The 144,179-nt window shown below is 39.6% G+C and overlaps 1 protein-coding gene and 1 long non-coding RNA gene across 2 annotated transcripts; one reads left to right on the top strand and one right to left on the bottom strand.

Annotated features, from left to right (window-relative positions):
• Positions 1–64,250: 64,250 nt before the first annotated feature.
• Positions 64,251–98,148, top strand: LRFN2 (leucine rich repeat and fibronectin type III domain containing 2). The gene is made up of 2 exons (XM_066178447.1): positions 64,251–65,623; positions 96,803–98,148. The coding sequence occupies exons 1-2, from the start codon at positions 64,251–64,253 to the stop codon at positions 97,719–97,721; spliced, it is 2,292 nt and encodes a 763-aa protein (XP_066034544.1). The 3' UTR covers positions 97,722–98,148.
• A 5,243-nt stretch (positions 98,149–103,391) lies between these two features.
• On the bottom strand, positions 103,392–119,530 carry LOC136286646 (uncharacterized). The gene is made up of 3 exons (XR_010719968.1): positions 119,375–119,530; positions 104,138–104,239; positions 103,392–104,022 (listed from the first exon to the last, which is right to left on the bottom strand). It is a non-coding gene; the product is annotated as an uncharacterized lncRNA (long non-coding RNA).
• Positions 119,531–144,179: the final 24,649 nt, after the last annotated feature.

Genomic DNA, 144,179 nt, shown 5'->3' with positions numbered 1-144,179 from the left:
AGCTAGATTATTAAAGTTCATTCACAATCTGTTAGCAAGATATGGAAGATTTTCCCAAAATAATATTATCATCTACCATTTTGTTTATATACATATTCTGAACCACATTTGCTGTAAATATGGGCTTTTTTAAAATTAATCTAGTTATGTTTAGCCCTATGAAGTGGGTTGCATAAGGACAGCAGAATTTTGTGTTTTAACATGGCAGAGAGAGTGTCCTCTTGCTGTGTACTTATTCACAGCCCAAACTTAATCATTGGCATGTTCATCATAAAATCCTGACAGTCTTTTAAGATGTCTGCTCCCCAGAAGTGTTCCTTGAAAAAATATCAAGGAGCAACTTTCATCTTCTCTTTTATCCAAGGTCCCTCTAGGTATTTGCAAAGGTTTATTTGTGCAAATGGTCACCTGATTTCCTCTTTTGATCACTTGAAACAGGGGAATAGTGAGAGATTAGCCTTTATAAATACTTAGCTGCTGTTAACATTGGGGAAACTTTTATTAGGAATGAAAAAACTCCGTGAACAATGAGCAAGTTTCTGCAAACAGACCTGACATGCTGTATTTATGAATGAATAGTGCATCTAGGTTTCTGTTTGCTGCTTTCTGGTTTATTCCATTCCCAGTGAGGATCATGCTATGTGGATGCTTAGACTACTGGCAAGATTATTACATAACAATGTAATGATTAGATTTTTTTGTCCAGAAAAAGCATGTTTTTGTCACTTATTCCACAGGGTAAAAATTTTGCAGATGCCGTCTATTTTATTTTTATAGAATTCTGAATAACAGAGAGATCAAGAAAGACATTATTTGAGACAATGTTTGAATTTTAGAAAAAAAAAAAAATCCTTGCAATCAGAGGAAAGGAAATCAATCCCCAAAAGCATGTAGTGCTGGTTTTGAGGCTTATATGGCTGTGTCTGCACTGAGGAAATTTCCTGTTTTTCTCATCCCTGCTTCAAAGTTATCCAAGGTAGGCAGTCTCTCTGAATGAACTGGGATTGTCTTCCTGCACATTTACTCAGATACTCTTTCAAAAGATGAGTAGCACACCTGGGCACCGGTGCCTTGTAAATACACTTGACATCTGTTTCGGTAAAAGTTCCATTTACCACTAATCTGTGCCAAGACACTCTCCCTAGTAGCTGCCTGCTGTAACAATTACTGGAGAATGAGCTTAACAGAGTGGTGGCAGAATGGTTCACTTAGCTCCAGCCTCTTGGCTTTGTTACTGAAGACCTGGGGCTGCAACTACGGTTCAGTTTACAGCAGAAAATGGCTTTTCATCCATTTACTCCCAGGAGGCTGGAGCAGTTTACAAGGTTTATGCATTTGATAAGATCAAAGGGCTGGAGAGTGAAAGAAGCTGTTCACACTTATTAGCATTATTATTAACTCAAATGACAGTTTGTGGTCAGCAGTGTTTTTCTTGATGAATGGCAGGGTGCTTCAACTGCATTCATAAGTTCTTCTAAAAATACTTGTGGTTCAGGTGATTGACAGCTCTTTGAAGGTTTTAAAAGAGAATGGGAGTCTGTTACACAAAATGACCATGCATTTTGACTGAAGTTTGCCACCTGTTTTTACTTTCCCAAGTTCATTCCATTCTATAATGTTTTCTTACCAGATGGTCTATCTCGTCTTTTTCATCTACAGTCAGAATAGTAATGGAAAGTTGCCTTAATTTTTAACTGAAATGATAACCCATCTTAGAAGCTCAGTTAACATGCCACAGATCTCACATTACTCCACTGACTGCTGGGAGAATGTTCTGGCATCTTAGTATAAAGCATTGCTAACCTTTTTCTGAAGTTCACAGAGAATTCAAGCCTGCAAAACCAACTAGCATTTCACGTCAGTGTGATTTAATTATGATAAATATTTCAAACATTTTAACCGGCATTTTAACACCAAAGCTCTGGACTCTAATTTAGGCAAGTACTGATATAATTCTTGGTACGTACCCCAATCATGAATAAGTAGAAAAACTCTAAAAATCTAGTATGCATATGGATAACTAAGGAGGCAATATGGATGAGAGGTTTAAAATCCACTCAGAATTAGGACATGTGTGTTCAGTGTGCTCCAAAATTATCTTTTTTGTATTTATTACATACATGGCTTGCTTCTGCTGGAGAAAAGACAAAAACAAAAAGCAAACAGGAAGTGGCATAATTTGAACAAGGAGGTACTTGAGTAAATTTGCAAAGAAAATAGGTGCATTTCTGTTATACTATTGAATCTGATATCATCCTTAAGAAATCAGATGGTTTTCTTAAAAAAAAAAAGAAAAGCAGTGCAGTTACAAAAAAAAAAAAAAAATTGCTGTGATATTTGTGAATGAGAAAAGCTTTGGGCTTCACATAGTCAAAAGATCTAAAATGGGATACGTTCAGTTTAGAGATGATTTCCTGTTTTGATAGCTTTTGCTTCTGCTATTGTTTCAACACAAAGCAGATTTACTCTATTCGGTTCTTGGATGCAAAACAATAACATTAAGTCCTTTTCTTTATTGCTGCTTGACTTCCAAATCTTCCCAGATGCTTTTCTTACTGGATTTATTATTAACCTTTATCACATAAAATTTAACTCCAAATAAGTAAAAAAAATTTGGTCACCTGGACACAAATTTAAAATAACATTTTGACTTACAACTTATTGTTGTACTTAAAACTTACTTAAAACTTACTTACTTAAAACTTATTGTTTTATGTTTACTGTGACTTATCTCCTGTAATCAACTTTCTCTATAAGTTCCTATGCTAAATGCTCAGCTGTCTTCGACAGAAGTGACATTTGACTCCATGTCAGGGTTTCTTGCATTTATTCATTTTTTTGTAGTTTCTCTAGCCTCAGTAAAGAAAATTTTCCTTCTTTTTCTTCATTTTTCTCAGAAGCTTGAGTGATTCCTATCCATTTTTTACCAGGCAGCAAAGGTGAAAGCATCTCTATAAATATATGTGTGAGGAGAGCAGAGCAATTTGCAGTGTCACAACACTGTGACACTGGTATCACATCATGAGATGCAAACACTGTGCTCCCAGGAAAAGATCATGTCATGCAGCCACTCCTGGCAACATGTCAGAACTGCTCCTTACTTGCCTTATTCCCTACTGCAAAAGTTACATGAACCTTCAGTCCTCATTATCCAACACTATTAGAATACAGGGCAGTAAAAGACAAGAGGGAATGGGTGAGATAGATTTTCTGCAGGTTTTGAGGAAAATTTCCTGTGTCATGGCGGATTTTCTACACTTAGTTACAATGCCCAACGCATCTAGGCTTAACTTCCATGATGAACAATTTACTTTTTGGGTAGTAGTTATTAAGTACTGGTGATATGGCAAAATCCATTTTCAGTACCTGGGAGTGACAGCTCTGCAACTGACAGAGGCAGGGAGAACAATCCACTGAGGTGCTGAGTGGCAAACTCCAGAGTTGTGGTGACTGCCATGTTGTTATTTGTGGGTTAACCGTGGACTTCCGTTTTATAGCCACACTTTGCAAAGGGACTTGCTAGTGTCAGAACCCATTAAAGGCTCCAGATAAAGAATGGATGTGAGCTCCTTTCCTGTCCCCAGACTCCACTTTTGCTTTTCATAAGAACCATGACTGACCATACCGACTGTCCCCCTGAATGGACAGGTCCATTCTTCTGCTAACATCAGGAAAGTGTCAGTTTACCAGGTTAGCACTGCAAAACAGGCTCCTCTAAGTTAAGATTAACAGCCTCAGGTCACAGATATGTCTGTGAATTATGTGCCAATCATCAAGAAAACCTTCACCCAAGATAGTCAGACACATGCTAAATAACTCTGGAGTCACAAGTGTTTGAGAATAGTGCTTTGAATTTTAGCCAACATATTCAGAGAGACGGATGGGGATGGTTTTGCAGTGGACCCAAGAAAGGGATGCATCCCTCAGAGGGTTGGATGGAAAGGCTAGGTACAGATATACAATCTTGGCAGAGATCAGGTCTATGCCTGACAAGTTAGACCTTGCACTGAAGGCTGTGGAAAGCAGTTATTTCCTGGTGGGTGGTTAGCATTTTGTGGCAGCAGAAGCCATTTGGTGGGGAAAATTCTTTCTGGTAGTGATGATTTTGCTTAAGCACTCAAAGCAGGAATTGCTATCATTAGCTGCTTACCCTGGTGCTGTAGTAGTGCTGCTCAGCACACCTGCCCTCATGCTTTTGCACCCTCCACATCCCCATGCTTCAAACTTGCTTATGTGGGATCAGGGTAGGAGTGAAAACAGAGGAAATGGAGATGCCCCAAGTCTTCAATGCTTTAAATCAGCCCCACAACACTGAATTCTCTGGGGTTGACTGGAGCAACTGGTGTATGTACAGCACAGAGGAGTCCCTTCCACAAACAGCAGTGTCAGCAAAGAAATGCTCAGGAGTAACAATGAGAGGGCCAGGTCTTAGCATCCCCCTTGAGTTTTTGTTGCTGAAAATTTTCTGGTGCTTTATTAATAGTCGCTTGAGTGGTACTGCTTATTTAGGTGTGTGAGAAGTAGAAACAAAAAAAGTGACTTACTTGTTTTGATCTGTGGGAATTGGAAAAAAAAATGAAAAAAATTGCTTCTAGTATAAACACTTTTAAACCCTCCAGTGATCATGTAGAAGATATCCGTAAAAACCTGATTCCTAATAATCCCAGTTGCTTCCTAGTTGTTGATCAGCAAACTAGCCTAGAGCTATTGGGATTCTTGCCATCAAATGATTCCATAGAAACCAAGGAGCATCCTACTTGCTCCAGCTAACAGAAGGACCAATTTGAATGCCTGTGGTGCATCATTTTCTAATCCAAAGTTGGGGCCATCAACTTTATCACTGTACAGAGGGTGATGTTAATGGTTGAGCTTAGCTGGCCACTTGTGGGAGTCAGGTACAATGTGTTGTTCAGAGTCAGCTCTCGGGAGTGTTTGCTCTCCAGTGTATGTGATGAATAACTACCGACCTCGATAGCCCCTTGACCTGTACAGCTGCTTACCCTCTCCCAAAAAATAAGGGTTAAGCACAGTGATCAAGCCCTCTGTAATCAAGCCTTATTATCAGGAGAAAGGATAACAGTTTTTGCGGTACTGTGTTTTTGTGCAGGATATGAGAGAGCCTGTCTGCTGTTTTGAGAACTGGGGGTATAGCTCCTCTCACAGACATTATACCTCAGTAAGGATATTTTAAAAATAATCAATTGTTTTAGTCTGAGGGAAATAAAATGTCTTGTTGACTTTGTATTGTAAAAGCACCCTTGGGATTTCCCTTCTTCATTTAGATATTTTGGCTGAAGTGATTTAACAGGACATCTTTAATGTCTTGCTATGAGAAGAGAGAGAAGTAGTATGTGGTTGAGTTTACACTGTCTGCCAGGATGCTGAGGCTCAGCAGAAATAAGATAACCTCACAAATAAACAACAGATGGCCGATGGCCTAATGCTTTGATTTGGGTGTACATGACAGGGATTTATTCTTTCAACCTGGAGAAGGAGCCTCGGAAAGGCTGAAACTGCAGAAATGCATGACATGTGGATAGACACAGTTTGTTATGGGGATTTGGTCTGAGCAGATGGTATTAGAATACAGATCTATTATTAGGCATCTGCTCCCCATCTTAGTTATATGATGTGTATGACTTAGATTAAATTCCCCAAGGAATGCCTGGATCACTTACTAATTTGTGCATGTGCATCTCTATTTGTGTCTTTGAATACAGTGAGCTACATCCTGAGCTAAGTTACAGAGATTCACATTTATAGAGTGGCAGGAGTGTAACTGCCAGCATCATCTCATCTGCGTTCTCATTGCACAAGAACTCCTTAGTGATAAACTCTTAGTTAAGAGTACTCTTAGAACTCAAAACAGACAGACTTTCTGTGCTCTCCGAGTAAATGTGCATGGATCCACACACTGAGAAAGTAGTGACATGTAAATATTCTGTAAGACCTGCAACCAGGTAGAAACAATACAGATTAGGATTTATTTCCGCTTTTTCTCCTTTTTCCTTCAAGTTAAGGTACATCATGGGATCAGTACTATGGATGCCTTCATGGCATCCTCTGCTGGACTTAAGGCAGGACCTATTCCAGGCTTTGAAAGGAGGATTTCAAAGCATCTGCAGTAATGAAAATGCCACGTCTTGCAGCAAGCCAAGTAATTTAGAGACTTTTGAACTCTTCTATGTTTTCCATGTGAACAATGTGAAGCTGATCAGCAAAGGCCAATGGCTTCCTGCCTTGAGGGACCAACCTCCCACTGCCCCACGTGCAGCAGGTTTGAACACAGTTCATTATTCAGCAGAAAATCCACACAACCTCCCCCTGGGGGGTGACTTGGCAGGGTTATATACACTAATGGGAGGGAGCAGTAGCCCTCAGCAGTACCTCAGGCCAGTGACCCGCCTTGTACCAGAGAGGGACCTGCTGGATGGTCCCTCTTACTAAGAACATCCCAGGCTGGGTCAAGGTTCTGTGTTTTACCAGCATACCCCCACTCCCTTCCCTCACTGCTCCACTCCCCACAAACTTCATGCAGGGGAAGGACTTTGAGCTCTGAATCTCCCATAATTAACACTCCCACTTGGAAGCCTTGGAGCATGAGACAGGCATCCAGGATACTGAACAGCTCTCCCTCTGACAGTTATGTCCGAGCCCTCACAAAGGCAAGAGGACCACAAACTCATCTGCTTGGCCCTTCAAGGGGACAGATTGTGTGGAGGCTGAGGCATCTGACCCACTTAATGAGAGAAAACACTCCCAACCCAGCATTTCTGTCCCTTATCTTTGAATATTTAGTAATAAGTGTTTTTTAGTGCAGGAAAGATGCTGCCCTAGATGTGTCTCAGTTAAAGCTGGGTTGTGTTATCTACTGGGTTGCAGTGAACGAAGAAAAAGATACTGAACTTCAGCTCCAGCAAAGTGTCTCTGATAAATATGTAAAGCAAAATTCTGATTACATCAAAGAAAATAATGTATCTGTTAAGCTCTACTTCTCTGAAGCAATTTCAAGCTAGTGTAAGTTGCTTTATTAATAAATAAATATACAGATTTAACAAGAAGTTCTCTCTCCTTGCACAGAGAAACTAAGGAATGACATGTAACCACTGAAATATTTCTTCTGCCTTCGAATTTCCACCATCTTCTGCAAAGCAAAATAGTGCAATGTTTGGCTGTCTTTGTCATGTTTATGATGTTATTTATGATCCAAGCTGCTGCATTTAGGAATGGGTGTATTGTACCCAAGTTAATAGTGTTCAAGGGTGAACAAGCTCTTATATGTGATCTCAATTAGAGTGGAAGAATAAGAGCTGAAATTCAAAAAATTTACCCAAAAACTATCTTCATACTGCCGTGATTGGTGAGCCTGGATCCTAGGGCTGCTAATGCAGGTCAGGGGCTTCATCCTTTGTGGCTGAAGGCAACTTATTTGCTATTCAGTTCTTCAAAATACATCAGGATGAGGGTACTATATGACTGAAACCATCCAAGTATGAGATTTCTTGTAGAGTTTAGTGGCTGTAAATCTGTTATGGTGGCTTTGCTGATCAACCTGAGTTTACAGTCACTGTTAGTCCAGGATTTAGTGGTGTACATAAGTTTTGCCAGAACCAAAACCACATAACAGCCCATGTCCTTTTTTCCAGTCAAACTAGTATCCCAGCTACTCCAGACAGTGCTTGTGGGGTGGAAAGGAAACTGGACACCCTTTTCCCCATTCTTTCTGTGGCAATGAATCAGTCCGGCTCAATTAAACCCAGTTTATATAATTACATGAGAACAGCCATATCTTTTGAGCTATAGAGTAGTTACAGCCTTATTTAATTGCATGGTACTTAATTTTTGCTGACTACTGAGATGGTCTCCTGAAATGTTAGAAGACAGATGAGGCATTGCAGTAATGTAGTTAAGTTCTCTGAGGAAAGTTTTCTTTCTAAGAACAGAGTAGAAGGAGATGGGTGGAGATCTGAGATCTCAGTAATCCTCTATGGGTGGGGAGGGGAGTTAATAGCTAGGGGACTAGTCAGGTTATTTCAGCCCTGAAAAAATTCAGTGGCAAAAGCCATTGCACTGATCCAGAAAATGCTGTGGATTATCAAGTTTTGCATTTTCGCTTTCCATACTAAGAATCATTTGAAGTGGAGAGAAAAAATAAATATAAAAATGGGAATGGAAAATAAAGCCCCTTTCATGAAAGACATGTAATGAGCAGAGAAAATTGCCTCTTTTCATTACAGCCTTAAGCCTGACCCCATGCTCTGTCTCACAAGTGGTATTTTTCATTATTATCCTCAGAAATATCTTCTATTCCATGTATTTATTCTTCCTTTTGAAGAAATTCAGATAATGATGGCGATGACTGTGATGAGGAGCCCTGTTTTATGGGAACTAACCTGTGGCCATCCACTCAAGGCTTCTAAAGAATTTAAAAGGGTTTCTTTCCCAGAATTTATAGTTAATTAACACTTTTCACCCTCAGCTGATGATTTTTTCAGACTGAGTAAATTGTATCTATCATTGCTCAAGTGGAACTGTGAGATATGTGAACCCCAGATTTCTGTCATTAAAAAAAAAAAAAAAATTCTATGGATAAATAAAGAAAGTAGGAGTCTACCCTAGCACAGGTTGCAGATGGCATAAAGAGAAAATGTCAATCTTGTATTAATCACCAGCAACAATTGTTTCACATTAAGCTTAAGTCTTGACAAGAGCATTGTATCTAATTCTCTCAGTGTTTTACTGAGGCGGTAGAAGCTGAGGGGGTGCTAAAAGTATTTATACCTCCTTCACAAAATTAAATAAATCAATCCCGAGTACAGCATCAGACTTCACTAAAAGCAGGGCCATCTTAAAAAATGAAACTCATTGATGTAGCTAAAAAATTAGTGACATAGTGCCATACCCTGGTAAAGGGACCTAGAATGCCTAATTGTGCAGAAATACAGATTGAAATGAGCCTGAATGAGGAGAAAAACATCTAATTCTTTTTAAACTTCCAAATTCCATCATTTTCCTTTAGTAAATGGGGGTCAAACAGCACTACCCACAATTTTTCAACTACATGCACCATTTTAAGAGATCAAATCTGGGTTGCTTATCAGTCATAGTCCAGAAGCTTATTTATGAGCTGGTGTTTCCAAAGATGCGGGGGCTTTTTGTTTGTTTGTTTGTTTTCCTGTGTAAATGTGGCCCACATTGCTGAGGATGCTGCTGTGCATTTGGTTGGGTTAAAAGCGTTTCTAAAACAAATAATTAAGATTTTAAATGGCATGATATTATTGGCTCATCTCATCAGCATCTGTAGATCTTCTTGAATGTTATTTCTTCATTCTTCCCAGTCTCTCCTCACAATAGACAGTTTCCAGGTTCTTGATGTCTCAGCTTAGTTCTTTTTGTGAGACTTATTCTTTGGTTTTTTTGTTTGTTTGTTTGTTTGTTTGTTTGTTTGTGGGTTTTTTTTTTTTTTTGGAGATATCTGTTCACAATATTCCCTTGTACTGATAGTATTCCCTGACTTTTCAAATGTTTCAGTTTTCCCTCATTTTTTGGTGAGAAAAAAGAGATTCAATATACGGTTTTTTTAGGCAATAAAATGATTTTTCTCCTGTGCACTTTTTTCCTGAAAAAAATATTCATTCTTCACAATCAAAAATCAAGGAAGAAAAAAAACCTAAATTTAAATTTTCTTCTCAAAAGGTGAAAGTTGCAATAATTTCAAGTGTAATAAGCATAACTCCAGAGTAACTCTGCCATTTTGTACCATTTGGGAAGATGAAGAACTGTGACAGAGGCTAAACCGGTTTTTTTGTTGTTTTTTTTTTTTTTTTTTTTTTTTTTTTCCTGCTGATCTGGTTCAGTTGAATGCTGCTCGAGTATGAACTCTCAAACCTCTTCTAAAATGAGCAGATCCCTTACCCAAAGTTGAATAATTTAAGAACTTCATGTGCTCCTAAGAAATGTGGTTTGAAGAGCTGACATGTATTCAAATTTGGTTGACACCCTGCATCTTAGACAGAAATTGACAAGACAGAGCCCCTGCTCATCCTAGTCTCTTTTATGTGGTCTTGAAAAAGTAAAATCGCCTTTCCTACTACTGTATCTGTCAGGATCAAATATTTATCATTAGACAAGATACCTTATCTATAATTTTAGGGGTGGAAAGAAGGTAGCAATATATCTCATAGGAGATTGACACATCCAGAGAACCTAGCAAGGTTAACTGTCTGCCTGTGCATCACTGCCTCTGAATGGAAGCTTTGTAATTGAAGAGGGAAGACCTTCTCTAGCAAGTGTTTTCCTTATTGACATGATCATTTATTGTTTATTCATGCTCACTATAGCAGGGAAGACCTGTTTTCTTCCAAAGAGGTTATTTATACTGCTTTCTAATTTTCCATTTCAATGGCTTTATGACTTGTCCTTCAGGTTTGCCGAGTTTTCTCTGCTAAGGAATTTTCCTCCTCTCATAAGGAGAGGGGCACAACTTGAGAAAGTGTACAATGTAGATCTTTTTTTTTCCAATTACAGCAGGTTAAAAAAAAAAAAGCCCCAAGAAGTGTGGGGCTTCTGTACTCCACACAGAACTCCTGTTGGCCAGTGAAGTGATTTAACTCTCAATGCAAAAAGGCTTAATGAAACTGGAAGGAGTAGGAATGCAAAGCCATCTCCAAAGAGCAATCTATTCAAATTTTTTTTGTGGGTGTTTTGCAGGTACAATACAGGTGTGCTTGTTTGGGCTTGGCAAGAGTGAAAAACCCCATGGACTCAGGCTCAGTTACAATGTGGTTGAGGAATCCATCTCCCTATTAAATGCTGATGTAACTTGTTCCATTTTTTCAGCCTAGTGATCCCTGTTATTTCCCATGGCAGCAAAGTGATTCCCATACGAAAAGTTAAAGATTATTTCCTTTCCTTCAGAGACCACTGAGAGCTAGAAGCTACCAAATAAAACCTTGGGTGACTTTTGGACCACACAATATCTGTGTAGGTCCAAAATAATTAAAATTCTGGATGTTCAAGGAATTCATTACTGTTTTGTTTTGGTGGATTTTTTAGGATTTACTACAAGATGGGGTGTGTTTCCATAGAGGGAAAGTAAAGTGCTTTTATTGAAAACACTTTGTAAAGGTGACTAAGCTGTTTCATAATACGCTGCTTGATTTCTGTATGGAAAGTTAGGGCCAGATCCCTCTGTTATAAATTGTGCTGTCTGCAGCTTGGGGCACTGGGGTCAAAAGGTCACAGCCACTACCCTCATCATCACAGCAGCCACCTCTTCAGTCTCATGTGCTGCAAAGATTTCTCAAGCTTGCTTTCATTACTCTGGCTGAACAAACTTTTGGGCTGCTTAAGGATCTAGAAACTGCAAAACATAGTGTAAATTTCTGCTCTCCATTGTCCTTTCACACATCACACAGAGAACAGAGAAGGCCACTCTACTCCACATAAAGTTTCAGTAAGAACTACATTTATTTGCTCTTTGCATGTTTTGTTAGTGGATGGGAAGCTGTCCGTGAACAATATTTTTATCACAGAATAGTATGTTTTGGAAGGGAACTTGGAACTCAGGGAACCTTTAGAACAACCTCCTGCTTAAAATAGAGTCAGCTGTGCAGTTACATCACCTAATCGGGCTTTATCTAGTCAAGTCTTGAAAAATTCCATAGATGGGCACTGCTTCAATGATTGATTGTCCTTGTTGCAAAAAAAGTCTTCTCTTCTATCCACCTTGAACCTCTCCTGATTAATTTTGAGAGTCTTTTTTTTTTTTTTTTTTTTTTTTCCATCCTACTCCTCAATAAAGAGCCAGGTATGGTCTTCACAGTTCTTTCCTGTATGTATTAGGTTAGGCCCCCCTAAGTTTTCCTTCTCCATGCTTGTCATGGGTATCCCAAAATATTGCCAAGGATTCTCCTTTAAATTGTCTCAAACCAGGACAATACTGAAGATGGGTGTAGGCAATTTTCCTTTAGTCATTGGTGCCACAGACAAATAATTCCAAAGTTTTGGTTACTGATATGTTATTGTGTCAGTTTATTTCATAATTAGATGTGTATTACAAATAAAATAATTCCCTCTGCCACAAGAGGTTTAGCACTACCAGACTAAAAGTTTGTAGGCACCCATCAGTCTAGCTCAGCTTCCATGTTTAGTCAGATGGAAATTCTCTGTGATTCAGCCTTATCTTTTTAATATGCAAACTTTGCTGACTGAAGCCTTGGAGGCAATGTTCCTGTGCCTCAGCAACACACTATAAGTCTCACTGTTTCTTTGAAAATGTGATGGGAGATGACACAGAATTACCCATTCACTCATGGGACACAACATCTGCAAAGGTCTGAAAACAATTTTACTTGCAGGACTATATTTTTTAAAGATTTTGTTATCATTATTTCAGGAATAGGGTCTTGGCTCTCCTCACAAGATATCTGTGTATGAGTTAGGAGATATGTTTTCAATTCCCTATTCCACTCTCTATTTTTTTTAGACTGCATAGGTATAAATAACAGGGCTTTTATCTAATCTTCCCTCACAGACAAAGAAAGCAAGCAGGCATTTCCAGGGAATGATCAATTCCAGGGAATGATCAGTTCCTAAACCAGACACTGAGAACAGTTCAGCCCTATAAGACTCTCTTTTTGTCTAATGTCTCTTACAGAAAAACCTCATTTCCTTTCTTAGGTGCACACACCTACACTTCAGACTTCTAAAGTTAGATGAGATGAATTTTGCTCTGAGTTTTTCTAAGCCTCAGTTCTTGACTTTAAACTTGTCACTGTGTCTCAGGAGGGATTAATTGAAAGGATAAGAGTCTTAGGGATTTTGAGGTATCCAGTGCCACGTAGAGCTAGGGACTGTGATTTAGTTACATATATGCATCCATTAAGGTATAGATAAAATAGCTGTGTGGGGCAAAAGCAGTACAAAGACTATGATGGAAGATCTGTAGCTGAGGTTCTTTCAGAAAAAGGCACAACACAACTTCCAATTTCTTCCTCCAGATAAGAGCACAGAGAAGGTGACACTGGGTCTCCATGCAGGTGAATCTGCCTCTCATCAGCAGCACTGTGCTAAAAAAGGAGGAACCAAATTAATAAAACTCAGAAATTCACCTCAGCTTCTTCAGTTGCAAATCATGCTTTAAATTTTTATGTGGAATGGTGTGATGGGTATAATGTAGGATTTCATTTCAGGTAATTACATTCTCCCTGCTTAAAATTATCACTGTAGTTTCCACTGGAAAAGTGATTCTTCATTTCTCTCCCTCCTGCACCCTGCTGGGTAGGTACTATTGCTGCCAGAGAGTGGCTGCTGTGTGCCACCCCCATGCCCTCCATGTACATACATACACAAATCATGGTGATGTTAGAATGAGCCCTGCATATGCAGACTTTTGTCCTGCCTGTGACTGAAATTGTTTGGAATTGCCTGGGTGTAGCTGAGAGCAATATCTGACCTGCAGTTTTCAAACCACGGGGGATGAAAGAGGCTGGGAAAAATTAGTGCTATAGTCAGACTTTGCATCTAGAGAACAACATTTTAATCAAGTATCCAGAATCACAGGGTTCTTCTTCATTCCCCAGTAAAGCAGATTTTGATGGATTGTGAGACTAGATAGTCTGGGGTCGTGTGGGATGAAGAAACTTGATGGCTACCAGGCAGTGTGAACAGTCATGTGAACGCTTGCAATGTAGTCTGGGCTTCTCAGGAAGATAACAGCCTCCCACATGGAGTACATGGTTCTACCAAAGGTGCTTTGATTGGTTTGTTTTACTGGGCAAACAACTTAGGAGAGCTCATGCAGTCACTGCCTGTTGAAGGAGGTAGCAGCCAGAGACAGGGGATAGCTTGTTTTAAAGTTCTAAACAAAGCTGGCAACACTTTTTTAGCTAGGCACTGAGACAACAGGAAGACATGGCTAAAAGCCAAGTGGATGCCAGCTTTTCCCTCTTCTGCCAAATCCACACACAGAGCAAGCCTTACTCCATGGCCCTCAAGGCAAGTTCCACATTTCATTTAGGTTTAAAACTCTCTAGTCACACATGGGGTTCTGATTTTTTTGGTTTGGTATTTTTTCTTTTTTTGGGAGGGCAGGGGAGAGTGGACACTCTATTTGGTTTGAAGTTTTTTGGTTTTTATTTGGTTTAGTTTTGTTTTTGAGCTGCTATGTTTATGTTCCCAGGCAGCTGCTACACTGTGGTGTGTGTTAGCAATCCTGGAGCTGGCTTCCTCTTGGCCTGAAATGTGGCAAGACCCAGGTGTTCACCCTGCAGACTGTATTGCTTCATTCTTCTATGTTCCTACAATTGATCAGTGTTTCCCTTCCTTCCTTCCTTCCTTCCTTCCTTCCTTCCTTCCTTCCTTCCTTCCTTCCTTCCTTCCTTCCTTCCTTCCTTCCTTCCTTCCTTCCTTCCTTCCTTCCTTCCTTCCTTCCTTCCTTCCTTCCTTCCTTCCTTCCTTCCTTCCTTCCTTCCTTCCTTCCTTCCTTCCTTCCTTCCTTCCTTCCTTCCTTCCTTCCTTCCTTCCTTCCTTCCTTCCTTCCTTCCTTCCTTCCTTCCTTCCTTCCTTCCTTCCTTCCTTCCTTCCTTCCTTCCTCTTTCTCTCTCTCTCTCTCTCTCTCTCTCTTTTTCCCCTCTCCCTCTTTCCCTCTCTTTCTCTCTCGTTCTCTTCTCCCTTTCTTTTTTTTTTGAATTCCCTTGCAAATGTTTCCTTCTCAAGATATATTTACATTTTATTCATGACTCTGTCAGGATTAATTTCAGTGCTTCACGCTGCCGGTGACTCCTCATGTATAATGAATGAAGCAGCAGCTGGTACAGCTGACAGCCTGGGCACTCCAAGGGCATATACACACCAGCATCATTGGCAACTTCCTACCAAGAAGGATTTTAATACCCCTGCTGTCTGAAATGCACTTCTGGCCAGGGCATGCTTTAGGAAAAAATATGTGGCAGCTGTAAGCAGAAGGTGCTTTTCAAATTACTTTCTTGCTGTTTATCTATGTGCATTGATAACAGCAAAGGCTTTGGCTCCATCGTTGTCTTAAGGCTGTAAGATGCCGTGTCTGGACTTGATTACCTTGGTGAAATCCTGTGGAATTACTTAGCCATCTCATTACTGTAAGAAACTAATCCTGGCTCTGGAGTAGCATGCAGACACAGCCTCTGTTTTCCCTTTTTGATCACACAGAATAACTTCTTTATGTCATAACTCTCCACAGGCCAAGGATGCTTTCAAACTGAATATGCTCTCAGAGAGTGAAAATCTGATCCCTGATTCTGCCACTGGGTTCTTGAGTAGCCTTGTTACCTCTTGATGTTTCATCCTCTTCACTTCATTCAAAATGGGGGTTAATATTTCTGATTTCCTCCCAGTATTTTGCCTATTTAGATTAGAATCATCTGTAGAGGACTGTATTAGATGTTGGGATGGACCTTAACACTGACACCCTGATCTTCCTGGAAGTGTTTAACTTGAACCATAATAAGAGCAATTAAACAATATTTTTGAATTCCTAATTGAATTGCTACCTCAGCCATGTACAGCACTCACAGTCAAGCAAAAAAAAGAACCGTAGAAGTTACCCCAACACTTAGTGTTTTGTCTCTTTTTTGAATGATGGAAAATCAAGTTTGGGGTAATTTGTAAAAAGGCATTTCAGATTAATCTTTAAAGATACCAAAAGACCAAAATTTCTAGATGATCAAGTTGGCTTGTGTTTCAATATTTCTAGTTATTATGACTGCTTTAATTTTAACTCTGTAAATACTTTTAACATTTCGGCTTCTTTGCAATGTTTGGGTTGTAAAGCAACATACAGCATACCAGATTGTCATCTCAGAATTGAACTCTATTTTCAAACCATATCAGGCAAAACCTCAGATGGCAGAACTCTCTTCCATCTTCACGTTTTCTTGTAAACACAGCTCACGAGATAGGGATGCAGAATCCCTCCTATCATCATGATTAACTATTATCTGTCTTCTGGTTCATAAAAGTCATACTTCTTAGGAAAAAAACCAAACAGTGTTGAGTTTTATAAGATAGTGTTGTCAAGATGGCTTCCAAAATACCATGTAAATATTACAGTCTTAGTTAATAATTAAACATAATTCCAGAGAAATTGGACAGATTAGCTTGGTGAAAAACTATTCATCTGAGGACTAAGGTTTTGTGATCTGACTCTTGCTGACTGATTTTCACACTGACAGTCTGACAAATGAAAGAGTTTGCTACTTTTTCACAGGTGGGGAAAATGAGGCCGATGATTTGCAGATGGTTTGTCATGGATTCAGTCACCAGGAAAACCAGGATCATCACTTGGAGGGATTCTTAGCCTGCAGCATTGCGTTCAGTCCAACACACGTGGTTGGCATCAGCAACCTGAGATTAATAGTGAGGTGCCACATAGCACAGAGAACACATCTTCAGGATGGATTTTGCAGAGAAAATGGTTCTGGCCCTTTACTCTGCCCACTACTGCAGGAGAATATAGGATCACTATTCCTTAGAGTGTTTGAACAAGGGATGTTTCCTAGCCCATTTGTCCAGTACTTTGTTAAAGCAGTTACATCTGATTACTGTAACTTCCACTATTTCTCCCTTCTCACAGTTCTTCTGTACTTACATCTGCTTCTTTCTTTTTCTTTCTGCTAGCTGAAGACAATGTAAGACAAATTTTGCCTCTCACAAACCAGACGTCTCTTCAGTCAAGAGGTTTAGATTCATTCAGATAAGCTGTCACTTATGTAATTCTTCTTAATTTGTCTGTTTTATCCTTGCAGTTTTGTAACCAAAACAGGTCTAAGAGAATGTATTAAACAGGAGAATTCAGGTTCTGGCAGCTCAGAAGACTCTATTTTCTTCCTTACAAATTCTAAGTATTTTGATCCAGAATGGTTGTGATCAGGACACTAACCAGACCTGTTCCCCCGTGCAACGAGTTGTTCATCCTTGTGATTATCAACTTTTATGACCCTTAACATCCTGGCTGTGGTCCAGGCTGTACTATATTTAACATTTAACATACAAATTCTGAAATATCCCCCATTCTTCTGGGTACTGTATTCCTTATTGGCTGTCATAATACTATGTGTTGTTGCTATGCATGGTTAAACGTCGAGGGACTGCTCTGCATTTCTGTGGATGTTGCTATTTTCTGTGCTGCATTTCCTGCTATAGAAACATTTAGCTTCATAATTCCCAAACTTGTGAGAGCCAAGCCATTATTTCCTCTTAGGGAAATAAAGCCAGTTACACATATCCTGACTCCCAAAAGAAAAAGTCTTACTTGTGCATGACCCATTTCTTGGACCTTCACATCCCCTAGTGCAAGATATTTCTGTTTTTCTTGTTTCTGGTATCTGTCAATAACATGCCATTACTGAAAGCCATGAGACCCCAGCATGGGGGTAAAAATAGCCCTAGAAGCTGAGAAGGCATGAGTGTAATGCAATTCTTCTAACTTTCCAATTCTAACACGCAAGGTCATAGTTCTGAGTGCCTCTGAGGACCTTCTTTGTATAGAATGTCTTCCTTATCCTGCAGTAAGATATTTAGGTGTATTTGTATTGTAAAGCCACAGTTTATTTGGCTGTTTGATCCCAGCAGCAAGGAAATAAAATTGTTCATTTTCCTGTCATAGAAAAAATCTAAAATCTTGGGAATATTCATTGCAATATTTAGAAAAAAAAATGACTTGTCAAGAGTACAGTGGATGTCTGGACTGTCCTTCCAGTACCTACCTGAGCTTAGGGAGAAGCATGGCTCAACCCCTGGGGTTGTCTATGGCAATAAATATTTCTTCGATCAAGGAGAAGGGAAGAAGGCAAGCCTGCTGGTTTCAGTTCTGATTCTGCTCTCATTTGCTCAGTTTGCTGTAGTGTTCAATGCAGGGCAGCTTCTTTTCTTCCACCTTTGAAACAGCAGCTGCAGAAACTTGCTCACCAGTGGCAAGACAGTGGTTGTCCCAAAGCTTAGCTTGAGGGGCTGAGCAAGCCTCTCATGCTGCTGGCAGGGAACCAACCAGACTTGTCTTATGTAGTCTCACAGGTTAAAAAGTTCTTTACTGTGCTCAAGGTAGCAGTGTGGACAGGCACAGTGTTTTTTCCAATCTGAAATCTTGGTTGCAAATGACTTGAAGTGCCCCCTGACGCATGGATCTGTGGTATTTTCTCAGTCCAAGCCATCAAGGAACTCACAGAAAAACACCTTGTTTTTCAATTAAATGGCGTGGTTTCATGCAGAGAAGAGTCAGAACCAAGAATTGAGAAAAGCAAAACTCTTCTAGTCCAAAGGCTGGAGAGGAGAAGAACCAGGCAATAGGCATGCTTCTGTAAACTTTACCAGAATTGTGCCCCAGGCTCTACCAAAAAGCCAAGGTGATTTTTGCCTTTTTTCAAGAATGAATCATATCTTAATTTCAAGGTTTTTCATGCAATAATTTGTAAATGTGAGAAAAACTTAAGGGCTGTTGAGCTGCCCAGACAGTTCCAAGTTAGAAATGGGTTTCCAGGGACATTTTGGGAAGTACTTGTCTCCCCATCTGAGTGAGTTTGTTGTTCTCCTGCTTCACATTAGGAGGAAATGACATTTATTAAATGACAAGAGAGTGTATCTTTTAGTGCCACTTCTAAGTCTATAGAATGGTTCCCCAGGAAGCAATCTAATTCCAGCTGGAAACTGGATGCATGTGTGTGGCTATACACGTATATCTATTTTAAAAGTAACCTTTATTTTCACTTTGCTATCAATCGCTAATCCAAAACATTATAGATGGAGCAAATTTGATTCAGGAATGCTGAGATTACTACAGTTCAGGATTTTAAAGAGTGCCAGAAAGGTCCCTGGTCAGCCAGATTTAATTGTTCTTAATGTCACATTGCTGGAAAGGGACCTGCAGAGGGTTTGGCTTGTACACTCTCCCAGATGATCACGCAGGTGTTAACAGGGGCCACAAGATTCTCCCAGTAGGTAGCCAAGATGAGTCTACCCTGTTGAAAGAATGAGGGAACTCAGCAGTAAAGCTGTACACCAGTCTGTAGCTGTTCTCTTCAGTGCTAAAGGGAGTACTGGCATAATTAATTTATGAGCATGAGAAGCAAAATCTCTATGCATATAGCTGCTGGTTTTTTCCTTTCTGTTTTTCTCCAGAGTAGATGAGATTATTGCTGCATACAAGCTTTATTTTCTCTTACCTATGAGAGTCTAAATTCAGAATAATAAGACCGAAGTAAGTGCAAGTAATCCTGATGGCCCAGTGGCAAAAAGACATAGGAGACATAGGAGGAGTTTTGTTTCACTTTTCTTAAACTAGAATCTAAATCCATAATCGCTTTTCCTATGAAACATCTCAACACTGGACCAATACCCTCAAATCACCCATTTTCTGCAGAGTGCTTTTTATCCAGATCTTTAGATTCAGTAACAAGTTTATTGAGTGAAAGGAGACTGCAGGCAGTATTTCTGCAGTCAGTATTTAGAGTGCACTTGATTGCATTAGTACTTGTATATGGTGTGTAAGATAAGCAGAAAATGATTAAGACACATTTGTTGAACTGTAACGACTGTTGTTCTTGCCAATAATAACAGCCACCATTATGCATGTGAAATGCAATCAGCCGCTGTGCTTCAGGGTGTCATCTGATGGCTTTTGCTGATGAAGGTGTGCAGAGGAGGGTCAGAAAGCAATTCCCTTTCCTTAGGTATTGCCATAACTCAGTGGTTGAAGAAAGGTGGATGTGATGAATGGCTGGTCTTACAGAGATCGGCACACTTTGCTCAGATCCAGGTTCAGTTTTCCTTGGTGCTTTGTCTGTGTGACTAGCACCCACTAAGGACTTCCTTCTCTCTTTGTGCTTGCTGTGTCCTAAAGCATCTTTCAGAAAACTTGGGGTGCCTCTGGCAGGCAGCCAGACCTTGTTTGTAGTATGCTGCAAAATTCAGTGAATTTATAACAATGGGTACTGTTCATGGGGAAGAATTATGGAATAAACTGGAGCAAGATGAATGTCAATATAGCCTTCAGTAAGCAGTTTCTCTTCCCTGAGCTGTCAGAAAAGTAATTGTGTCTCTGATTACCTATTTTTCCCAGAGCACCTACTGGGAACATCATAAGTGTATACTCTCTCTTCCTATAAGGATAATGCTTAAAATAGTGTTGTAAAGGTCCACATGCCCACCCTACCACCCACCTTCTCCCCCAGGACTTGTCCAAGCCAGCCACCAAGGCAGGTCAGTCAGCATTTTTATTTCTCTGTGGATCATAAAGATGGTCACAGTCCTACTTTAAACTACACCAGCACCAAGAGAGATTCTTCTGCAGCCTAACTCCAACTTTACACCAGAAAAAGAGTGAGCAGATTAAGGCCAAGCAACTGTCTGTAAGTGATTAGAAGCAAATGGGATTTGGCAAATACTGAGTTGGCAGGAGGCCTTAGAGAGCAGCTCTTCATCAGCAGTTCCCCCATGGCGCTCAGAAGGGTCATTGTGTGTACTGGCGGAATTCTCATGTTTTCTTGCTTCCTCCTTCCCAGAGGCATTTTGGGGAAGAAGATTATTCTTTGCCACACAATCATTTCTCCCCTCCCTCTCCCCACAGCGTGCACTTCCTTCTCAGGTTTGTTTAATATGCCGAGCCATGATGCAGGGTTTTCTGTGCTGTTTCTCCTCTGCCCCCCTTCTCTCCTTACATAAATTTTTGTTGCAGAAGCAGACCCTTGAGAGATTTTTGATCAGTGAAATATTCGAGGTTTCATGAATTGCTTCTGCATTTAATAGGATGCTAGCAAGGAACTAAGTGAATGCTAATAGAGTGCTGGAGGAGGAGGTCCTGATTCAGGTTTATCCTCACAGATATCTCAGGCACTGACAGGAAGAGTCTATAATTCATTACTTTGATAGAAGCATCCTCCTTTACTGAAAGAAAGAGGTAGATGCTCAGGGAGACACGGAGTCTGTGGTGATTTAGCTTTTTTTGGCCGTTTTCTTCAAACTGCAACTGACCTAAGCAAATTTCTCTGGCTGTCTGCGTAAAGGTGTTTGTCACATTGGGGCGTATGGTGCATCTGGAGACTATCAGATCAGTCACATAACCAGGAATTTGAACTATGCCTAAATTGCTATATTCCATGCATCTTAGGAGTCAGAAATATTTAGAGGTATAAGTTCAGTCAAAAGAAACATTAGCAGTGTTTTGGTGAAATTTGAGTCATTTGTTTCTGAGCTTTGTTAAATTATTGATAGTTGGGGCTGTTTTTTTAATATTAGCAGAAATAAAGCATTCTGTGAAGAGTGAGATGAGGGTCAATAAGAGAAATTATGTGTATAGGTAAAAAAAACCCAGAAAAACAAACAGCATGCAGGCTGCAGAATGGGTATTCTTCAGTCTGCTGTGGAGAGAGGAATGAGGCAGCATGAAAAAAGTTTAATTTCAAAAAGCTGAAGCAGCTTCAAGAAGGCAACAGGATTTTTCTGCAATGGGGGATGTAGTTCCTTAAGACAGAAAGACAGGCCACCGCAGAGCCATGGGTATTTCAGTCTGACAGTATGACACACAAGTGTGGCATAGTCCCCACAACAGTCAAAAGATTTCCATGGCTGGGATGCAGCTCTCCATACACCTTCTCAATTCCCTGGCGTTGCTGGATGAGGCTCTCTTGGGTCAGGATCTTGCAGGTGGATTTGTGCATACTGGACCTGACTGTCAAATACATTTGTTTTACAGTTCCTCTGTGCTGGTAGTGAATAATGTCCCTGGGTGTAGGTGTGAACATGCACTTATCTCTGCTAAGAAAATTCCAGAGATTGTCAATCAAACTTTGAGGAGTTTACCTTGTTCGTACATTAAACTTTCTGGTAAATTATCAGTCTGGTTCTGCATGCTTCAGCTGCAGACGACAAACACGTTGAGCAAATTCCTAATGAACTGATTACTTAGCTTAGCATTTAAACTGTCACATTTAACATCCTTCAACCCTCATAAACATATTGAACTACTAAAGGGATTATGGCTGCCAGGTTTGCTGTGTCATTACTATAAATTAATCTCAGAATTTAATCAAGGATACCACCAGAAGCAAAATAACAGAATGAAGTGTTGAGATGATAAGTATTTAACTAAGAGCGAAAAAGAGGTTTTGTACTGAGAGTTCATTTTCAAGAAGCTTTGTTGTAAGCAAATGTAAAGGACACAAATGCAATGTTTCCACTGTGTACATATGCAAAATTATATACTATGCTTGGAAATTTTTAGCACATTTTCTGATGGCTTTTTTTCAAATTTTCAAACATCTTGTTTCAAAGTCAGGAATGAGGGGGAAACTGGTGGGCTCTTTGAAATTGACAGTAAAAATTCCACAGACCCTGGGTATTTCAAGCCTTAGTGTTGATTTTACATCTGTAGGAGAAAAAAAAAAAAATCATTCATTTCTATCCATTGAAATCTGTTCCACAAATCAAATTTTACGTAGTGCTATAGAGGCAACACCTCTTTCCATGAATGGCTGTGTTTTCACAGGAATTGAGAGCCCATGGTTGCCCCTCTTCATAGTTGGAACATCAGGTCTGTGATCAGAGCTGAAAAGCTGTTGTAATTGTGTTTCCGGGTCTCTCAAATGTCAGTTCTACATCTTCACCAGCTATCCACATAGCCCAGTAAAGGTGTATTTGGGGCACACTTTTCTCTCCCTTCTGAAGCTCTGCTGTCTTCTACCTTACATGATGCATCACTAGATTTTACCAAGGGGAGGGGTAGGAGGTAAAAACTATAGAAAAGAACCTAACCTTCTGTTCCCACTAGGTGTCAAGACTATTTGCTCCACATGCAATCCACATTGCCATCCTCCATTTTTCTCCTTTTACCCTTCAAGACATGAGCTATGGCAATGAAAATTAATTATTACAGGCATTTCTTAACTTCTGGGACAATTTTCTTTTAGTTTATATAAATTTATTGTTTCAGGGCATAGATTCATTGTCCTTAGTTGTAGACAGAAGATGTCAGCATTTCTAGAAACCAACTCACCAAATGTCACGCTGAATGACCAGAAAATGTTAAAATAACTGTGAGCACTCACACAAATCATTGTTAGGAAAGTTGTTGAGCAGCACCTAAGAACTTATTGACACAGACATGTAATTCACCATCTTGGAGACAGGTGTCCAGAACATTATTTAACTCTCACTAAGCAACCCCACATAGTCTTTTTGAAACATGGTTTTTCACAGAAGGTTACTGGGAAAGACAAGTAACCCTTAATGCAGTTGTCTATTGAATTAGAAGCTCTTCTGTAAGTTTCATCATTTTTAATCAAATCCCACTGATAAAGTTGTTTTTCTGTTACCACCTGGTACAATGAAGTGACTGTTTTTTCACATGTTGTAGCTCCTTTATTGCCTTTGCCATCCAACCTCCCTTTCTAATGTCCTTGTGTCAATGTGATGTGTTTGTCTTTGTGAGCAAAGGGTAGGGTGCCTGTGGACAATAAAATTCTACAAAGCATCCACATAGTCCACAAGCGCTGGTGAACTGAATCTTGCCCTAGGCAACAAAGTTTCTTTGTGAACAGTTTTATTTGTGAAAGAGTTAATGTGAATTAAATATTAATCTCTCCATAGTGTGTGTCCATTAGGACTGATCTGAATCTTAATGAACAGTGGAAAATTAACAGTTGCTTCCTTGATGTGTATTGTACCTGTTCCTTTCAATAGCTAATGTATAATTTGTAGAAAATAAATGGAAATGAATCAAAGTAGAAATATGTATCTGCAAAAGAAGTTGTGTTGCTTGGTAACATGGACCCTGTACCTGCCAGACATTGATCAGGAACCCTGTGCTTTGTGTGGCATTTGAGCCAGAAGATAACTGTTATCAGGGGCCTGCATGAAGTTTATCAGGCAGTTGCATGAGCTGGATAAATGACTAGTTACAGATGTTACTGGCTCCTACATCCTCCTCTCTTGAGCCATTTCTTCCAGAAAGCTCCTTTCTGCAGAGTATGATTATTTCTTATTTCTACTGTGTTATACACACCATTAATCTTCCTCCCTTTCCTAGTTATTGCTGTCACCTTTTTTTGTAGCCAGAAGGGACTTATAACTGACAAACAAGAAAACCCCTGTCTTGCAATCTGCTGACAGTACAGCATATCTGTTTCGCACATAGCAGCTTCAGGGGCTGTGCTTCCTCATAGACATCAACTGAGGGAGATTAAGAGTAAGAAATTCCCTCCTAACTCATAAGATAGGAAGTGGTGGAAGAAACAAAAATTTATACGCATAGAAGCAGATACTGTCGGTAGTGGAAGTAGTTTCTTGCATGTTGAGTTGATGAGTGCATTTTTACCCTTGTCTCATGGATTCAGACACTTATTTGAAGTTTCCAAAGGGATGTAAAACAGGGGTCTAGAAGCTGTGAGAGTCTGAGATCGATGGCAGAATGTGGAAACTTTCATTCAATCTTTAACTGTGCTTTTATTATCTCCAAATACACCCAACAGATGTTAATGTATAATAAATGAAAAGCAGCAATCATCTGGGAGGTGGGAATAGTAATATTATGCTGTATGTCATAAAAAGCTGGCTTAAAGTAGGTAGCAAGAGATCAAGATAAGGTGCTCTCAGGCTGGCCAGGAAATACAATTGTTGAAGGAAGCAGAAAATTAGACACATCTTGTTTGATACAACTCAGAGAGGTGTACAGGGGTCAACAGTTACAGCAGGACCCATCAAAGAGAAGCTGTCAGTGTGATCTGGAGTAGAAAGAAGCATTTCTATGTTTTATAAACTGAAAGGGTTTTTTTTTTTCTACTCTTGGCATACATTACTTCACTGCCCCATGCCCTTTATATGAGTGTGCTGATCCAACTCCTCCTGAAATGTGTGTCATTTTCCAGGGATTTATGAACATCTGTGGTTACTGAGAGTACCTACTGCTAATTTAGGCAATGCACTCCAAGGGGAGTTTCAGTAGAGCAGGGACAGGAACAAAATCAACACATTGGTAGCTATTCTGTTGATTTTTATTTCCTTAAAGAAAAATGCAACTTAAGCTCGCTGGCTGCTACATTTACATTAAAAAAATGCAATATTGCAGCAACAATAATCCTGTGATTAGTTTTATAAAACAAATCTGTAGTTATTTTTAAAGTGTTTTTCATCTCCCTATATTTTTCTGCATTTCTCTGTGTGCATCATCTCTCACCCACCTGAGAGCACATCACAGGACAGCTCAGTGATACCTTACTGATGAACAAAGGAGCATCACTGTTGTCTATGCAGAATGTATTTCTCCATGTCCTTAGTTTAAAAACATTCTGTACTGTATATATTTCCTATGCTTCATATACCTGCTGCTTGTCAAAAGCCAGCAAAAGGTAGAAATATGCTTGCTCTCCACAGAGGTGGATGTTTTTCTTGGATGAATGCTAATCAAATGATTACATTCAGGCCAAGTTTCTCTTCAGTGCTTCAGCAAAGTGTTATGACCCAGCTACAGGGGATTGCTTATCAACAGATTTTGGATGAAAATCAGGTATTGAAGACCTCTTTGACTAAATATTATTAGGCATTATATTGCTAATTATGACCAATGGGATTGTATGCCTAGAAATCCTTTCCGTACTAAATCGTGCCACATCACATTGTTTTGGCACTTCAGTGCAGATAGGCAAACTGATACCTGGAAAACCTCCATGAGGCCCTGAAAAGCAAGTTTTGCTTTTAATCTAGACAAGTACTTAGTTAGGCCACGGTACATAAAATGACACATCAAAGACCCTAGGATGGTAGCTCTGTATGGAGTAATACCCTACAAAGAGGGTCAGACTAACTCAGGGCTGGGCTGGGCTGGGCTGGGAGCAGTGCCACTGAGCTGGCACAGTGCTGTGTTTGGCCAAATACTCTTATAAGTCCAGGTACATTAGCCCATGCAAAAAATTATGTTAGCCTTATTCTCAAGCCTGACCTTGGCATTCTACTTGGTCCCTCATGGCATTGCTGTGTCACAGTCCTAAACACACCTGAAGGGCTCAAAAGACCCCCCTAGGCCCACCAGACACCCTTTTTTGAAAAACAGGTATTGAAATTTCACCTTAAAAAAAGCTTTAAAGATCTAAAAAATTGTGATTAAAAAGGCAAATGAAATGTGCATGCCTCTGCTGGGACAGAGATACCAGGCCATTTTTAAGAGCCCTCAACAGAAATATTTGCACTTTCAGGCTGGTCAAGTGATCTACACTTTATCTGTAGATCACCACTTCAAATTTTGTTTCATTGAAAGTCAGTGGTATCATGCCAGTCTGTGTCTGGTGAATTGATGAAATCATACATGTCAAATGAATTGCTGTCCACACTACCACTGACACCAGAAAGAATCTACAGTGACAGAAGTAGAGAAGACGAAAAGTAAAATGGGCAGAGATATTGAATTATTCTGCTGTAGATATCAAAGAGTTATTTGCTTTAGAAATGCTACATCAGCCAGTCAAAGTAGTCACTTTCCCAAGCAAGGCATTTGGAAAAATGGCTTGTGATACTTTACAGAATCTCTGGGGAACAGAGTCTGTGGGATCTTACCCTCTGAAGGGTAAACTGCGGCACTTCTTGCCATTGGTCCATCAAATAAAAAACACATCTTTTGTCTCAGGAAGTTCCTAATTTCCAAACTTTTGGGTGTCCTGAGAATATTCTAGAACAATGTTGATAAATTTCTGTTTAAATTCTGTTGCTCCACAAACATTTTGGCCACTATCAGAGACAGAAAGTGGATGAGATGGGTCTTTCATTTGATTCTTTCATCTAAGACAGGATACAAGGTCTAACTTTCATATGTCTATTAGTTCCTAAGATACTCCATTTGCCATTTCACAGGGCATTGTTAAGATAAAATTGTAGGCTATCCAGAACACTTAGTTATTAAATTGACCTCCTATCATTATTGTTTTCTGAGTGTTGTAAATTATGTTAATGGTGATATGAAAACGTTTATTATCATTGGTTTTTATCTCTAGGGAAAAACAGTAGTTTAGAGTATTAAGTAGAATGTTGTGGAGCTAGGTATTAGTTTTAGATATGTTACTGTTTTCTAATACAGCCTCAAGCAAAATACTTCTCTGTGCCTTTTCATCAGTAAAATCATGGTGACAGAGTTCTGTGAAAACATTTGGCCATATTAAAATGGAAAACTGTTTGATGGCTTAAAGTTTGTTATTATCACCATGCAGAATGCAACAAAATCAAAGCATCCTGAAATGTCTTCTGTCCTTGTGTATATAACCATGAACCCCAGAACTTTTCTGTCTGAAGATGCGTATCAGATGGAATCAAGGTAGAAAAGAAGAACCTTCCAAATCTTTCTGGGGTTCTGGTTCAAACTGGTACAGAAGCCCCAGGAAATCATAGCAAGCCTTGTTGACTCTGTTCCCACGGGATGCTATCATAATTCAACCAGCATCACCCTGCAGTCTGTAGGTCAATTTAGCCAACCACTGAATCACACATAATCAGAGAATTGTTAGGGTTGGAAGAGATGGAAGAGTCGGACCAGATGATCTCTCTGGAGATCATCTGGTCCGACTTCCCAGGCAAGGTCACCTGGAGCAGGTTATATGGGAACATAACTTACTCAGGATATATTCTATCCTTTTGTCCAGATCATTGATAAAACAAGTAGAATAAGCCTGGATCCAGTACTGATCTCTGGGAAAAACCACTGACTGAAGGCCTCCAACTGGATTCTACTCCGCTGATCATGACCCTCCATGCTCTGCCATTGAGACAGTTCTTTATCCACCTCACTGTCCATTCATCTAACCCACATCTCCTGAGCTTTTCTCAGAGGATGTTATAGGACAGTGCCAAAAGCCTTACTGAAGTCAAGGTAGACAACAACCACTGCTCTTCCCTCATCAACACATCCTGCCACACCATCACAAGGGATATCATATCGGTCAAGCATGATTTCCCCGTGGTGAATTCATGCTGATGACTCCCGATGACCTTTTCTTCTGCAGGCTTGGTGATGACCTCCAAAATGATCTGTTCCATCACCTTGCCAGGGATGGAGGTGAGGCTGACTGGCCAGTAGTTTTCTTGGTCCTCCTTCTTGCCCTTTTTGAAGATAGGGCTAACAACAGCCTTCCTCCTGTTCGGCATATCTCCCTTTCTCCCTGATTTTTCAAAGATGATGGAGGCTGGTATAGAACCAAGATCTATCAATTCCCTCAGCATCCATGAAGACCCATGGATTTTGGCTTTGTGATCACTCATAGATTTCTAGTTCTTGTTTACTCTCCATGCTGCTTGTGTTTATGTACAAGCACTTTAGAGTGGTAATCAAGCATCCAGGTTCTCTAGAGGGGATATGAGAGGGTTCACCATTGCCATAACACCCTTGATATGGTTACCCTCTTGATCCTCATCTTAAGAGAAAGCCAGAGAGTATCTGTCACTGCCCTTGTCAGCCTGGTTTACTTCCCAGCAGGACGAAATGCCATGAATATTGCCATTTCAGACCACACTCCTCAAGTCCAAACCAAACCAAGTAGACAAAAGGGGAAAGCTGAACTTCAACTCAGTATTTCCCTGGCAGCCCAACTTCCTCTGCCCATACAGTCAGCACTGCTGCTTCAAGTCCCCAGAGCTTTCTTTCTTTTCACTCACTTCAGGGACTGAGTTTTCTCTTGTATTTTCTGTAAGTTGTAGGCATTTCGGCTTCATTCTTTTCATGGCATTAGTTTCATAGCATTCATAGCAATGGTTTCTCTTTGTAGAGTGATGTTCCTTCTGGGCCAATGGGGCTGTTTAATAAGAAGATAATCTTGTTCCTTCATAGGAAAAATTACTCAGCATTACAGTTTATCTACAGAGCAAACAGATTGTTAAATAAAATAGCGTATTATGCCCTAAATAATTAAATAAACATCAAGATATTTGTCATTTTGCTATTCAACAGACTGGTGTCGACTGAGAAAGCAGATACCTTATTCCAAATTATGTTGACTTCTCTTTCAAAGTGAAGTTACAGAAGAAAAACAATTGTCAAAACTACAGAGTAATATTCCATATGTTTTCCCCTCTGTGGCTTCCCGAGCAAATTTGTTCCATTTAGAAGTTACACAGGGATTTTTTTAAATGCCAGCACTGCAACCTCAGACTTAGAAAGTCGCACCGAGATTCCTCTGTTTCTCTTGTGCTAGTACCAGGGAAGGTAGCACAATCACCATTTAGCTGAAATGTTTGTTGATAAACAAAACAGAATAGGAATTTGCTCACTTCTCACAACAATAGTGGCTCAGATAGCTGAGCACAGTGGTAGTGGAGTTTTTTGCCGTTGTTGGTTTGTTTGGTTTTGTTTCAGTTTGGGGATTTTTTGGTTTTGTTGGGAGGGAGTCAGTTTTTTTAGTCATCTCTGTGTCAGCAGCAGAAGAAAGGAGTAGTAGAAAGAATATGGTGCTTCTTCCATAAGTGTTTATTATCGCTCCAATGAATAAAAAGCTGGGATGGCAGAGATATTTATTTAGTTCATTTCACAGTAAATAGATAAACTGGACAATAGTGCATGTTTGGAATTTAATGCAAGAAGATGCCATCCCAAATACTCAGTTAGATATTTAAATATTAATAATGCTCAGAAAGAGTCTATGTAACTCATATAGATTTGAGAAGATCCCACACTTGTAAGTGTGTGTGTGTTTATACTGTTCCCTGCTCCTGGTAGATATCCCTTCTCAATCTTTCATGTCTTTTTCATTTACAGTAACAGGTTTCAATTCAATCCCTGTTTAGATTTGTTGCCTTGCGAGCTATCATACCCAGAAGCACTTGCTGTGTCCCACTGGAAGGAGGGACTGTGAGGCCGTGATATACCCAGCATGTGCCTTTTCATTCATGTCAAGTTGTGAGCTATATGACCTTAAAACTGCACACACACACTCCCCACAGTTGTAGACACTCCAGCTAAAGTAATATTTAGAGGTGTACAAAATGGGTAAGCACCGACTTTCTATCATTCCCAGGACTGTGGACATAACTAAATCAACTGGCTTCACTGGCATAAGAGATACAAAAAAAATTGTAGCAATAAAGATTTTATTACTCCAAAGTATTTCTAGAATAACCTTTTCCCCTCTCTCTTAAAAGGGAAGTAAATGGAATACGTGATAGTGTGGCAAGAGTGTTTTATAGACGTGCTTGAGTAAGGCCGCCATTTCAAAGTCATACCAATAAAAGGCCAGCTCCTGCTGTCATTACTCATTTGTACAGTCCTAATGACTTCGATACAATGATATGCTTGAGCAACTTGAGTAGGATTTAGTACAAAATATTAATTTCAGAATGGTTTATTGGAAATTAGAAGGTTTTATCTATGCTATAAATAATATTTTGGGCTATGAAAAATGAATTGACAGTTTAACATCTAGTTCACATTGTTAAAATAATCGCACCTTTCAGGCAACTTGTTTACTTTTTCCCTTCTGTCTGCTGGGTCTGAGAGTGTACCACTCTGCTTTACTTTGGATTTTTGATCAATATCACTTTCCTGTTCCAGTTCAATTATGGGTGCTTGAAAGTCAGAGTAGTTACTTTCATCAGCTTCTTTTCATAACTTCCTTTGCTCTTCATCTTGATATTGAAACATTTTTCAATAAGCACCAGCCTCAAGACATCTGTTTTGAACAAACTTTTCCTTTGGGACCTTATCTGTCCTTTGTAAAATGCCTTTTGTCGGTCCCTGGTTCATCTTTTTGATGCCATCACCAGTGGTGCAAGTAATAGGGGACAGCACATTGTCCATCTCCGACTCAGAGAGTGCTGAGAGCTGATTTGGTCCCCAAGGAGACTAAATGGTCTCTGATATCCCAGAAACAGCAACCCATGGCATGATCAAGCCACACATTCTCATCACCAGGCTGCCTTGGAATTTTTTTTATGCTTGGTGCCTAGTTGTGCAGGCTCAGAGCTGACATGGAGTTTTCCAAAGAACATCTCTGCTGTGCTCTTGGCTCCCTGAGAATAATGGCACAGCTGCAATACCATGGTGAAAAAGAGATTTCACGCAGCTGAGAAAAAGTCTCATTGAGCTGCTTCACTGTGCTTCATTCTCCCAGTGAGAAACTGATTTGTGACTAGGTCTCAGAACAGCTACGGTAATGAAAACACTGATAGTAACGACAATAACACTTGGCGCTTAGCAATTCCTGTATCCAAGCACTTCCAACAAATCTAAGGCTGATATTCCTCAGTCAATATGCACAAATGTTTAAATGAAGAATCCCATAATTGGTTTTCCTGTCTCATCCTTCTTAACCCATCAAACTGCCATGCTACCATTTCCTGTTATCAGACACTTGCCAGTCATAAGCAATCAGTCAGGTACTTCACAATTAGCAGGGGGAAAAGATGCAATTTCTTTGTGTTGGTACCAGATGTTTAAAGCCAAGAACAGGATAAGCCAGAAAAATGCTACACCCTCAGAGTGTTGCAAGTTGGTCTCTTGTTGCATAGATTGTTGTCTTGGCTATGCCTTATAGTTTTCTGTAATAACACAGGAGTGAGAGTTAAATATTATTGTCTTTGTCTTTGAATGGAAGTTGGATTATTCTGTGCATTCAGTTTCCTTTCAAGGATTTGGTGCTGAGATCATTCAGAACAAACTTCTTAGAAAAGCAAGAAAATAATGTCAGAGGGATTTTTTTTCACAGGGAAAAAAGTCAACCAGTGTAAGGAAGGAAACAGTTAGTCCTGGAAGCACCAGCATGGGCAATGAACCCTCTCCAAAGTAACTGTTGCACAGAGTATTTGTTGTACTTTATCAGGCTGGCACTGGGGGGTTCCTTTTGAGCAATTTTCCATCTGCACAGGTGGGCAGCTGAGATTAGAGTAAGTGTCTGATCTGTGTAGTTGAATCTGTACTACTTATCAGCACTACTGAGAGCTCTCAATTGCAACTGAACGTCTGCTGCCTGTGCTCTGGTTCACATGCAGAGAGAGAGCCAAGGCTCCAGAGCTTTCTGTCTACTTACACAGGGGAAAGAGGGATGGGAGGAGAGAGCATAGACCAGAGCAGCAGTGAGCACAACAGGCAGATAAATAGCAAAGAAGAGAACAGGTCCAGATCTCATGACAGTTGTGATAACCTCACATTAGAGCATGACACATTTTGGGGCTTGATGGTATCCATCACTGTGCCATTATTTTCTGCAATGCAAATCCAAACCATCAAAAACTCGGGAGTCTGTGTCAATTTACCCAGAAAAGGTAACTGGGAGAGCTGCTGTGAAAGAACAGCATATTAATTTACCATTTTTGCTCTCTCTAGGATAAAATATAGCCCATTTCCAGGTGTCTGGAACTGCTCCATCTTAAGTTTGAAAAACCCTGAAAGATTATTGAATCTTAACCAAATTCCGTTCATATTTTGGATAATCTCCATAGTCCCTTTTTTTTTTTTTTTTTAATGGGAATGTGGAAAGTGTAAATGAGATTAAAATATTTGCAGCTTGTTGCAGAAACTACATACTGGACAGCAGTATTTTACATCTTGTGGTTTGTGTGTCAATTAAACATTTTTGTTTTACTGTTTTCCTTGGGGTTGAGATGCATTATTTCTGTCCCCCCAGATATGAAACACTTTGCCTAGATATTTAACTTTTTTAATTTTCTCTGACTCCTCTGGTAAACTTTTTTTTTTTTTAATAATAATCTAGCATACTTAAAGAGAAAAGAGAAGAAAACTTGCCACGTGGGTGTTGACAGGTTGCTTGTTCTCATTTAAACAAATGCAATCAATAGTGAAAAACTGTCTCGCAGACGCTGGTGAGAAATTATCACTGTTTGAGAGGAAATCTGAAGTGAAAGCAGTTCCCCTCCAAGGGAGTATGTTCTGTAGTGTATCCCAAAGCATACACCAAACTGTAAACAAATTAAGAGATGCTTCATTAATAAGGATTAAATAAAGGTGGAGAAAGTCTTTGTGTTCTCTTTGCTTTGAACAATGTTGCAAAACTTTTAGCATCTCCACATCGTGAACCTGGCTCTTATCTAAATTCCCTGGGAAGAACAATGACAAGGATTGTTGCTAAGTGGCCTGGGTGAGATGTTATTTAGCATCCTCTGGAGACAAAGCTGAACTTTTAGAGGGAACCAGTGGGCTTCAGGGAATTCTTTGAGAAATTAATTTAATATGTCAGCCGTCAACTGTTAAGGTGAGTGGACACTTACACAGCTATGTCACACCAGTACTAAGAAAACAAATGGGCAGAGAACAGACAGATAGATCCTTTGCATCTCTATTGAATACAGAATTTAAAATCCATGCCCAGGGATGCTTGAAAACAGGAAGATATAACAACTTACTTCTCTGGAACAGCCAGCCTAGAGCATGCTGCTGTACTGAATATCTCTTGGCAGCAAAGTGAGACGTGAGCCCTGTTTGCTGAAGTGCCCTCACAGGTGCTACCAGCATAAAGATCCAAACCTGTCTGGATTTGTAGTCTGAGGAGTCAAGTAGTGCTGTGGGAGTGCCACAGCTGAAGCATGAGGCAGGAGGAAAGGTCAGAGGAAGAGGAAAACTGGGGAATATTAACAGTTTTAGAAAGGGCTCCCACCTGAAGTCCCACTTCTTTGGAAAGGGATCTTGTTAATCCAATTCATCGGAGCATAACACAAATAGTGTTATATTATAGTTATCTATTAGGGTTTAGTTATACTACTAAAAAATCATTCTGCTAAGAACTATTGAGCATTTCTTCAGTAAAAATAGGCATTTTCACATAAAGCAATAAAACATAATCATTGTACTCAACTTAAAAAATGATTGCTTTGACAATGAAGATGGTGGTATTCACTTTTTCTGAAATAGGCAACTTCCAATTTTGTGTGTGCATGGTTTTGGTAAATGCGGCTGGTTTGGTGGTTCAGCAAGAGACTTGTCTGTAAATATTTTGGAAAAGCATAGGTTTTCTTTTTTTCTGAGAATAATATGCAGTAAACAAGATATTAAACAATGGTAGACACTTGAGAGAAATTTTATGTATGGCCTTCTTAAGCATTGTCAATAGCATTGCCAAGGGGGTGGACTATATGGACATCAAGTGTGAACCAGTGTAGCTGGTCTCATGTTCCTGTTGGCCAAAGTAGGAGGAAGCAGCTTCTCCCTGCAAAGCACCTCTTAGTTGTAACACTCAAATTAATTTTTAACAACTCTTTTCATTATTCAGCACAAAATATGTTTATTATATCCCTATTTCTCAATTTTCCTCCATTATCTCTGCACAGTGCAATAGAGTGTATCTGAATCCAGGGTGCCAGACTATGCTCTTGGGCGTTTTGAAATCCCATGATAATACTTTTCACCGGAGATGTTGAGTTTATTTTTAAAGAGCTCTACATGAAAATGTAATGTAAATGATTCATATAGTTGGTGGCAAATGCTGACAGGAAAATATTTGTTTGTGTAAAGCCAGGAACTTTCCACTAAGGGAAAGCTTCTATGGCTTCGACATTTCTCTTCTGTTTCCCTCGGCACACTAGCAGGGGTTGGCATTTTTCTTGACAGGTTTCAGTGCTTTTGGCAAACACCTATCAGCTAAAAATTATGTTGTCACTTAGAGGTTGGTACAACAGAAAATCATTGCTCTTTTCTTTTTAGGGAAAACCAGTGCAAGGGGAATGAAATTATTTCCCTAAGGTCAAGGAAAAAGGCAGGAGTAAATAAAAGAATCCAAATTAGAATTTAATTTTGAAATATCTCCTAGTGTTTTGAAATGTGTCTTCTGAATACCTAAACCCAAATGATACCGGAGGTCAGGAGGTCTGTAGAGTGGAATTTTCTTGCACAAGGCTGGTCTGAGTTTCTCCTTTTCTTCCCTCATATATGACTGGTGACCCTTGGAAAGTCAGAAATCTGACTGCAAACATTTTCACAGTGTTTCCACCAGCAATTTCAGCTGTGATGAACTAGCTGAAGCATTCTGTTGATGAGAAATTTTGTCAAAACACTTCCCAAAGGCTTTGGGCCAGTCTGTTTGCATGGTGCTGTAGTCATATGAGGCTCAGTCCCCACGCTTGAGTGAATGAAAGAGCTCTCTTGAAGAGTTTGAAAAAGCATCTTCTCCACCTCCTATCAGAAACATGTTAACAAGGATTGACAATATCCATAGAGATCAAATTCAAGGTCAGTAACTGCAAGTGGGCGGTTCTTGTGGGCTGTCTTGAAGAACAGTAAAGAAGCTTTTTCCCAGATGGCATGCTGAGCAAACTGCCTCTCAGAGCTGTACGACTGGTGAATTTGGAATTTCATGTCATACTGAAGTTTATGGCTCTGAACAGGAAACAGCATCATGAATGGGCAGACTAGTGATGCTGGTATGCCTTCAGGGAGGAGTAACAGTGCTGCAGGTCAGATTTTCAGCATTTATGATAAGACATTAAAGAAATATAATTGAGGTATGAAGCTAGAAATCATCAGCTCTTTTGCTCCTTGAAGAGAATTTTAGTGCTGCTGAAAGTAGCAGATTGGCAGTCCCTAAGTCTGGAGTCAAAAGACAGGTACTTCATGAACAGGAGCTATATGTTCTTGCTCTCTCTGAAGACTTCTTGGGGAATGAGACAGCTTACTTACAGTCTTTTCCCGTTTCTTTGTTTGCTATCCAGACTCCCTTCAGGGTAGTCCACTTTAGTGTTGATTTCCATGCATGCATTGAATGCATTAGTTGAATCCAGGCCTGCTCCAAAACCCATTGGCGTGGATGGACAACTTTTCATCGGTATACAGAAGATTTGTCTGGAGGTTTATGAATGATGATGAGAATCCTTCGAGTTGTGGCCTGTAAAAACATCCATGTGAGAGCACCATCACCAGCAGTGATTGCTGTCTCCTGGACGACCCACAGCCCAGCCATCCCACTGGACTCCAATCAGGTCCACCAGAATGATTCCCACTTTCAACTGCAAATCATCTCATCACATGCCTCCCAATATCACTCAAATGATGCAACTCACAAGATGTTGACACAACACTAAGTACCATGAACAGACTGCAAACCAATAATGCTAATTCCTGAAATTCTTGGCTTTTTTGGAAATGCCAGTAATAGATGCCAGATTGCAAGTGCCTTGAGCATATTTTCTGCCTCTCCCTGGATATATGTGGGATACACAAAGCACAGGGCAGCAACCATCAAGCCCAGAAATGTTACCTTTTTCAAGACAAATAACAAGTAATAAAAGTTGTGGGTATGTACAACTTAACTAGACACTGATTTTCAAGATTTTGTGAGTATGAGCACAACACATACTTTGTGGGATCCCTTGTGTTCAAAATCTAACTCAGCAGCTGGGAATTGCTGGTTTAAAAATGTGTAACAAGTAAGTAATTTTCCTCACACTATTTTTTATCAGGACCATTTCTGACTAGTCTGTGGAAACCTACTTTTCTTTTGTGTGTGTAACAGTCGTCTTTCCTGTTTCTGAGAGTATTTCTACAGTTCATGATTTCATTTTAGAGTTTTCATGACATTTCTTACTTATCTTTTTCTCTTTCCTTCTCTGTTGGATCTCTTACTCCAAGTAGACTTACACTTATTCTTCAGGTCAATGTAGACACTCTCATACTTGTTTTGCATTGATGGATTTTCAACAGACTGTCATTATAGGTTTTTTATTTTTCCTGGAGGTAAACACTTGTAAGGTGTTTATGGGCTTACTCTAGGACATACAAATTGGAACAGCTTTCCCAAATAAGTGGTCGATGCCCCATCCCTCCAAATATTCAAGGTTTGAATGGTGGTTTGAGCAATGTGGTCTAGTGGAAGATCTCCCTGTTTATCAAGGGAGTGTAGGAATAGATGAGAACCCTTACAGCCGAAACTATTCCATGATTCTATAATTCTAAGTCTTTACTTGGTTTGTAGACCATAAAATTATATATGAATGTGTGTGGAGGGTAGTAGGACTTCACCTCCTAATAATTATAATACATTTCCTCAGCCTCCAAATTATATTACATTTTGATGCTGCGCAATAGAGAGTATGTGGAGGGAACCCATCCCAAGCACAATGCACAGAGATCTGTTTAAATGCAGAAGCATCAAATACTGTAGGACACAGAGGGTTGCAGCAGTAGCATAGATTTTTCTGGGGTGACAGGAGGGGAGGGTAAAAGAGCAGAACCAGCATTATAGTATCAGCAGTGTTGCACATCATGTATGGTGTGTTTTTAGAGTGGATTTCAGTCTCTGGTTCTGCAACTTCCAGCAGTGACATATTTGCTGAGACAACTGGCAAAAGCTGTAACACAACAGGCTAGTTTTAAGTGGATTTTTTATTGGTTGTTTTGGATTTCTACCGGGCAACTGTCACATCTCACAGCAATGCACCAAATTCATTGGGGAAATTTTACCCTGTAAACATTGCAGCACTTGTTCTTTTCTTTTACACTTAGAAAAAACCACTTGCACTTAGCTTAGTTTCAGAGAAAAGTAACATATCAACTTCCACCTTGATGAATAGCCCTCTTTTTCCACCTGATTGCTGCAGGAGCAGCTCCAAAGGGATGGCAGGAAACAAAGAGTAAAAAAGTGAGCATATATATTTTTCCTCTTTTTTTTTCCTTAAGTACTTAAAAGCAGGATCTAATGCCAAGTTCTAAAATAAAGGTCTCGTAGAAAGAGCACTGGCTGTCAGCCACTCTGAAATAAATCCACGTGTTCAGTCATCACTTCAAGGAAGCGTTGACAGCACTACAGTGAATTTAAATAGCAAATGATGGTTGTGTTCACCTGACAAGCTTGTTTTAAGGGCTGTCCCTAAGGAGCTCCTAGAGACCTTAAACTTGCTGAGGAGCAACATATCAAGCTCTACCTAGGGGCTGTTAATGCTCAAATTGATGTCTGGGTGGCAGTACTCAGGCAGAAGACAATCTGTCGTTTGTTATCAGGCAGAGTGACAGATGTGAATGCAAAATCAGAATAGGGAGATCTGGCCTTTGAAACAGAAAACACTGGTAATGGTTCCCTCAGAAATTCTGCCTGGGTCTTAAAAACTTTTGCTTTAGTTATGCTGGAAATCAACCTTGCACTTGTCATAATCTGAGTGTGCTGCATAAGGCTGTGGTTCTACAATTCTGTTGGGAGAGGAGCACAGTCTTCTTGTGAAATGTAGTGTCAGGAGGGAAAAAATGAAAACTGAATCTCTTTCACTCTTGGTTGAGTATTGTCATTACAGCTCTCCTCACCTATTTTGTCATGTGAGTAACTATTAATGAATATATTTAATCCTTCATATGTCTAGATTTCAACCACAGAAGTCAGAGAATTTACCTGTAGTCTCTGCTCCTGTATGTGCAACCTCAAAACTGTGCAGTGTGACTAAAAGTGAAAAATACCCCAAACGATAACGTAATGTATTTAGTCAAAAATTCACAAAGTTTTTAGGAAGTTTTAGATTGTCAAGCTTTCACAGCAAAATAGTCAGTACAGAAAACCTAAGGTGCTTCTTGCCAGCAATGTTCCTGCAACTAAATCCCTTCACAGGCGTATTACTTCCTGCACATCAGTGGAATAGGTAATTTGAGACTTCCAGAGCTACTCGAATGAATCTGGCTGAAAGATTAAAACCTTGCGACTGGAGCAAATCCTGTGCCTCATCCCATACTGACCTAAGTGATAATGTACTATTTTAATGAATAAAGATTTTACTTCAGGGCAGCTGGCTGACATATACTCATCCTCTTGGGAAGAGTAGAGTAATTTAGGAAGGATTTGGACTTTTTTTGGACTTGTTTTATCTCTCAGTATGGGATAGAGGATTACTTTGCACCAGAAGTGGACAGTGCTGTTGACTAACATAGAGAAGCCGCAGTTCTTTTCCCTAGTAACTGAAGGAGGCTTAAATGTAAAGGTCAGAACTTACCTTTTATATTGAATCTATTGCTTTTTAGTGGACTATTGAAGGATTCACTGTCCAGCCTATCTGTTAATACTTAAGTCAAACACACACACCTCCTGCTCCTTTTCTCAAGGTCAGGCGGTTCTATTCAGGGAGTTACACAAGGAAGTTTTACAAAGCCGGTTTTTATATTAGAAGATTGTCCTGCAGCTGCTCTCTCTATTCACAAAGCTCCCTGAAGCAGAAAGTCACTTCTAGTAAAGCTGTGGAGAATAGTATAAACCCATCAAAATAAAATTAATTTCAACCTTTCCTATTAAAACTGGAACATGGACATGGAACTTTTTAATATGGAAGATGAGGTAGTTAGAAGGCAAATATTAGTGTTGCTGCTGTAAGAATAAAAGGAAAAATGTACATTGGATAAATGCCTGTTTACCTTTCTCTTTACTAGCATAAAACAGTCAGGTCTGGATTCTTGTCTGGGAGCTGAGAACATAGTAGTCACTTGAGCCTATGTCTACTGTCATAAGATGGAGATAAATACCTTCAGATAATAATTAAATTTTGAGGTATGGTGAAAAGTCCATCTCCTTCCACTGACCACCAAGAGTGACCTTGGAGTTACTGCAAACTGAGCCTGACTTCCTAAGAACAGCCCCAAGAGTTAGGTGGAGTTGTACACATTAGAGCCAACTGGCATTTCACCTAGTGATAAGATTAAACCAAATTGTTTTTTTCTAGAGGGACAATTTCTTTTAGTAAACGAGTGGGGGTGGGGGGGGAGAGGGGGGGAAGATCATAGAATGCTTTAGGTTCTAAACAAGAATTCCAGTCTTCTGTCTGCATTAGAGATGCTTCCTGTTATCTGCACTTGAAAAATAGGATGGGTAGGAAATAAAATAGAAAAAATAAAATAGAAAAAAACCCCCATGTAAACAGGAAGTTGGATTTGGAATTAAATGTAAAATGAAAGACCATTGTGAACTTTCAAGGAACTTCTGAAAACTGATAAAAAATCATCATTTTTATTAAATGTATGATGTTTCTTTCACCTCAGACACTTATTTTCTATTTAAAACTTCAGGAAACAGGCTGACCAATCTTTAAAAAAGATGAGAACTCATAAAATAAAGAATTAACAATAATAAGAATAAAGGCCTGATGTTCAATAATCTGAAACCAAACCACAGATATTAATTTTTGAGAAGTCGCAATACATCAGCCAGTCAGAATAAATACTGGTGATATGTAGAATTGTAGAATTTTTAATATTGGAAAAGATCTTTTAGACCATTAAGTTCAGCTGTGAACCCAGCACTTCCTAGTCCAGAACTAAACCAGGTCCCTAACTGGCATATGCAAATGTCTTTTAAATACCTCCAGGGATGGTGGCTTAACCACTTCCCTGGGCAACCTCTTCTAATGCTTGAACAACTTTTCAGTGAAGAAATTTTCCCTAATATAAATCTAGGCTCCCCTGGCACAACTTGAAGCCATTTCCTATTACTCTGTCACTTGTTATCTTGGAGAAGAGACTGACCCTCTCCCGGCTAGAGCCTCTGTCCAGGCAGGAGCAATAAGATTCCCCGCTCTGAGCCTCATTTTCCCCAGGCTAAGCAACCCCAGCTCCTCCAGCCTCTCTCCACAGGACTTGTGCTCCAGACACTTCACGGCTCCATTGCCCTTCTCTGGACACCCTCCAACCCCTCAATGTTCCTCTTGTTGTGAAGGATCCAAAACTGAACACAGCACTCGAGGTGTGGCCTCACCAGCCCTGAGTAAAGAGGGACGATGACTGCCCTGGTCCTGCTGGCCACACTGTTTTTGATACAGACCAGGTTGCCCTTGGCCTTTTTGGCCACACTAGCTCATGTTCAGTTGCTGTTGACCAGCATGCCCAGGTCTTTTTCTGCTGGGCAACTTCCCAGCCCCTCTGTCCCAAGCCAGTAGAATTACTTGGGGTTGCTGTGACCTAGAGGGAGGATCCTGCACTTGGCCTTGTTGAATTCATACAATTGACCTTGGCCCATTGATCCAGCCTGCCTGGATTCCTCTACAAAACTCCCTGTCTTCCATCAACAGTGCCACCCAGCCTGGTGTTGTCTACGAACTGACTGAGGGGGCACTTGGTACCCTCATGCAGATCATTGACAAAGATGTTAAAAAAGACTGACTCAAATACTGAACCCAGGGGACAATAAAAATCATAGCTGGAGGTCCATCACAGGGGGAAAGAAGAAATGGGAAGATGGGAATCTGAGGAGGTGATGTGTTTAACACAGGTATCTTATATGTTGGAGTTTAGAACTACAGAGAGGTGGCAGATATGGTGAGAACCTGCTGTGGGACTGGTATCTGCCCCTCTGTCAGACTCAGCAGTAATGTGGAACAATGCTGGTCCTGGCATACGGATGAGCACTGACAGCATCCAGTTTGTCTGGGGTGAGTACAGTGAGTTTTTCTGTCTCCTTGTCCCCACCATTACACTAGAAATGTGTCCCCGTCCATGTCAGGGGCAGCTGCCAGGCCCTGAAATAATCCAGCAAAGCTCTTGCAGTGACTGCAGGCTCAAGGGGACTCAGTTACATCTCACACCTCTGTATTTACCTTGTCCACCTTTCTTTTAAAAGCTATAAAGTCATATCCGAGATTATGTGCTTTTATGCTTGGTGGCTTAGGGATGTGAAAGCCCATATCAAATAGAATTGATCAAAGTAACTGTGGAAACCACACCTGGCAGCAGTTTGTCTCTTGGGTGCATTTTGTCATCAAGTGCTTACAGAGAGTTACAGACTTAGCTGGCCCACCTAAGAGAGAGGCTTTGCATGGTTTTCTGCTGTGCAGTGATAGAGACGGTGGTAAATAGCATTAATGGTGAGTGACAGTCGTGCCCTATTTTCTCCACATCACTCAGCTGTAAATCGGCTGCCTTCATTAGGGGAAAGTTTCCTTGTACTTTGCATAAGGCTCAATTTCAGACTGAATTATGAGGTGCAGAGTCAGTAGGCAGGGATTTATACCTGTTGAGGGAATGGAATGGTAAATTCAGGTTATGCACATACACAGAAAAGAAGAAATGGAATAAACCTCTGTGAAATCTGGCACAGACAGGATTCATAAAATTAGGCATAATCCATAGAACAACTGCAAGGGGAAGGGTATTGTTCAGCAAATAAGCTACTTCATTAAAAATGTTAATGCCACTAGAGCTACAGATGAGTGCCAGCATTCCAGCTTACTTGGAAGATGACAGGAAGAAAAGATTGACAATTTTTTTTCTGCAGTTTAAATTCTGCTTTTTTTTTTTATTTTCAATATCCAAAATATAAAGCTATGGACTGTATAAAGTGTTTACTAAATCTAAAAGTGAGCAAGTTTAACATATGCATAATCCACAGCAACGTGTTAAATGAGGAATAATTTAATTAAAACTGTACCAGTGGTAGCAATATTATTTGCAGGAAGTTTGAAAAAGAACATGCTTCTGTGATCTTAAACCCTAGATTGTTATGATGGGTGAATACTGGAAAAGACATAACATGAGAGTGTAGGGAGTAGAACTGACAGGATTAAATCAGTATTTGATTTTGGACCTATGAGATATAAAAAAGAAAATTTAATTAACTGATGTGATTCTTCTATGTGTATACATTGCTGTGGGTGCAGCTCCCTGTGCAAATAGCTTGCAAATGCTTTGAGATACTCTATGATTTGTGCCACTAAATATTGTGAGCTGGGATTGTTATTAATCATTATTTTATTACCATTATAGTTAAGATCTAGAAATAGACACATTAGATCTAAATGAGTGTTGCTCTGTTGACTTTTAATTTGGTCATGCTGATGTGCATCACTGAGGAGTAGCTCAGTATTTGGACATGGGTACAAGGGCTGATTCCCATGCATAGAGAAAATGTGTTTTTCTTTTATTTGAGATAAATTAGTATATCACCTTTTCACTCACCACCACAGTGAAACAGACACCTGTAACATACAATGCATTAAGTTCATATATAATTTCAAAACTTAGCAAGTGATAAACACAAGTTCAGAGTAATCCTGGTGGTTTATTAATAGCTTTCATCATACTAAATTTTCCTACCTGATGAGCTGGTGCTCTGCAAAGCGAAAATAATGGAAGCATGAGATTTGTTACAAGAAAACTGAAGCTTTGATTTTCCTCATGAACTGTGTGGCTTGTGCGTGGTTTTGAGACCTTTGATCAGACCTAGTCAGAGAGTTGCTTCTCCTTGTATGGGAAGCCTTGCAGTGAGAGGGATACCACACCAGGAATGTGCTGTCAGGATGGCAGCAGGGAACTGCAGTACATTCCTGGTGTTAGCCAGAGCCCCCAAAGGGCTCCAGGGCACCTCCTGCTGCAATGTGGTTGTTTCTTTAGTGAGCCCAAGGCACCTTCTGCAAGGGTAGGTTGCACAGCTTCTCTTTTCTAGTGAGCTCCAGCTCATCTGCTTGCTTTTTGCTCTACTGAGGTTCTCTGTAGAGTTTCCATAAGACAGAGTGCTCCCCAGCTCCAAAGGATGGAGCACTGGGGGCTGAGTGTTGAGCCCCCGTGGAGAGAGCCACATATCAGCAAGGGGGCTCAGGATTATTATTCCTGCATACACAGTATCTGCACAGCCTGGGGATCTAGTTCTGGCTGAAGAGAGCTATAAATGTGAGGTATTATTAGCACGTGGCTTTGTAGTAAGCCACCCTCAGGCCACATTAAGGTTTTTGATGTTTCTCGGTTGCACTCTAAAGGGATTTTAACATGATTTCAGAAAAGCAAAGAAGAAAAAGAAAAGAACTTCCAACCTCTTTTTAAATTTTAAATAAAAAAATTAAAGAAACCACTTGTATTTTGATTTTCATTTCTGTTTGGAGCTGATGATTGGTTTAGATGCTGGCTGAGCAGCTCTTCTAAAAGTGACCTTGATCTTTTAAAAATGTAAATGGAAATAGAAGATCTGGTGACCTTTTTATTGAGGTCTTCCGAGAGCTGAGAGGAACCTTCCCTGTCTTCCCATGTTGCAGGAATACCTCCTACTAGAGAACACAATATCAGGCTGAGTTAAAAATGCCCCAAGGGCCATACTGATGAAGGGAAGCTCACTCTCCACGGCCTTTTTAACATTCAGCCACAGCATAACTTGTTTGTTTCCTCTGTGTTGGAAATGTCAACAAATGTCACCCAAGTTCTTTGCTTTCCTTTCTTATCTTTTGAAATATTATTTGATACGTGTGTGAGAGTGTAGAGTATACTAATAAAGGAGCTTTACTCTCCAGTGTATTATAAGATTGAGTGCAAGGCTGTATGGAAGAAAGGTTTCTTCTATTAGTTTTGCCATTAGGAAAAAAAATAATGCTCTTCAAAAGACTTACTGAAGAGGGAGATCAAAAGAAGACCTGTTAGCCTCAAGTGGTCTACACTTCTTCTAGCATGGGGTCTGTATTCATTACTCTAGGATTTTGAGACAAATTTTGAGTGCTTTGTCCATATAATTTAAATATTCTTTTTAGCAATGTGACTCTCATTGATTTCCTGGGAGACTTTTCACAGATAAGGCTTCTGGGTTCAAAATTTCAGAAGTCCTTACAGTCCTTCATAACTTCATAGAAATTTCACAGATTACTTCTTTACCCAAGAATGAGATTCCCAAAGGGTCTCAATGATGCCCAAACCCTATAGGTGTTGCTTTTTTCTTTTTTCTTTTTTTTTTTTTTTTTAAATTCATCTGCAGTTCTTAAACCACTAAGATTCTTTGAAATTGTAGCCTTTGCCTTTAATGAGACTGTTGATATTTGTGTTGAATTAGCCTTTGAAAACAGTAATTTATTACACATTATAGCACTAGGTACATAATATAATTAGACTAGGTAAAATATGACATTTAACATTTATAAGGCACTTTTTCTGCAAGTATAATTATTTAATTAGGGCAGTGCTACGAGGCCCCCAAAGCAATTTGGTATATAATTTGCTTATATTATGTGAAGGCATAGAAAGAAACAATTTTGGCCCAAACTGCTTTCAAATGTTTTGACAGGACAGAAAAACAATGAGGAGTAAAAGTCTTTGATTTAATTGTAAGGACAGAGAACTCACATGGAAAAATGTTAAGAGAATTTCCAAAAGACAAATACCAGTTTTCTGTGACAAAGCAGTGAATTTAATTGCTTGTGCACAACAAGATCTTCTTTCCTTTTCATCTTCAGCTGTTTCATACAAACTTAATTCTGATGATTTATATACTTCTGCAATGTGTTAAACAATTCTTTTTCATCTTTAACAGTCAGATGTTTCAACTATTTGTAGACAGTTAGTCACTGCTATATATATATATATTATATTATATATATACATATATATATATATACATATACATATACATATATAATTTTTCATTTTGTTTTTTATTCCAATCTGTCCTCTTAAAAAAAGAGATGAAATAGTTCTATTAAAGCATCCATGGATCCATCTGTGAAATTAATACCCTGTAGAGCATTACAAGACTATATATCAATGATATGCTGCCTCCTTAGGGAAATGCGCTCTGACTGCAGTTTTCAGCAGCCAGGGGGCAACAAGATGGCAAGGTTTAATCTACGGGCATGCAGTTGTGCCACTGTCAGTAATCTCCAGTCTCCTGCCTTTCTTTCCATTTCCAGACATGAAAATTTCCATGAAAACTTTACAAAAGCAAGGTTATGAAAGACCAAATACATACCTCAACACTGCAGGATTCCTAATATCAGTTATCAGGAATATCCTGAAATGGAATTATTGAAGTTGTATAATATTAAACAATTATTATTATTGTAAGAAGGTGAAAACTTCACGGAAAAAATAACAAGTCTTGTATAATTCTTCCACGTTTTATCAATTTGTGACCAATTTAACCAACCTATTCAAGCCCCACAGTTAAACTTTTCCTTTCTTTTGCACAACAGGAATGAAAAACTCTTTAAAATTATGCATGACCCGGAGACTCAGATGGAGGAGCTGATCTTACCTTAATTCTGATGATGAAATTTTTTCTAAACCGGTGGAATCAATTATTTTTATACTAATTATTTTAAAGGTGGAATGATAAACAAGGGTTAAATACTGAAGGCTTTAATTGACTTCAGCACATCTGCAATTGAAGTATAACTAGTGTCAAGAAGTTAGTCCTTGACATTTTTTTCTTCCATGTTTACTTCATTCAACCTATTATTAAGATCATTTCTGTACAAAGAGTTTGGACAGCAGCCTGTAAAATCAGCCCTGTCATTAAAGAATATTCTCCTCATGCCAGCAATTTCTTGCAGAAATGATAACTTCCTACAAGGAACCAATTGAAGCATAGTGGTTTGGAAATACTGGGAAATAGTGAATTAAGCACCTGAAAGGATAAGGGACCTGTTGCATTTTCTCCCAGCTCTTTGTGCTTTGATTAATCATTTGCTTGCATTTTGATAAGCAGCTGCACTGTGTGAGTGTATTCCAACCTTGAGATGTTCATATTATTTCAGGACATTGCATCATATGCAAAGCAGTTTCCCAGCTGCTTCCTGACTCATGCTGGTAAAGGAGTAACTCACACTTTTACTGGATTTTAAGGGCGGCAAAATCCTAGAAACAGAAGGCTTCTCATCAATAGACACTTTATCAAGAGAAATTAGATTTCTTTCATGCTTCAACAATACAGCAGTGGTTGTCAGGTTATCAACAGTTTGACAGAGGGATTATTTTGGCTCTATTTGACATAGATATAAACTTTCAGTATTCAAGATGAAACATGCTGTAAATATTTTGGGCTTATATGTCACTGCAGTGATGATGTACCCAGTTCCACAGGTAGCAATAAAACTTGCCTTCTAGTATTGGGGAGCAGTAAAGTGATTCAGAGGTATTCCTACAAGCACCATCACTGATTTAGGGTGTGCCTTTCTGTTTGCAGGTTCTCCCTGTGGCCATACTCTATCATCTTTCATTGCAGTGTCTCACCATATTCCTCAGCATGAGCTGTGGTCAAATGAAAGATATGATACTTGAGGGAAATATTTCCATATTATGTTAGGTTCTATCTGTTTTCTGATCTTGTTTGTGTCATTTCTGTGTTCCAAGGCACTTTACCTGATAATAAACATGCATCTATACCTCTAGGGATGGAGTTTTTCTTAAAGGTTTGAATCTCTTAGATTGTATTCATAGCCATATTATATAAAATTCCATAGCCAAATTCAAAGCCACATTAGATATAATGATGTATATATATATATATAATTTCCAGATTTTTTTTTCTGGAAAGACATTAAAATGCACAATTCCAGTTGATCTCTAGTCTTTACCTTTCACCAGAGAAAATTTGCATATTCAGGTCCATTGCTGTAATGAACCACATGCACAGAACCATCAAGCCAGGAAAGACAGAAAGTCAGGAAAAGCCAGAGAGACGGAACTGGGACTCCTCCTTTGTTTACAAGTCATAAATAATCCTGTTTTATCCATATTCTCAGTTTATTTCCATAGAATGATGAGCACAAATATGTTTTCCTTCATCCACCCCACTCACCCCCTCTTTGCACCCCACTCCTCTGACAGTCATAGGAAAAAGTGATGACTTCAGCTGCATCCACTATTTACCTAAAGTGGGGGAAAAAAGAAACCAAAAGTATAATAATGTGATTTCAGTTGATTAAAGTGGGCAATAATGAAAGGGGGAGTCTAGGATCTTTGCTTCCCTAAGCAACGTTTGGTTGCAATCATTCTCAGTCATTTTAACAAAGAATTGATTTTTAGCAATGATTTTACCATAATTTATCAACCAGTGCAATCTGACCCTGTTTGTGTATGGACTATTGATCCATGAATGTTGGTGGTTCTCAGCAGTGCCTGGTGCCTGAGCCAGGACGACAAAGTGTGATGGATGAGGGAAATCATTAGCTTGTGTTCTGGAGTGAGGTATTTGCTATAATCAGAGCTGGTTTGACAGAATCGTCTTCACTAGAAATTAATTTCCTTATGAACAGAGTTCATTATTGTAGAACTCACTGGTTATTTGCATCATGCTCAAAGTTGCAAGAGAGGTGATGTTGTACAGTACAAGGGGAGAAGCTGTTTTGCTTCTGCGCTGAGATCTGGAATGCCTTTAGATAAGTAACATAAAAATACACAGCCTATTTACACTGAAGAACAGTTGAGTTTGAAAGACACCTTGGGAGATCATTTAATCCATCTGCCTGCTCAAAGCAGGGTCAGCTATGACAGGTTGGATAGGACTGTATTCAGGCAGGATTTGAACATATCCTAGGATGGGGGTTCCTTGACTTCTCTGGAAAACCCATTCTGGTATTTAACTGCCTTCATGGTAAAAAAGGTATTTTCTTTTGTTGAAATGGAATTGGCTATATTTCAATTTTGTCTTTTTCCTCTTGTTCTGTCACTGAATACAACTGAGAAGACTCTTGCTGCATCTTCTTTATTCCCCCTCATCAAGTATTGGTACATACTGGTGAGATTCCTTCTGAGAGTTCTCAAGGCTGAACACTTCCAGCTATCTCAGTCTTTCTTCATGATAGGGTGGCTCCAGCCCTCTAACAGTCATTAAAGTGGCACTTTAATGGCATTTCTCTGAGTTTACTCCAGTATGGCCTTGTGTCTTTTTCCCTGGGGAGGTCATGTTTGGACCCATAAGTCCATAATTGTCTCACCAGTACTGAGTACAGGAGAAGGAAAGCCTCAACTGCTGGCAACACTTTGCCTGGAGACAAAGCTCTTTGTTGTTCTTTGCCACAAAGGCATGTTTCAGATGCAGGTTTAACAAAGTGCCCACCAGGACTCCCAGATCATTTTCACAAAGCTGTTTTCTGGGTGGTTGGCCCTTCATCATGCCCATCAGAAGCTGGGGTTTTCAGTTGTACCTGCAGACTCCTGTAGAAGGTCCAGTTCATATGTTTTTCATAATTTCTGGAGCTGTGTAGTGTGCTGATCTTGTCACAGTCTTGTCACAGCCTTGTCACAGCCACATCACGTGGTGACACAGACCCTTCAGCAGCCTGTGGGCAAAGCCCCAGTCCCACCAAGAGGGTATTTGCACAGGGGTGCATTCTCCCTCGGGAGCTTGGTCTGGAGGGAGGTCTCTGATGTACTAGGGACAGTTCCTCCAGGAGCTTCTGGAGACTGTTCCCTGCCATGTGTCAGGACCATTGGAGAGGTTCTAGGGAAGTTTCTGGTCTCACTCTGGGCACCAATTGCTGTGTCTGCTGCTATCCGCTGCTCTGTGGTTTTGGTGCACACCAGCACAAATGTGGCTTGCCACTGGATTAACTACATAGATGCTGACAGGTATTTAGCACTTCCTATTTTGCTATCTTTTTTCTAGGTCACAATGTGTTATTAAATCCTTAAATATAACATTATGTTTCGATTCTCAGTACTGTCTACTGGGCAACACAATTTGCCCCTTCAGTTACTGATGAAAATAAGGCCCAGAGTGGGAGAGCATCTGAAGAGAGATTGCAGACTAAATTACCAGGAAAGGAGATCAAGCATCCTCACCCTTATCTCGGTGCCTGCATTACATTTTGCTTTTATTTGCTGTGGTTTAGTAACTCTTTGCTGTTACCAAGGAAATGTGAGACTCCTGGGCATCTGGCACACCCACAGTGAACCCTTACCATTGATGAATAGGAAAGAAAGCATGAGTATACTTCAGTGCATTTCAGAGATCCAAGGAAAAACAAGCTACTGAAAAGAGATAAAGTAAACAAGATTATCTGAATGAAATCAAGAAATACTTTCAGAGGAGGTTAAACTGTTGTGTTTGTTTAGAGGTCTCCAGCAAAATCAAAGATTTGATACTTTTTTGGGCAAAGAAGTGTCAAACAGTCACTGCTATCCTGGTAATGATACCCTGCAGAGGGCCTGCCACAGATGTTGTATTCATCCCCCCTATTTTTATTGTCTGGAGTTACCACTGAGTATCTCTGTATAAGAAGAACTGAGATGTCCTTGTAATCCAGCTTCCAGTACATTGGACAGGGGTATTTTGCCATTTCTGGTGGCTTTTTCAGGGAGTTTGTGACTCAGAGGTCCATGTCTTGAAATCCTTACTCACATTTTGTTTGGGCAAACCTCCCACAGGTTATAAAAATGGAGACTCTAGAATCTAGTTCAGAAAAAGGAGGGAACAGATCAGTCTCCAGAATTCAGACATACAAAATGCCTTTCATGACTCAACAGGCATAAAGCAGCATGAGTGGGAAAATGCCCAACAGAAAGCAATTCCTGCAGCATGGACATTTCTTTCCCATTCTGAGCAGTTGTTCACAAGGATGTGCATGTGTTTGCAGACCTTGCTGCGAGCAAACTCAGAAGGGAGAAAATGAGGTGTTTGTGTGTGTTGGGCAGATAAATTTCATCTGGGAAAGCAGTTTGGGTGTTATAAAATATTTCTGAGACTGAAAGGTGCTACTCTGTGAGTTGCTTGGTTGAGGTAAGAGATGTGCTCCTTAGGTCATTTAAACATATGTTGGAAAATCACTGTGCATTGTGATAATCCAAGACTTAATTTTTATTTGTTCCTGAATTATTATAATCTGATTATGTTAATCTCTTCTTTTACATGATCATATGTCTCCAGAGAAAAATTTCTGCATTTTCTCACACCTTGTGATTATATGTATGCAAATAGCATGAGGGAGAAGATGGAGCTTTTCTCTTATATTTAAATGGAAAACTCATTCAAAACAAAAATTTTCCGTTAACATGAAAAAACAACATCTTGTGATGATCATAGTGAGGAACAAGGGACTGTCAAGTTTACTCTGAATTTCAGCAGCTCTCACTTTAAAGGCCCGCACCTCACTCCAGGAGGCCAACACCTTTTTTCTCACAGTAGCAGATATGTCATCCCACTCTGAACTTCTTACTTTGGGGATAGAGCGCTGTGGGCCTGAAGCAGCTCTGGTTTTATCCAGAGGCTCAGTTTCCTTGACACTTCTCAGTCAGATCAAATGTAACCTTTGTGCTGATCTGTGGACCAGGCTGGTGCCTTTTGGCAGCAAGCAAAGGTAACGTGTTCATGCTGGTCTACTTAGATGTGACATCATCCTTGGATACAACTGGACAAAGTGGATTGAGGCATTTGTAGATCCTGCCAAGAACGGAGTTGTCTTTAATTAACTCAGTCTAATGCAGAGAGACCTTTGCAACTCCTCGTGCCTTGCCTGCTGGACACACAGCTCAGTGGCTCAGTGCCCTCACTGTGCCCTGCACCCTTCACTAGGGTCTTCTCTAACTCCAGACCCTGTGGAATCAATGAACAGCAGCAATCATCACTTTTTCCCACTTCTCCTGGCTGAAATATTACAGTTTTCCCTCCCTGGAAGTGAAATTGTATTTCAGTTTTCCATAACACTTTTTACTAAAGATAGGAGGATTTTACCACTCTGCTGAAGAAAGCAGATGTTTGTTTGATAATATAGGGGAGGTTTCTGTCTATGTCAGACTAGTATTTTATAGACAGCTAGCTTCCAGCCACTCTGGGTACCTACAAAGCAGTGTGTTTTGCTTTGTAATTGTTCTACAGGACTCTCATTCTTTCAGGAAAACATTGATTTGACTTTCTACCTCAAAACTTGAACCATTTTTCTTATTCTTTCCCAAACAGTAGATGATAGGTGGAGAATTTAGGAAGGGAAAGTCCAATAATGTGGACGTTGTTTCTATAACAGCCCAACAGAAAATAAATATGTAGACATTTGGGATGTGTTGCAATTTACTGAAAAATGCAATCTATTCTTTGAGTATTTTTATGAACAGTGAAGGAAGTGCATCTGCTGTAGTATAAGAATACCTCTAATTATTTCCCCTTGATTTTGTGTTAATGCATCTAGACCTTAGGCCAGGGAAGAGTGTGTTGTATCTACTACAAATAAATCAGTGCAATTAACTGTGGATATATGCAAACTGACCTTAAGTGCTAATGCATGTCTGCTTCTAATATCAGGAATCTAGCTTAGAACAGGCAGTAAGAGGATCTGGCCTTGGATCAATGAAGGAAATGTCTTGAACAAATTGGGACCACGGAGGTCAGTCTTCTGAAAAACATAATTAAATTGGGACTGAACTGGAAGCCTCACACATCAAAGAAGTGGAGTGATCAAATGATTAGGGAATGAAGGGGGGGGGGGGTGAGATGCAGCAGAAAGCAAGAAAGAAACACCAAAGAGTGTGCAAGACAGCAGCTTTAGAGATGTTATTTGAGAAGCAGAAAGAGTTTAGAGGCATAAAAAAGGAAAAATAGTCAAAGACAGACTGAGTGAAAAAGCCCAAAATGTGTGAAACAAATACCAGGATATGCTGGTACACACTAGAAAGTAAAGAGTATGTAAGGAAATGAGAAACAATAAAGCATGCAGAAAGGCAGTATTAGGAATGCAACAAGAAAATCCTTGGGTAATGGAGCCTGTTGTTGGCAATATAAATTTAAATGCAGCGTATAGCAGCTGGCTGCTCTTATCTGATAAGACTGTCATTCTGAGCATAGTTGGTGAGCAGAAACTGCAAAGTAAAGCAGAATATATATTTGAAATATTGGGGTCTTATGTATTTTATTTTATCGCATGTTTCCCCTTCATTTTAATTTTAAGAGACTTGTTCTTTTTTTGCTGACTTAGTGCCAGTGAAAGGTGCTTCACAGAGAGCCCGGGGGACTGAAGACTTTTGTTTCCTCATAAATAAACATAGCAAGTGTAGTAGAAAATCAGCTTTCCTCATCTTGCTTTCCACTCACCTTCCTCCAGACTAACCTGAAAGACTTTCCATCTTTCCTGGAACAAGGTCTCTGCAGACCAGGTGGAGTTTGAGGAGCAGCTCAACATGAGCTGGCACTGTGCACTTGCAGCATGGAAAGCCAGCCATATCCTGGGCTGCATCCAAAGCACCCTGGTCAGGAGAGCCAGGAAAGTGGTTTTACCCCTTCTAGTGAGACAACACCAAGAGTATGGTGTACAGTCCTGTGCTCCCAACATAGGAAGGATGTAGAACTATTGAAGCAAGTGCAGAGGAGGGCCATGAAGTTATTAAGAGGACTGGAGAATCTCCCTGATGAAGACAGGCTGCGAGAGTGGGGTCTGTTCAGCCTGGAGAGGAAAGGGTTGAACTGAGACCTCACAGGAACCTTCCAGTACCTGAAAGGGGCCTGCAGGGAAGCCAGGGAGGGACTCTTCCTCAGGAACTGTAGTAACAGAACAAGGGGGAACGGCTTCAAGCTGAAAGATTGTAGATTTAGCTTGGATGTTAGGAAAAAATGTTCTTTACTGTGAGGGTGGTGAGATACTGGAATAGGTTGCCCAGAGAAGTTGTGGATGCCCCATCCCAGGAAGTCTTCAACACAGGGTTTGTTGGTGGTTTGAGCAACCTGGTCTAGTGAAAGGTGTCCCTGTAGGGGGGCCAGAACTAGATGATGATTAAGGTCCTTTACAGCCCAAACCATTCTATAATTCAATCAAAGAGCACACTCATGGAATCATAAAATTGTTTAGATTGGAAAAGGCCTTTAAGATCACTAAGTCCAGCCACTAAACCATGTCTCTAAGTGACACATCTACATGTCTTTTAAATACCTTCAGGGATGATGACTTAGCCACTTCCCTGGGCAACATGTTCCAGTTCTTGAAAAACCTTTTGGTGAAGAGATTTTTCTTTTCAATCTAAACCTATTCTAGTACAACTTGAGGCCACTTCCTCTTGTTCTACTGCTTGATACCTGAGAGAGGAGATCAACTTCCACCCACCTACAGCCTCCTTTTAGGTAGTTGTAGAGAACAATAAGGTTCTCCCTGGGCCTCCTTTTTTCCAGGTGAAACATACCCATCTCTCTCAGTCACTCCTCATAAGACTTGTGCTCCAGACTCTCCACCATCTCTGTTGCCTTTTGGAAAGGACAAAAGCCTTCAGTCTCATTAGCATGACTGAAATATCATTATGTACTTGTACCGTTGTTATTTATAAAGTAATAGACTAGGGATGCTTTTTATTTCCTTTCCATTTGCTTTCCTGGCGCTATTTCCCAGTGTACTCATTTGTACTAGTAAAGATTTCTTTGCAGTCAGGAAAATTTGAAACCTACTCCACTACATGTGAACTTCCTACTGGTGACAGGTGAGCTGTGGTTAAGCCATTGGAGAAGAATGTGAGATGTCAGGAAAGGAAGTAAAGTGTCTTCCTGGGGCTTCTGTTCTGCAGGCAGCAAATCTGGTACTGGGGACAAAGTCACTTCAGCCACACACAGACACACACTGCCTCTGCCTTCTGCTGACTGTCAGTCTTGGGGTGAGGAAGAACCAATGAAAAATCTATGTACATCCAGAGAAAAGGCTGTAAAAGATGTCTCTTATCCACAATCTCCCTTCCTGTGCCATGACAACAGACTTCCCTATAAACTGTTCTTACATGCACACACAGTTTCCAGATACCATGCAAACAACTGATTAGCAGAAGTCAGTACTTATAATTATCTTGCAGAGGAGAAAGAGAAGTTAATTGAAACTCATACAAGGTTACAAACATAGCAAGACATGATGAAGTAATCCAGGAGTTAATGGTAAAGCCAGATTTCTTCCCCAGAGACACAAGCACCACATCTCTCCTTTCAATGTAATTACATAAACACTATCCATGACACCAGATTTGTGTTAAAAAGTTGTACAGTGACATGCCTTACATGTGGACACATCACTGTGCAAAGAGAAGGTATGAGAGTTGGGTTTTCTGTGAGGAACATGGTGAATTATCTTGGGCAAAACATTTGAGGCAGATTGTGCCTTCTCTTACCTCTTAAAACTAGGTAGAAGTTGTGCCTTTTTGAAAGTGCATTAAGATTCTGGTGTGAAAGAGCTGATACTGCTACCAAAAGTCCTCCTTTCTCTTTCCGTTCCATTTACAGCTTTTTGGAAATAAGTTACTCTGTAACCAGATGCAACAAAATCTACAATTTTGAAAAGCTGGTCTTCTCATGGTAGAAGTAAGGGGAATGCTAAGTCCTCCAGAGAAACAGTAAATTATTCTTCTGCATGCAAATCAAAAAGGGAGAAGTTCTTGAAAGAGAAATGTAATGGACAGATGTAGTCTCTCCCAAAGTGAAAGGCAAGAAAGTACAATAGAAAGTTTACCAATCTGCTGAAAGAGCCCAGAGACTGTGGAGGCCATGTGTTGTGTCATGCAATGACATAGCAGGGTTCTCATGTTTCTTTCTCAGAACTCTGCCATTTTCTCACTGAACCATGAGCCAACCACAGAGAAGCCACTGGGGTTGTATTCCCTGTAACAGGGGAGCTCTGCCATCAAATGCATAAGCTAACATCCTTAAGAATTCTGGGGCATTCAGCAAAAGTGATTGTTTTGTTGTGGTTTTTTTAATGTGGACTTCAAATTTGCCTCGCTTATGTTTCAAAGGATTTCTGGATCTTTGCATATCACTTTGTGGGCCCAATTACATTTATGAGAAAAAAAAAAATCAGAAAAAGATCTTTAGTTCTGTATGCCTTGGATTTCCTAGCAGTGCCTCTTTGCATGTAGGTTATACATGAAAGAAAAACTGCAGTCTGCAGTTCAAATAAAGAATACTTGCTACAGAATATTGGAGAGACTTTGTCTCTAGGGCTGAATAAAGGGTCAATAAAAAAAAAAAAAATTTAAAGTAACAATCCCAGATAAAGAAGAGAATCCCAATTTTAATTATCCTACTCTTCCTTTGATGTGGAAGGAAATAAGAATGCATAAAAACTTTCATGAGAATTAAAGTAAGCTAAAGAGTTACCTGAGGATTTTCTGTTATGGCTCAGAGCCAAGGGGAATTTGGATTCAGAGCATGAGAAAAGGCCTTCAGTTGTATTTGCAGAAAGCAGTAGGGTCTGCTGATGGACATTTATGTTTCATGCCACAGGCAATATCTCTGAGAGGGTTGCTCCTTAGCACCTCTGCAGCCTCTGTGTGTGTACAAAAAGAGTAAGAAACAGAATAACTGGTAACTTCTCTACTGTGCTGATAAAGCAAAACGTAGGATTGCTGTTAAGAACAAGATAAATAAATGAACTGGATGGCTAAAAATAGCAGAGGGGCCCAGCTTAGCTGACTCATGAGCTTGTAGATGAAATCTCATGGAGACTGGTACACAGCATTAAACTACAATAAATATTGACAGGCATTAAATGAACAAGCAAAACTGAATGGACCTTCAAATGGTCTGTGGGAGAGAAAACAAACCAGCCCAAGCCATTAATAGTTAGTGCTCAAGCCATTTATAATTAGGGGTGGTGAAAATGCTGTTCCTCATCTCCTGTGTATCTGTCATGGGAAATCACCATCCTGCACAGATGTGTCTGCACTGGAAAGCTGTAGGAAACTGCCCAGATAGACCTGTTGCTCATTCAACACACCTAAGAGTGTCTGTTTACCTAACGGACACACCTGGATTTTCTAAAGGGCCTCTTTGCCTTCAGTTTGTTTTCGTATGTTTACAAGTAACTGCCTGCACATTTAAATTTTGTGCATTATCACAAACCATTCAGGTAGATAAGCACTGTTTTGTGCCAACAAATCAGGCAGTTAAAGCTTGTGTTTTCTAGTCGGTGAAGGTAGAACGATACAAGTATGACTGTTTTCACAGGTAAAATCACACTAGTCAACAAATTCTGGCTATGATTATTAAGGTTATAATGTGCCATTCACAAGTTCTGGATAGAGCTATATATTTTTTTTCTATTTTGTCAGAGGTTTTACCCACTGGCAAGTATCAGCCCATGAGAAAAAGCTTGTTTGTAAGACTGTTCAGGTTTTACGAGACCACTTTAAAAAAAGGTTTTAGGTGAAGCATTCAAAATATGAACTGTTTCTAGTGTTTCTGAAATGTAATGTTTTCACTTGGAAATCATGCATTTTGTGTAGGTGTTTTTATAAAGTACAATATTTGATGAATGAGTAAATCAAGCATGCCTATTGGATTTATGCTACAGGACTGAATCAATCTAGTTACTACAATCAGCACCCAGCAATTAAAAATTGAACAGTAAGCTTCAAGAGAGATATAAATGAGACCAACCTTGGTATTGCAGGTAGACATCATCCTAGAGTAAAAATTTCCATCTTCTGCAGCACAAGAAATTTTGGCTAATTGCCAGGAGGAATTTTAGGCTTGTGTTTCTTTTGCTCTATTCTCTGTGTGTGCATGAAGGCTTTTCAGTCCCAGCTTCAAGTGGCATGATGCCAGATCAGACAAGGTCTAGAGATTAGTCATAAGGAAGCAGTGGAACCTGTACCCTTTGGATGGAAACTAGAAGAAAGTCTGGCTTCCAAAGGGTGTGTGACCCTAACTGACCCAATCCTGGTATTATAGTATGACTGTGGAAAAAGTTCACTGCTTATTAGACAATGGAAAACCTGCACAGCTCAGACCATCTTAGCAGAGTGGACTGATTCTTGTCTAAAAAGGCTGAGCTTGGGCCAAAGCCTTTTTAGTAGCCAAGATGTTGATAATGTCTGTCTTCCCTGTGGATACTCTGATTCCAAACATGAGGTGGACACAATGATGCATCATTTTCTTTACAGAAGCTTACCAAGTGTGTCTCCTCTGCTTTCATGAAACTTACTATATTCTTGAATTTATTCTTGAAAAGTGAGAGTAGTAAATAATTCTGAGGCTTCTGCACTTCAGATTTTATCTGAAGTGATGAAAATGTCCCAAATGTATTGTGGGGAAGTGCCAGACAGGCAGATGCTCGGAAGCACACAGAATGTGCTCACTAAGTTTTATTTTCTCACAAAATGAATCTCAAAATCTTGACTAACTTTGCACGTCTTAAAACCAAATGGCTTATTATGGTAACTTCATTTTAGCAAAGTGCTACTAATAGTGAAGAGTGATCTAACAGACCTACACCTGGTGTCCTTTTTACTTTAAGAGCTCTTGTTGCATTTCTTAGGAAGCAGGATTTAAGTGCATTGTAGGTCTAAGTGCTCTAGGGTCACTAAGGCTACTAGACACACACTGCCAAGCCATCAGGGACATCTTTGGCAGAGAAGCTAAAAAAACCCATAAAATGTTTCTCCTGGATCAATACCTCTGTGAAAAATGAAAACAAATGACTGAATATGTGCATACATATTTCTCAGAATTTCTTCTGGTAAGAAATCACCTATATCCCTGCTGAAACTGGGACAGTGAGCACACACATATTAGTGCTCAGAATGCCCTTTCCATATATACTGCAAGAAAGTGACTCTAGGAAGGAATTTGTACCATGGTTTTCAAGAGCTCACCTAAGAAGCATTTGCTAATAGTTTAACTATATCAAACAGAAACAAAATTTTTGACTGATTCTGAAATTTGTCTGATAAGATTTGGGGTTACTATTGTCTTTTAAGTCTTCTATGTTAAAACTTCACGAAAGTGTGTAAGGGGTTTTTTTTGGCCTAAGTAACCTGAAATGTGAAGAGGTGACTAATTCCAGAGATTAAGCATGCTGGAACATTAACATATGGATTTGTTCTTTTAGGATATATGGAAAGAACTGGTTTTAATGAAAGAAAATAGATACTTTAGTAAACTAGGAGAGATGAAAGCTACATTGATAATTTGGGCTTTTGATAGATGCATTACTTCCATCCTGGGAGTGGTAAGGAATTGGGTAATGTTAGAATTTAAAAAAAAAGAAAAAACATGACTGGTGTAAGGAACAAAATCTGGAAAGCTTTATGAAAAAGAAAAGCTTTGCAAGAATGCACACATAGAGACACAGGTTTTGCCCTTGAAAGACTGAATGAGACCAGTATCTTTCTGTGTGAAAGCCCTGCCTAAGAAAATATTTGGTTATTTCCTTGGGATCTGTTGAATGGATAAAAGCAGCCTTCACAGAGTGAGCCCTCTTGGAAATTAGCCTTTATGCATTATCCTTACCTCTGTTTTGGATTCAGTTACAATCAGTTTTTTAAAGACTGCAACCTTAACAAAAAATGTTCTTGCATTTGGGACAATCTTTTGAGGCAATTTTACTTGGACACATCCACCCTTTTAGCCTAGCTCTTCCTAAATACTGGCAAGCTAAAACTTCTTCCAGGGCTAGGGAGCACAGAGCAGGTAGGAGGGACTCCCAGCTGCTTGAAAACAGGAAAACAAGAGAACAGCACTCAAAAGAATCAAACCACATAAATAAACCTCATGGTAGTAAGGGAGTAAAAAATATTTTTAGTTGCAACCCTGCTATGGCTGCAATATTCAAGAAAAAAGTTGCACAAAGGGCAATAAATTAGTTACACTTTACCCAGACTTCCCTTTATTCTATTACTGTGGAAACAATATCAGTCACATTAATATGGGTGGAGCTTAGTATAGACATGCACAAGTACCTGGAGAAACGTGTGCTGTAAATGTTCCCCCTTTATGATGTGTAAAATGTAAGGCAGCTGGAGAAAGCGAGCAGTTCACACGCTAGATTAATTTTTTTCAATGAAACCAGCTCCTTGAAAGGCCTAGGCAAAACCTCCATTTCATTGTCTGTATGCACCTGATGAAGATCAGCTTTACCCCAAAGAATGAAGGAGCCTAGACAAGCAAAAAAGACAAAAATTCAACAGAAGCAGCATTGGTTATCCCGAATTTGAGCCTGTAAGCTGCTAGGTGCAAATTGACTTTAAACACCTGCAGAGTTCCACAGGTGCTCACAAAGCCAGCAGTGGCCTAACACCAAGCCCGTGTTTCCATGGATGTAATACTGAGGACACATGCAGATGCAGAGATATTTACTTTCCTTATGGGCATTGCAATTGCTTGGTGAGTGAAGCATAAACTACTCGCACGGATCAGGGAGAACACAAAACCTACCTTTCCTCACAGTCTTTTGGCAATGCAAGGGATTAAGTAGTAAGTTTTGTCCTGACATAGTCGCATCCTCTTTTGTTGATTAAACTGCTTATGAAAATATGTGTGAAACTTCATCCATCACGGCAATTCTTCAAGCTCTGCATTGAGGGTAGATTTCCTAGTCACATAAGTTCACTTAAAACAGAGATAAGAGAAGATAAAGGACAAGAAAAATGGCAGCTCTCAGGAAAGAAAACCCACTTCCTCCACGCACGTACAGAACTGAAGGGAAGTATCTTAGCTCACCCATACAGTCTCTGGAGCCTGGGTCCCAGGGTTCTTGGAAACTGAAGAATCAGAACCACTACCCATCCACCTCTCCTTTTCTAATTTTTTTTTCCTCTCTCCTTTTCTCAGCCTTTATGCTGCATGTCATTTGTCTGACAATTACCTTGTGCTTGGCACTGTGGTTATTGGATTTAAATGCAAAGTTCAATGGATATAGAATTTAAAAATACCTTGGAGACATTGCTGAAATTAGATGCCAAATCCCAGAATTTGTATCTTTATGAGGAAAATTTGAATACAAAACACGTATTTTTATGGCTCTTGCACCTATTAATTCATACCAATCCATGTTCTAAGAGGACTAAAGGGACTATTTTTCATCTTGGGCTGAGACAGGAACTCCTTCAGATTTACTGACTTGCTGTGAGAAATATGCTTTATCAAGCTGATAGATATCTTTAAAATGTAAATCAGAATGGGGAGCTTATCACAAGACTGCCATTAGCAGCTTATAAAATTCTTGGTGTTGCAGTTAACAAGAGATTTTGTGAACAAGGTGAGCATACTGGTCAGCAAAAACAGAACCTAAACTTGACACTTTATTTTCTGTCTTACAAGAAAATTACCAGAAATGAAATCAAAACAAGTTTTATTATACATCCATCTCCTTGGCAACTAGCAATTACAATGACTTTGTGGGATGGTCTAGATTTTAAAGGATATTATTATAGCTGTGCAGGCTCAAGAATTGCAGTATTACCTGGAATCATCCCTGGAAGTGCTCAAATCCAGGCTGGATGGGACTCTGAGCAGCCTGGTCTAGTGAAAGGTGACCCTTGGCAGGTGGGTTGGAACCAGATGATCTTTAAGGTCCCTTCCAACCCAAACCATTCTAAGATTCAATTAAACTGTGAATTCTTACCTCATCTTTGGGCCAAGTGCTTTGCCTGTTTGGAGAGAGAAAGGAAAATCATTTGTCCTATGGAAGTCCCAGATTTTCTCCTTAAGGAGTCCTGTCCATTTCTGTTGTCTCCAATGCCCTCTAAGAAGTCCTTTGGGTTTATACCCTCTTCGTTGCACTGTGAGCTGTTCAGGATTACAATGTAGAGAAACCCAGGGCTTAAAAGCTTGAATTAACAATGCTAGCAAATGATCACAGAGGCAAGAAATTTCCTCTGTAAACAAACAATATTTAGATTTGTACTTTTAAGTGTGTGCAATAGCTGGAATGACAGTGGCTGCTGCCAATTTGCCCCCTTGCTGGCAAAAGCACATGCTGCACCCTCTGTGACTTTCATGCACACGTGCAAGCACACACAGGCAGATGATGTGCTTTCGAGCCATCCGCAGATGGTTTCCCCATCAGGGTTTGCTTTGCCATTTAGGCCTCCTGCTTCACATCCTCCTCTTGGTGCTTCAGTCCCTGTTTTATGTAATTAACTTCTGTTCCTCCCCCCATTTTTACTTTTTTTTTCCCGTGAATGCTCTTTATTCTGACGCTCAGAGTCAACCATCTCCCCAAAGCACTGTGATATTTACCAGCATCCGAAAAAAATGTGGTTAGAGAATTGAGACACTTAAAGGAGACACGGCTGTCACAAGTGTGCATTCACATTTTTGAATAGATTTTCAGAGGGTGGGAATGTAGATGAGGGAGAAGCTATGAAAGGGCTTATTACTAATTAACTGTATCTATTTCTCCCCGTTTTAACTGCTTTTTGTTTATCATTTCAGCTGGTAGGGTAATACACTAAATTAAAGCTGCATAATACATTTATAATTAAGATTGAAAAAGCCAATTGCCTGCTACTGAACTACCAATTGATAATATTGTAAGGGATATTTATAGCTCTTTGGTATGTATGTCACAGATTTGCATCAATAACACACTTGCTTATCTCCAAACATTTTATTCAGTAGCCCTTTATTTACTATTGAAGGTAAGATTACTCTTCTCAAGCCATCCTTTCTAAAAGTGTCTCTCTTTCATCTTGTTTGTAAAGCTCAGCAAACACAGATGCTTCAGTCATTTCCTCTGCTATGAAATAGTAATAACAGTATATAATTACCATCATCACACCATGCAGAAAACCTTGCTGTAAAGAACACACTCTACATAGTTCAGCACTCATAGCATCTTGCATTTCTACAGTTCCTTCTTTCTGACTCATCTCACATATCCTAGAGAGGATATACCAAGCCACCTTACCCAAGGCATTAATTGGGAACTTTTGGGCAGAGGCCAAACACAGGCCCTTAGTTTTTGTTCCTTTCACAAGAAGGTAGAGCAAGAACCTGTTTAAAGAGTTCTTTAAAAATTGCTGAAGTGATAGTTTTCGTTTTGTGTTTGTTGTGTCTTACTGGGGGTTTAGTAACTCGAAACACCTGCCAAAAAACTGCTAAGTGTATGAGCACCTGTGTGACTGAGAAGGGATATGGCATATACCAAACAGTGGTGCAAGTGATTGAAGGTTAAAGAGAGGCAAAATGGCCACGTTCAAAATGACAACCTGAATTGTGCCTGTAGCTAGTGCCACAGGGAGAGTCTTGGAGACTGGAGCACACCATCCTAGCAAAAAAGCCTGTGAGGGCCCTCACAAAAACATAGCTCTTTGTCTACCTGTCCTTTTCCTCAGAAGGAGAATGAGGGCTGGAAATGAATGATGTAACCATTCTTCAGCCCTGATGGATAGCAGGTTCTGGGAAAGGGAGAAACAGAAAGAAAGCAAGTTTCCCTATGTCCTGCACATGTGGGAAGAATGTCAGCAAGCCTCTGTAAATAAATATTCCCAAATCCAGGGCTTTAACTTCTCCCAGCCACAACTGTCTCTCAAAGCCAGCCCAGTCATGAGTTTTGTTTATTCTTCAAAGACACACCCCTGCAGTCTGAGGTGGAAAAGTGTGTGAGAGATTGGATAAAAGGGAGATAATGGTGCAAAGAGGAACTGACAGGGTGCAAGGGAGAGCGGTGTAGACAGGCAAGAGTTTCACTCTCTCTGTAACAGTAGGGGTTGCAGTGTGAGAGCATGTAGTTGTCAAAAAGGTTGCCAGGGGCCTATGGCAGCACAGTCTGCCCCTGGATACCTTCTCTTTGGAGCTAGATGCTGTCACCCTTTCCATGGTTTGGCTAAACACAGGGCAAAACCAGGTGGCAATTACACATGTGATTTCTGCTTCTAATGCTGTCGATCATTAATTTCATTATGAATGGGCAAGTGGCTTGCCCCAGAACTGGCCAGATAATTACACGGTCATTACTAACCACATTACTGAAGGGTAAAAATGCAGTTATTTTTATCCATAAAGTCAGCTGCTTCAACCCTAAAACTAATTGCACATTATTATGCAGCAGAAAGCAATTATTATAGATACTGATTCTAGCTTCTACTCCCAAAGAAGCAGACACTATTTCAAATGAAAATTTTCAGGATTTTTAATAAGCCTTGCTATCTGTGGTGAGAGAAAGAGAGAAAGAGAAAAAAAAAAAGAGAGAGAGAGAGAGAGAAAGAGAAAGAGAGAGAAAAAGAGAAAGAAAGAGAGAGAGAAAAAGAGAAAGAGAGAAAGGGAGAAAGAGAGAGAAAGAAAGAGAGAAAGAGAGAAAGAAAGAGAGAGAGAGAAAGAGAGAGAAAGAAAGAGAGAAAGAGAGAAAGAAAGAGAAAGCGAGAGAGAAAGAGAGAGAGAGAGAGAGAGAGAGAAAGAAAGAGAGAGAAAGAGAGAGAGAGACAGAGAGAAGGAAAGAGAGAAAGAGAAAAAGAGAGAAAGAAAGAGAGAAAGAGAGAGAGAGAGAAAGAGAGAGAGAGAAAGAGAGAGAGAAAGAAAGAGAGAAAGAGAGAAAGAGAGAAAGAGAGAAAGAGAGAAAGAGAGAAAGAGAGAAAGAGAGAAAGAGAGAAAGAGAGAAAGAAAGAAAGAAAGAAAGAAAGAAAGAAAGAAAGAAAGAAAGAAAGAAAGAAAGAAAGAAAGAAAGAAAGAAAGAAAGAAAGAAAGAAAGAAAGAAAGAAAGAAAGATTTTATCATGTTTTTATAATGGTTTTATAACCTGTAACTGTCCCATCCTGGAGGGCTAATGTCTTTAGGTGTGACACCTGAGAGGAGACATCACAAAGTCTCTCTGGAGGTAGATGTTAGGCAAAACATAGGAAGAAAGGTATCATAATTATTATATCATAATTGCTGATGCTCTTTTTTACTCTTTTTTTTTTTCTTTCAGGTACTGCTGCTTGATTTACAATGGAAAAATTGCTCTGCGGCATCCTGGTGTTTGGAATGGCTGTCACAGTCAATGCTTGTCCCAAATACTGTGTCTGTCAGAACCTGTCTGAGTCACTGGGGACTTTGTGTCCCTCTAAGGGTCTCCTTTTTGTACCGCTGGACATAGATCGAAGGACTGTTGAACTCCGTCTTGGGGGCAACTTTATTATCAATATCAGTAGACAGGATTTTGCCAATATGTCTGGACTTGTTGACCTTACTTTGTCCAGAAACACCATTAGTTACATACAGCCCTACTCCTTCACTGACTTGGAGAGTCTTCGGTCTTTACATCTGGACAGCAACAGGTTGCCTGAGATCGAAGAGGATACTTTGAGAGGTTTAATTAACCTTCAGCATTTGATTTTGAACAACAACCAGCTAAGCAGAATTTCTGATGAAGCCTTTGAGGATTTTTTACTGACATTGGAAGACTTAGACCTTTCCTACAATAACCTCCGAAGCATTCCCTGGGAATCTATAAGAAAGATGATAAACTTGCACCAGCTCAGTTTAGATCACAACCTAATAGATTATATAACAGAGGGGACATTTGCAGATCTTCAGAAATTGGCCAGATTGGATCTAACATCTAACAGACTGCAGAAGCTCCCTCCTGACCCTATATTTGCCAGATCACAAGTGATTCCATTGGTTGTCACCCCATTTTCTCCACCTCTGTCCCTCAGCTTTGGGGGAAATCCGCTGCATTGCAACTGTGAGCTGCTGTGGCTAAGGCGGCTCGACAGGGACGATGACATGGAAACCTGTGCTTCTCCCCCAAGCCTAAAGGGAAGGTACTTCTGGTACGTGCGGGAAGAGGAATTTGTTTGTGAGCCTCCTCTTATTACTCAACACACTCACAAGCTGCTGGTTTTAGAGGGGCAGACTGCCACACTGAAGTGCAAAGCCATTGGGGACCCCACACCCATCATCCACTGGGTGGCCCCTGATGACCGCCTCATCGGAAACTCCTCGAGGACGGCTGTCTACGACAATGGCACCTTAGATATACACATCACCACCTCCAAGGACTACGGGACTTTCACATGCATAGCAGCCAATGCTGCAGGAGAGTCCACTGCAACAATTGAACTCTCGATTGTTCAGCTCCCCCACCTCAGCAATGGCACAGGCAAAGCAGCTCCACCAAAATCCAGGCTCTCGGACATCACCAGCTCCACCAAGTCCAATCGTGGTGAAACAAAAGGCCCACCAGAAAGGGCTGTCCTGGTGTCAGATGTGACCACTACCTCAGCTTTGGTCAAGTGGACAGTCAGCAAGTCAGCCCCTCGGGTAAAAATGTATCAGCTGCAGTATAACTGCTCGGATGATGAAGTCCTGATCTACAGGTAAATGCATTTTTGTTTCATCCTCGGATGATGGCAGGGGGTGGAAATCAACATAAGAAGTCTTTTACTCTTCGACTTTTTACTGATTTGACTTTGAACTGAGATGGTACTGTGACCAATAGCATTAGTGGTGTTTGATAAATTTGCATTCTCTCTGTCAGTTTGGCAAACAGTTGGTCTGTTCATGGCTATTCTGTCCAAGTCACACATTGCAAATCTCTCTAGTACTCATTTTCCAACAGCTGTTTTCAGTGAAATTTTCATTTTGGGAAAAATAGTACTGCAGTTGGTAGTCTCCTTAGCACGCTTAACAAAGAAAAGAAAACTTGAAGACTAGAAGTCAGAAATTTCCCTTTCCACCTCCTGTAGGTGGGATTGAAACAGACTACTTAGAGAGGAAGCAACGTGGGAGGAAGTTTGTGCTGTCTACCGATAACACAGGCTCTAATTATTCTGTGATTCAAGATCTGGGGTTGCTAACAAGACATTTTTCACCTATATGAAAGAGCTTATTTCTTATTTCACTAACATCTGTTTACACAACCATAATGACTGACAACTTTGGAGCATTTAATTTTTTATACCATATTAAACACAAGAAGAGGTAGACAGAATTTAAAAAGCAAACCCTGAATGTTCCTTATGATCCTCCAGTTCTACAACTCCTCTGACTTTTAGTGATGTAAAGCAGGAATCGCTCTTACAGTGAAGCAGCGATAAATCTTTAGGGACCAAAAATGTGTAGAAACAGTACAGGAAAACAGTACTACTGTTTTTTCCTTATGTATTGGAAGAATGATTGACATATTCATGCACGTGATGAATCCCTAGAAACCACCTTGTCCTTTCATTTTATTGCCAAGATTTCACTGAACTGAACTGTATCTTTGGTCATATATGATCTACCAGCAGGTCAGAATCTCATGGAAAAGGAGAACCAAACATATCAACTCTTACAGCTTTATGAGCATCCTGAAATAGTGGAGAAAAATTGCATCTGGTAAAGATATAATGGGATTTGGAGTTTGAATCTAATTTGAGAATAAACTGTGGCCAAAATATAGTCAAAGCCATTCATTTTCATGGTAGGTTTGGTGTCATTACCTGATGGCTATTCTGTTCTCCTGCTGCCTGCAGGGAGAGCTGAGGCACTCATCAAATAATGGTACTCGGCCTCCAGATCCCAAAACAAGCCTTGTTGTTTTCTTCTTTACCACAGGGTGGTTTTCTTTAGCATGAGGAAGTCAGAAGGAGAGGTAGTAAACATCCATGTGACATCTTTCCCTCACCCTCCTCCTGCAACGAAATCTAATTTTAAAGCTTCTCCAGAACAGAATGTTTATTTGACATGGACAAAATTTTGTGCCAACAATATCTTTTATCTGAATCAGTTGTAGAACTGAAAGAATAAAGTGAACAATTTAGCTACTCCAAATTCACTCACTCATTGCCAAAAGCAGGAATATTGACCAGCAAGTCCAAACCCCATTTTTTAAAGGATATTTATTCAAATACTGAATTAATCTGATGAAATTCAGTTGTGTCCACCTCCATTCCTCAATTGTAAAAATATCTTGAAATAAATCAATTACAATGTGAAAATTATTCATTTTGCTCTGGCTAATGTACAGTGGAACCGGTGTGTTAGCTTTGGGAATTGCAACTATGTGGAGCTAAGCAGAATGAAGGGATAAGATAAAGTTAAGTAATGATATAGAATTAGGAATAGAATGGAAGAAGATGTGCTAGGGCCATTTTTTTTTCCAAGGCAATGCTTTTTGGCAAAACTCAGCAGTAGTTAAGATCTTAAGCACAGTGTAAGGCTGAAAAGCACTCTGGAAGATGTATAAGTCATATGTTCATTGTAAAATGAATTTGGCCCAGTGAACAGGAATATCCCTGCAACCAGAAAGAGAAGTTTGCAGGGACTGTCAGATGCTGGAAGTGGTTGGATGTGTCAATTTTCTAGGGAGGAGGATGGCCAGGGTAAAATGAAAAACAAACCATGCAAAAGCACTGACATATAGCCTAGGAGCTGGATGAGTGAGGATTGGGTACCACAGGCAGAAATGAAAAAAAATGCCATCTTGCCAGCCTGGTGTGGAAGAAAAAGTTGCCATCAAGATTTTAGACAACCCCTAAATTTTTTATCCTGTCCCCACTTCCACCTCCCAGTGAAGTTTTGGCCCTTTTCTGCTTTATTTGGTTGTGGCTCAGTTTTTCACGAGCTCAATGAGGACAGTGCTATTTTGAAAAGTCTCCCATCAGGCCTTTTTTGAGGATTCACTGATGATGCATAGCTCTTTTCATTCACAGCTCTCAAAAGCACTTCACCAAAGAAAACAAATTTTTTCTCTCTCCATTTTGCACCAGGGAAAAATGAAGCATAGAAAGATGAAGTGATTGTCCAGCATCTGAGAGTTAATCAATGGTACTCATAATATCAAACCAGTTCTTACTACTTCCAGTCAGGGAACCACTCAGTCCCTTAGAGTTAATTAACTAAAGCTGTTTTGCTTTAATTGGTCAGATGCATATCACTGCAATGAGTGTGTGCAAAAACCTAAGGGAAAAGAATTTCTACAGTGCTGTGCTCTATAAAAGGCTGTGTATGTGCTAAATGGGACGTGACACTACTTAGCTGCTAAAATGATGGGCACTTAATATACGCTAAGACAGTCGGTATGCCAGGACTGAGACGCATCAGCTGTGCTCAGCTTTTAGGAATCCTGCTTCACTAGCAAGAAATGTATGCACAAAAGACAGAAATCTGCTGCTCTCTCTGAGAAGAATTTTTCATGAACATTGTACTCATTGTGAAAGAGTGGAAGCAGAAGTTCTCCCCTCCCCATTGATGTCAACATCTCTGCTTATCATTACCGAGAACACCAGTCCCATTTCCCTTCCATGCCAGTTGTGATTTTCCACTGGCAGGATGGTGCAAAAGTGGACTACAGTAGGGTGCAATGGCTCAGTAAAAATTTAAATTTTAGGAGATTCTGGCAAATGTTGTCTGCTGGGCCTCCCATTTGCACTGAGCTGAAATGGTACAAGAACCTGAAGTTTGACTTTGGATGTACCAATGCCATTATAATGAAGAGTAGCAGGAGGAGCACTCTTTGTCTGCTTTCCCATCTGACCTTCCCTTGTATTTGCTATCTCAGGGCCTTTGCTCAAGTTCATAACAGGTTTTTATCTCTTTCAATGCATTCAGGGTGCATGTTTCTGATTATGATTTAATGAATAGGTCCTGGATCTGCACACTGTGGGTTTTAATGCAGCAATCTTTCCATTATTTCATCTTTACTGTAATACCAACACCAGTGCCAGTAAATGTGTATTGTACCCATCACTTTTAGCTGAGAACAGAAGCTTGTTACAAATTGCAGAACTGAATATCATTCCTTATTTGAAGAAAAAACATGCAGAAGGAGAAACCAATGTCCAATAAAGAAAGGGATGGAAGAAGATCAAAATCTACAAAGAAATGTCCATTCTTGGACCCAGAGTTAAATGAGTGAACACTAGGAAACCTCATCTGTCATAAAAATCTTACCTACTCCTCTCAGTCTGGACTCCAAAGTGTTTTAGATGTGTAAAAGCATCAGACAAGATCAGTACAACTTATGCACTGGTAAGCTTAATTCATTTTGAATAAAGAATTGAAATAAAATATAAATATTTAGAAAATAATATCTTTGAGCCTCAGTTTCCCATCTGTAACCTGGGTGACAGCACCACCTTGCTTCACAGGGATAAACACATTAGAAAATATAATGGAACCAGGAGCCCATATAAATAAATAGGGGGACCTGCTTTGAAGTCATTGTGTGGTCTGCAGCAACAGGGATAGTCATCAATGATTAAGATGGAGGATTACATAACTTGAATCCAAGTATGGCATCTGGGGAGAGAGATTGTGTTTTTTTCATGCATAGAGTACCCTACATGATGGGGGACCAAGTCTCAGTTTTGGCCAGCAGGCATTAATGTAATACATACATTCACTACCCTTTCAAAAGCTAATAAACCTTCGAGTGTTTTGTAGAACTTTTCAGGTCACACTGAGCCTTCTGGCTGTGTTTTGAATTAATGCAAAGATGCAGCCATTTAAAAATGTGCATCTGAAGTGCAACATTACCGTTAGATTTATGAGAGATTTAGGTCTGTTTTATTTTGTGGTATTTCATACTAAAAGTGATGAAAACAGCTGTGCAAATTAAGAATTACTGTAGCGCTATAGTCTCCCTAACTTATAAATTCAGGACTGGGGGGGAAAAAAAAGTATTTTATATGCTTCTGAAAGCTTATTTTTAAAATATTTCTTTTATATTTTATATTAGCAGGCAGTCTAAGCATTAAACTATGAATAAATGGCTCCACATCTCAGTTTATTTAAACAATGGTGCCATGGATTTGATTACTTAAACAATATAATAATGATTTATATTCACACAGCTCCTTTCACTGCAAGTACTTTACAGGGTGAGTGAACTGAGATCCCCACTAGCCTGTCATTTCTCAGTAAAATGTTGGCTGCAGTTTAGCAATCAGGTGATTGTTCAGTTCCTTTTCATGAGCAAAAAATAGCTTCGGCATTTGCACTTATGGATACTTTAACCTAGGGAGGAAGTAATTAATTGAGCTTGAATTTCCCACAGCGTGGTGGTATAAATATATATGCTCTCTTCTAGTCAAGTGCATGTCAATAAGAAAGTGCTCCATGACTGAGGTGCTGCAAAGTGCAGGAATGTCTAATTCACGTAAGGATGTTCTCTCAAACAGCAGTGCCACACTGAGCATCAGAGAGGATGCCATTGCCTAATGCTTCTTGCAAGGAAAGCCTCTTGTGTGGAGATCTTGCAGCTAAAGACTGGAAACAAAGGAAGCCCTGTCCTGTTGCTGGTAGGGCAAATTTTCTCAACAGCCTGATTCTGTAGCAAAGCATGTTTATGTCATTTTCTCTCTGAGGAAAGTTAAAAATACAGAGTACAGGTTAGCTTTGGAAAAGACAGAGGATGCATTTATTCAGAAAGACCTGAACATCTGTCCTTACTTGTGATTTGGTCACTGGGTTCAGACAAATAAAGACTTGCAGACAAAGGCCTGCCACACTTCTACCCAGTTTTCAGTTCCACCCATCTCCAACCTCACTAGGCATTGACCTACCTCCATGGCTGACACCTGGAGCAAAATTCCCAACTCAGCCTCAGCATGTGAGCTGAGCTATTCCAGTTGCATTGCATGCAGGATACAAACGTTGATTTTGCCAAAGCAGTTACATATTTAAACATTAAATAAAACGACAACTGGGAGGGAGGACAGCACAAGAAGATGAAGCATGTATTAATCTTTTATATTTGACAGGTAGAGAGTGCCACTTTATAAAAATAAAAACGTGAAGTCACAGTCCAAAGGGAAGCAAAATTTATATAATCATTGCAGAGGGAAGTTTAGCATGGACATTTGGTACTTCAGATCATTTGAGAGTAGTTTGCAGCAGGAGTGTCTATTGGCTTCTGGAGAACCCTCTGCAAGTGCAACCTTGCTGCAAGGAAGCAGTCATAATGAAGAAGATGCTTTACTGATGCCTGCATTCTGGGACTGTGGGATTTTATTTGTGTCTGCTGAAAACATTTTCATCTAGTCTTTTTTTTTTCTTTTTCTTTTTCTTTTTCTTTTTCTGGCCAGGAGTTGGTCTTTGATTATCTTTGCGGGTCCCTTCCAACTCAGAATATGCTGTAATTCTGTGATTCAGCATAAGACAGCAGTACCCTGTTTTATCTCTGCTACCAATTTTTAATTCAGCTCAGTAAGACTGAGCATTTTCACTCAAGGGGAATTCAGGATGAGCTAGTTCTTGCCCATAACATCTGACACATGCCTTCTCTCAGATGCTCTGAACCTAAGTACCAGTATCCATCCCCACCCCCTTTGTTGCAACAAAAAGTTATACATCTGATGCTAAAATGAACTATTGAAATAAGATTTTTATTTAGCTTCAGGTGAGTCAACAATTTGATCTCTAAATGAAAATCTTTAATATATCCATAATTTGCATGTGTAATGCATATTTAACCACCCAAGGGGGTCTACTTCATCTCTGCATTTTCACTTCAGCACCTGCAGCAAGTTCCCAATACTCCTTTTCTCTCTACTGCTCATCCATTGAATTCTAGTTGGTGTCAGAGATCCACTCTAATATATTCCTCATTTTGGGTCACACCTACTGATATCTGGGTCCTTACAGGGGGAATGGAAAAGGTATCAGCACCCACAGAGTGTGACAACTACTCCTGGTCTTTCTAAATCTGTAGCTGAGAATTTCCTCCCTCCCCTCACTTCATCCTTCATTTCAACTGGATCACCACCAATTCAGGCTACTAAGAAATAGTATATCGGTGTTGAACCAATAATAAAAGCAATGGCTGAAAAATATCTGCTTGAAGGGGAGGATGATTTTTTTTTATCCACAGGTGTTTTGCAATAGAGTTTCAAGTAAAAAAAATGCTTAAAAGCATATTGTGCTCTAAAACACTAAATTGCTAAAATTTGCCTTGCCAGTTTGAGATCATTCTGCTCAACTGAGCTCCCACTTGCTCACGTGCAGGTTCCAGGCTGTAGGCAGGTGAAAGAGGGTGCCTTGACAGCTCCTACCTCCCCAGCTTTCTGACACCCCACCCCATACAGCTCCCATCTGAAGTCATTGGAAAGTCTGTTTACCCATTTCAAAACTGATGTGGTTTTAGATTCTTGGTAGGAGGGTCTTGGAAGAGGGGACCTGCTCCTCCTGCAGTAGGTTCCTATTTCTCCTTGTCTTTTCAGTGCTGAACAGTTGAGCTCTGACTGTGAACATTGTTTTGAGGGTTGTGAAAGCAATTATATTCATTTAGTTATGTAAGACTATTTTATCTATCAAATGCATGAGACAGGACAAAGAGAATGGCAGGGAAAGAATAAGTCAAAATTGCAAACACAGCCAGAACACAGTGCCTTATTTCACTGGCATAGCTGCAGACTTACCTACCTAATTGCTTGCTCTGAAATTCCTATTATACCCTTTCTCTTTCACACCAGGCCTTCTGCTTATAGGCTCAGGCTATTTTCAGAAGAAAATATACTTTTTTTTGTACAATGATGGAACTGTTTAACCCTAACACATAATAGCGATGATACAGCTTGTTTACCTAGAGAAATTAAAAATATCGAACTGGAAAAGACACAGCACTGGAAAAAAAATAAAGAGAAGAATTCATGGGACTCAATAAATTATATTAGAAAGACTTGATTAGCTTTAGCCCTAGCAAATCTGCTTATTTTTGGAGTTGCCTATAAAAGGCAGGTTTTCTGAGCAAAACATTTGCACCAAGGGTGAGAAAAAGTCTCTTTTCAGATAATACAGTGCAAGCTGAATGCAACACTTGCTTCTCAGTTAGACCTGTTCTGGGGCTTCAGTTGGGATGTTGATGATGAGTCATCTGTGTTAATGCTTTGGTTAAGAAAGATGGAAGAAGAGGATTCAGACAAGCTGAGGAATTTAAAATTTGAGGCGGAAATCAGGTTCATGCTCTATGTAATTTTTTGAGTGTGGTAGGTTTTCAATGAAGGCTTGTACTACAAGGAAGTCATTTGTCTTTTCTTTGTTCTTAAACAGGCACAGGAGAAATGTAGCTCAAATTTTCAGTAGTAAAGGAAGAAAATATGAGGTAATGGATGTCTTTGAAAACAAGATATGGGTTTTTTCATTATCGTACTACCCTTTCCCACAAATGTGTCTTGTTTTGCAGTCCAATATGTACATGTATCCTGTAATCCATAATAATCTGTGATAGGGCCAAGCGAAATGGTAATCCAGCTCTAGCTGAAGATAGCAGGCTAGTACTTTTATCTAAAGAAACCTTGAAATGATAATGCCATTGAGAATTGTATGCGTTTAAAATGAAATGTTCTGTTTTTCGTAGCAGAGAAAAGCAGCCTGGCCAGCAGGCTGACCTGCCCTATTGTCACAGACCTACTGACCTCTCAGAGCAACAGCACAATCATATTAGATCTTAGAACACTTGTCAACAATCCAATAAAGTGGCTCTGTCCAGAAAGGAAACAGGCTTTGGCCTTTTCAGGTTGCTGCAGAGTGGAAGCAAAATCACCTGTGTGCCACAGCAGCAGAGATGGATGCACTTGTGCTGGGCAAGAAAGAGGGATGTTTGTCTGGCATCCTTGGATGGGAAAGAGTCCATCCACTCCATGGCTACAGCCATGCTTTAGGGTGGCTGAAAAATCCCTGGAGATAGCAAGGTAAGGCTATGCCCTAAGCCTTTTTTGATCAGCTGCTCCTGGTTTACAGATTAGTTTATTTGCAGAGACGAACAGTTTGAGACAGCCAGCACTAGGTGTGAATTCTTGTATTTGCCCATCTGTCATCCCTGCCCTTCCTCTTCCATCACTTTGAATTTGTCTAAGCATTGTAATACATTTATTCTCATAATTTACTACATTTTGACTAGAAAACACATAAAAGGTCTCTCTGCTCAACCCAATACTTTTTTTTTCTTTTTTTTTAACCATCCATTTATTTTATCAGCTTAGATTGTGGAATTGGCTCTTATGTAGACATCCCAAACCGTGCTCTGAATTTTTCTCGGAGTGGGGATTGCACAGGCAGTAGCTGCCCAATAGACATATGGGCAGCTGACAGCACCAAGACACCCCACCAGCAGCAGCTCTGCCGTCTGGCAGATTGCCTCGGGGAGTCAGCTCGATGAATCAGCCCTGCTGGCGCCGGCAGGGTGGGGACGCCTCTGCTCCACAAGCCTGGTGCAGAATGAGAAAGATGCACAGCCCCCACGCTCCTTCAACTGCGGGCTCGGGACGGCTGGCAGTGTCCGAAGGAACTCGAATCTGGCTAATCTGGGTGTGTAGAGGCAGAGTTTCATTTTAGTTACTCTGTCACTAGAGTGATGCCTGCTCTTCTCCCTGCTGCAATACGGAGTTTCGCAGTCTGAAAGTGCCGGGGGGGGGGGGGGGGGGGTGGAATTTAACAGCGCTGCCAAGGTTGGGCAGTGGGAGAGGGGAAAAGAAATCGGCTTGGAACTGTCCTGTCTCTCTGTGCCTCTTCCCTTCTAGCCCTGAAAGGGAGCCAAATGTTCTTGTAGGCTGAGCAGGCAATGAAGCCAAGACGACCCCTGCTTCTCCCCTCCACCCCATGGTCCTTGCAGCCTCCTCTGGTTGCTGTTTCAGTCAATGAGGTGGCCGAAGAAGAAGGAACAACCACCAGGAGTCACCATCAGAACCCGGCTCCTCCAGCCCAGGGCCTCAAGGAGCCCACGCTGGCTGTGTCGCCGGCTGCTGGCTGAAGAGAGGAACAGGGACAGCTCTGGCTTCCCTGGGTGATGTCAGACAAACCTCCTGCATTCTCAGTGGCACTAGAAATGCTGCAATCTCTTTGCTAGAGTAAAACAGTGCAGAAGTACATCTGTCTCTTGAACTATTTGCTTAGGGGTATGACCCCCATTGAGCACACGAGGCTATATGTATGGCTAGTAGTTTAAACCACTGTTTTTTCTTTTTCTCTGGGGACACTAGCAACTTCTAGGAGCTGAAGAACTCTTTGCAAGGGGAAAGATGAAATGAGCACTGGGAGCAAGATTCCCACTTGTGAAGAGTATTAACAACAGCCTGAGGGACTGCAGCAGCCCCATGCCAGGGCAAAATGCTGCACCTTTGTACAGGTTGGTGTGAGGTGAAGACCTTGTGCTATACAAACTCTGTCTAGTGAAAGCCTATGAGGTTTTGTGTTTTTTGGGAGGTAATGGGTTTTTTTTCTCACTAAAACATAGTATTGTTTTTTGGTTCACCTTTCCTCTTTTTTCCCTATTTGGGCTCTTTCATGGTAGATAATTTTATTTGCTCTGGTTTAATTAACCAATTATGCCACAGCTGGAGTATTTTTCAGACTAAATCCTTTATATCACTGCTCTTAAACAGCGTCCATTCTGATGCAGCTCCTAACAGTTTGCTAGTCCCTGGACCTCCCCATTTAAGGGCTGGGTTAAAGTGTTTGCCAAGTTTCACATCCATTTGTTAGTGAAACCATGTATGTCTGCACTAGGTTAAAACCTGTTTTCTACCCTCTTTATGTGGTTTCAATCCAGAAACTTTTTGTGGTTTTAAGGTAACAAAGGGAGTCCAAGAAAAGCCATAGAAACTTACAGGAGTCCTTCCTGCTTAAAGTCCCCGAGGACATGATCTGAGTTTTCTTGGCTCCTGCCATTTTCCTCTCCTCTGCTTAACCCCAGGTAAGCTTGCTGAGGACAGGGAGGCATATACTCAAAAGTGCTGCCGGCTGCCTTCCAAATCAGGTCACATTTACTAGTTTCCAAACAAAAGATGTTATCTTGGGGAAGTTTTGAATCTACTACCTCAGCTCAGCTAAAGCAAATCTTAATCTGGCATGTAATGGGACAGAACCACAATGTAATTGACTGTTCTTGACTTCAAACAAGGAGCTGATTTAAAAAACCCAGATCAATGGTAATCGGGCTCACAGTCATTGCAGCAATGTGCAACATCTGTCTAGCACACTCTCCAAACACCTGCCTCTGCAATGGCTGTGAAGAAAAAAACCATGTATCAATTCAGTTTTATTTTCTAGCCCTGTTTAAAATGGAACAAATGCTGGAATATCTCTCCCATGGGAAATTCCAATATTGCAACATCTGTTTCTGTAGACTAAAAATTCTCCATACCAGTTGTTTTGTTTGCTTATGGGAAAAAAAAAAAAAAAAGAAAAAAAAAAAAAAAAGAAAAGAAAAAGCATTTCATATGGAAATGTAGAAGCGTTGCTATCAATCTCTTTGGAGATGTTACAGCTTTCAGTATGACAGTCCCATTTCCACCATACATCATGCCCCTTGAGGAGTTACTCTCCTCCTGTTAGTAAGGCTCTGTAAATTCATCACATTCACTTTGCACTCTCCCTCCTCACCACAAAGTTCCTCCTTCCAGCCCATGTTGTCTCTGCTTTCACCTCCTTCAGTGGCAAAGGAATGGTTGGAGTGTGCAGGGAGAGGAGGCAGCTGCTCATGGGTGAATGGGAAAGGAGCAGAGGACATGGCAGAGGGGCAGACCAAGGGCTGGGAGTAGAGCACCCCTCACAGGTGCCAGGGAGAGAAAGAACACTGTGAATCCCAACAGCTGCAGCTTTCATCTTCATTTTTCTTACAAGAGGCAAGAAAAAATGGATCTAGCAGAACCTCCTATTTTAATACTAAAATTATGTTTAATTTGAGACATCCAATCAACTTTACAGTCAAAGTGTACCATGGGTTTACTAGCATCCAATGTTACTGCCTGTAGGAGCTTTGAACAGGAGACACCCAAGTAATGCAAAATTCTTTACACAAGCTCCTTAAGGGAGGGGATTGTTTGGTACAGGTAATGAGTCCATCTGCCAGACACGAACCAAACAACTCTGCCTCACACAGTCACAGCTGCAGGAGCTAAAAACCTCCATCTGAAGTTTCTGTCCTGGGAGTCACCACATTTGTCAGCCTTTCTCTGACAGCAGCAATAGATCCTGCATTTGTCCTGCCCCAACTGCATCCTCTCTGCTACAGGTGAAACAAAAAGCACTTAGGTGAAACAAAAAGGCCCTCATATATTCTCGGATGTTTTGCCCAATTTTGAGTATCTGATGTTTTGGGTTTTTGCCGGCAGTGACAGCACAGCTCAGCAGGTGACATGCATTGCTGTTTATCTGCAGTGCTGTCTCTTACACCTTGTTTTAATGACAGTTCAAAAAGGCATAGAGCTTCAAAACATTTAGCTGTAGGCAGAGGAATGAAGATGGAAGATAAAATCTGAAAAGGGTGACATGAACACATGGAAAGGTACATGAAGGGAGAGGGATCAATCTGGGGGGAGAAAGTCTTATGTATCTTTGGTTCCCCTTTCCATTCCCAAATAAAAATTATAGGTAACTTTGCTTAATGTATTCTTTCTTTTCTTTTTGTTCCCCTCTGGATTTTTCTACAAATCAAGAGCTTAGTAGTGCTAAGTCACAACAGACCTCTTGTCAGGATTGGATCCTCTTTTCCCAGTTGTGATTTGATTTATCACAAGACTGAAATTTCTTTGCTTTTATTTTCTATTCAGAATTATCAAGCTTGCGGGTCTGTGAGACTTTTTGCTAACTAGTGAACTATAAGATCTATGACTGTTGACTTTTCTGTCATTGATTTTTTCTGTAAATGTTTCTGCTTGATAAATCTTTTGATCCTGTGTTTTATGATTTGACTGCCTGTTTATCCTTCTGCTGTTTCTTCTCACCCCACTATTTTTAGAAAACTCTTGATACTCAATATTTTACTGAGCACAGAGAGATGAATATATACTTAGGACACAGTTTCATGAGCCAATATAGGATGCTCCTTGTACATGTGTCTATCACAAACATAATGGTAACTACAGTTGAGATAATCACGAGTGGAACAACTTTCTGTGAGGATTCAGAGATTAGAAATTCAATGCTGCTTCCAAGGATAGGTTAACGCATACAGTTCCTTAAAAATCCACGATACTCTCTACTCCACCACAGAGGTAAAATGAGGTAAAATGATTTCTTTTGCTGTATATCAGGCCAGGAATGGAAGCAGAACAGACTTTTCTGTGGGTTTCAGTCCTATTTTCCATCCTCAGAAACTATGGAAATTTAACTGCTGTTCAATCAGATCTGGATAAGCACCAAAACTTTGTGGATACTGACTATTCTATGAAAAAATCAAGCTTTTCTTAATTAGGCCATTGTTAATTCTAAATGCCTATAGGTAGAACGACCCAGAAAATTGTAGATCTATTTCCCCCAAAATGAAAAGTGAAATTATGGATGATGTAAGAAAAATATGTAGGAAATAATATTCTATTCCATTAATATTTTAAAAGTTTTCACTGAAAAACAAGCTCCCTAAGTTCTGTTTTTGAAAATGGGTATCTGAACAGGCGTACTTTTTCTTGAACCTGTGAGTACTCTTATTAAAAACAAAAGATGCCAACAAAACTACTTTATTTTAATTTATTTTTTCTAATGAACTGTAGTTTCTGAGAACTACAAGATACTTTTCTGTTGTGAATCCAGAAAAGCTCTGCTAAACTTCACAGCCAAAAATTACAGTGTGTAGCAGAGAGTTAGCATTTTGGCAATCTCGCATGCCTTCTGTTTTGTTTACAAAAAAGTTGACTGCAGTTGTCAGCCTACACAAACAGACAGCCTGGATCCCCTGGAGAGGTTTCTGTACCCCCAAGTTCCAGCATTTAGTTCAGACAATGGCTGCAGAGGCAGCCCAAGGAGGGTTGCCTTTCCTCCTCCAGACAACTCTCAAGCCCAGCTGGAGTGGGATGAGAGCCACTCGCACTTTTCTGGGGGCCACATCTCAGGTGGACCCTAGAGCTGGACTCACCAAGGCTGGCCCCTCACCTTGCCAGGACAGGGGCAAGACTCCGTCTCTACATAGTGATTTGGAGCTCTGAGCAGCCAGGAGGGCTGAGATTTTGTGGCTGAGCCATTTCTAGACAATCCACCAGCCTAAACATAGTCCAGCTCTCTTTGATGCATGGATTTTTTTCTACAGAGATACCAGAAATAAAAGTTTTTGGTGGTTAAAATCGGCAGCTATATCTCCAAGTGACTGATACACTACTCCCACAGGCAACCCTTTTGGAAACTGGTTCGTGATGTTATTATACTGCTGGTTTTGGGATAAGTTGTGTGCTTCAGAATGCACTTCTCAGCACAACTGCAAATGAAATGTCTGCCACAGACACAGAGAAAGTGGACAGTAAATTATTGCCTTTCTGACATTTTCTTTCTGCCAAGTGAACAACAGTGAACAGAGTTAAGAAGTGGCAATAATCAGTCTTAAACTATTTCTCTGGTATCCCCTATCAGTGATTCCCCACTCTTGTGAGACATGCACAAGTTAATCTGAAATGATGCTCTGACTTGTGAAGATCCTCCTAGACAGCTGGTGATTTTTGTTGGCTTGGAAAGATTAATAAGTTTATCTGTACCCAGGATGTTCCATCATTCTCAGATTCTCAGGTGTTGAGTAGCTATGACCATGAGGGGAGTGCAGTGCAACTATTAATCATTGGTAACAATGGGATATTCCCCATGGGCATCATGTGCCATTTTCAGTAGATCAGAGAACTGCTGCTGACCTTAAATGGAGAAAAGCAAAGGATAAAGGCCACCTTTGTTTCATTTACACAACAGAAATTTTGAAAATGGCTTGTCATGAAAGGATCTGCTGCACAAAACCCTTGGGCTGAACAGTGCTGGCTTCCCTGACATGTGTGATAGTAGAATCACTTTAGGACAGAGTAGTATTGTAAGAAACTTGCCTCCTAAACTGAAAAGGTACTGGGTTTGCATTCCTCTGTGTTCATGTGGTCCTGTGACCTTCAGAAAAAGCTGCTAAATTTTAGGGGACTTTTCTATGCCACTTTTAATAGTGATAATAACACATGGGAATACCTCACAGTCACAGACATGTTTCAAGTGGAAGTGACTGGATACAAAAAACAGCCTATCTTTGGACACTCTAGAACTGACTTTAAATACCTTTTATGCATGACATATCTTGGACTTAGGCTTTCCATGTTGTCTTTGTATCCCATTCATTTTCAACCAGTTTTCCTAGGTATTTTCCCATAATTAAACTCTTGATGCTTGTCTTCATGTTTATCATGGCCTTGGACAGGTTGTCTGTAACCACCTAGGCTTTACAAGTCTGCCCTTCAATCATTTTATAAAAGCGATTTTATAAAAATCTGTTAACTATTTAGCCATCTTGGTGTGTAACAGATCAAGCATCACCCATGAGATTTTTTTATATTCCAAATCTCCACAACACCTTGCCTTCTCTCCACAAATATAGAAATTCATACCATCCTCTGACTCTTCCAAAAGTAGATTTCAGAACTTTAATAAATCTCAACAGCTTTAAATAGATGATGTAGACTAAATAGTCTCTCCATCCTGCCTCAAAATCTTTTCTTTGCTTGTTGTTTTTTCTTTGTATGCAGATGTGTAAGCCACTCTTTATCTTCTCAGGCTGAAGTGAGGACCTATATATTCAAAGTGGAAATGAGATGTGACATTTTGATGTCGTGGTATGAACCAGTAGATAGAGGTGGAGCCAACTTTTCATCCCCTGAGAAATCCTTTAGTCCCCATGTGCAGTAAACCACAGTGCTGTGGATCAGTGGTAAAGGCCCTGGATAAAGTCCCCAGCCTGTTCTGGACTCTGCTGAACAAAAGGTCAGACTAGATTATCATGACTACCCATACTACTCTTAACATTTGGGAACCACCCCTTACAAAGGCCAGAACGTAAAAGCAGTTAAACTGTCAATCAAAGTCCTCTGGTGAACTCAGCAGGTTTAATAAAACTGAACATCTCTCTGTAAGCTAATGCTACAGTTGTATACATTAAGGTTTCAATGGCCTTAACTTTTGTGAGTGAATACTAGTCACTTTAAGTGGCAGTCACATCACAGCAGTCATATGGATCTTCTTAGGCTGCATCAGAAAAAGGCACTACATGTCCTTGTCTTCCTTGAGAGCGTTTATAACTGACATGGCAGTTCAAGCTTTCAAGCTTTCAGTCAGTACTTGTCTCCCAAGTACCAGCCCTTCCTGAACATCGCTGAAAGTAAGGCTGATGGAAACCACAGGTACTGACCATTTCAGAGACTGCTGGTTGTCTAGAAGTGTGGTAGGAAAGATCCTACCAAACCTTAAGCAGTGCCCACAGGTGCAGGAAGGATATGGCAGGATCAAAGCCTTTCTCTATCCTTGTTTATTCTCTGGGTGACCTATTAAGCTATGATCCACAAAGTGTCTCCTATCCTGCTCCACTGATATCTCGTGGATTTATTTTATCAAGATACAGCTTGCAAAAAGCACTTGTACTTGAGTAAACTAAGAGGATATTATGACACTTTGCATTGGCCTGAATCTGAGGTGGAAAAATGTGAAAATGTATGCTTCTTTCTTGCATCACTGTAGGGATGTTCTTCACTAGCCAGTCCCTGGATTGTTGCATCCAAGGATGTTTTGAGCACTGCAGACACACCTCCCTGTCTTTCAAGATGCCTTCTGTGCTGTGATTCATTGTGGAAGAGTTTTGTACTACATGTGTCTTTTGATGGGGTGTATTGATATCTGGGATGGTCAATGGTCTCTGCAGCCATTCATCACTGTCACCCTCTTTGCTGCTTCTCCTGCTGTTTTTGATACGTCTGTGTGCAGGCCTCAAGCATTGCAAAGACAGCAGGGCTGCAGGTGAGAGATTGCAAGAGCAGATTTATTTTAAGAAATAATTACAGGCTCAGTGCAGTAGTACAGATTAGGCCAGGTTTAGTGAGCACAAGATCAGCCTTAAAATGATTGCTGGTCATCACTGAAGGAATTATTAAGACACAGTGTGCTTGTGGCTGGGTGAGCAGTCTCAATACCAGACAGCTCACTAGGGCCCCTGTGCACATACCCGTGACTCTACTCTGATTTAAACCAAGGTGAAAATGCTGATGCTTTTGCAATTTTTATACTTCTTCTTTTATGGTCATATTGACCCATATACTTAAAATTCACCTTTATCTGAGGCATCCTGCATCCATGGCAAAATTGTCTTCCTCCCATCCTTAGAAGTGTGCTTTTCTGACATCAAACTTGGAATTTCTGCTTAGGTAAGGGGGTTGTGTTTTATTCAGTTTTCCAGCCTAGGTCTGCTTTTTTAATGACTTTGTAAACTTTTGTGTGGTCAACTGCAGCAGCCATTTCTCTACCAGTCTTCAAATTTATTTTACTCAGAACCATTGGAAGAGCCATCTTCACCTGTACAGGATTGTCTTATAGATGAAAATGGAGCTAGGTGTTCTTTCAACTCACAGTAGCTGTCTCTTGAGTTATAGAAAGTATTTCCATTAGAGACTATTCAAGTTAAATACTTTTAAATACTGGTTAAAGCTTTCTGAAATCCTCAAAGTATTTGCTCGACACTAGTGAATGTTCACAGAAAAATGACTTTTTGCTGTCATCACATGGGTCACTCTGAAGATGTCCACAGCTTCTTGAGGGAGACAGACTTTGTAATCTGAGAAGACTGCTTTGGGATAAAATAGATAAAATATTATGCTGACACCTGCTCTATCAAACTGAGAGCAGTGTAGAAATTTGTAACTTCAAAAATCTATCTTCGTATGATTACAGGTTGCTCTCTTCAGAGACAAAAAAATGCCTATAATGCCACACAGAAATTATGAACACATAAATGAGGAAAACTTCTGTACATTTGTTTTTGAACCTTATAAAACTTGTCCCTGAAAGTAGAGCAAATCCAGGTTTGCTGAGCAATACCTAAAAGGCCAATTGTACTGGGAGTGGGCTTTCCTCTCTCGAGGAATCATGAGCATGTTGGAAAGCAGTAGACAGGGAAATGCTGAACATGAGCAGTTTGAGAAAGAAAAAGAGAAGCTATCATCTCTTAAATTCTCCGTTGGGGTTGGTGTGATAAGTGATGCATACAGATACACTCCTACAAGATAACCCTTTTTTTAGGCTCTACCATATGTTCAGGAGCAGCATTCACATTTGTCTTCGTGCTGGAGGGAGGGTGGAGTGATTCATTCCATAGCAAGGTAAGAAAAAATATCCACATAGCAGTGGCATCAGAAATATGACTGAAAGTTCTGGGACACTTGAGAGAATAAAGAGGCCAGTATTTGCCAACAAACCCAGAGTGCACATGAGGAAAAAAGACCTGAGTGAAATCTGTTGCAGGCTACCATATAGTTATACAATGGAGTGAGAAATTATGCAGGTGTTTATAGCATCTTTTCTGATCATTCCCCTTTTCTATGGCACTGCAAAATGTTGCCAGCATGGTCATTAAAGACCTACTCATTTTCTGAAACATGGTTATGAATTTTAGTCATGACAGAATAAATTATTTTTACTGCTGAAGTATTGAAACCAATTAAGCATTCTTCAATATTTCATTGAAATTTAATCACTATGAGTCAGAGTTTTATCTTCATTAAGAGCATAGCCACATGAATTTAGGATCAGACTCATTTTTGACTTGTAGCTTATAGTGAGGTTATTGTGGAAAAGAAAAACACATGCATTGTAAGGAATCATTTGGCTCTGTCTGGAGTTTCTGTTGTTTTAGGTTAAGTTAATTTTAGTATGCTTATGAGGGATATTAGTAAATTCTAAGAGTTTTGTAAAAACCAATAGCTCATAGAAGTTTTCTGCAGTGCCACAGTTATCTCCACTTCATCTCTGAATGCAACCCTTTCCAACCACCAAGTAATGATCTTTGCTACTGTCATAATGATTTTTGGCACTGTCACAGTGGGGTAAATATCAACAGCATCAATATCAAATATCAATAAAAGATTCACACTTGAATGTGGGGGGATGGTACAAATACACACCTGAAAAGACAGAGTGAACATAGCAGGGAAATAACTACACCCTAAATGGATTTGAAAGCAATCTTCAAGTGAATGAAAAGCCCTTGAGGCACTTGGACAAAGGATTTTTTACATCTCTACTATCTCCTGAGAGAGGCACAAGGGATGAAACAGGGGTGTGTCCTGCTTGAGATGTCTCCAGCCACTGTGGAAACAAAGGCAGCTCCCAAGCAGATTTGCAGACAGCTCTTATTAGACCATTCCCACTTTGTTTCTTTTACTACATATATGAGGGCAATGTGGGAGTTCCTGTAACAGGCAGTTGGGTACAGGCTACATCCCCCCGTCTTGTACAGTCAGACCTGCTGTTCAGCGGGTTTGCAACTTCATTTCTTCTGCGGGTGACCGTCCTTCCATCATTTTGGTGAGACAGAAAAATAAAGAAGGAAATTAAACTTAAAAAAAAAAAAAAATTAAAACCTCTACAAAGCTGGGTGACTTCCCCAGCACGTAGGAAAGGCCCTCTCATCAGTCAAGATGCTCATCTGGCCCTTATTCTCTCTTCATGCCAAAGACAGACACTATGCCTTGCTGGGGTCCTGCCACAGACTGATGGTTCCACTTACCCTAATTCCATGTCATGGGATTGGCCCTGGGTGTGACCCAGGAAGGGGCCTGAAACAACACTTAGAGCCCAGCAGGTGTGTATCAAGTGGTACAGAGGCAAGTTTAGGACTCCCTCTAACCCAGCCCACTCCAGACAAGCCAAAATCAGCAGATCTGCTAATGAAGCACAACTTTGCAGTACTTTGTAAGGGAGTAAAATTTCCTTATTCTCATGTTCATACACTCTGAGCTGCACTCTGGGACTTCTAAGGTAACCATTTATTGGCAAAAGAGGGGAGAGTGCTCTCCCAAGTGCAACATAATTTGTTCTTTAATCACAGCAGATCTAACAAATCTCTCAGCCCTTAGAGTGGTTACAGAGGATCATGCTTAAGCTTCCTCTTTAGGTTTACATTGGGTATTAGAAAAGTTGGGTCAAATGCTGATTACTGTACTGATAATACTCATGACAAATACACGTATGGGAAAACAGAGCCCTATAACTAATGTACCCCAGAATGCAGTGCTGGCTGCTCTCTCCAAAGAAATCCAAAATCTTATATTTCTATGTAGTGATTTTAAAAAGTATTTATTGTGCCCCTTTTCTAGGAATGAATCTGACTTTTGACTTCTTAGTCTTTTGGAAGGGTCCACACTGAGGCTTTGATGCTGCTCAGTGTAATGTATCAATGTTCAGCTCAACCTTTTTGTTCCTAAATATCAACAAACATTTGGCAAATTTCTACTACTGCTCACTTTGACAGGATGAGGACAGCATTCCCTTGACTGATAGTAGAGGTGACTAATGGCTCTGTATTCTTCAAGCAGGAAAAAGTTGTGCACTTAGTACCATTGTGCATTTGATTTGCATTTAATTCCACTCCCCTTTTTAGCTCTCAGGGTAATTTTTGCGTGTTCTACTTATTAAAACCAGCTGAACTTACAGCAGGAAAGCTCAGAGAAGATTTTACAGAGTGAAAATTTTGAGGTTTTCAGTCTTTACCCTTGAAGCTCTTGAAAGCAGAGCAATCAGTCAGTCTCTTCCTTCATTACTCTTTGAAAGTTTTTCAAGCAAAGATAAAGAAAAATCCATTCTTTCTTTTACCTTTCAATAGTACAGAGCACTCTCACATGTTATTCCACAGAATTTGTAGTTTTTCAGTAAAATTATTCACAAGCTGCTTTTCATTTTCTGTAATGACCTCATATGGATGCCTATAACAAGTAAAAGCGTTTGTTCTCCTGGTAAACAATGTAATATCCATGCCTGCAAAAACCTTCAGGAATGACGACTGGCAGTTAATCATGGTAAAGGAATAATAAACCTAGCAGATCTGGAGATAGCTGTATCAACAGACTTGATGGTGACCTACCATTGGTTGTTTTGGGGGATTTTGTGCAAACAAATTAACTTGTTGGTCACCTGCTCACTGTCTGAGTCTAGTTGATCTTAAAACCATATTCAGTAATTTAAGCCATTAGTGGGTAAATCTCAGGAGCCAGGTAAAACTTTAATCAATTGGGGAAGTTCAAACATAAGGAGAAATCCTTTCATCTTAGTGTTGCGTGACCAAACCTAAAGAGAACAATTAGGGTTCTCTTAAATAAAAGGGAGATACCAAATTTGAGCAGTCCTATATTCATAAACTCATTTAATGTGCAACTTTGTTAAAGAGTAGGATTTCTTTCCTTTTTGGGTTCTTAAAAATCTTCTGCATACTTTCTGTGAGTGAGGACTAATTTGAGGATGACCAAATATACATTTGCAAAGTATATAGCTGATACCTAGAAGAGAGAAAAATCCAATAAACACTGCTCAAGCTTTCTTCTTTCCAATGAGTTCACTAATGGGATGCATAGCCTGGATTAGGGACTGCTGATCTTTACTAGGCTGCTTTTAGACTCCTAGTTGTAGAGAGTTTGTAAAGTGTAAATAAATAGTAGACTACTTTTTACTAAATTTTGTTTATGTACCAGAAATCTGTGGCACTTATCTAAGATCCTTTATCAGAGAAATATATTCCTAAACAATAAAACGTATTTCTAGACAATAAAATCATGTTACTATTTGAAGCTATAATTGACTTCTCATTTTCTTTCTCCTAAGGTAATTATAAGATAAAACTTGTTTTCTTGCTGGATGGGGTTTACTTTCCTTTTCAGTAATGAATTTGTCACTCTTCATGCAGTACACTTTCAGTCCAGTCTCAGCTTTGAAAAAAGCAGGATGTCTTTGGTTGGTGAGCAATTCTTTCGTCCAATTTTGGTATCACAAACTGGAAGGATGTAACTGTGTACTATTCTTTTGTAGAGCATTCCAAAATTCAACATCTCAACATCTTTCTAGGTTATCCAGTCTTTCTAGTCTTCCTTTTCCTTTGCTTTATGTGCAATACCCAGAGAATGACAAAATGTCAAACCTCTTGCTTTTAGGAAATGCCTTCATTACATTGAAGGTATCTATGTTACTTCTTTTTCTTTTTCATTTTCTACTTTTTTTCCCTGCTTAGGAGACAATATTTTCTGACCATTAGTTATTTTTGCAGCCCTTGTTCTCATTAGGGATATGAAAAAAACAATCCCAAATGTTACTGCAAAAGTCATCTTGAATCATTCTGGTTTTCTTTACCTTGTGCATGCTTCATGGAAATTTTTGTTCCAAGAGATTTTCTCTCTCTTCTAGCTCAGAATCCAGAAGCTTGATGATTACTTTGCTTATATGTTTTTCAAAATTTTCCTCAGTTTACAAGAAGTAAACAACTCTTCTGTATCCCTTTTACACAGTAAAAGGTAATTCCAATGTTTGCTAAATGGGTAGAGGGCTTGCCAGAGAGGTTCTCTAAACATGGATAAACTATGTCTGTGTCTTTGGTGAGTTGATAAATATTACTTTAGCTCATTTTTCAAGAACTGGTAAATGCAGTTCTCCCTTTCTCTCCCTTGGGAATTAAACTATTTTTTTTTAACCTTCATGATGAGAGAGATGCTTGAGATTCTGGTAGATAACCATTCCTTATCTCTTGAGACTATCCACAAGTTCAATCACTGGGGTGGGGAAACACTTGAATGATATGTGTTTAGTGATAATGCATAAATTGTGTCTTAAACTAATGCTGAGACACTCTTCTGGGTGAGCAAAGGGGACTGATGTGTCAGTGCATACACAGTTTCTATGGGTAGTAATGCCCATTTCATTTCATTTCATGATTCTTTCTTTTGGTTGGAATAATTAAAATAGTCTTGTCAGTTGTTAGCTGACTCCACACTTTTCTTACCAGTGCATAAAGATTTTTTTGACAGAAGAACTTGAAACAGCATGTTGGAGTTTGCTTTGGCCAGCCAATTGCAAAATATGGGCATACATAACTTAAGGCAGTGCCCGGAGTTTTTGTCATTCTGGCATGACCTTCTGGACACAAAATTATCCTGTGTGGTAGGACACCAAGTTTCTACAGGACATTTAACCTGGCATAAGTGCTTTGAGTTGCAAGCATGGACAAAATTGCTAGTAAGTCACTGAGGATCCTATTCATGTCAGCTCACATGAGTTCTCACAGAAAAAGGGGGTGGACATCTGTTAGCCACTATAGGATCCCTTCATTATAATTTACACAGATTTCATTCCCTGGAAATAAGTGGAAAACTCCACTTGTAACTCTCAAGAAAGGACAGCATATGGCTGAATCTGACAGCTGTGTTCTACTAGGAAAATAGCAGATTCCCTTTTCCAAATTAATTTCATTTGAGTTTCTAAATGTGCTCATTACTTCTAATGTTGCTCCCTTCTGGTAACCTCTGCTGGTAAGGAAGGATGACCTTTTCTGATGTAACTGCCCAACACTGCAAAAAAGAATTCAGAATTACTTGAGTCAGGGAGAATAACCATGACCCTTCAGACAACTGTATGAGACATTTGTCTATAAAAACCTGGGGAAAGTGTGTCCCAGGTCCCAAATTCTGCTTAATGACTTGAACACCCTTTTCATGGAAAACTTTTACCTCTCCCCGTCTTTAGAAATAGGGTGGTTGTAATATGTTGCTGCCACTGTCAGTTGCTAACTTTACATACTCTTGAGTAATCTGAAATATACATGCTGGCTCTTTGAAACATTGCTGTGAATTATGATAGCTTTCTAACGCTACATTTATGTGTAGATACAGACTGAATTCATTACTGTGCCTCTGCATTGTTTCCATAAATACTTCAGCTTCACGTTTACTAACAGAAATATTGTGTGGGCTTTCAATTACTCTGCTAATGAGCTTAAATGTGTTTTAGTTGGATTTGAATTAGTGTGAAGAATTTTTTTCTCTGAGGCAGTTCGTATAATGAGGTGAAAGGTGTTCTGTGTGTTGCTGAATAACTTGGGTGTGACTGGATTAATCTTTAGTGCTGACAAGGCTTCCTAGAGTGTATCTGCTTTCCCTCTAAAGATAAAATTGAAAGCTCAGGGCATTAAATGCTGTTGTGTCCACATGAAAGAAATTATAGCGTAGATCAGGGTGCCTGAAAGTCTAATTTTGTGTTGTCATACCAACATGAACCAGAACGAGATTGTCCCAAAGCAGTCGCTTCTGGACAGCTGAAGTGAGCACCTTCATTGATTCAAAGAATCAGAAGATGTTTCTGGTGATCTTCATCCAAGTGCCTCACCCATTGTGCCTGACTGCAGCTCCCTGTGGCTTGCAAGGATCTTGTTGAGAAGTATAAAGAGAATAGAGTTTTCTCTTAGAACAATGGCAATGGAGGGGAGCAGAATACCTTGTACCGTGGTTCCCCTTTCTCAGCCTTGTGAAGTGATGTCCCCTGGAGGCCAACACTTTCCTCTGTCACCTGATAAATTACTTCAAAATACCCCCAGGGGACATTATTCAGCAGCTCATCAAAACAATTTATATTCTCTGAGCCAGTAGTTTAAAGTTTGGGATGTTTTGGTTTTTACTTTCCTTTATAGCACATGGCAGATATTAAGTATCAGTATCTCTCTGGCTCACCAGCTTCTGACAGGCATATCAATTGCTTTTGTCTCTACCTTCTTTTCCCCACCTTCAACCCCAAAAGAGCAGGAAAGAACACAAGCAAATTAGGAAATAATGATGAAATGATATGTACTATGTGTTTTATTTGACAAGACAAATTCTCTAAAGGGCAGCTAGATGAATGAGTGATGAGAAGATAAGTTTCAGAAAAGCAAGAAGGGATTTGTGTTTAATAATAAATGTTCCATCTGAAGGCAAAATTATGATTGCATATCATAAAAGCCCCCAAAACTAATAAAATAAAAATGCAGGAAATTATTCATGCTGGGTTGATTTAGTGTTTACTGAAAAAGTCTGGCTACCTCCTGGTATTATCTGACATTTCCTTATGTTGACATGACTGAGAGAGGAATTATATACCCTGTTGCTAATACTAACAAACATCTCTTTTCCCAAGACACTAGAAATAAAACTGTAATTTTTTCAAGATGCAGGTCACAATAGGTCTCTGTCTTTCCCAGATTCTAAATTAAAAAAATCTTGAATCAGGTGCCAAAAGAGAGATCTCACACAGAAATCTCACACAGAAATATACTTGGTATTTTTTACCTGGATTTTTTTTTTTTTTAAATTCTTGAGGCTTTGGGATGATCTGAAGACGCATATTCAATGATTTCTTTTGAAATCTTAAGGGTCAGAAATCAATCTCCATTGTTAGCCTACCTAATTTTTAATAATGTTTTAGATTCTATTTTTATTCCATCACTACAGAAACTGAGGCTTTCCAGGATAAAAATGCAGAAAAAAAAATACCCCAGTATATCACATAAAACTTTCAAGCAAATCACAGAAGTTGGCAGCCAAGAAGAATGCTAAGTCTGCAGCCCAAATTTGTCAATTGCATGCTCTTGCTCCCAGGCAATACATCATGTGTGACATTTTCACTTCTATTTAGATCCTTCTAGTCTTCCTCTGATCTTTTTCTGCCCTTTTCTCCAGATTTCTTAATCTCTGTCCACCATCTGAAGTCTTTCCACTCTTGATTCACTTTACTATCTTTACAATTGTTTGGCTCTGCTGGAAAATTACATTTTTACATGATTTTTAGTCAATCTTTCTGTAGTATGCCCCCACTGATGCTTTCCATCTCCCCTTTCTCTACCATCCTACTTCTATCCTATTCTACTGAGATTGAAGGCGGACACTCTACCTGAAATGTAGGGCTCTCTCAGAGCCTTCCACAACACTCAATGGCAAATTACCTGGAATCTTTTCTCTTTTCCTCCAGAAAAACATATGAAACTGGAATGAAGGAAAAAAAAAATCCCAAACATCTTAAAATAGGGAACAAATTTATTAACGAAAAAAAAGGGATCATTTTTTTGCATGAGATTTTTCCCCGAAAAATGAAAATTGTTCAGATTCCAGTGTTTATCTTTTCTGGATTGATTTCTAGTTCTGAAAGTAATATTTTGCACTCAAGTGAAAGCAACTTTATTTAAGAGGAAGGTTAGGAGTGTACAGTGAGATTGATATTTTCACAGTAAGGCTTTATTATACAAAAATGATAGTGTGCTAACTAACTGGAATATAACTTTACAGAACAATCACTATTTCACCCTTGCACCCCTCTTTCTCTTTCTTTTCTCCTCCTCGTTACAAATTGTAGTGCATAATGACACCATTGGCTAGCAGTTACCCCATAATTAGTGTATAGTCTACAACAACTACAAAATTCACATCCAAGGAGTTAAGCTTTCTTAGCCTTTTTTTTCCCACCTTTTCCTGATACAGCATTTAGAAAATTAGCATGACTCTATTTTAAAGTCCTAGTGTTCATTTCAGAAGGAGAAATTGCATAGAGGTAGTCTATAGAGCCAGATAATAAAACAAAAAATGTGCATAGGTAGTATAGAGTCCTGGGTAATATTAAAAAAAAAAAAAAAAAAAAAAGGACTATTGGAAAATCGACATAGTCCAGCGTGTTACTTTAAAACTGAGTCTTGGAATTTGCAAATACCTTCCCAAAGGAATTGCCTTGACAGGTCCCTGCAAGTTCTGTGATTAAAGCAGTTTTAGGCTAAAACTAGATGGTATCATATCCCTCTTTTGATGGAGAAAAGGAAGAGAATTGCCCAGCCAATTAACCTAATCTGGGTTTTGTCTAATTTGTCTGTTTTGCATAGCCATAGTATTAACCAGCAGTTCAGTCCTGCTAATCCCCAGTGCTACATAGAAGAAAAGAATCGTTTGTATATTGCAGTGTAATCACAATATCTACTAATTTCCTCCGATACACTACAGGCCTCTTTTGAAAGGAGATTGCTGGCATTATCTCCATTTTATAAATGAGGAGCCTTACAGTACAGCAAAATGATTTCTCAGGAACTGAGAGTTACTGATAAAGTGGAGGCTGATATCAGTGAAGCTGATAAAGGAAGAATAAAACTCAGTTATCCTAAATTCTCAGCACAGTTCACTCTCTGCAAGCTTCAGTGCTCACTTACATCTGGGATTATGACAGAAGTCTGCAGCAAACCCTTTTCCCCTGCATTTCTAACTAATTTATTTTCTAATTTTCTTAATATCACTACACACCAAAGTGAATAATCACAAAATTGCTTGCATTCTGTATGTTGTGTCCACAAGGACATAACAAGGACATTTTAGGGATGATACAAAATAAGATTGACTTCAAATAAGAGTTCTAGCACTCTCCTTCCTTTTTTTTAAAATGTGTCTCATGGACTCATTTTGATGCTTTCACAAAATGAGGCACAAATCTCCATGGATTGAAGGGAATGAGTTGTGTGAACAAGCCCTGCAAACCCTCACGGCTTCACAGCCCTTCCTCACACATTAACTCTCCAAGGAGCACCTGTCTACTGTTGTTCTATTTCAGACCCTTATGCCATGTCCCAGCCCTGGCCATAGGTCTCCTGTCCTTCCAGTAACTAAAGATATTGTACCAAAGGGTGAGAGAAGGGGGCTTTTTCTTGTAAATTAAGAAGGCCAGTTGTAAGACCCCTATCCTCATTTCATTCCTTATAGAGGCAGGATTTTTGGAGAAGTTAGAACCTTGTTAATATGTGAGTAGTTTTCTTTGGGATATTTTGACCTTCAGATGGGATTCAGAAGCTAGATTAAGAATCAGATAATGAAATCATGGCAGAAATGTAGAGATTTGCCTGCTCCTCCTACTCCAAAGAGAATAAGCCAAACGAGAAAGGCAGAAATTACTTTGTCTTACGTGTCTGGACAGCAAAATTTCCATAAGATTTTCAAATTTTGTCTTGACGTAACTGGAACTAAATTTACACTTTCTCTATCAACCTATTTGTGTGTTTGCTTTTCCAGTCCTCCCGGCTCCATGACTCCTTAAACTGGATAGATTAAAACCTTTAATAACCTATAATCTATAAGCAAATCTTTTGTTAGTTGATCTTCTCTTGAATTTAGCCAACTGTTACTTTTTTTCCCTAAAGAAAAACTAGTATCAAATTTAGATCTTTATTCCTCTTTTGTGATAAGAAGCATCTCTGCAAGGTCACCTTGCCCTGAAGAGCAGGTGGACAATATCAAGCTAGTTGCTTCAAGATACCATGACTGTTAAGTATGTTTGCTATCTGAGGGCTGGCAAGTGAACACCAGGATCTTCTGAGTTCCAAAAGCTAACAACTTTAAAAAGCTATTTTTAACCTCTAATGCACCAGATCCTTGCTATCTGAAACCAGCTTTCTGTGTTTAGCTGATGAGTGGACTGAACAAAGCCTTGCAAGATCTCTGCCTAGACCCAGATTTATTGGCCCCTCTTAGGTTTACAGCAGCTCTCTGCTATTGAGTCCCTAAGTTAAAGGCACGGTGGTCTACAATTAATGGCACTGCATGTATGGTGCAGCCATGAAGATACACCCCCTCTTGAGAAGCAAAACAAAGATTGAAGTGGCACCTTGCAGCAACTTGTGTTGGGGACAATCAAATAAAGAGTCATCAATATCCCAGAATAAAAATGTGTCTGCATTGATTTTAGATGTGGGTAGCATTGAGAGATGTCATCCATCATATCTGACTGGCAGTATGTTTTGGGAGGGTAGACTGAAGCATGGAGCAATGCCAAAATACTCCTAAAATTTGGCAAGATTAAGAGAATGAGTTTGCCTTCCCTGTAAGATAGAAAACTAAGTCTGAAATTAATTACTTAACTTCTAGTACTCCTGAAATTGTTGCCTATTCCTGTGCTTAGCTGTTTCTTAGCAGAATGGTTTGAATATTTTACAAGAGCATTTGAAGTTTATTTACAGAAGCATCCAAAACTCTTCATTTTAGATGTATATGGAGAGTTGATTGCTTTTTGCTTAATTGGGATTGCAACTGTAATCTTTTAAAAACACGTTATTAGTCCCAATATTATCACAGATGAAACTTCCAGAATTCATTGAATTTAGAAATTACTCTGTTTCTCTTTAAGGCTAAGATGAGGGTTTTATTATAGCACATTTCAACACAGTTAACCTGTCCAGGCTTTAGGACTAGTTATGGCCTCACTACTGTACATTCAGAAATGGATTGGCTATACATTTCTTGCAACTATTCACTACCTGCCAGTCCTTGAAATATTCTGGGCAGTTACATTTCCTTGGAAGCTTCTGTATAATTGTGTTTGAAGAAAGCAAGTTGTAAATGATTTGGGCTATCAGTGTTCACTGAAATTGGGCATTAGTGTGTGAGGCTGAACAATCTTTCTATTTCTATTTTTGTACGTTTGTTTGCGTTTTAGAAAGAGCCACATCCTTACCTGAGGCCACACTGAAGGGTTGTGTAAGGGGTGAGAAAGCATTATTGCACAGATGACCAGACATATGCAAAGCTGTAAAGTGTGTAAACCCAGGTGTTTGCTGCTTGCTCGGAGACAGGGGTCTCTCTTGTCTCTGTGTTCCATCAGTGCAAAGCCAAAAGAACCACTCTAACAGATGGTGTTATAGTCCTATTTTTCCAAGAATTATGACTGAAGTCCAAGACCCATTTTGTAGGGCAGACTACTCTTTCTGCTAACAGTGCAACTTGTTTGTTATGAGGTTTTACAGTGAAATATCTTCTGAATGACTTAACAACTGCAGAATATTTTTAAGCTTTGGTCTAGGAGTGGTGGTAAAAAGTGGAGTATAGCACTACAGAAGGGGATGGGAAGCAATTCGTGAAACTATTCAAGAGTTTAAAATCAAACGTTCTAGGATCAATAGTATTCTGTTATTCCATATATCATCCTTGGTGTGTGCGTATATACTTGAACAATTCAACAAAGTGCAGTCTGCTGTGAGCAGAGGTGTTTTGTTCACAGAGCCACAGGGAAAGCATTACAATTAGAAATAGTTTGAGACCAAATATTTCAACTTTGGGAAACCATTTTAGCAACAGTATCTGCAGTGTTTTATAAGGGCTGCTTTATGACCCCTCGGCTCATTCTGAATAACTCATCTATATCTGTGTCAAGCAGCTCCATTAGGATGATGAATGTGCGTAGAATTTCAAATACAACATTGAGTAAACCTGACAGATGATGTTTATATTCCAAGTGTCTCTCACCGATATTTCTTTTCCTTACAGAATATTTTTTTCTGTGTTTGCTTTTTTAAAAAGGAGCCACATCCTCGCCTGTGGCCAGACTGAAGGGTTGAGTAAGTGGCGTGAATGCATAAATGCAAAGATGATCAGAAAATCATCTTTGCAGTGCCTTGACGTTGCTGCTTCTCTGTGCAGGTCTGTTCCCTCCCACTGCACAGAAGGTGCTCTGCAGAGCTGCAGTTTGTGCTAGCTGTGGCAATGATTTGAGGCTGAGGAAGCTTGGCACTCCCACAATGAGTCTGCCTTGTTCCTGTGCCCAGGCCTTACCATCCCAAATAGTCGCACCAGCTCACTGTGTGTTCTAGCTGCCTATAGGACTCCCTTGTTGCTGGTGCAAAAGACCTGCAGATCTAAGTCATAATGGGCTGTTTTAATTTCAGCTTTTTTTCTCTTGCCCAAGCCTGTAATGTAGCAGTAATGAGAAGCATGCATGGGGTGTCTCTTTGGTGTTTTTCTTGGCCACCCACCAGGCACCAAATCCGAGATTCTCCACTGTGTTCCACTAATGTGCTGCAATTTTCACCAGTTTGAAATGGGGGTAGTCCACGTTCATTCCCATCTGCTAATTTTGAACGCTAGTGAAGCTCTAATATTGCATGAGTTCAAATGACTGCTTAAGTTTTGTGGCAGCGAAGAATAATGTCCATAGATGTCCCAACTTGGGGCTTCGGCCTGGCTATCTGGTTTTTGGAAACGGATTTATACATGAGTAGAATTTTTTTAATTTAAAGAAACCTTCTTATTTCCATACCTATGTCTTCCTGCCTCTCCTCACACTTCCACAGCCCATACTGCCAATACCAGTGTTTATTTCTCACTCACACAGGGGAAGGTGGTTGCAGTGATAAATTCCTGGCAAAGATGATGATGCTAGCTGCATTTTTAGGAGATATTTCCCACAGTGAGGAGTAGGAGGATGGGGAAAATAAGTGGGAGAGCAGAGAAAAAGAGAGAAATGGTTGCCTGCCTTTCTTTAACAGTCAATGAGAAAACTAAGTGTAGACCCTTGCCTCCACAAGGTAAGTAACCTGCTGATGTTAGACAGTAAATGTTCAGGCATCTGTGAAGTGATGTGACAACTGCCACGTTGAGATTCAGCAAGCACAAGGGTCATTTGCATACTCAGAAAGAACTGCTCTTTGTATGCTGTTATTCTGAGTTATTTGTTCAGGTTTGAATATATTTCAGATTAGGACAGATACAAGTGAGAAGAAGAAGAATCCCCAGTTTAGTTTGGTCTGCTTTTTCTTATTCCCTTTATTGCACAGTTGAGAGCTGGCCCTCAAAACTTGCATGAGTGCTGGGACGTTGAACCCTCAGGAGCTGGGAAGGTGGAATGTTTGTTTGAATTTTATGGCTCTGAATTTTATGGCTTGTCTCTGCCAGTACTCGGAACAGTTAACATCACGTTGTTCTACTAATCTCTGTTCTCTCTTTTACCTTTGTGTCAAGAATAACCAATTCTTTTTTCTTTTTTTTTTTTCCTTCCCCAAGGATGATACCAGCTACAAACAAGGCCTTTGTTGTAACCAACCTTGTTTCTGGAACAGGCTATGACCTCTGCGTCCTGGCAATGTGGGATGACACGGCCACAACCCTTACTGCCACCAATATTGTGGGGTGCGCCCAGTTCTTCACCAAAGAGGAGTACCCTCAGTGCCAGTCAATGCACAGCCAGTTCCTGGGTGGGACCATGATTCTGATCATTGGAGGCATCATTGTGGCAACTCTCTTGGTATTCATTGTAATTCTCATGGTCCGCTATAAGGTCTGCAACAATTCGCAGGGGAAGATGTCTAATGTCAGCAACGTCTACTCACAGACAAATGGAGCACAACCAGTTCAGAATGGAGTCTTGCCCCAAGTCAATCCCAAAGTGGTGGTGAGAAATGAACTTATGGAGTTTAACTGTCAGTCTGCACGGAGCAGCATCTCCTCCTCCTCCAGCTCTGCAAATAGCCGTGACTGTGACAACTACAGCCTCCAAAGTGAACAGGGCACATTGTCCAGTAAATGGAGGCCTCCTTCCCGGTCAAAACACAATATTGACCGGCTAATGGGAGCTTTTGCCTCCCTGGAACTGAAATGTCAGAAAAAGGAGGAAATGACAGACTCCAGAACTTCCACGGTGGCCCGCCACTCGGACAAAGAGCCACTGCTGGGCCAGACAGAGTCCAAATTCCGCAGCTTCCTCATGTTGCCTCTGGAGGGCAAAACTAAACGTAGCCATTCTTTTGACATGGGGGACTTTGCCACATCTCAGTGTTGCACCTACCCAAAAAAGATAACAAACATTTGGACAAAGAGGAGCCTCTCGGTAAACGGCATGCTTTTGCAGTATGATGACAATGACCTAACAGGGGCAAAAGGGACTTTCGGGAGCTCAGAGTGGGTAATGGAAAGCACGGTGTAAATATCAGTGTCTCCCCCTCCTCTTCTCCCCTCATGTGTTATAAAGCGTGGTTTGCTTCAGGGCCATGTAATTGGAAAGAGAGGGGAGGAAGCGTTTTCTGTTGTCCTGGCCAAAAAGATAGGCAAGCAAGTAAGTTACAGGAATAATAAAAGAAAAAAGAGGGTCATGAAATGTGAATAGGCACATGTGGTACCGTTCCTGTCTGGCCCCAACTAAACCATACATGAATGTTTCAAGGAATTTGCTAGTTGTATTTAGCATTGCTTTCCAAAAGTTACTCAGACTCTTGGTGAACCTTCACACAAGATTAAACAAGGAGGATGAAAAGGGGTTTAAAGGCAGAAATTTAATTTTACGGGGCTTCTTTTTACTTTTTCTTTTTTTAATAGCACCTCCTTTTTTTTTTTTTTTTTTTTTTTTTTTTTACCACAGAAATACATTTCTGTGGATATGATTGGTGCTAGAATATATCTAGTTGTCATTGCAAAGGATTTTCTCAAAAGTGCAGGCAGGGCACCCACAGGGGAAGATCAGAGTAAATTGTTCAGCATAACCTCATGGTCTTAACTGTGATATCTGGGCAAACAATATTTGTTGTTGAATGGACTTTTGGTTGACATTTTATTATTTCTGGTCTGTTTTGATTTGTTAGTGCTTTTGAGTTGCTTTTTTTCCACAACACAAGGTATGTTTCCATGCATATTTTGGTTTTGTTTTCAGCCTCATCAAATCCCCCAGATGGAAAGGAGGAGATGTACAAAGGTTAAATATCTCATGTACTGTATAACCCACTTCTAATACCATCCCTTTTTGTCCTAGGAAAAATTAAATCTAGAGACAAATTTTTAAAAAATCATCCTCTTTCTTCCATCTCCTTCATAACTTCTTCTAATCAGTGCTCAAGGCAGATTGCAGCAGATATTGATATCTATAGGGATGTCGCTAACAAAGATGGGGAAAATAGTTAACAAGGTATCCTAACAAAGGATAAAGAAACAGGAAAACAAAGGTAGCTCCTGGGAACTCTCCACATTATGAATAGCAGTGGCTTCTGGTAGAGGTCATGCTCTCACTCCGCTAAAATATCAGACTTGCACACTTCTGTGACTAAAGCTCCTTGTCTCTACAGTCACCACGACATGTCTTGACTGTATCAGTAACATCAGGAAAATTAGGTTTTTGTATATTTCAGGGGATTGTTTATGTTCCAAATTAGCCACAGAAGCCGAGTTAAATTTGGGTATCTCAGAGCAGGGGGTGTCCCAGGTACCCCCTCCATTACATATAGCCCTTCCCCAGTCTGGTGCACTCCTACTCCCCTATCATCCTCAGGAAGATACTTATAACAGGAGCTCTCCAGGGTTTGTAAACGGATTCTCAAATTGGTTTTTGGTGAGCATTGCTGTGGTTGTAGAAATACACATGGCCCATCCAGCAGAATTTATTTTCCTTACCAATTTTACTACAATTTCTAGCATTCTGCTGGCTACTGCAACTGTCCTGTCATTTGTTTATTTATTTGTTGGTTCAACTGTTGGGAACTATTCTGAAATTGCACATTGTTACTATGATTTTGTAGAAGAGGTGGAGAAAGTGTGCAAGGCACAGAGAAAATAACACATGAAAAATTCTATGTATATTTTTTTTTAAAAGGTTCAGAGATATATTGTGACATGGCTGTGTACTTGATCTTGTATTCGTCATGTTTCCTACTTGGAGTTTTAGATAATGACATCCCTGTGATCAGAATATTTTTTCCGTTATTTTCTTTCTCTTTTTCTTTCTTTTTTTTTTTTTTTTTTGCTACAAAATGTACAGTAAAAAAACATCCTTGGGGAAAAAAAAGTAACTGCTTTTCATTTATTTGTTATTCTGTGGTCTGCTTTGAAACCTAAGAAGAAACTGTTTTTTAACTTGCCTTTAAAATTTAGACATTTGCTCTTTATTTCCCACAAACTGTGTTTGACTTCAGGATTTTAGGTATAAACCAGGAATCAAGAAATATGTACCTTTTTGGAATGCATGAGAAAAGATCTTGTAAAAGGCATTTCACCTCTTTTTCTGTTGTTACATTTATACAGGTCTGTATTAGTAGAGTACTCTAAACCCTGATCTAAAATCTGCAGGCAGAAGAGGTGGCAATTTTAGACTTAGGACCTGACTTTATGTAGGTTTTTGCTCAAATTATTGCTCACCAACAGCATTAATAGATTCAAGAGAGCTCCAGTCAAACTTTGTTTGGCATATTTTTCAAACTCTCTGTTTTTTCTCATGCTTTCTGAGACGAATTACACCTCCAGTGCCAGAATCTACATAATCCAACTGTCCAGATGGCATTTCATATTAACCATTAATGACATATACATTTATGTTGCACTGAAAACTCTTAAAGACATTCATGTAGTGAGTTAGTAATTTTCTTCTCCTTTTTCCACTGTGGTGTGGTTGGACTTTTTTATTATGTTGCTACTTCACTCTGAACTTAACATCTGGGTTGTTTTTCATTTAAACATTGAGTTCATGTTCAATATTAGTAGCATATGCAGCCATGAATTTTCAAATATATCACATACCATTTTCTTTTTTAAAGAGGATTACTCTTTCACATTCTCATATAAAATTAACGGAAGTAAGCCAACAGGTACAGTTTTAAAATAATGGATAGTTTCCAAAGAACCAAGGTAATAAATTCCACACCGTAGCAACTGCATTTATTAATGTTAATCATAATATTAATTAAGTTAGCTTTAATGAATGAGGCTCAATCTACATCAGCTGATTTGCAAATACTGAGCAAAATTAAACAGGTGCAGAGCAACTACCTTTGTACTCACAGTACTTAGGAGGAAGAGGATTCAGGGACTCAGAAGTGAGGCAGGGAGCCTCATGTTGAGTCAGCAAGTGGCCAGTCCTCAGAGAGGGGTGGAGATACTTATGGGCTGTGACCATCCTTTTGGTGTCACCAGTTGTTGTCCTACTTCCACTACCAACAAAGCAGGCCTTTGGAATTATCCTGTGGCTTCCGCTTTACCCCTGTGGGAGCAGCTGAAGGCAGCTCTGTAGTTTGGGTCACATTCTGAATCCATTCCCTTGTTGCTAAGGTGCAATTAAGGCCCCAGGGTGCTCCACACACAATCTGACCGATCTCTACCTTGCCTCTGTTTTCCTGTGTGTCCCTCAGTCGGCACCTCTGGATTTGACTATTCTTCGGTAGTGTGGTAGGGATTCTTTCTTGCCTCACTTCTGAGCACAACTGCACATTGGTGGTGCCTTAAATGATACACAGATGCCCAGTTACTTGGTGCAATAAATATTTTCACTCATCATTTAGGAGCTGACCTAACACCAATGGCCTACTCCTCTCATCTCAGGAGAGAGAACTTCTACACTGAGAAGTTTATATGGTGTCTCACAAATTAATATGGGGTAGCTTGATGTGCAGCTGCACCAACTATGTTTTAGGGGCAAAGGACAAGTAGTGCAGATAGTAAGGAAAACAACAGAGATCAACAGGAGCCTTCAGAAAAGAGAAGTCTGAGAAAGCAAGGGTGCTAGAGAATTTAAAGTGAAGCCTTTGGGAATAATTAAAACATCTGCATATGTAATCCTGTAAGTTAATTTTTTGACATGTTTTATAATAGTGGAACTAGCTTTTTTTCCCCCTAAAAATGTATGTCATTGGCCTGAAAGAAGAAGATATGATTCCTGTGTTAAATTCCACACAGTTAGTCCTGCTAAAAATCCAACCTAAATCCCCGAAATATCATCCTATCATCCTGGAGAATATTAAACAAGATGACAAAATGGAAATTTCGGAAAGTAGTGATTATGTGGATTTCATTTGATGTCTGCTAAGAACCAAGTGGTTGTATGAAATGAAAATAAAAGTGTGTGTGTGTACGTGTGTGTGGGTGGGTGTGTGCCTGTGTATGCACATATGCATAGCAAAGCAGACCAGACTATTTCCTTACATTTATATCCTTACAGATTTAATGAATTGAAATATATTTCTGGTTTCAAATGTTTTTTCTGAGTTTTTCAGCTCTAATGAAGAGCAAACTTTCCTAATTTCTTTAGAGGAAGATAACCTATTTGATATGTCTCTAAACTACACACTGCACTTGGTTATAATTGGGATTAATTCACTGGTAAAGCAATGCATAACAAAGAAATAAGAGGTGTCTTTGCCAGGCATGATGTGAGATTGAAAATGTGGTATATTTTCCTTTGCCAAACTTGTTTATATTCCAAATCATGGGACTGATCTGCTCTGGCAAGAGAAGAAAACAATATTCCAAATGCCTGCTTGTTTCATTTCTCACCCTTCACTCAGCAAAGGGTTGCAAAGACAGATGACCAAAGACAGCCCTTGGAGGTTTCTGAATGAGTGCAATAAGTGCAGCAACTTTGATATAGCAAATTTAAGCACTTTCTAACCTGGAGGGCAATGAATAGCTAAGAAAACATTTTAGTCTTTGAACAGCTTGAATGTCACATCTGCTTGCAATGTTTTGCACCCATTAACCCGTGGGTAACCCACAGTACACCATATGGTGCTCACAGCACACCCTTCTACCCCTTGCAGCCTATTCCTCTGGAACCTTTTCTCAGTGACTCTCCATGTTCAGTGTTTGTAACTGGGCAATTCTGGATCTGTAATAATGTTCGGGATGTGGAATTATCAAGAAATGTTATTAATATCTTGCACATTTCACCTTTAAATTCCCATAAACATGATGACGGGACTCCTCTCAAAACATTAAATTAGGTTTGGTTTTAGGCTGTGGGCCAGATGAAAACCAAATCAGAGTTCCTTGAAACTCTTGCTTTCAATATGGGAATTTTATGTTCTGCAGTATGTTTTCCTTGTCCTAATTAATTACTCCTTAATCCCCAAAGGTACGGCATTCCTTAGCATCAGCTGTCAAAAGGCCCTACTATACGAAACAGTGCCAGATGCTTATTCCCAGTACTGCACTTTCAACAGATGGCAAATGTCAGAGATATAAATACACATCCAGATACAGATATCAGCAAGTGCAAGCATTTGTAGTCATGCAAATATACATTTCCATGCACACATTGTGCTCTTTATCTGTGTGGTTCATGATGTAAAGTCTCCCTAGCTTGGTAATAAAGGAACATTTTACATTTTTCATTAAATATTAATGGAAGAAGAGGGGAGAAAAAACAGAAACCTCTTCTTTATAAGAAGCAGATTAGTTCATAAGCTACATCTCATCCCATCTGGGAGACATCAGTGCTTCAAATGAACTTAATTGGTGGTGGAAGGGTTCATTCATTTCCTACGACCACAGCGAAGGCTCAGCTCCTCCATTAAGGCATTTATTCAGCTGATGCTCCCACCACATGTTGCAGATAAGTCTCCTCTCAGCGAGGACTTGTGTTCTGCAGGGAGGCAAGCAGTCAGGTGGAGTTACTGTTCTGCATCCACTGTCCGTGTTTGGGCTCCGAAATGTGCTCTGACAACGAAGTGCTTTAGTTAGTTACTTTGTTTCTTGGGAGAGAGCAGCATCTCATGTTATACTCAGTCACTTGAGGTGCCCAGAGGCAAGGCGAGAGAAACTGGCAGAAAAGAGAAACTTTGAAAATCAATGGCCTGTAGGAGAAGAAAATACTTCCTACAACCAACTTCCATTGGTTGGTTACCTGTACAATTACAGAGGTGGGCATCAACTTGTGGTGAAAGTTTGCCCATAATATTTTTCATGCAATGAGAAATTGAATGGAAATCTTTGACGACATTTTTCAAGTTCCTTCTGTGGGACTAGTCTATTTTAAAAGTATTAATAATCCAATCCTCTTCTCTGCAATGAATAATGCAGACTAGTTTAATGCTGAGCCGTTAAACACCACTTGTACCATTTATGAGTCAAATTACAAGATAGGTGTCTGAACAGGAAAAGGAGATTGTTGTTTCAGGGAAACTGTTCAACTTTGACAATATTGTTGGTTCACCAGCACAAAATTAAGGATCTGAGAAGGCATAGGCATGATGAAATTCCAACTTTATACTCTGAGTCTTGATGAGACTTACAGTAAAATCCAAAGAGCAGATGTGTTAATCTTCCTTCCTTTAAACATGACTCAGGGATGGGAAGCTTCAAATAATTAGTCTCATAAGTGTGATGTGCTGCAGACAGAATAATGGTGCTCATCAGACAGATGTGATTCAAGTGTTGCTGCAAGAGGGAGTTGTTTGCTGATCACCGGTGGAACCATCATGCACAAAGGCTGCTGAAGCAAGATCCCCAGGAGAGGATCACTGCATGGGTCACAGCTGAGACAGGAGGCATGAAGATGTAGGAACATGTTAGACCCAGCTACTCCATGTCTAATAAATCATTCTGTCCTATTATCCTGTGACAGGACACTAGTTATTTCAGAGAAAATACCTTTAGAAAAACTTCAGAGAACTCTGTTCCAAAGCCTAATGGCTGCACATCCTTATCCCCTTCTCCATAAAGAAGCAAAGAATTCCTTCCAAAATTCACACCCTGAAAAATAAAGCACAGCAGAATTACTAATAATAATAAAAAAAGTTCTGAATGCTTCTTTTTCTTTTAAAGTTCCTGCCTTAGAGTCTGTCAAGACTGACTTTAAAAAAAGATAGTTCTTGTCATCTGAGACTGGGTTGCCTGAGGCACTTGGAAATGGACAGGTGAGTATTTGCAGAGATGATGAGAATATTCCTCATTTGCAAGAAGCATAGAGTACACCATCTGTGTGCTTCACTGTCACTATATGCAGACCAAAGTGCAAGGCAACAGAAACATTAAACACGTTAGCAACTTAAAAAAATACGAAACTTTGGGCCATAACACCAAAAAAAAAAAAAAATCCCCCCCCCCCCAAAACCCCAAAAAGAAGAAAACAAACAAACAAAAAAAAACCCAAAACCAAACAAACCCCCCCCCCATCACCTCAAATAGTGACTTCCTAACACAGTTTTGAGAAAAAAGCCCCAGCTATTCATTCTCTTTTTTTCAAATACACCTCTGTATAAAAAACCTCTGTAGAAAAAAGATTCATCTGCTAAGAGATCATTGCATACTACCAGGTTGTGTAATAGCATCTGGAGATAAGAAACACTCAGTATAACACAAATTTGATCCTAAGAAACTGCTGTTCCCGAATTTAGGGCCAGTAAGAGATGTTGTCCTTTTTTGTTTGTTTGTTTGTTTGTTTTTTGTTTAATACAAGGCCATAAGTGATGACTTTCTACTGAAGAAATCCCAGTGGGATTATGGACCTTTAAAATCAAGTTGTGAGGCCAATTCCAAGCTCAGCAGGTGCATGAAAATGCAAACAGGCCAGAGGCCATTAGTACAAATGCTTTTAACAGCTGCCAGAGAGCCTCAGATTGCTGTATGACTGAGCTGCTACACAAACACATCCAAAATGACTGCACAGACGGAAATGATTGAAATGTAGCTGCCCATGATATGCTGAGTGTTGACTAATGGGTAGCACTGGTTAGAAGTCATGAATGCAGATGAGACCAATACAGCTTTGGCTGCAACTTCTGGGCTACAGTTTTCTGTACCTGCTGGATGCCCAAATCAGAGCATTACTGCTGGCCTGGGCCACCAGAATCTGAAGAGTGTATCCACCCAGGTTGTATTTCCTTTACCAAGACCACCGAGCACAGTTTTGAATAAGGGTAAAAAGCATTTCCCTCCTTGGGGAATTTAGGTTACAGAATGCTGCAGTACCTCAGTCCAGAAGAGGAATCCCATTTCTGCCATCTAGGTCAGCCTGTAAGGACTTGAGTTTGAGATGGAAGGAATTTACATCTCTAGCCTGGCCTTCCAGGACTCATCACCTTCCCCCACTCTACTCTCCTACTCCTCCAGCCCCCTTTGCTATCTCCTCATGAGATTTCACTCCTTCTCTGTTTCCTTTCTTTACTGATTTATCATTTGATTTCAGGCAGGAGTCTATTTTTCACAGTCATGACTCCTGTGCACAGTCAGTGCCATGAAGCAGCTGCACACGACAGGAGAATGAACATGGCTGATGTGCTCTCTGGTTGTGCTTTCTCAGTTACTCTGCTGCAACTTTGCTGCTGACTGCACTGATTTATGATTACAATTACATTTGTTTGAATTATTCAGTGTAACAGGACAACCAAATGAGCTTGAGATCCTTCATCACTCACAAACTGAGGACCCAAATTTCTGGAGATGTATCTGTCATCATCCCTTAGTGTTCTCTCAATGGATGCATGAACTCAGAGACCTTGCTATATTTTCACTCCTAATTTGGGGTAATGTAATTTGGGGTAATTTGGGGTTGGCCATTTCAGGGTGATTTCTCCAGAACAATCATAGAGCAAGCAACTCACCATAGATACACTGACTAAACAGACCCCCTAGGTTTACCATTGTTCCAGCAGGATACAAAGCATAGACATTAGGAACATCAAACTTCAAACTGGTGACCCAGATTTTAAAGAGCTAAAAGGTATTACTGTGTCAGATATGTCAGATTTTCAATTAATGTCACCATGTTTAAATTGCATCTGGCATTAATATGGGTGATAGCAGGTGAAGAGCTTCGGAATTAATCTCTAGGACAGGTGACCTGGATCTCATTTTAGTGAGGAAAGGATCTCCCACCCTTCAGGTGCCTTATTCTCTCCTGAATATTTTGGAGTATTTGCTTTATATGTTTAGTAAGCTAATTACTGTAAATATTTATTTTATGTAGTTATATAATTTCATTCCCATAAATGTAGAATGTAATGCGGCATGTTCCCGTTATCCATATTATTTGTGGTGTATACAGATGGGCCAAACTGTTGTTCAGAATGAAATCCAGTACAGATACCATATATTTTTCAAAATCCACTAAAATAAATATCCAAGAATTTATACCCCTAGTACAAACTGGAGTGGGAAAATAAGAGCTAAATATGAAATAGCTATTGACAGAAATATCCACATATGCTTTCTGCCCAAAACTTCAACCCCAAATATTCTGAACAGTGGTAGATCTGAATTCTTCTGGTCTTAAACTCCCTTATAACCCCCTGGTAGCTCTGAATTCTTCTGGTCTTAAACTCCCTTATAACCCCCAGTACAACCTAACGAGTGCTAGAAACCTGTATAAATTACAGCAGTTCTACAGGTCTAATTCTTTTTCTCTTTTTCTGTCATCTCCATCTCTCACAGCGCGATTTATTTAGCAGTCCTTCCCAAAAGAGCTGGGGGTTATTTTCCCCCAGAGATAATAGTTTCCCTTGGATATTTTGTCCCTGTTATTTTTCACCTGATACAAAGCAGTTGATGAAGGAATGATGCTCTCTTTACTACCTCTGTTGGTGACATCCCAGACAGACTCAAAATGTGTGTGGTATTGGTGTGGTTTGCTCACCCCATATTAGCTTCAACTCCTGAATACCTTTGTCAGTTACTTTCCATGCTTATGACTGAATGAGGAGTGGTCTTTCTACCACTGCCTGCTTTAGGGTATGGTACTCCCACATGAGCACAAATGTTCTCCACTCATTATTTGCTGTACATCGTGTCCTCTTCATCACTTGGCCATAGAAAAAGTTATTCTGGTACAGTAAGGGACTAGAACTAATAACATTAATTTTACCACAAATAGCTGTATAGGGAATGCAACAGCTGAAATTACCAGTATAATCACAAATCCTAGAATAAAACTTCCTTCTGGAAAAATATGTGCAAGTGAGGCTTTTGCAAAAGATTTGCTAACATCAGGGTAGGTCTGAGGCAACTCACAAATGAAAACACAACAGAAACAAAACAAAATTTGTTAGATGATTTTTCTGGAAAATGTAACTCTAAGAGCTTTAATGGTGAGTTAAAATGGAAATTATAACATTTCTTCAACTGTTCTGCATCTATTCCATATACACTGAGTAAGAAAATGAGCTGATAAGCTGACGTGGGGTTAAAGCCTTTAGTCTGCAACCCAAGACTGTACAGTTTCTAAAAGGGTCATGAAATTCCTGAAGGAGAAATGCAATTACCAGAACTGGGATTAACGAATATTAGTTAATCAAATTTGAATCCTAATTTGAAAGGCATTTCCTTAATGCCCTTTATGGAAGGGAAAAGGAAGGTAGTGTATTCAAATGAGTTTTGAAATAAATAAATTATTTTTTAAAAGGCTGAGAGTGGATTTGCCGTCCAGACCTAATATTCAGTTTGCTCCTAGTATCCTGATTATAGGAGATTATCACAGATCAAACCCCTTTAACAGAAGAGAGCCTTTTAAATCCACCTCAGCATTGCCCTTATTAGGAATGAAGGAGAGGCTTCTTCCACTGGGAGGAAAGAAACCCTTAATTCATGGCTTGTCAGAGGAAAGGCGCTTGCTTCAGCACTGAACGAGGTTACTTATGGCCCTAATTTACACAGCAGTGTGTCTTCTTGGAGGAAGGGACGACACCTTTAAGTAATAATGAACAAGTGTGCATTGGCAGAATAATAATCACAGATTGAAAAGGTTACCACAGAGAAGGTGGTAAAGCTAAGTGCCTGCTTTAATTCCACTGGGTGCCATAATATCAGGACTCGGGAGCTGCACTTACAATATAAAATAACATTAGTGTGGCAATTAGGGCTTAATGGTTTGTGGAGAGAAGTCTGCAAGACTTTATAAAAACATCTAAATTAGTCTGTATTCAAGTTTTACTTCACTCACACTTTTTTTTCTGGCTGTATTGCCCTCTCCCTCAAAGGCAGAATTCTTTTAAAACATAGAGAAAAAATGCTAGAGTAGTTGGGCACAGCTTCCAATTTGTATATATGGGCATAATCTGAATTTCAGTTATTCAAATTGAATAATTCTTTCAATTTATCCAAATAAAAGAATCTGGCCTAGGGTGCCTTTGAATAAAATTTCTGACCTAGAGCAAACATTCATTCGCTTTAGTAAGCAAGCAAAAAAATATCAAATCACTTGATGTATTGACCTGGTCTCCTATTCACTAAATTTTGGCCTGTCTTAAGGTGCAGACATCTTACAGCACTTAGAGAAATATTACTCCATTGGGAGTTTTTCAAGTGAATTCATACTCCACACATTTTTTAGGACCTTCTGTTTGTCTCAGGTTTGCAGGAAATAATCTACAATTTTTAAAATTCTGCTGAATTCTTGGGGTGCCCCTGTTACCATGATAGCAGGGTGCCAATGACCTGGCAGTGCTGGGCTTGCAGAAAACCTTGGAGAGCATGTGCGAATTTCTCCATGTATGAGGGAATAAGAAGCAGGCAAAAACAGGGCTTGAGTTTTTTGCAGTCCACTACGTGACACAAGATTTTTAACTTCTATGAAAATATGTTTCTTCAATAGTTTTCATATATGACATCCATTCAGCACATTAGTCAATGGCTGACTGTCTGCATAAATCTCAGGCACTAAAAATACACAGCACCATTATTTCCATTCCTGTCTGACCATTGCACAGTTCTGAAGCTGTCTGAAAACTGAATTTACACATAGTTCTCTGGTCACTGGTGGCAACAGCTGATTTCCTCAAATTTACAGTGAAAACTGACAGAAATTAAGCATGTCCTTGCCTCTTCATTGATCTCTCTTCTCTTTTCTTTTACACAGGTACAAATTTTCTATTTCAATTTATTGTGTGTCTCATCTCTGGTAGATATGTTTATATGACTATATACTTTCTGTCTGAAACTGAAAGCTCAGACATCACATAGGTCTGCATTGATCCAGGTACTGACAGTGCAACTATTCTATTACTTCCAGGGGAGATTTCAAACCCCTCCTTTCCTTTTAGGAGACACTTTTTGTGGGTTTGGTGTGAAAGAAAAAACATATATGCAGGGTTTTGGTTGCTGTCTTTCACTAAGCCTATGAAAATATACAGGCAATTTAGAAATGTCTGGGAAAAAAACCCACAAAACAAAATAAAACAAACAAACAAAAAAACCCCAACCAAAACAACAACAACAAAAAAAAAAACAGTCCTGAAAAATTCTTTACTGTGGAGTAAAGACACAGAAACAGGTTGCCCAGAGAAGCTTGTACGTATATACATCCATGCACACATCTATATAATAATTCTGTCAGAATTCAGTGACAGATATGGAATTTCCATTTTTCTCACCAAAGAAAAGTAAAATAGCCAAGTTTATGGAAAGGGATGGTGTCCAAGCAGAGAGCTTGGATGCAAAGACACTGTACAAACAGCTGTCTGTCTCTAGTGCTGATTGTGTTATTAATTCCTTACTAATCAGGGACTCTATTCACCATACTTCATTCTGTCTTGATGAATATCTCTTTTCAAAAGAGAAGAACTTCAGACACTGCCCCTTTAGGTATGGTTTCCTTCTTCATTTCAGTAATGACTGGATGCATAAAAAGCATCAGGATTAGGATTCAAGTTTTGCTGTAAGATCAGTGTGAATCAGGTCAATCTGAGACAGGAAAATAGGAATACAGCAAGATGAGGCAGGATAAGCAAACTGGTCGACTCATGGATGCAGGGTGGGTTTACATGAGCTTCCCATGATTTTCTTCCCTTCTACATTGTGGAGCAGAAGAGTGAAATTAAACTCAATAGCAATCAATGTATTGCTTCCGTGCTGGGTTTCTAAGCTTATTCCCACCTGGCGCATTGCAATTTTAATACTTAATTACTGAGTTTATCCTTTTGTCAGATACACCTTTTAACGTGACATTCTGCTCTTCTTTCTGCCTGCTGTGTGGGAAATGTGTATATACTCATGCCTGTATACTGCCAATGTGCTCTTTTAAGTAGATACTTCTGAAGTGGGAAGGATTTATATATTAAATACCAAAGAACTATACTCCCAACTTTGATCTCTGAATCAAGGGAAACAAAGCAGATTTGCACAACACAATCACTTGCAAATTGCTTCCCAGGGTATCGGTGGGGATTGAATGCTAGAATAGAGAAAGATGGTTTTGTCAAGTGCCCGTGAATTTGAATGTGTTTTCTTGTTAACACATTAGGCACAAACTCCCTGTGCCATTGCTTGGTCAGCAGCTGAGCACAGTGAGATTTGGGTCACCCACATGGAGGGGAATCTGGTAGAGGGGATAGAAGATCAGTTAGTTTCCCTGCTTCAGTCTACAGCATTGTCAGAGTGGCTATCTAATGGAGGAAAGAGAGGAAAATCCGATGGGACAGTCTGATGGCCCATGCCAGCACTACAACATGCTGGTGACAGAGGGTATACATTTACAGCTTGTATTTAATGCAGCAGTGGCCTTTTGTGCACAATATGAAGATTTATTTTTCCAGAATATCACAAAACATTACCTAGAAAACTGCCCCCTGTCCTTTGGATTAATGACTATGTTATCATGTCATATTTGTTTTCCCATACTACATATTCCTGCCTATTTAGACCTACCTGAAAAGCTGGATCTGGTGCATGAATCAAGAACAGTCCCTCCAAATAGGGAGGACTCTCCAGTCAAACCTCATTCATGTTTTTTTCAACTTTGCATTATGTTCATGTTCTTGTTAGCAGAGAGAGGTCTTACAAAGATATCTAGGCCATCTAATAACAAATAATACTTACAAAAGCATCGAGATTATTGAGTCTGATTGATTTTCAACCTCCAAACCCAGGAGGTGACCCATGAAGTATTTAACCCCTAAGACCTCCCATCATTCGTGTGTGTCTGTCTCCTGGTCTCATCTGCAATGTCTCCAACACTGGAGGAGTAGGAGACTTAAAACCCTGTCTTGCATCCCTAGTCTTTGGTCACTGTTAGTGTTCCTGTTCAGTTGGAGCAAGAGACTTTTTTTTCCCACCAAGACAGAGATCATAAACACACTTAAATTTTTTGGTATAGCTGACCAACACTGATTAATAACCAAAACCACAAACTACCCTGATTTCAGGTTCAAATCTTATCTCTTTTGAACACTATCACCCCATAAACTTGTAACACTAACAGGTCACATGCAAAATCAAGCACAGAATCACATGTTAAAAAAAAAAAAGAAAAAAATACTTCTTCATAGAAAAGAGAGACTACTTTAATTACTGCCAGCAGACAGTGACCTTGAAATTTTTAGTGTATTTAAATTTTATGAGCCATTCAGATACTGTATTGATGGGGCCAGAACAAGTACCCAGTCTGAATCCACTAAATTATTAGGCTGATTTCTAGCTGAAAGCATTTCAGTAAAAGGGTTATATGCTTCATGTAGGTAAATAATGATAGGATCTGTAACTCCTCTTGCTGGCATGAAAATTCTGAGGTCTGTCACTCTATGTGCTTCAAGGCAAAAAAATGGATTCAAAGTCAGTGATTTTTATCAGGACGCTGCTATATTTGGTGTCTTTCATAAAGGTCCAACACTTAAATTATTTTGACAGATTGTCAGCTTCCATTAAAAAAATAAGTTTTTAGCCCTCCAGACTATGGCAAAAAACCCTCTTGACTAACTTTGATGATCAGAACGTAATTCAAATGCCAAATTTATTATTTTAATATTGGGTTGCGGTGAGTCTTGCTCATGATTTTTGAAAAGGCCATCCATCCTGTGTACCAGACTGGGTCAGAAGGAAACCCCACCCTTTCTCCTTTCAGAATAAAGCCTGTTGCTTTGTCTTTTACAGCACCTGGCAGAGTTGACAGCCAGCTATAGGACACTTAAACTGGAGATTTCATGAGACCTACTAGAGAATTCAGTCCTTCTCAGACCCTACTAGGGAAACTCAGTGCCAGCTATTCCAAGGGCGTGTTTAACCCAACTCTTCAAGAGGAAAATAGCAGGTTAACTTCTCTCTGTCGATTCAGTGTGTCTCAGCTGAGCATCACACCTTGCACCTGCAGCACCCTGCACCCCTGAGGGCTCCAGCCTTGTTGCATGCTAAGCCGCTAACCGGATAGCAGCTCTCCTCCACATCCTCCAGGTCACAGGATTTTAAGGGACAGAATAGGGTTTAAGGTTAACTACCTTCTTCCAGAAGATTATAAATAATTAGGTGAGGCAGGCATGTGAAAAGACGTTGTGGACTCCTGCAGGGGGACATGGCATGGGACACCCTGCTGTTGCACGGGTGGGTGGCAATTGCCAGGCTGACAGGGAGCAAACGTTGGCGTGGGGACAGTTGGGCAGTACTGCAGGTGGCCACATGCACAGCTCCCCGAGCCATCTGCTCTGAATTAGACTGGATTAGAGACACAGCATAGACAAATCCCTTCATGCTGTTTGTGGGAGATAGATTTATCCCATGTGAAATATGTCTTGGAGGAAAGGTCCACCTCTCTCACTTGTGAACGAGGGGAGCGTCTACAGCCAGATAAAATAAACAGCAGCCCTAAATGAGAGATGACACTTTGGCAGGCAGGTTTGGTTTTTTTTAATAGCCCCAGCACAAAGGTTTGGGGTTTGTTTTTGTTTTTGTTTTTGGTGTTTTTTTGTGTTTTTTTTTTTAAAAAAAAAAAAAAAAAAAAAAAAAAGACAGGTACCAAAAACTCTCTTCAGGATCCTCTGAAGGCAATAAAAGAAACAGGTAGGCAAAGAAGACAATACAAATAGCACTGGATTCAAAATCGTTTCACAGAAAGGAAGTGTACATAAGAGAAATGGACAAATCTGGGGCAAAATGTCCTCAAGCACTATTAACATCATGGTTCCAAAGACAAAATCCATTTCATTCTTGACTTTCCTAGTGGTTGTCTTGCCATGGAAGCAACAAAGAAAACAAAAAGGAGCTGCAGAGCAAGTCTTGTTATTAGTATTTCAGGAGTCTGTACTTTTTACCCAGTCCATCATTATTTTGCTTACTTGCTGCATACATAGGGCTCCCCAAGAGGCTATCCTGAACCCAGTTGTAATGACCCACCATGGCTGTCTAGCCCTGAGGTTTGTGAGGCACTAATTGTGCTTACTTATGCCTTTTCCCCCTATATAATGGCCCTTTGGCAGACTTAATCTTTCCTTCTTTCTCTTCTAAACAGCTGCCGGTTCTGCCTTACAAATGCTGAAGTTTCCTCGTGAGTGAAGCACAGTGGAAAACACAAGGGAAAAATGGAACAAAGGTACCAGTCTCTAGTATTGAGAAACTAAAAATAAGCAGTTCCAAATGAAGTCAAGCCCTGTACCTGCCTCTCTAAATCAAATCAGAGTAGGGTGCAAGTTTCTGCGTTCCTGGCACCCACGGTTCAACTGTTTTAAAATGAAAGCTCTCCTTGCCTTTATAATGTTAGGGAGCGAAAAAAGAGGAACAGTGAACCCAGTGCCATTCAAAAGACTGAAGCAGGGCTGGAATAAAACCAAATAAAAAGGGAGAAGAGAAACACTATAGTAAACACAGAGACTAAAGATTCTGAAAATGTCATAATAAGAAGGAAAAATGTCTTCTCTTTCCAGATCCTGTGCAAAAATAGACCTTCACCAGAGAGCATACATCACTGTTATATCAGGAAACTGGTAGGTTTTACACAGTTTCAAGCAAATTTTGAGACATGATACTGAACTCTTTTCAATAGTTAGAAAAAGAAAAAATTAAAACCAATGGAATTATCCCAGATCTGATCGCATTATATTGTCTAGGACTGAAAGAAGGTTTTTTGTAATTTCTAGTCAGAAATTACTGATTGATAAAATAAAAAATATTTATGTGAGTAGGCCATTCCTCATGAGGTGTATTTTTCACATAATATTTCAGGAAAATAAAGCAGAACTGTCAAAAAAAAAAGACAGTTGAGCTCTTTTTCACAAATAAAAGGCATCATTTTCCATTGAAAAAGCTCTTTTCTATTATGAAATGAAAAAATACAACTCAACAATGCAAAATAAATTAAAGAATGGTTTTCTTTTGTATTCCTGTTGGAAATGATTTTTTTTTCAGTATTAAATTTTCATAGAACAAGATATCTACTTCCTATGAAGTACTAGTAAAGACATCCATATGGTTAATCAATCTTATTAGTTTCAATGCCATCATCTTTGACGTAAAGAAATGCTGTACTTCTAAATTTTTATGTCCCTTAAGACTATATCAGCCACATGACAGTTTTGGCAGTGTGCTGTGCTATGTGGTTTTATTATGCTGAAAATCTTTAAAGAAATATCGTATTTAGCATATGTTTTAGTTGGTCTAAACATTGATCAAAGAGCTCTGTATATAATATAATTGAACTAATATCAAGTTGTGCAGGCAAATCCTTTAAGTATCATATAGAGATTTTATGGTCCTTTTGATAGGCATAATCTTCTATCTTACTTCTGAATGGAATCCAGTAGTGGTACAACAGGTTTCCCTGCACATTACTGCAATATGTTAACTGAATAACTCAAGGAAATTTGGGGGAAATGTTGTCAAATTCTAGACAAGTTCTTAGAATAGTCCTGGAAAAGATGATCAAAATATTCCTGGATTCTGCTCATGCTTGACCACTTTACTTGTAAACCAAACTACAGTTTTTTTCAGAAAATTTCCCATGTTTTCAGGAAGAAGTGAACAATTTGCCTGTTGTGATACTTTAGTTGCCAAATGGCCCCAAGATCAAATGTTAAGTGGCACAAGTAAGGTCAAATGAGATTGCTTACAGAATACAGCAGACATCACACTGCATTAGAGAAATGTCAGCCTAGCTTGTTGTACAATCTCTGACAATTTTAGCAGCAGATTCACAGGTGCTCTGTGATTGTAAGCTAAATATAGCCCCCTTCTTTGGTTTGACAGTAAATTCTATCCAACAGGTCTTACAAACCTGGCTGAAGTCTCCATGTGCTGGGTTCTTGTGACAAGATTTTGGCAGGGGGGGATTTCATGGGCAGCTTCTGTGAGAAGCTCACAGAAGATTCTCCCATCTCTGACAGAGCCAATGCCAGCCAGCTCCATGATGGAATCACCACTTGCCAAGGCCAAGCCCATCAGCCTCAGTAGCAGCATCACTGGGAAAACAGATTAAAGAGTGGGGGGGAAAACTGTACAATTGCAGCCAGACCCTGTGGGAAGCCCACATTGGAGCAGGTTCCTGGCAGGACCCATGGAAGAGGAGGCCATGCTCGAGCAGGTTTGCTGACAGAACTTGTGAGTCCATGAGAGACCCACACTCAATAAGCTCAATCCCAAAGACTGAACCATGTGGAAGGGACCCACTCTGGGGCCGTTCATGAAGAACTGTAGCCTGTGGGAAGGACTAATGTTTGGACAAGTATGTGGAGGATTGTCTCTAGTGGGTGGGACCACACTCTGGGACAGGAGAAGAGTGAGAGGAGTCCTCTCCCTGAGGAGGAAGGAGCGTGGGAAAAAATGTGTGATGAACCGACTGCAGCCCCCATTCCCTGTCCCCCTGGGCAGCTGCAGGGGGAGGAGGTAGAAAAAAATCACAAGTAAAATTAAGACCTGGAAGAGAGGGGTGGGAAGAAGGTGTTTTAAGATTCAGGGGTTTTGGGGTTTTTTTGTTACCCTTCTCTGATTTGGTTGGTAATACATTTTCCCCCACTCATATCACTTTTGGCTGTTACAGTAACTGCTTAGTGGTCTCTCTCCCTGCCCTTCTTTCAGCCAACAAGCTTAGAATTTGTATTTTCTCTCCTCTGTCCATCTGAGGAGGGGAGTGATAGAGCAGCTTTTAGTGGGCATGTGGCATCCAGCCAGGGTGACCTGTTCACACACCAGTGAACAGTTCACTGAAGTTTATTTCCAACATTAATAAAAAGTCCACACATGCAGGTCTTTCTGGTGGCTATACAGAAGAAAACTAAAGGGAAGATCAGTTTGTCTCTTCCATTTGGCTCTGTTTACCACCAATATTGGAAATTTCTGTGGTCTGCTGCTAATTCTTTTAACCAGCGCATCACTGTTGCATACTCAGACATCTGTTATTTAAGATAGATGATTGTCCTCAACAGCTCTTAATAAAATTAAGACGCATCATTTTGGAGGTGTTACTTATTTAGTAATCTCATGACATCTCTGTAATCTTTTTGATTTACTCCTCCTGTGTGTCCCTCTGACCCAACTGTTGCTGCCAATGCTGACTGCTATGTGGCAAAACGGTACCATTGTCACTTCCAATTATCCTGGCAGGAGCTGAGCCAGAGGCTGTGGACCTAATGAGGTGTACCCGACCAGGAGCAAAATGCAGCTCCATTTCTATTCCCTGGGTGACAACTGTTTTGTAAGAGCAATCCATACCTGGTTACCTTAGGAAGTGGAGATGAACACGCGTGACAATTACAGTGTGATCTCCTGCACTGTCGGGTGGGGAGAGAATTGGGCAGCCACTAGAAGCATGGGAAGATCCACAGGACGAGTCATTGAACAAGTTCTGCTGCTGTGATAGCAGCATCTGTCTCCGCTAGTTAATACTCTCGTTTTTGGTAAACAAGAAGGGGCATTAAGCTTGTTTCTGCAGGTGTGAAAAGCAATCAAAACCTCCCACTGACTTCAGGGAGCGCACAAGCAGGTGCTTTGCAAGGACACAGTGCTGCTGCATGCTCTTTAGGTAAGGCTAGAGCAAGAGCACTGTTAAGAAAATCAGACAATAAAGAGGAGCAGAGCACTTAGGCTGGGATTAATTTTACCTACTTTTAGCCATCTAAAACTTTAGTACCTAACATAGATTAGTCATTTAAGCTCTCTCTGCAGAGGGAGGAATGTGCTTCAAGAGGCTGATCAATCCTTTCTGCTCCACCAGCAGTATATAGGGGTATGTTTTACAGAATTAGGATGATGTAGTCTCCCACAAACAGGTCACATAAACTCTCTGGGTGGCTACCAGCAATAAAGATAGTTAAATCCTTTGGAGATGACCCAAAATCTGACTCTAGTTACCAAGCACAATAGTCTTTCCACTGCCTTTAACTATATATATTAGTCCATAGTAGCCAAGGAATAAATTAATACTCTCAGAAGACCTGGGGGAACTATTTTATGCAAGAAAATGTTTAAATCTAAGGTATCGTGGAAATGTATGGGGGCAAGCAAGCAATGGTGAGAGTAAGAAATATCTTGCTTTTTTGGCTCTCCATTTCAGGTTTGATCTTTCCTGACAATCTCCCTATTGGCACTTGATGCTGTGACTCTACAGGTTTGCCCAATCCTCCTCTCAAGTTGAAATTCTCTCTGTGTAGGGAGAAAACAACAGGAATTAATGACACAGAATCCACATAAGACACAGAGAATCCATATAAGACACAGTTATTGGGTGCCTATTATATCTTGTGAGATTCTGATCAAGACTGGAAGAATTTGACAAGGATAGGATGGATATGTTTGACATGTTCCAAGTAAGCCAACCTTGCAATAAATCACATTTACCATGCTAGCCTTCACTGAGTAGCACTGAGTTTGAATAAGCGTTGCATGAAGGGTATTGACACAGGCTTAATGCACAAAGTTTTATTAGTAGGGTCTGGAGGCAGAGATATATATATCAACTTCAAAGTTAAAGGAGGTATTAAAAACAATGGGAATACAGAGACAAGTGGGGGAAAAAGCCAAAGGAAAGCATCTCCCTGTGACCAGCTGGGAGTCATTGCCAAGCAAGCATTTCCCTCCACAGTCTCCCTTGTAACAGCAGGTTTGAATAGTGATGGCAGACATCCTCATCCTCATCCATAGCACTTCATGCCTACATTAGGACCTGTAGCAGATCTTATGGGCTGCTCCCATTTGTGATGCTCTTCATGCTGACTCTGGCACACTTAGCTGGACACAGGCATTGCACACAGATTGGCACAAAGATTTGGTGCATGTGTTTCACTGGATAATCCTGACCAGGCATGTAGGTGACCACTGCCTACTTTGCTATGCTCTAAGCTTTGTGTTTCGGTCATAAAAACTAAAAGTCATGAGTTGTAGCAAAGGAGTAGGAAGGACATTTCTCCATGCCAATGGCAACTGCATCCTGTAAGAACTGTCTATGTGATCAGTATATGGGCTTGAAGGTATAGGAACATGAGGCAAACCCTATGAGACCAACAGAGTAAAACAATGAAAATACTGCCCTCACAGCTCAGACAATGCCCTGCCACAGGAGTCCTGGTGAACAGTTACAGTGAGCTTTGAGCAAACGCAGCAAATAGAAAGTGTTCAACTTCACAGTGATTGCAGCACCTGAGGCACTGTGCAAGAGAATGTATTTTGGCTGTAGATTTCTATATTTCAGAATTATTTTTCCTTAAAGCAAAAAACTGCATCTCACTGTACCAAACATATTGTGTTGCACAATTCTAAAAAAATGCTGTAATCTGACTTACAAAGTTTCCAAACAACAAATGTTTATATATTATATTAAATTGGCAAATGTATCTTATTTTCTTTCCCTTAATATCAAATTTCAAGTCTATTTTTACAAGACTTCTGATTTGTTTAAACTAAAATTAAACCTGGAAAAATATTCACCACTTTCACTTCAGCACTTAAAAATCAAATTATTTCCCTGGAATCAGCTTTAATGAAATAACTTTTTTTCTGTAGAGAGGGTTAGTATAATGTGAAAATATTAAAGCGTCTCTTTGAACCATATTCTACACAGTTTTTTGTCATTCCTACTTGTACCTTTTTCACTTCATGTTTCACTTTAACCACCTGCATTAAACTAGCACCTTCACATATTCACATCCTGGTTTTTACTATGATATCTTTTTCTTCTGATGATGTCCTTTTTCTTTCATTCCCTACCTTCTTGTCAAGTTCTCTTCCCCTTCTTTCTTGCATTCTCACTCTCTTCTTCTCTTTTGCAACATGTCCAAGGGAAAACCTTGAATAAAAATTTCAAAAAAGGCTATCTACATGTGTTATGGACACAGGGATCTTTCTAGGCTTTTTAATTTCCATAAGAAATCTGAGCAGGTTGTATACTCCCTTTGAAGACTATACTCCCCAGTGCAATCCTCTGGCCCACAAGAATAAAGTTCTTCCTTCTCACTCAGTAGAGAGCCAAGGTTACCAGATCCATTGTCTTCCTTTAGAAAATAAGTGGCAAAGGTGTGCTCTTCTTCCCTTGAACATTTCAGATTTTCTCCCTAGAATGTCCTAGACAGAGGAGACAGAGGTGGCCATTGGTTAGTAGGTGAGAAAATCATGACTGAATCAAATTATTCTGACCTTGAATCGACAATTAAGTTCTTGGACACTCACAGAATGAGAAATTTCCCTTTGTTCTAGTGAGAGAACCTGAAGAGAATGGCACAGGTAAGTCCCCTGATGTTTGCACAGATTACATGACATGTATATTTTGTCAGTCAAATCCTGTTCACTGAGAGTCAGAAACTGACCCCTGCCTCAGACCCAAGGTCACACATTTCTGGGACATCTTTCCTTCCATGTTTCTTCACAAATATTCTGGCCTTTCAACTATCTATTTCTAATTTCTTTTGCTGGGCCCTGAGTATGAAGAGACTTTAACTGTGTTTCTATTCCTACAAAAAACACTAAGTCATCATCAATCAGCTTAACTGGCCATTATCCACTGTAAAGATACAATGCAAATAAAACCTGCCTCTGCTTTTTTATAAGAAAGAATGCTTCCTTTTCAATCATATGTTAAAAAAGGGGAAAGAGAGAGAGAGAGAGAGAGGCATGGCAATTTCCAACTAACAGCCTCTGTATTCCTCTGCACTCAGTGTTTAAAATAAGTTGATTGAGATTGTAAACTGTGCACACAGTGATAATATTGCTGATGCTGACTCTGCAAAGTACAACTGTGTCCTTTATGAATCAACTATCCTTGCCTGGAGGAAGAGGCAAAATGAAATTGTGGAGAAACCATCAAGAGAGCAGGTGAGTGACAAGTGCCTCCAAGTGTACAAGTACCAAACTAAGCAGAATTTATCTCGGCATCACAGTATGGCAACAGAGAAGCCCTATTCATCTGTAAGGTTACTGTTTTGTGCTGACAGTACACAGGTGTATTAGATCCCAGAAAATGCAGTGCAAAATGGTGCCTCTTAGAGGATGCTTGGCATGCTGCAGGGTCTGGTATCATCATTTGGGTCATGGCTGTGCTGAGGGATCAGTATCAGTTTCTATGATGAGTGTGTGCCCCATGGCAGCAGTTTGCTCAGTCTTTCTCCTCACTCACAGATGAACAGACTTCATCCCAGGGATCATCACCAGCTATGCTGTCTCACCTACTTCTGCCAGCTACAGAAACAGTCACTCTGGTCAGGTTAGAAATTAGTACCCAGTAACTCATGTGAAAGCTGTAAGAGATGTTGGGGAGAAGGAAGGATTCTAATATGCAGAAAGGATGTCTCCAGGTGACCTGGCCCAGCCGAAAGGGCAGATGTGCTCCTGCCTTCAAGTTCACTCCTGAGCAGCCAAAGGATCCCATCAGTCCCTTGCTCAGTCACTGTCACTGTGCTACACATGCATGTAATCCTTTTGCTGGAGATGCCAGCATTCCAAATGTATCCCTTCAATGTGTCATTTCAAATGGCTAGTGCAGGAAACCTTTCTGCCTGTTTATGCTTGCAAATTTTCCTGCTCTACTGGGTGTTCAGACAGGCTCACAAAAGCAGCTGTAAATGAATTAGCCGGCAAATTGCTCTGCACACTGGAAGATCAGAAAGAAATGCAAAGAGAAAGATACACATTAATGCTGTATTTGCTATAAAGAAAGAATTGTGTTTTTCCTTTCATATCCTGAATGACTCTAATAGGGCAAGGCAAGAAAAAAAATTTAAAAAAAAGAAAAAGAAAAACAAAAAGAGGATTCAAGAAAACAATTCTCTTTTGAAAATGGATATCACGTGCTTCTCCTCTGGACTGTCCTACATCTCAAAATCAACACAAAATGTTATGTCCTCTGATGGATAGAAAGCTCCTTGAATGCTAAAGTCCAGACTACAGAAAAGTGGTCACATGGATGACATCCAAACAACATGACATTTATTTGCATCAAAACAATTGAGGAACTATTGGTATTCATAAAACACTCACATACCAGACCCTTTACATTCACAAAATTTAGAGAAAACTGGAAAAGACTCACAGGAACAAGAACATCCAAAACTGAAGGATTCCTTCACTATAAATAATGATTATGATATCAAAAAGCTTTTCAATTTTAAGTGTTCTAAATGAGAAATTTCATAAAGCTTTTGAAATATTAATAAATGTTTAATTTTACAATATACGTGTGAAATAGTTAAATACTGGTTACTTTTCAGGTAGAGGAAACAGGTGTAATTGATTCACAGAGTTCTGCTAAGATTGAAAGGTTCTCAGACCATAATTTATTTAGAAGGTTACCCTTTAGTTCTTTGCTTTTGTCAGCCCCCTTAAACTATGAAGATAAGAAGAAATACTGGAAAACAGTAGAACAGATGCTTATTCCTTCATTCTTTCTAAAAAGAAAACCAAAACAGCATAAATTCCATAAGATTTCATTAAAAATCAATTATTTTAATGGTCCAATGTTCATTTCTGCAAAAGAGCGATAAACTAAATATCCTTGGTATCTGCCCAAAGGGAATATTTAGATTAGCTAAGCTGTTACATTAGCAAGGATTCTATCAGGCAGCCAAACAAGTGGTTTATATTCGTAGGGCTCCATACATATTATCTTGCAGGGTGGTGGGTAAGGCTCTAAACTTTTATGTAGTTGTCATTCCACAATCATAAATGTTGCTGCACAGTCACAACATTTCACAGCACTGCACTTTTTACCTGCAGAGTAACAAATGCATCAGAAGCTGTGCAAGTGCTACTTTCATTTCGCAGATGGGAAAACAGAGCAGCCAGAGACACATGGCAGCTGAGAACACAGCCCTGATAACTTCCCATGATGACACAAGTCTGGATTTGCCATATTTAATTTTCAAATTTAACTAGGAAAACAATGTGAAAACTGTCAGTGGGGGAAGGGAAAGGAGAGGGGGGGAGAAAGATACATCCAGAAGACTACTGAGGCTGGCTCCTCTAAGATCAGCTTTATCTCACCCATGATAAGTGTAAAATGGGATGTGTTGAATGCCAGCCAGTTTCTTGCTTGGGACCATACTGTTCCTAGATGAGTGATTCATATTTTCAGCACACTGAGAAAACATGTGGTCACATCAGTGTATTTTAATCTAACAATACTGAACAACTTTTCCTCAGACACCCAAAATCTACTTCCTTTGTTTTAACTAATCCTCATTCTGATCCTGGGCTAGGGAGCCAGTCTTTCCCTCAGTCCTCTCCAGCACACACCTCCATACCTCTTTAAACCAGGCTGGGGGTTGCTGTGGACAACGAATCATATCAAGTGCATTGATATCAGTTCTGTGAGATTTGCAAGCCACACAACACTTCAATTTGTTTTATTCAAAAATTAATATTTCTTAAGCATTAACATCCATTTACTGAGTGTTACATCCTTAGAAAGCACTGACATTTCAACTACAGATTCTCAAATGTGGAGTAAAGACATTGAGCATCCAAAAGATATCTGTAATTTGAAGCATCCAATCACATACCCTTGCCAATCTGATAGGAATTCTTCTCATTGTTTGTCACTAATGAACAACATTAGGGTGCTGAAGGAGCTGGCAGTGCAAGGTCATTCTCCATCATCTTTAAAGAATTTTGGCAGTTGAGGGAGGTGTCTAATTACTGGAAAAAAGGCAAATATTACAAATTTCTTCCAAAAAGACAGGAAAGAAGATGTTTTTAAGGGCAAAAAGAAGCATAAGGGTTTATCGACTGATCTGTAAAAAACTTCACAACACCACAAAACAAAACAAAGCCAAAAAAAAAACCCCAAAAGACACACAAACTCATGTACACAAACACTCAAACCTGCCACAGGTTTCCCTTTCATGGATCCTACATCCAATATTTCTGCTGGAGAAACCAATCTGGTTAACCAGATGGAATCCCAGCATCATCACCTGAGTTAGCACAATAATGCCTTTCGGACTAAGGTGGTGAAAGAGTTATATTCCATGCATTGAAAAGCCATGACAGAAATATTTCCTTCAAACAAGTTTGATAGAAGCTTTGTAGACTTCTTTGCACATTTCTTGGTCCACATCACTGATCCCTTACTCACAACCAGAGGTTTCTATCCACAGATGCATCCAAAAAGTGAAACCAATGATTGTCCATGATTATGTCACTGTAGACTTCAAGAGTATTGATACTCTTAAGGCTGTTGCAAAGTAAATATCCAAAGGACTGAAAATAAGAGGTCTTTGTATGACCAAATACATCTCAGTTTTTAAACACAAGACTATTCATTTTGAAGTTATGCAAGCAAAATCACATTTTGCTACAGACTGTAATAGTAATCATCATACATTTTTCAAACACAAATTTCCTGTTGGACATTTTATTGTTTGTCTTCTTACCACTTTCAATTCAAGGATAATCCTACAGATTGAGCACTGTAATAAGATACTGACCAAAGTTTTACATTTTAACAGAATACCTCTAGTCCTCTGTGGGCCAGTACTGTTTGGTTTACATAGTTAATATCAGATGTCCTCCTTACAAACAATACTGAAGTCATAGTATTTATTACCCTAGCCATTAACTATTGGCAGCTAAAACCTCAAATATTGCAGTGATAACTGCAATATGATTTCACAGACAGAACAAAATATATGAACTTATGTACCATTTGGGAAAGCAATCCAGCTACCTCAAAGAACTTAATTTCAAGCTCTGAGATCAGATGAGGACCCAGAAGGTCATCTGAGGAGAGCCTGTGTTATCAAAGTTCTTGAACTTTTGACATAGTTCGCTTTCAGGACTGTCTAGAAATGGGAAGTGAAAAGAACAATTGTAATCCTGCGAAATTCATGAAGAAATAATGAGCAAGATGCTAAAAATAATTCCTTCTCTCTGGATAGGTATATTGCAGGACATGGAAATATGGTCTGAGCTTTAGAGTCAGCTGCACTTAAGACGATGTTTTGACTTCCAAATCCTTGCTCTGTGAATTGTGGTTATTACTTGTGGAGTCTAAGGAAGTTAACAATGATTTATAAGAAATACGTCAACAAATACAAAATAAAGTGAGCAATAACCCAATCATGAGTATATACACAAACAATATTAAATTGTTTTTGCTCTTTTCTCTTTATACACACAATATGTATGCAATTTATTAATAGATACACACTGAATATACAAAATCATTAAATATACACTATAGGTACATAGCATACATGTATATTCACTGTATAACCTAATAATATTTCAACAAACATGAAACTGGGACTCAAATAGTTATAAACTGAGAAGTCAAATATTTTAGAGCTCATGTTGAAGCAGATGTCTGGCCTTCCTACACATATGGCAATGATGCTGTCTGTGGGGTAGATGGAGAACACCAGGTGTCTCAGGGATTAAGAATCTCTCTGTAGCTAGCAACTGAGAAGCTCTGAGAAAAGATTTACATTCCAGCCTTCCCCTGACCTTCAGCATCTGTCACAAAAGTTTTTGGAAAGTAATGCTCCACTTTTAGGCAATAAGTTATTCTGAAACGGCAAGTATCATTCACATCACCTCTTCTTCCCTTCTCTTCCCCCATTAAAGATTTAACATTTATTATTCTCAGTTCATGGGACCAGAAAGAAAAGAGGTGATTCAGGGAACATTGTTAAAATTGGTATTAAAAATGTTTTTTTCTTTTCTTGCTTGTGCAGCAATAGCATTTTTCTAAAATCTGGAGTTAGATAACAGAGGTGTCTAATTCTGTTCTGAATGCCCAGCTGCATGTCAAGTGTTTGAATGAGGCTGGCAGAATGTGAGACCTGTGGGATAAGGTGCCTTCATGACTTGGCAACTGGCAGGCAAAGTAAACCTATTTTATCTCCCATCCCCTTCAGTTGTGCAGTTAATTTGAATACAGATGAGTATTTAAAACAATAATAGACATCCCTTCCTAGGGAGTGAAATCCCACTGGTGGTGATGGGAATTAGGTATTGGTCTTTAATGTTCCTCTCAGCTGACAGAACATTTAATGGTCCCATTTGGCTTTGTGACACAGCTTAACATCCACAGATCTGATGGGTCAGTTTACTTGAATATTCTTCGTTTTAAAGGTAATTTATTTTCCTATTCATCAGTGCATTTGCTGCACCAGACAAGGCTCGTGCATTTATTAACTTATGACTCAGTACAAATAGGAGTGTAAGGGATAGTTGGTGAGTGAGAGAGAGTGGCTTGTCGGGAGACATCTCTGAATCTAGGATGGAGTTATGTTCAGAAACCTGCACATCCCTCATCCGCCACAGGGTGGAAACCATCTCAGGAACGCAGCCCCATAGCATTGCTGCAACAGTTCAAATGCTGTAGTTAGGTGCCAGATGCTCTGCATACGGATGCAGATGCAGCTGACAGCCTCGAACAGCTCTGAACTGAGCACATGCTACAGCTGTAAGTAGCTGCCTGAATGCTTATTTACACCCATGCAAACAGCATGGCTCCTCAGGTGCTTTTCTGATCTAGTATCTAAATAGTATTCTAGTTTAATAAAATTCCATGTAAAACATGTTGTTTCATCACAAACTAGATTACCGTAAAAAGTCAGTGTACTAATAAAAGGAAGAAGAGCTCAGATCCGCAAATGTATTTAAGTACTTAATGCCTCAAGGCATTTGTCTCCCATTAGATTTTGAATGGGCGAATTAGGACATAAACTGCTCTTCTGAGCTCAGGCCAGAGGATTTCTCCCCTACATCACTAATTTGGGAAGATTTTCTAATGATCAAAGACAGATATATCTCTAGAGAGAGACTTTTGATGGTAGAGAGATGGCATAACACACATCCCTTTTTTTCCTCTACTGACTTGAATAACTGATTTGAAGAGATGCACAGAATTCTCCTGTTCCTCCCAAACAAGGGACTAGTTAAGCTCATTTGACTCAAGGCAGTGGTGTGTGTTGCAGTCTAGCAGCCTACTCCTGGTGAGCTAAGCAAGTGATCTCTGCACTTTCCATTCTCCCCACTTGCTAAAAAAATAGATTTCTGTCCTCTTGAGATAACAATCCAGAAATCTTGGAATCTCTTAATATTCATATTGGACTAAGAGAATGTTTAGATTTGTCTGTCACACCTGGAGCATTCCTACTCCAGCTCAGTCTTTTTATCCACAGCTGTCTGTGGGTTCTTTCTGTTTTTCCTTTTACACAACATAGATGTAAAGGACTTTTTCTTTGAGAATTATGTTCAGTTTGTATTTTAAAGCAGATGGCATTTCCAGTGCAACATCAGCGGGCTTAGTATAGTCAGGAGCTTTCTCTGGGAAAACAGCAGCTTAGTACCAAATGAGCTGATCTGAAGCCTGTATGAAAAAAAAAAACAAACCAACAAAACACCTGTGGCTTCAGAACTCCCCCCACTTTTGGGGTTGTCTGCTTCAGCAGCACTTTGAAGCATTTACCCCAGGGCTAACATCAGTGCAAGCCTTGCAGCAACTGCAGTACAAGGGAGCCCTTTGAGCCAGTATGCGGCCACTGGCATTTTGAAGGCTGCACATAACTGGCAAGAGAGATGTTTGCTGGCAAGCCTCTCTGCCACTTTACCAATCCCCTCCAGGTATATCACATCACTTTCCCAGTAGATCCCCACATGTCCCCTGCAGTGCAAGCACACTCTGAGCAGTTTCAGTTTTAGGCACTGTGGTTAATCTCTGTCATTTCAGCATCTGGATGCTGGGAAAGGCTGCTGGGGCCTTCTGCACAGACCCGTGAAGCTGTTTGCTTTCCCCTGACCCATAAAGCAAAGAAGAAAAATGGTGACAAGTCATTAACAAGATATTCTGTGTTTCATTTTATGACTGCCAGCTGTTCCCCAGCAATCACTCATATAAAACCAGCACTAAAACCTGACTGCTGTGGGATGTGAGTGCAGAGCACACGAGCACTGAGCAGCTTTCCAGTCAGGGATAGAGTGGATGGTGCCATGGCACCGTGTGCACCAGCAGCTCCCCAGGACCAGGAGTGCTGGGAACTGCAGGGGGTCCTGGGCTGGCAGGGAGGGAGTGTGACAGCCTGAGGGGCACTGGGGCAGCCCCAGCCCGGGACATTTTGGGCATGTCCCCTGAGGATGGGGGAACCCAAGGCACGGCTGGGGCAAGGGCTGGTGGGTCTGGGTAGGGCAGGGCTGTGGGGACATGCAGCCCAGCCCTGGTGGATGTTGCTGGAGCAAGGGTTGGTGGCCATGGGAGTCTGCCATGGTGTCCTGGGCAATGGACAGGGTGGGAGCAGCCCTGGAGAACTGGGAAAGGGTGGACAGGTCTGGTGGTGCCCCCTCGGGCTTGACAGATAGAGAGAAACTGTGTGGAAGATTTCTATAGTAAGGAAGACCCTGACTTTAAGCAACTCAGGTGAGTATCTCAGTGCTGCCACAAAACTGTGACAAGTCCATGACATCTGGCAGAGGCTTGGCCAAAGTGTGTTTCCTTTGTAATGAAAATTAATGAAAGCATCCTGAGTTCAGCCAAGAGGGACCAACCAAATAACAGCTACAATGACAGTAATCATGGGGTCAAAGCTGGCTCCATTAATTTATCTGGGGACTCCCCCTTGAAATCCAATGCTTTACCAAACTAAATCCCTACAAACCCTTTCTGCTAATGCTTGGAAAAATGCCTGACCTGGAAGACTGAGTATCAGATGAACAACACTCAGTGCTCAATGTGTTGCTTGAAGAGATTCCTAAAATAACTGGTAAGACATATCAAGGGCTAGGAAGCAATTGAGATCAGAATTTTATAAACTTCCAAATTGGGAAAGAGTTTTAGTGTTTTCTACTTATTCTTGTGAATCTAGCTTGTTTCAAACCAGAAACACAGCTTTGGAGTCTCCATAGACATTCTCCTTATATGCCCAAAGGTCAGTTCCTGCTTCATTGCATCAAAAATTTAATTTGTATGAAGGAAAAGCCAAAGCCAACGCCAAAGCCAAAAAAAAAAAAAAAAAAAAGGAAGAAAAAAAGCCCTCATGTGGAGAGCAGAGGATCTTCTGCAATGTATGCTATCTGAAATGAACACAAAATGGCAGCAGCCTCCAGCAAACACTTGGAAATTTAAATATGTAACACACAGAAAATGAAGCCATAATTGCTTCCAACAGTAGCAGCATAAGCCATAGTTAGTTATCACCTGAGCCATCTGCTCCCCCAAGCAGCAACTCTTAACACAGGCATGAGACTGAAAGGTCCCCTCACTTCAGACACACACTCAGTTCACATAAGAAAAATGGCAACAAAAATCAAGTGTTTTCCTCTGCACTTCAATATGCAGGAGATGCAACAGCAGGATTAGCTACAGAAAATACAAAGATAGAAATTGTATCAGTCGTGAAAGTCGCTGCAGCACAAGCCCAGTCCTGTTTCACACAAATGCTGACAAAACTGATAAGCACATTTTCTCCTTACAGTCAGAATTTATAACCTGAAGTGGCTGTTATAATGGAAAAGTAAATGATCCCCTGATACACAAATCAATCTTGTGAGAAATAACCTGAATAATGAGTTACAATTGCATGAGATGAAATTAAGACAAGAACAGTTAAATAAGGATCTAAAGGAACAGATAACATTTAGTATAGTATTGGAACCCTAAATTAGACTTTAAAATGCATGCAGAGACAGAGGAAAAAGGGGAGAAAATAAGGAACTGGAGCAGAGGCCTCAGATAGATGAGCCTTTGATGAGAAGTTATCAGAAGCAATGTCAGATTCACATTATTTGAGGAAAAATCCCCACTTCAAATAGAATTTTTTATGCAAGTAGGTTTTAGAGCTTGGCAGTATAGGAGGATTTCCATTTACAGTATGAAATACTCCAAAATGCTTACAGCTCAAATCAATTTGTTGCAGATGTGATTAGAAATTGTCTCTAAGACCATGCTGCAGCACAAGATGTGGAACTGAGCTAATAACATCTCTTTCACAGTTTGGTGCCTCACACTGATAGATGGTGTTCACCCAACAACAGTACAACAAAAGGAAACTATTATCCCTATTTTAAAGGAAGAGACTGGAATAGATGACACTTTAAAATCACCTAAAACACTAATGACTAAATGAAGGCATTTATTGTGGAGGAAGGGGATATAGGATCCTGCCATAGATTCTTGACAACAAAATCAGATTTGAAAAACAAAGAACCAGAAATAAGACATCTTAGTGTTTGCCAGTTTTGGATTAGGTACTATGACCCTTGTTTTCCATCCAGGTTTGGTAAAACTGAGTTTTCCTCAGAGTCCTACCTAAAGCTGGAACATATTATGAGGACGGAATTTATCTCATCTGACTGCATATGTCCACATTGTGACAATTTCACTGATTGCTCTAGTACTCCAGCTTTATAACAAATGGAGAAAAATAGTCACTCATAGGAAGTGATTCAACTTGTGCTAAAGCAAGTGTTTAACTCGGGTGATAAAACTGATGTTCTCTCCTTGCCCTCAAAATTACCCTGGCAGGAATAGGTCAGATGTTAAGTCAGACATTTATTCTGCAGATCTCCATGAGATGAGTGCCTCAGGCACTGGAAAATGATAATTAAATTCTAAACAAAATGCTCTGGTCTACATATGTATTATGATAACATCATCCTATCCCTTTCCCAAGTTCTCCACATATCTGTTCAGGTAATTTCCATTGCATCTAATAAAAATAAACTGAGTCACGTGCTGGGGAAATACAACAGAAAAAAAAGCCATGATCATTCAGGCTTTGTAGGATAGGGAGGAAATGAGAAGGAGAATTTTTGTAACCATTGATGGTAATACACAGCGTTTGATGACTATTGTCATCCAGATTCTTCTGTTGGACACTTCAAATCAATAATGGCAGTAACACTAGCAAGAATCTTAAATAAAAGCTGTTTTGCATTGCCAGGGAATTAAGGATGGAATAATAAATCTTTCCTACTGTTTGTCTCATTATGTATTCATTCATTGTCTAGTTATTTATCTACTCCTCCAGTATTTGCTGGCTTATGTATTTCCCTATGAAGAGAATTTTTAAGGAATATCTCAGGTTATCAGCCACCTTGAGTCTGAGAACCTGTGTTTCTGTCCTGCAGACCACATGATAAGTGAACCACAAGGGGACAATGTCATTATTGAGAGGTTAAACAGTGGGAATGAGCTAAGGGGAAGCTTCAACAGATGGTTTCTGTCATGAGACCAGTTAAATCTAAATTTTCCAAATAGGTCATCGCAATGAAAAAAAAAAAAAAAAAAGATGAGGAAATTCTTCTTTACAACATAATGGAAAGCATCAGAGGAAAATCATGATGGAGGCCCACTACTGTCCAATTGGAGCTGCACAGTTTCCCTCCAGGAAACACTTACTTAGAAGACCTGCAATATCTCCTGCAGTATTTAGTGCTGTGTTTGGCTTTGACATCAGCTGGGATTGGATCAGCTCCCTCTTACACAGCCTTGATTATCATGCAGAACCTGACACTGTTGGAATATTCAAGCTTTCATATAATCAAAAACATGTTAAGAGTATTAAATGCATACCTAGAGACACAACTGTGTAACAGCTAACAGGCAGTTACAGATCATTGGCTTTCGAAAATCACAAAGAGAAACAAATCTTTTATTTCATGTTATTATTTCAGTGACATTCTGTAATCCAACCAAAGCCCTATAAAAAATAATTAAAGCAGTTTTTGTCTTTATTATATTGTGCTGTTTAACTATGGTCATGGCACCTGGAAAGACTTCCCTAGGGGAGGATGATTATTAAAAATATAACACATTGATAATAATTCTTTATAACCATCTTTTCAGAACTGTTGATTCTCTAAGTACATTTGGAGGAAAACCTGGTATATTGCAAAAAGAAAACTGAATCTTGAGAAAGTTGTGTGACCCCTCCCTAACAAGTCAGTGCTAGTAGCATCACTGTAGCCTAGACCATCTGCTTCATAGTCTAATTTTTCTCTCATTAGGATAGAGTCCTAAAGTGATTTGTGAAGTCACTCTATTCCCATTATCAATTGCAGTGTTAATTTACTTCAGCCTGAAGATTTAAGATGCTACTTAAATATAAAGAAGTAATCTAATTGCTGCTTACTGTTAAAGCAGTAACCAAGAGTTTTTGTAGCACTGGGTAAAAAGACATGCATCATTGGACACAAGTGAGGTTCAAAACCTGGCTTAGAATTCACACTAAAAAAAAAAAAAAAGCCTTGTTAGATACCATATGCTTATTGCCAAAATCATATCAAAGTTGACTAACAATCAGTACCTGATGACTGTGGTGCTTGACTCAGAAATATGCCAACAGATGAAAGCCTGTCTTTGGTCTGGAGGCCAAATAAAATTTGATGACAAGTGACAGATTTTGGGAAGGAAAAAAGAAACCTCTGTAATGTAAACAGTATTATGCATATGGTTTGTAAACATGAAACGGATGAAATGTACCTGCTCTGCAAATAAATAGTCTGCATCAGAAGAAATAAAACATCAATGCATATGAACCAAGGCCAATCTGTATGACTTGGTCATAGTGGCATTAAGTTTCTGGGGGCTTTTTTACAAACCTCTTTTAAAATAATTTTTTACTTTTCCTACAATTTATAGCACTGGGGTGCATAGAAGGAAATAGTGTTACACTTGCAGGACAAGATTGAGTTCCTTGGGCTGAGAACCCTGACCTTGATGTCACTAAATATTTTTCTGTGACCTTGGGTATTTTTCAATCTCTTCCTTTAATTCTTAACTAGATATCCTGGTAATAGCTAAGAATTGCATATTGGGAAAACATCCAGTCTTTTCTCTGAAGATTTGGTATCTCAGTAAAGCAGTGTGGACATAGGCAACAGTCATCGTGGAGGTAAAAGTGGGGAGATTTTGAATCACAGAGTAGAATTTTTTTCCTAAACATAACTGAGTGCAATGATACCCTGAATTTTTTTTTTTTTTTGGTAAGCATTATATTTACTATTGATTCTCCTTTTCTTCCCTTTTCTCTTTCTTTTTTTTAACTTCTCGATAATCTCTTTTCCAAACTTCAGTTCCAATGACAGAAATTCATAAAATCATTTGGGACACAAGAGCTGTGAAAGGTTTTAATCAAGTGATGAATGCAATTTTCGTTTCACTCCAGTCTCGTTTATTTCATGCAAGAAGAGGTTAGGAGCAATTTTGCAGGACATTGCATCATAAATCCTAATTTGTATATTTTATTTCTTTTACAAACCTATAGACTGTAGAGAACTTGGTAGAATTCACTGGCTTTTTTTCGAGAAAGTCCCAATAGAACTCCCGATTGGGACAGCTCTTGTTCAGTGTAAAGTTGACTTATAAGATATGTAAAGCTTGAGTTTTGAATGAGACACCCTTAAATAATCTGAAAAGGACAAAAAGTAGCATGAAAATCAGATTCAGGTTTGTGGAAGGAAAAACAAAGCAAAAAACACAGCTGAATTTTAAAACAGAAGAAAAAGCAATTCTAGATAAATCTTCAGTAGAAGGTAGGATGGGAGCTTTCCTTTCATTCTTTCCCATAGGGGGAGGAAGACCACCAAGCATGTCTGGAGAGTACATAAAATTTCAGAAATGACTGAATTTAGTAATAGGTAAAATGATTCTTTGGGTGTGTGGGGTTTTCAGAGTGAAAGATATCTCTTGGACTGTAATCCCATATATAACAAAGAACTAATGAAATAATCAAAATTCCCATGGAAACAAAAAAAAAAAAAAAAAAGGTGAAGAGCAATAAAATTTTTTGAGAATTCACAGGGGAAAAAAGCAGGTCACCTGAAAGGGATAATTATAATTTGCTACCATGATTGAAGAATAATCAGAGGGAAGAATGAAGAAGCCACAGGAAAAGGTCAAGCAGAGAAAGAAAGATGCCCCAAGTTTGGCTGCAATGAACTATATGTTCCCATACAGCAATTAGAGCAATGGTTTTCTATTCAGTTTATTCACTCTGTTGTATCACTCAAGAAAAAGGAAATAAATCAGGCTGGTGCTTGACCTTTAAAAAACAGTGGATCCTAGTGAATCATTCTGTCATTGACATAAAAATTTGATTTCTTTTTAAGCCTCTTTCTACATATCCAGCAGCTGGCAATAATAGAGTTATGGCCTGTGTTTTCATGGGGCGGCCTTTTTCCCTTGCTCCTTAAGGTAAATAAAGTATAGCAGTCGGAAGCAACTGAAAGATAAATTTATCATCATATCCACTGTTCCTATAGAGAGAAAATCAGTGCCAGGAATGAGATCTGCATGAAACTATATCTGAAAACTCAATATGGCATCAAAACATTTCATTTTAAAGCATTGAAAACTTTTGTTTATTTCTCTTCACACTTATTTTTAAGGTGTTGTTCTGGAATTCTCAAAGATAAAGTGTTCAAACACCAGAAGAAAAATTCTAGTTATACTTTGAGCTTACTCACACAGGCTTGGAAATCTCAGAAAAAGACAACATAAGGAATATTTCCAGAGAGATCCAATAAATGAATGGAAACACACTGCTTTTGTACATTTATCCAATCTCAACACTGCACTCTTTCCTTCATTAGAATTGATATGAAAAGTTCCTGCCATGCAAATTTGACAACAATGTAAAAGAGAGACTCACAGTTCTTTGTGAACTTTTAAAAGTTCATAATTAGATGGTGGATATTATGCCAGCATCAAAAACTAAGAATCTGTTACTTTTATCGCATCATTTTGTGTCATAAACCATTGGAAGAGCAGAAAGTTACAAAACATAAGATGTTTTTTTCACTTATCCTCCTTTCTCCCCCTGTTCTGTTTCTATCCAAAGTAGATGATAAAGAAAAAACACTAGAACTGACCTAATATTTATTGCTGTCTCTGGAGTTAGAAAAGTAAGGAAAGACATTTGCTTTGGACCTTCAGTGTAGTTTCTAGGAGATACGATGGGGCTGTGAAGTTTGCGTAAGACCTACACACCTGTCCTGTGCACAAAACCATTATCTGCTCTGCACCAGAGCCAGGACACTCCTGATTCTTTACTGACTGCATAAGGAATAAAATTTAAATAGGAACCTAGGGCAAGTGAAGATCAAGGAAATGCAATGTATAAAAGAATATCAAATGGATGTCACTTTCTTCTCCTTGACTTTTGTGTCTGAACCTGTTGAAAATTTATTGATCTAAGTTGTTCATTGAGATCACCTAAGTCACTGACTCTGTGCTATTAGAAATCCCTTGTAACTACCAAGCAGCATTAATTTTTGTGTTTCCCAGTAATCTCACTGTAGTTCACTAACAAATTGACTCATTTTGCTGTTCTTATCCCTGCTACTTCAATTTTTAGGAATCTTTTTCTCATTTCAAGATTAAAGTTATTCATAGACAGTTTATATCTATTTATTTTCATACAATTTCTTTTTCTTTTAGCTTAAAATGGCACTTCTTTCCCTGATCTTTATTCCCTTAGCACATTTCAGCAATATTCCCTCTCCATCTTTATTTTGCCTGGCTAAGTAAGGCAAGTTTTCTTCTAGAGTCTCTTGAGCAATAAATTAATCATTCCACTATTCATCTAGTAATTCCTTCCTGCACCTACTTCAGGTTGATTTAATCTTTCTTGACTATGGTTTTACAGAATTTTCAGCATTGTAAAATATTTTTACTGGCATAATATGAAAGTTTCCCACATCTGGCATACATTTAATTGTGGGAAATGAATATCCATTTTATCCTTTTGTCAACAGTGTTCTATAGTTTAAACAGCTCTCTTCCTTCTGTTGTGTGTATTCTTCTATTTTATTCCTAGGTATCAATTATCTGACTCCTCAGCTTGTATTTTACTAGGATAGGCAGCCTAGACTCTCTTCTTTCACAAGCAGATATCCACTTTCTTAATAATTTTAACAGTCTTCCTTTTTCTTTGCTCTCATCTGAATTTGTCTTTCTTGCAGGTGGTGCAACTCACAGTATTCCAAACAAAATCTCCCCATGACTATGCCATTAACACTCCCATATGTCTCCTGGTATATCCAAGGAGAACATTTGACTTTTCGATGGTGACATCATCTCAGCTGCTCACAGTCATTAGGGGACTGACAGATATATTCAAATAGTTTGTCTTCTCTTTCTGCTCTGGACAGTAAGATGCCAGGACACTGCAGATATTATTTGCAGTTATTCCTGGTGCAAGATGTTACACAATAGCTCATTTTGCCATTTTTCTGTTACCCTGACTCTCCTGATAGTTTGTTCTTCATGTTTAATATTCCTAAGCTGATTTCTATAACTGCTGCCTCTTGTGTTTTTGTCATCAACTCCTCTTTCTCTGTTCCAGGATCAGGATCATTCACAATAACAACACACAATTTTGCTCCTAACTGTAAAAATTTTGGAAAATCCACCACTAACTATTTTAAAGCCCAAAAATTCTTGAATTCTTGTTCTAACATTTCCTTTTTTTTTTTTCAATTTTTTTTTTTTTTAGTGTCTGACTTTAACATCCTTCTCAACTATGTCATGCTTTTGGCGAATCTACATCTTCCTACACAGAGCTAGTAATTCCTCAATTCTTCACACAGCTTCATAACACGTAATTCTGGCTAGATAAAGATCAGATGCACTTCCTTTGTATAGGAGAAAAAAAACAAACAACAAACCCAAACAATCAAAAAACCCAAAAGCCAGCCAAATAACCAAAAACACAGAAAGAAATCAGGTTATCCTGGCAGCATCTACATTCAATAAACCCCTGTAATATCCTATTCCTCAGTCTCTCCAATTCCTATTTTCTTATGAATTCTTAGCATATTTCCAAGATTTGATCCATGGATTTCTTATTTTCCATTACACTTCTCTTTCCACATAAAGGCAATGTATTTTCCTCTTCTCAATTTCATGCCATTGCAAACTTCAAGTACAGACTTTAAACATTTCCTTTCTGAATTATTTCATTTGTCAGTTCTTTTGGCATTCTGAGCTTTATACATGATCTGCTTGCTTTCACTTGAGACCTTTCAACATTTGGATTTTAGTTTCTCATTCCCATTAACTGTCTTCTCTTTGTCTTCATATATATCATGAGTCACACTTCAAATTTTTTGTCCAATGACCTTCTGCCATTTCATGCACAAATTAGGAGAGTCCTGATGCTTCAGCCATTCTTTTTTCCATGTGACCAACTTTCTCTATTACACCCTGATAGAAGTATTTGGAATGCCTGTTTTTTGGGGTTTTTTTCAGAGTGTGCAGACTACTGAACAGTACTTTGAAATAGGCATCAAATCCTACTTAAAGTATTTTGAGGGAAGGTTGCCTTTTGAAATTTTTCTCTCTGACTGGATTCTGTCTTTACAAGAATAGAATATGTCTCTTGTCACTCAAACTCAGTCCTGGAAGTAGTAATTCAAAAAGGTTTATGCTTTAGCAAAAAATAATGCCAGGAAATCAATGTTAATGCCAGTTTTTCCAGCTTCAGAAAAAGGCTTCTTATGATATGCAAATAATGTAAGTCTTGATTCACTGCCATAGTAAGAAAATAAATGAATAGAAGAAACTGATTCTGGTTTATTAAAATATTTCATTGTTGTGTTTTTGTCAGTTACTCCAGTAATGCTTAAATGGCATCTGAGAAGTGGGTCATTTTGTGTTTCAGTCTGTAAAGCACAGAAGGAATGACAATGTCTGTCCTCAGAGGCTAATCCTGTGCTATGTTAGGATGCATTCCGTGGCCTCAGCAGAATGTGGAAATTTCTCCATGCTTTCTGTGATCCAAAGGACAAACATTGCCAAGGAGCCATGGGGCTGTTAAGCATTTTTCCGCACAGGGGCTTTTTGGAGGAGGAAGGCTGTTGAAGAGAGGCAATCAAGTATATGCAAGTGTGTGAGAGAAAAATGATAAACTTTCTGTAGCTATATTGCAATATTATAGTGAATTTGACTTCCCTACAAGCTTTTTTAACTCTAATTTTAGTTTTCTGTCTCTACTCATGGGTAACCTGATTAAACCAGTGCTAGGTCTGCAGAGTTCTGATCACCGCATGGGGCACAAAAATCTCTGGTTTCATCAACACATCCCTTTCCCCTGACAACATGGGAATGGTTTAGGAAATAGCTTTAGTTTTCAAGAATTAAAGCACTGCCTTATAAATCCCTTTATTTCCTTGAATCTCTGAGTAGACTGGATATTTATTTACAAAGAAGAAAATAATCACAATGACCTATCAGCCTCTGCAGTCTCCTTATTTTTGTTGATGACTTTCAGGGGATGGAATAATTTATGATGTTCTTGGGTGCATATTATTCCATTTTCATCAGTGTTGCACATATAAAGATAGTTATTTGAGAATGATTTCTGGAGAGAGGGATATAAACAAATTACTTTTGCAGTGGCCACTGAACACATGTAAATGAAACTAATTATGAAGTGTTTTGCTCCTCATGGACCAAATAACATCCTGTGTGGCTCTGCTGGCCCTTTATGTTCATTTGTTGAAAATCTATTAATAAGAGCATATTTTAACTTGTAAATCATTATCTCCACAGCTCATCTAGCACAGAAAGAATGGAGATAGCCAAAATGATTCTATGCAATCTAAGACACCACAGCTCTGAGTAAAATTTCTCACTGGCTTTGGCTTTATTTTAGAAAAGGGAAATATATCCCCAAGGCATTCTGAAACACCAGTGTTCATTTCTCTTTTGCTACAAATGGCAAGTAAAGATTCCTATCGTGTCACAGCGCAATACCTAGATGCCAATGTTTCACAATTACTTCCCTACACAATCATTTCTTTACTGTTTTGTTCTCCTAGTCTTTAAAAAAAACTTAATTTGTAGCTTATGAAGTGAGCTTTACCTGTTAATCACAGATGTGACAGGGAGAGGGATGAAACCTGGTAGAAGGGAGCAGCTGAAGGGTTTGTCAGATGGCAGATGTTTTAAGCCGTTGGCCACTATTAAGTAGCACTGCCATTTCTGCCACTAGCGCAGTCAATCTGTCCAACATATGAAACAAAAACATGTGACAAAAGACAGGTTGCAAATGGGTTTGCAAACATATTTGTGTAAGTCTAGCTGTGGCAGTCACCAGTAAAGAGGATGTGATGTGGATCTTAGTGTCTACATCTATGATATCTGTCATCAGCTTTCATTTTAATTTTAAGCCTGAGATGATTGCCTGAGACAGTTTATTGTTTCTCTAATTACAGACTTGGAGTAACAAGTAGTTATAGAAATATCTGGGGACTTTTGTTTGTTTCCTGCAAAAATAAACAGGTGAGGCACTTTCAAAAGGCTCATTTTGAAAAGAGAAGCTCAGACCCTTTGAGATGCAGTAAGGCCGAGTGCTGGGTCCTGCACTTTGATCACAACAACCCCAGACAATGCTACAATCTGGGGGCAGAGGGGCTGGAAAGCTGCCCAGCAGAAAAGGACTTTGGCATGCTGGTCAACAGCAACTGCACATGAGCCAGTGTGTCCAAAACAGCCAATGGAATCCTGGCCTGTGTCAGCGCTGATGTGGCCAGCAGGACCAGGGCAGGGATTTTTCCCCTGTACTGGGCACTGCTGAGGCCTCACCTTGGATCCAGTGCTCAGTTCTGGGCCCCTCACTACAAGAAAGCCATTGAGGTGCTGGAGCATGTCCAGAGAAGGGAGATGACAGAAGGCCTAGAGAGTAAGTCAGACAAGAAGCAGCTGAGGGAGTTGGGGTTGTTTAGCATGAAGAAAAGGAGGCTTATAACGGGGGGATCCTTAGCACTCTCTAAAACTCCCTGAAAGACAGCAGTAGCCAGGTAGGGATCGGCCTCTTCTCCCAGGAAAGCAGCAACAGGATGAGAGATGATGTTCTCAAGCTGCACCATAGAATGTTCAGGTTGGAGATTAGGAAGAATTTCTTAAATGAAAGGGTTGTCAAGCATTGAATTGGGCTGCCCAGGGAGGTTGTGGAGTCACCATCTCTGGAGATGTTCAAGAAATGACTGGGACATAAGACTCAGTGTTATGATTTACTTGACAAGGTGGTGCACAGTGAAATGTTGGACTCTACAGTCTTGGAGGTTTTTTCCAACCTTAATGATTCTTTGTATCTTATGGAAAATTAGTTCCCTTTATTACTTTTCAAGCTGGACCTCTGAAACTTTAGGCATCCAAAACTTAATGTCCTTTTAAAAAAATTCAGACATGTAATTGATGTTTATCTCAAATGAACATCCCTCTTGTTTGCTTTTTGAAAGAACATCCATGCTCAGCCATGGGTAAAAGTGTGAGATAGAATTTTCCATGTAATAAGTCACTACAACAGGTTTTGAGTTTGGATGAAGACCGTGAAAACTACTTAATATGGTCAGAAGCACAGACAGAAGCACTGTCAGTAATTTTTACAAGCCTCCCCAACATCTTCAAGCATCAAAGTTCCCATTTAGCAAGGTCAATTAAGCAACTTAAATTATGCATCTGTGTAATTTGGCATGCTTACAAAGAACCTCCCAGAAGCACCATGGCCAGACATTATTTGTCTACCAACAATTGGTGAACAATTACAGTCCCCACAATGTGTGGATTGAGATATTTAATCAATCCCTTGGAAATAAACGTACATGGTATACACATACATATTTGTGTTTGTCTATGTAGGTATACTTACCCCTGTCTAAAATTGCCATGGAACAAGCAGCACAAGAATGAGTATTTGATGCTGTCAGAGCAAGGAACAGCATAAGTACCTACCACACAGGAGGTATTATCAGCCAAGATTTCCTTTGTTAGCTAGGGAATAGTACTGCCTTTCAGGAACCAAAATCTACTCTGGAGCCAGGGAACAAATTAACTCATCCTTCTCCAAGCAACCTCGCACTCTCTTTTTCTCTCTCTCTCTCTCTCCCACTCCGTTCTCTCTCCTTGCCTATCTACAAGTTTTAAATATCATTAACATGATTTTTTTTGTGCTTTCCTCCTTAATGACTACCTTGCCACAGCTCCTTATTTTTCCAGGGTCTCAAGGAAAGTTGTCATTTGGCCGAGTCCACTGAACAGGCTCCTGCATGAAATGACAATTTATAACAACTAATTAAATGTTAGGATTAGTCTCCCTGTCAGATGATGCCACTGGCTAATGATACACCCCTGTGTCAGTGGAATAATGATGAGATGTCAGCAATAAAGCTGGTTGGGGTGAAGAACTTACATGTCAGCCATTTATTCTTCCACACTTATCCCAAATGACTAAACTTCTTGAAAATACCCACTAAGTAGCTGATATGATTCAAGCTGAGGTATACTGACATTATAAGTTATTCAGCATAAAGAGAACAGAAGAATATTCAAGACTTTATCTTACTGTCTCTGTGTAGGGCTATACTACCCCCCAGTCCTACAATAAGGACTCTGAGATCACCTGGTAATTTGGGATCAGCTCTCCTGTTCCTAACTTGGGCTATGGATGGTCTGCCATGATTCTCCTCAAAAATGACAAGGTGTTAATAAAATTATTTATAAATCTCCCCCAGTTTGATGAAGGGAATGCTTCTCAGTGCATGGGCTGTGATTAAGTGAACAGCTTTTGTGAAGGATGAGTGCAAACAAAAGGAACAGATAAAATATTTGCTATTGAAAAGAACCCAGTGGTACAATACAGAAGAGGAAAGTATTGAATGAAGTGCTTCTGCCACCCCCATGGTAGCTGAGGAGTAGCATCATGAAAAAAAAAAAAAGTATCTGTAACAAAGTACTCTGACACCTGGATTGAAATCCAAGAAAAGCTTTCAGGCAATGAATAAGATGTCTTAGAAACTGAATTTCTTACACTTGTGGTAGCTATGTGCTGGCTGACATCATGGTAAAGCATGGGTTAAATACAGAATTCAAAAATTTCAGTATGTTTGCAGCTCCTCGCTAATCATAAATGCTGCCTTTTAGCTGACCTTCATAACATTTCCTTTTCACTGTGATTACTGCTGTGTTGCATATGCAAGTGCTGGCTGGGAAAAGGGCAATGGTAGGTGCAGGAGTGGTCCAAAGCAGTCAGAGATGCACTGCACACTGATACACTGATGGATAGAATTTAATGATTCTCTTTCTCAAATCTGCATTCTGTAGTGCTCACCTGGAATGCACATGGAACACTACATTTGTGTCAAATCAGGGAAATTATGGTGGTTGTTTTCAATCCTATCAAAGCTCCACTTTATTTTATCCAACACATTGTTTCAGAGATGATGGCCCTGTCCTTCACATGGTTGTTGCCTGCAGCCTGCACAATTTTTGTTCTAACAAAAATCCTATTAAATTCAAGAAACACCTAAAGCTTATTACCCATCACTGGCTGAATAAAATTACAGGCTGTCAGTATGTGTTAGATGAATCCATCTGGAGAAGATAAAAGAGCCGTGAATGAAACTGGGTTCAACATTCCAGATAAACTGTCTTTTAAGATTAAAAGAAAAAATAATAAAACCAGCTAAAAAAGAAGAAAAAATACCAAAGACTGATTATTCTCTTCCTCCTCATGTAAACTAGAGAAGAGGGCACAGAGCTATTAGATAATGCAGTCAGCTTCCTAACTGTTTCAGCCTTATATTTCTGAAGCTTTTTCATTTGAGGTAGGTCTTTCTTGCTCAAAGGGTGGTCCCTCTCCTATTATTGACTGCAGTATTCTGAGCCTTGTCTTTTAGCAAGAAAAAAGAGGTGGATAAACTGGAAAATAACAACAAACTTGGTCTGGCTGAAAGAATAGTCTAATAATGCTCCAGGGTGGTGGGGAGTGTTAAATCCTTTTCACATACTTTACAGAAATAGGAAAAACACATTTTTATGAAAAGAATCCTCAGACTTTCTCTTATTTCATGTCAATAGGTTTGAATGCTATGACTAAGAAATACTAATACCTCTCAGTTCATCTTTTGGAGCATTTATAGATGATGACATTGTCTTAAGTCATGTTTGGACCCATAGTAAGAGCCTTTCAGTAGGGGAAAAAAAATTTAACGGTGGTACACTGTGATTAATAGTCCACCTCTGTAAGATTTTTCCTATTTACTTCTGGGAGAAGAAGGGGACACTTGGATTAGGACTTTTGGGAAATTGAGTTAAACTATCAGCTACATGATGTTCACTATAGAGTTCATCATAACCATTAAATAATCTGGGTGCCAATGTATTAGCCAAGCACTCAGCTTTGTTTCATATAGTTGTGAAACTATGCTTTTTGTTTTTCTACTTCCTCCAAATTAAAAGGGAGGAAACCCTTCTTGACTCAGAGAGTCTTGGAGAGAGAGCAACTCCAAGATATAAAAATGTAGTTCTAATTCTTGGAAACAGATACCATTTTTCCATGCTGTAATCTTTTTTTTTTTTTCCCCTCCCACTCACTCATGCCTTGCCTGCCTCATCCCTTTTTGACTCCAATTTCTCCCTTTCATATGCCACAGAAAAGGATACAAAGCCATCATAGCATCCTAGAAAATCATATACATAAGATCTGTGCAAAATATATGGATCACATTAAATAGAGGTGGTTAAAAGAAATAAAACTAAAGGCACACAATTCCTCATCTGATGACATGCAAAACTGATATATGGGTAAGTTTTGTGGAAGTGATTTTAATACAGGAGCCTTGGATCAGCACTAATGTGAGTAAAAAACAGCAGCAGATTAAGCACAAACCTAAGCGGAGAAAAGCTCTTGCAGTCCTTCTGGCAGGAGATTAAAATAATTGCTAATGGGAAACCTTTTCAAAAGGATGAACAATTTAGCTCCACTACACATGATAAAGGAGCTGTGGAGAATTGAGAAGACCTCCTTTCTAAAGAAATGCTGTAGAACAAGATTTCTTTTTAATTTTTTTTACAATTAAGCAATACCGTCTCCAACTGAGAGGTTATGTGGGGTGACAGGAAGGGGCTTATGCACTATCCAGACAAAAGTGTGTAAACAGGAGGAGGAAGACTGTGTGGGTGTGAGTGTGAGAGATTTTACACACAGCATTTTATGGGTCTGAGGCACACCCCAGTGCAGAGAGTATCACCTAGACAAGAAGTAAAGGTGTTTAAAGTCTCCTGGCTCTAACCTTGACTTCCAGTGTGCTCCAGGGTTCCATATGAAGGTAACAACTCTACCTGGTGTAGCATTGGCATTAATTTGGTAAAATCTTTGACATTCATGAAATGAGAACATTCAATTTCTTTTTTCCTGGTATGCAAACAGAATTTGTGAATCAGAAAGGAAAACCGCATTTTTTAAGTAACCACTCTTGTAATGGTTTGTGTCTCTACCACTTGGAATCATTAGATCTCCACTTACCCCACAGCTGGTAAGGAGTGAATTGCCTGCATGGGGAGCCATACAGCAGTTCTCATTTCCTGCAGAAATGTATTAAATTTCATGTTAGAATTTGTAATAATTCTGTGGAATTGAAGCCATAATTCTTTGGCATACTACTTCATACTGCCAGAAGCAAAGAAAAGACACAGATGGCAGGCCTGGCTCGGTATCTTGTTGACACGTCAGTTAGTCCAGGATAACACACCTTGATGCAAGCATCCTGCCCACAAAAACAGTCACAGAGTGCAGAA

This window comes from Chamaea fasciata, unplaced genomic scaffold, assembly GCF_029207755.1.
Source record: "Chamaea fasciata isolate MVZ Bird 193981 ecotype frontalis unplaced genomic scaffold, bChaFas1.0.hap1 SCAF_3, whole genome shotgun sequence".
NCBI classification, from domain to species: Eukaryota; Metazoa; Chordata; class Aves; order Passeriformes; family Sylviidae; genus Chamaea; species Chamaea fasciata.
Note: the sequence above shows the minus strand (reverse complement) of the source record. Positions and strands in the feature narration are given on the sequence as shown.

What these genes read in the sequence shown, in the direction of transcription:
- LRFN2 (XM_066178447.1), top strand. Translation starts at nt 64,251, where the DNA reads ATGGAAAAATTGCTCTGCGGCATCCTGGTGTTTGGAATGGCTGTCACA. An exon ending in GATGAAGTCCTGATCTACAG is followed by an intron (nt 65,624 to 96,802) that starts GTAAATGCATTT and finishes TCCTTCCCCAAG; the next exon opens with GATGATACCAGCTACAAACA.